Raw genomic sequence first — 144179 nt, forward strand, 5'->3', positions numbered from 1 at the left:
CTTTACAAATATCTATACTAATATTATAAAGCTGAAGAGTTTTTTTGTTTGTTTGTTTGAACGCGCTAATCTCAGGATCTACTGGTCCGATTTAAAAAATTCTTTCAGCGTTAGATAGCCCATTTATCGAGGAAGGCTATAGGCTACATACCATCACGCTAAGACCATCAGGAGCAGAGTAATGCGGGTAAAACAGCAGGTCACAGCTAGTAAAAAATATCGAATAAAAAGAGAAAATAAACGTTCAACACAAAGTTAAATCTCCTTTCACTCCAGTTCACTAAATCTAAACACCCTGTATAAAATCACAGAAATATGCTATCGTTATATCAAACGAGTTTCACAAATTTACCGCCCGCTCCAATCCTAACTTGAATTTATAGGACAAGTCAACTACGCATGAAACCGAAATGTAGGAGAAACAATTACTGTTGCCACTCAAGATAATTTATATAGGGTGTTCCTATTCGGCTTCACGGGTTTTTTATTTAACTCGAAATATTTGAAGAGACGTGTTCATTTATATGGAGTGCGTGAGATTTATATGGTACTCTTTAGTTTCACTTTACTGAAACACGATTTTTTTACTACTGTTACCCAAATATACTTTTTTAACTTTAAGCTTTTTGAGCCTTAAGCTAGCTTAGTTCTTATTGGTACCATAAAAGTATGGAATATGAAAACTGTGTGTATTATGAATTCGGTAATCGATTATTATTAGTAAGTAGGCACTATCAATTTATACAGTCTAAGAATTGATTCGTTATTTGAAAATTCAGCAAAAGAAGACGTGTGGCACTCGGGGACTGCCGCGGTAAAGCTATTGCATGCTATACCTTCAAGCCACACCTCCGCGCCCGTCGGAGTGGGAAGCGTGAGGTTTTTCGTTACGCAATTTCTGGATTCGGTCCCCGCGCTCAAGGACCGCGATAGAAGCTATGCAATAGCTTAATAATTGTACTCATTGGTACGAAATTAATTATTAACCCCTCCTTTATAAACTATCAAAATTATCTTACACAATTATAATGCTTTGTTTACTTGTTCATTATTTTCTATTTACATTGTCAAATGGGACACCAAATAAACAACAACAACAGCTGTTTCAACTTTTATTTGCGTAATAACAAAACATTTTACAATTTTTATAACACTGCCAATCAAGTCTTTATATTCTCCGCCATCTTCAGCAGAATGTCGCGCAACAAGTTGGCCAACAGTGGATAGTTTTGACCGAGAAGTGGCGCTCGTAGTTGTGGTATGCACATCTGAAATAAATAAGAAATCATGTTAAAATAAACAACCTTAAGATAAGATAATTAGTTCACCCTGAAAATGTTTTAAAATCTGTCAAGAGTCATGTTAAATTTCCCTGTCGCAATGAAAATTTGTTTACATTGAAGGTGTGTGGAAAACGCTCGTTTATAAAATATAAAAGTAATTATAAAAAAACGGCACTCTTAATTATTAATGTATATTGATTAGTAGACTAGCATCCAAACTCTACAGGTTAAATAATATAAGAGGTGGTACCTAATATAAACCCAAGTGCCTGCAGTTTCGTCCGAGTAGTCAAAGAAACGCATATAGTTCCCGATTTCCACGATAAACCCTATACTTTGTCATTTCTTACGTCTCAAATTATCTCTGTAGGTACCAAATTTTATCCAAATATTTTCAGACAGACCGACAGACAGACAAAGTTACTTTCGCATTTAAACATTAGTAAACATTTTAATTATACCCCTCTATGATCATGATGATGTATATCATTGTCCCATTTACGCACAGTACACAGTAATACATCAAGTGAGAGTCTAGTTTGAATTTCAACTACCAGGCTATATTGAACCTAGAATTTGATAGCTAAACCTAAGTATTACCGTATCATGCTCGTGTGTGCATATTGTACATCGAAATAGCTCGATGAGCTCTTAGCAGGCCTCCGTCACTCGCTCAAGGTCGCGCTATAAGTGCCTACCGCACAGTAGGTCGGTACCGACCCAAGCGGCAGTTGGTTGGCACACGCGAGACTGCGCACCCGCGTCACGTTTCCCGCGCTCGCTACCAAGATGCCCGGTTTTTGCGATGTGGACGGGTGTCGGAGTTCAAGAGTGAATAACAAGGAATTGTCTTTTTTTCAATTGCCTAAACAGGAACAAACCTACCACTACTTTTTATCCAGGAGAAACATATAGCGGGTCCACGCGGGTGAAACCGAAGGAAACAACAGCTACTATCAATAAGATTTCATTTTTTTTATTGTATAATGTAACAAATATAATTAACAATAAAAAATTAAGTGTTTCAGCAACTCTGTGTTTAATTTACGCGCTCGGTACAACCCTAAAGTTTTCGTTTGATGACGCAATCACGCGGCGTGCGCGGGAAACTCGCTTCTCGTTGCGTGTTCGTAGAGTACATTTCTTACTGCAGCCGAGTTGCGGCGCATTTTGTAGGTAAATATAGCGTAGGTATTTTAGCTTTTGTATGGGAGTGATGTATCTGTTACGAAGTAACTATTCTCTAATCTGTGCTCTTAGTCCAACGCATTAGAGATCCTTGATCAAGTATCTTCGAACAGTACTTGTGCATTCAATGCTTGATATAAACTTATATAATAATATCAAGACGTTTTAATCCTTCTACTAAACGTGCAAGTTTGTGAAGATGGATAAGTGGGTGTTTGTTAATCTTTCAATTAAAATAGCTATTTGTATCTTGACGATATTTTGAACAGATACAGATTGTGGACTGGAGACGATTAAACGTGTAAATAAATAATTAATTAGGTAGCTGAATAAATTCGTTTACGAAATTGTAATACTTTAATAGAACCTAGTGTGAACACAGGCTCCTGAATAACAATTCATAACTGTATGAGGAGCCTCGGTCAATATGTTCACGTAATTTATAATAATTTAAAAATAAATAATTTATTATTATAAAAAAATCTCACCACTGCCAATATTACTACCAAAATGGGGCATATGAGGTTGATGATAAGCGCGAGCATTGTTCTGACGAGCCACCACAACCCCACTACCACTAGAATGCTGGCCATCATCACCTGTAAACATAAAACAAAAGAATATAATTATAATTTAACAAAAAACTAAACAACCTACAAACTGTCAGTACTAGGGAAAAATTAGGGAACAACCAGAAGGCACTAGCTATCAAATAAAAAAGAATCATCACAATCGGTTGACCAAGTCGAAAGTTCAATTCAAAAGTCAAATTGAGAAATAAATTTGATTTTACACCTACTGAAGATTTTCAATTTTTTACATAACAACAGAAAGCTCTATTTTTTAAATTATATCTTCTTTGTGGATAGTTTCAAATATTATTCGTAAGTATATCCCTATCTATAGGTAATATTAGCAAGAGAATCGTATGCAGTAGTTTAAATTTCTGACAGCTTTAATTTAAAATTTTGTTTTCTCAATAATTGTAAACTGGATAATTGCAAATTTCCCATCTCTTTAAAATTTAAATTGCACACTGATTTAAATATAAATCGACGGGTGAAAAGCTTTATCAAGAATATTTTTTATGTAAATACTGTAAGCGTAAATTTTATGCTTGCAATAAAAAATAAGATATTTTCATTTGTAAAAGAGCTTCACTGTTTATTCTAAATAAAGAATGAATTCACTTTGAAGTGAAACTTCTTTAGGCGCATTGAGAGTAAAATTTCAAGGTCGCGTCATGACAATACCGCCACGTCATGGAATAAGGCGACGTGAATCTTGCTAAAGAAATTCCACTTCTGAAACGGCACACGCGCTTTTTTTTCATTTCGTTTTGCTCTTTCTAACTTGATATTAAAAATTGCGACTCTTAGTTTAGACTTCATAGTCTATTATAATAAATTAATCTAACCGAAGATACCTTAATAAGTATTGTACATAAGTACAATAAGAAATCTAAAATACACAATTTTTGATAGAATTGCATATCTTCTTATATATAAAAATGAATCGCAAAATGTGTTGGTAAGCGCATAACTCGAGAACGGCTGAACCGATTTCGATAATTATTTTTTTATTATATTCCTTGAAGTACGAGGATGGTTCTTATGAAGAGAAAACGTAAACATGTACCACGGGCGAAGCCAGGGCGGACCGCTAGTTTAAAATAGATCTTTTTGATGATATTTTATCACTACATAGTATAAAACAAAGTCACTTTCCCTGTCCCTATGTCCCTATGTCCCTTTGTACGCTTAAATCTTTGAAACTACGCAACGGATTTTGATGCGGTTTTTGAAGTGAAACTTCTTTATCGGGGTTGGAAAAAAATTTAGTGTAACATTTTTGCGTTACGCCGTACGCGTGACATTTTTTCGTTACGCCGTACGCGTGACATTTTTGCGTTACGCCATACTCGTGACATTTTTAAGGTCATAAAGAAGTTTCACTTCTTACGTGTGTACTCTAGTACACGCACACATTTTACACATTTTTTTTCATCATTTAATTCGCACACACTCAATATGTGAAGAATAATAGAAATGTTATAATACTTTTAGACCTCAATGTTAATAAATATCAAAATACCCACATAAGTCATTTATGAGGGTATTTGAATATAACATTGTAAACCGTTATAAATCGTTCAGCATTAGGTTAAATGGTTTTCCGTTTTTATTATTTTTAATAGATAGAGTAATTCAAGAGGAAGGTTTATATGTATAATAACATCCATTAAATAGTGGAGAAGTACTGTTATTTTGGAGGTTTCTAATGTGATGTCGTAAATAATTACATTTTTTCCGCTTACATTGCAAACGCAGGCTGAACCCTACGAGTTTTATCAAAATAATGTACTAAGTATTATACACATTGAAAAGGTCTACAGAAAAGTCCGCGATGGTATATGTCTATCTCTTATAGATAACCCTCAATAACTTTTTTTTGTCATTTACTTTTCACGACAAATAATGGCTAATTTTCGATGTGATTTTAACAAATACAGCATTAATCCTTAACCAATTTAATACCTTGAATACATTGTTCATTTAATATAGATCTATATGGCCCTTTACACCGTATGATTTAAGTGAATATTTTCGAAGATATTACAGATTTAAAAATTGCAAGACGTAGCGTTTGCGGCGGTACCGGCCGGCCGCCCGGCTATCTATTTTATACCCGGGCCGTGCAACGATCACAGTTTTTCTGTAGTGTATTTAGTATCAGCATTGCACCCGTGCGAAGCCGGGGCGGGTCGCTAGTCTCCATATAATTGCTAACACTTGGAACACAGATTGAAATGAGATGTCAATAAAATTAGGCTCAAAATTAGCGCCATGACTATTCAGTTCATTATTTGATTTGTCGTAAAATTTCCATTCATGAATTAATTTAGGCTTCCACTTGTTTCGATTAGAAGTTCTGGCTAAGTGTTCTTTTTGATGATGAATATTGATAGATTTCAATTTACGATAAGTTCAGACTTTTGGATTTACCTCTACTATGGTTAGAATAGAGTAGGATGACAGAATTTTGTTTTATTTCAATGATTCTATGTAATAAATAATTAAGTATTTGTTTGTTTTATATTTATGAAGAGTATGACATAATATAGATTTTAAACAAGGCTAATGTGGATTTCTAACAGCAGAGTTTCATTGCTATCGGACCAAACAGTTACCACAAGTTTAAGCTCAAAGTAATAGGTTCACAGCAAACTTTCTAAACCTAGTCTTCTACTTAATCATTGCTAAGCTGGTGGTTTTTATTTTAAATCGACTTCAAAAAAAGGAAGAGGTTCACTTACTTCGAGTGTTTGTTTACTTGAGATTGTTACCTCAGAAGTGTCCCATTTTTTTTCCAGTTTTGACCATTTGAAGGCGGTTTAGTTTATTGTTAATAAATAATTATATTTATTTAAGTTATATTACACTAGCTTTCCGCCCGCGGCTTCGCCCGCGTTTACAAAGGAAACCCGCATAGTTCCCGTTCCCGTGGGATTTCCGGGATAAAACCTATCCTATGTCCTTTCTCGGGTATCAAAATATCTCTATACCAAATTTCATGCAAATTGGTTCACACATACACAGACAGACAGACAGAGTTACTTTCGCATTTATAATATTATAGTATGGATTTTTTACTGCATATACAGGACAAATATAAAACAAAAGTAGAACATTATAAGATGCCAAGCTACGCGAAGTACAAGATAAGTGTCACCAAAAAAGGTGGAAGACATCTCCAATAAAACGTTATTAATTACGGAGATCTATTAAAAAGGACTTAAGTGGAATTGGACGGAATATGAAGGAAGATAATTGCCTGTTAACAATTCCGAGCATTGAGAGGCTCTTACAAGAATCTTGTCTATCAATTATTCTTTTCAATAATACCGATCTTTGGGATCACTCAATTATTATTCAGTGACAGGCAATTCGTAGCTATCACATTTTTTTTGTATGAAACATCTTGTGTGTTCCCTAGACGATAATATAGCATGACATGCGTTGACGTGAATTGTCATGCTGCATGAGAGACCAAAATAAATCATGCATTTTTATACAGTTGCCCTCTAGCTTGTGCCAAACACTTTAAGCTTTTGCATGACATGCGACGATTTTAACGATCATAAGAGCAGGCCAGTCATACCTTGCGGGATACAAAATATAAATGTTCATCAATTAGCTACTATCTCGAAATTTGCATGTGCATTTATTTCAATCATCGATATAAACGATAATTCATGCATGACAGGACGTAACATGTCATGCTGCATGACCATCTAGGGACGACATTATAACATAAATAATGGAATTGGTAATCGCGATACTCGATAATGATTGGGCCTGAGTAAGTTTTTGTAAGTCAATATGGTATCGTTTATTGTTTCGCTTTAAAGCGGTCAATCGAAGAATAATTTGACAATTTTCCATTTTTATTAAAGTTCAGGAAAAGCAGACTTTCTGATTTCAAAGATGATAATTTATGATAGTCGACGAATTCAGGTAATAGCCGATAATAATAATAAAAAAAAACAAGGAAATAATAACAAGACCGAAAAAAAATAATGCTGTTTTTTATACGCAGCCCTATTAATTAAAAAATTATAGAAAGCAGAACAAAAGTTTAATATCCTATATGTATTTTCAGCTGTGGATTCAATTTTAAAAGAATAATATAATATTACGGTTTGAAGCTCAGATCATGTACAAATAGTTGCTATTCGTGGATGATCGCGTACTCTAGAAATTGCATCCAGTAATCTGCATCTACGATATCCAAATCCGTACAAAATTTTATGTTTTACATAAAAAGACAAATTAAGTTAAAATTGTCGTCAAATATTTTGAATTAGTTTATTAAATAAGTAAGTTTTTAATTTTTCAATGTTATTGTGCAGATTGAAGTTAAAAAGAATATTAAAAGGCGCTTTTCCTAAAAAATTGGTGGTTCTGTGAGAAAATAAAGAAGTTAAACATCAAATGGAAACAATGAAATGGGAAATTCTTAATCATAATAAAATATTCATACCATAAACATAAAAAAATACTTTACAGCCAGTGAGAGTGCTTTGCCTGTGACCGCGCATTGTAATGTATTTTAGACGTCCGACCAGAACATAATGTAATGAATAATACCGGTTTTAGTGCTTTGATGCTTCTTAATTTCTTGACTTTATTATTTGACCAAGAATTTATTAAGAATGCAATAAAGACTTTAATATTTAGTTTTATAGCATTCAAATGCTTTTTATTAATTATTGTTTTAAGACTAGAAACATTCCTCAAGAAAGAAAGAAAAAAAAACACGAAGTTAAGTACGGATACAAGAAAAAAATACTCTAGTACAACAAGAATAAAAACCTCTACAACGTTTTACCTGTGCCTCTTCATGTGTCTGAACCCAGGTCCTGAAAGAGGTGACCATGGATTTTGTTCCGTGCATCATACTGTTTGCTGAAGCGCTTGACATTGTGACCTGTTAACATACACAATCTTATGATATGAACCTATGGAAAAATTATTATCATTCTGATAATTTAATTCTTAGTATATAAATGCGAAAGTGTGTATGTTTGCTTTCACACTTCGCATTGCAGCAGTTTAGAGGCATAATTTTTGTAGCTGGAAATAGTTAGGAAGCAGACATAAGCCACTATTTACCGCGGCGAAACCTAATTTCAAGTGGAAACTTTGATCGCGCAGGTGAAGCCACGGGCAGGTAGGGGAGACCGAGGGGTTTCCCTACCTGCCCGTGGCTTGGAGACCGAGGGGTTTTGAAACAGAGGTGAGTTGAAACAGTCCCGATTTCTCGGAACTTAAAACCTTTAGCGATCTGGCAACGTCTCTTTTAACCACCTCCCGCCACCAGCTATCGCGTTAGTTCACGTCGGTGGCGTCATTTGTGCAGTTGTGTAGTTCTTAATGACATGTGCTGAAAATCGCAAAAAGTACTACATGATAGGGGAAAATATAGTTTTTTAGAGTTCCATTTTCAAATCAATCCAGACTCACACATGCGCAAGTTCCACTAACACACACATCTACTATCAACCAGAACTTTATTGAGTCCACGACAATAGAATAAAGATCGTGATAAAAAACAGGCCAAAAACCCGCTAACTTAATAAACGTTACCAAATAGCTTCAACGCAAAGTTGTTCTGGGACAAACAAATCGTTAACCAGAAAAAAAATGCTTCATATTCGTCAATTTTGCGTTATTGGTGCGGAAGAGAGGCAAATAATGAACGGTAAGCCTTAAGACTGTTGACAAGCTCGCTGTAAGGTTGAGATTTCAAGACTGGAACAGCGGTGCGGCTTATACAGCGTTTCGTAGGGCGATTGTGCATGCATCTAGATGTGTACACCTCCCATAGATGAGCATTTTGTAAAAGTGAATTACTTGACCTTTAATTTTAAAATATGCAAATGGAATCTAATTTAGCGCTTACACGTGTAGGTATAGAAACTTACCATTTTCGATTGATAAAATAGATATTACTATAGAAAATTTTTCAATTCATTTTAACAACTTAATGTTTTCATATTTTCAAGTCAGTTTTAGCTTCAATAATCTTGTTACTTAGTTTCAGCTACTGTATAAATACGCTGGAATGTATTCGCTACGCTATCAGCCCCGCTCCGCTCGTCACTATAAGACCTACAAACTCAACCTTATTGAAGAAAAACATTTCGCGTAGGCAAAATCTTGTGATCTTCAAAGATGTTTTGATCGTAAACAACATCTGTCATGTTCAGTTGGTTTATTTAAGGCTTTATTTATCTATTTTAGACTTGTTTCACGTACAAAATGAAAGAATAACGTTTGTTTTACGTTTAAACGGATTTTTTTGCTTTTAATTTGGTGAACATTGATAAATAAACATTGATATTGTTTGTTTGTGCTTTGCTATATTGTAGACATAAATAAATAAATTAAAATAACTAAGACAAAAGTGATTTGGCTCTACATGATAATATGTAAGAAATATTAATGGATGTTCATTTATGTTTTTGGGAAGTTTTATATAAAAAACATCTGAGTTATTTCTTTTTTAACATTGGTGTAGAATTAGAATAGGTGTAGAAGTCATTGCTCTAATGTGATTTTAATTAGAAGATAAATTGTTACTTACAGGCGGGGCAAATAGAGCGTTTAGCATGTGGTAGTCTTCAGATCTGTAGGTATTCATAGCTATGGAGTCGATCAAATCCGTTGATGATATTAAAGATGTGAACAGTCTATGCCTTACCACGCGTTTGTCTGGAGAGAAATTCATACTAATATTATTAATCCCAAAGTAACTCTGTCTGTCTGTCTGTTACTCAATCACGCCTAAACTACTGAACCAATTTTCATGAAATTTGGTATGGAGATATTTTGATACCCGAGAAAGGACATAGGCTACTTTTTATCCCGGGAAAATGACGCAATCCCGGAAATCCCACGGGAACGGGAACTATGCGGGTTTTTCTTTGACTGCGCGGGCGAAGCTGCGGGCGGAAACCTAGTACATTAATAAAATTATAAATATTGATAAGAATTATTTGTACTTGGTTCGATAGTTAGTCGATAGACGTTTTAGGTTTAAAAAAAAATAATAAACGTTTCATAAATATTAAAAATTCATCTTCTTAGCGTACAACTTTAATGTTGACATCTTAGCTATTGTTTATTTTTACACGTTGAATAGAACTCTTGGTACAAACATACATATGTGTAATTATTCTAAGCATACATATTAATATTATATACTACATCTTATCGTAAAAAATATAGAATCATAGCTCAGAAGCCAACGTAGCTACATTTATTATAATGCATACAGCTGTAGTGTAGTCACTATTTCAACAAGCAGTAGTAATCAGTATATTATTCTACAAAAACCATCTACAAATTGAGAACAACTCGTGCGTCTCACGGCTCACCTCTCTGCACAGCAGGCAACATAGTATTTCATCCATTTTCTTGCAGAACAATTTAGTTATTCCATTTCACATTGCGATATGTGTGGCGATATGGGTATTTGTCTAACTGTCAAAACGTTTTTATTTTTCACACGACGAATTGTTACTGGACAGATGGACGCAATAAAATTTTGGCATGACTGAAAAAAGTATGTTTCAATATGTGATTTTTTTGCTGTGCAAAATGAATTGTTTGCTGTTTCAATTTGTGTCGGTTTTTATTATGTTAATAGTATGAGATGTTGAAAAGTGTATCAAAAAATATTATTAAAAAAAATAATTGATTCGGACGTGAAGATTTTATATTACAACTAGCGGTCCACCCCGGCTTCGCCCTAGGTACATGTTTACGTTTTCTCTACATAAGAACCAACCTCGTACTTCAAGAAAAAGAATTAACGAAATCGGTTCAGCCGTTCTTGAGTTATACTCTTACCAACATAATATTTTGCGATTCAATATTTATATAATAGAAACTAGAAAAACTAACCGAAAGCCGCTGGCGATGCTAGCCTAAATTAATCATTTTTATAAAAATCAAATCAGTAAACACAAACAATATTCCAATAAAAATAATAAATAATTACTTTCCTCCGCTCGAAATTAATTTCATATTTTCCTGTAATGTTTTAAATTTCCTAATCTAAGGCTAAATAAGTGTTTAAACGGGGCTTTCCACTTAACGAAGATATTAAAACTGTAATGGTTTTTAATTATCGCTGTAATTTAACTTCAAAGCTGAGAGGGATCGCTTTCAAAATAAATGTAAATAAACTTTGCAATATAAGGCCGGGAACATACTGAGCTAAAAGCTAAATATACTAGGCGAATAAAATTGGTTCGTTCAAGAGGAAAAGCAAGGCTGAAATTGTCTAATGACAAATTTGTTCAGAAACTGAGTTAAGTGTTTTTGTTTTTATTTTTTAACATCTCAATAAATTATCAAAATAGACAAGAAGTAATTATTGTATTCAGATAGTTTACACTTTTATATTATCACAAAGTAAAACACATGTCTCCTGACTGTCATCTGATTAATCGCCAATCTCTCACATCCAATTCCAATGGGCTGCAGTTAATAAACATGACGTGTGAGTTTAAGTTCGTATAATATACAAACAAACATAATATATTATATGTGTGTTTGTGTGTATGCACTACAACTTCCACCGCAAACGCCGGTACAGCCTGAAAATCAGCGCTGCTTTTGTGCAGCATTTTGCTGAGGCTGTATCCGTTTGCCTAATTTTAAAATTTTTCATGTTTTTCGCTGTGGTTTTTGGCAATCAATTTATTTTCTTTCTTTCTTTCCAATGCCTGGCGGTAAGATGGTGGATAGTTTGGACCATGATTTAAAAAATGTCCCAGTGACCCCAGTGTGTCCCCAGTTTAAAGTAAATAAAGTGGGAATATGGCATAATAATGCTTAATGGTTTATTTGATATTTGCTAACGCTAACATATGTGTAGTATATGAGTGAGGGTGATAAAAATGCGCTGAATTGCACGCCTCATAAGCGAAGCGTTGAGGTGGGTACTACTGTCACTTCGCGAAAAACATCTGATTTTTCAAACTTAAAATGTCTTTATGTATCATACATTGCACTTGTAAGATAATACATACACACACATATTAAGAAAAAACACTATTTTTAACGTTCATGATATTTTTGATGTCATTTTTGTTATTTAAACTAGTTAAAAAACAGTTTAAAAAAGTTCTGTCTTGGACGTCCGTGTGTCTGTATGTGCGGATCCTTTTTCTTGTTAACACGATAGCGACCGAAATACTTTACTAATCGAGTCTTTTTTTTTCTCTTACGCTTGAGTATGCTCAGGAATAGAACCCTTTCATTTTTCAGGGTCTGATTCGATGTGGTTTAATTGTTATTAAATAAACAAAAATAATAATTAATAAATATTTATTAAAAAAAAATTATGAGGCGTGCACTTTTGGATTTTCCAAATTATTTTATTACTATTCGTTATATTGAAGTGTAATTTAATTACTTTTCAATAAACTCTTAGCAAAATCGTGCCTAACAAAGAAATTAATTAAAAATATTCGTTCATTTTAATATCTGTATATTAAAAATAACGTATATGATTTAATTTGGAACACTTTACATCTATCTATACTTAATCACTACATCACTACATAGTATAAAACATAGTCGCTTTCTCTGTCCCTATGTCCCTATGTCCCCATATCCCTATGTCCCTTTGTACGCTTAAATCTTTGAAACTACGCAACTGATTTTGATGCGGTTTTTTTTAATAGATAGAGTGATTCAAGAGGAAGGTTTGTATGTATAATAACATCCATTAAATAGTGGAGAAGTGCTGTTATTTTTGAGGTTTCTAATGTGATGTCGTAAAAATTACATTTTTTTCCGCTTATATTGCAAACGCAGGCTGAACCCTACGAGTTTTATCAAAATAATGTACTAAGTATTATACACATTGAAAAGGTCTACAGAAAAGTCCGCGATGGTATATGTCTATCTCTTATATACTCCCACAATAACTTTTTTTTGTCATTTACTTTTTACGACAAATAATGGCTAATTTTCGAAGCGATTTTAACCAATACAGCATTAATCCTTAACCAATTAAATACCTTGAATACATTGTTCATTTAATATAGATCTTTATGGCCGTTTGCACCGTATCATTTAAGTTTACCCATTTATAGAGGAAGCTGGCTATAGAGTATAGATACATTATCATCACGCTAAGACCAACAGGAGCGGAGCAATGCGGGTGAAACCGCGGGACATAGCTAGTAAGTTATAATATCACTGTAAAGGAAAAAAGTCAGACTTATTTCAAGGAGAAAAGAATTAAACAAAAATAAAATAACATAATTAGAACGAGAGTCTAGAACACTAAGTAACATTTTATAGTCCATTCATTAAGATTGCACCGCTGCATTTGAAAATTCAAATACCTACTTAAGCACATGAGACTAAGAAAAAGGAAATTCACCAAACTTAATTTAAAAAGCTGAAGTAAAAATCCAACACACTTTACTCACGTTACCTCCTAACTTTGCTATACATTGCTGTCTTCACTACAACTACTCTAATATTTCCAGTCCAAAGCGAGCAATGTACATAAAACAATTCCAAGATTTCGCAAAGCTTCAGAACGAAAGATCTTACATAACTGGCTACGTGACCGTAATACAGATCAAGCAAGTATTATGTTCAGTAAATTGTTTTGCTAATAACTATCTCTGGGACAGCTTGGTACAAGCTTTTGTTATTTATGACGAGCATCTCGCCTTCGTTTTGCGAAATAAAGAGGCTGGAGACGAATTCTATGGAGCTATTCAGGGTTTTTTGACGTAGTGTAGGATAGATTTATTACCTAAAATTTTAATATGTATTGTAAACAGATTCGATTTTACGTGCGCTTTTTGATAAAGAAAAATAAAAAATTACTCGACTGATTTAAAAATGGACTATATTTAGACTACATGTGTATTAAAAGTAATAGGCTATATTTAACTTTTATCTTAGTTCAAACAGGGTCTCTATATGTAGCAGAGAATGGTAAAACTTCTTGGATAAAAACCTTTATATTGTTAATAGAACTTTTAATGAAATAAGCAAACTTTAACCATAAAAAACTTACGTTACATTATTATCAATCCATACATTTTGTAGCCACACTCATGGTAAAATGTTCCTATGTAACATGGTCGTTTAAGCTCATTAAAAAGTATATCCAAGAAATACATTCTTCATTTCTTCTCCATTTAAAACTAAATGATGCATGTTGAATAAAATGTTTAAGAAAGAACTATATTTTAGCTTTAAAATAAACTCAACTGAGAACTACAAGCGGGCCGCCATTACAATCTCTTGATATAAAATTTCTGATGAGACATGTCATTAGTGAGAGAACTAATGATATGAAAGTTAAATAAATTTAACTAAACTTTGCTCACTGCAAAGAATATGGGAATAGGAATATATTATTATGAAAAATATAAATTTTTTCTCGAAGTCAAATTTTAGAGTCAGTAATAGTGTTAATAATTATCTTGTATCTTTTCATGTCACTTAGCGCTCGTACGTAAAGATTATGATTTAATGTTGTTGTTTCAGCCGTGGGACGTCCACTGCTGGACAAAGGCCTCCCTCAAGGATTTCCAGTACGACAGTATATTTTCTTACGTATGTTTAATTAATTATTGATTAGGTTATCAGCGTATTAAACGTACAAGTTCCTTAAGTATAAGTAATAGTATACTGACTGACGGTGGGATATACTGTACTAGCTGTGCCTCGCCGTTTTACCCGCATTGCTCCGCTCCTGTTAGTCTTAGCGTGATGATATATATGCCTATAGCCTTCCTCAATAAATTTAACACCGAAAGAATTTTTCAAATCGGACCAGTAGTTCCCGAGATTAGCACGTTCAAACAAACAAATTCTTCGGCTTCATAATATTAGTAAAAAGCTCTACATTTTATCAGGTTTGATACTATATCCCAAAAATCCTCTTTAAGTTTCTAAACGCAGCTAAAACAATGAATAAAGAAATCCCAAATACTGATATACGGTTACAGCTTGGCTTACAACCACCGGTTGATGGAAAGCCTTGGACTGTTACAGTCACCTGGATTGGAGCCAAGTCCCTGGATGCAGGTCTTGGAATTTATTGTTTTCGGGATTTGTGGATATAGGTAGGGTGAAGGTAAGTATTATAATCCTAAAGCGATGTCTTTTTAAGGAACCTCTCCGCTATTTCAGTGTTTTGATTTTGCAAGGAAGCATTATTTGGACAAATCTTGGTTGTAATACGAAACGGGCCTTTTGCATCCACACTGACTATTTATTTAAAATGTACCTAGGCTTTCTATTTTTAAGTTTTTCAAATGTTTTTATCAAAAATCTTGTGTATGAAATAGAAGAAACCAGTAAGTCACTAATTCTAAATAAGCTATTATTCAAAAAGAATCGGTACAGCCGTTTCATAAATTAATCAGAATAAACAAACATGCTACAAAGTATTTAAAAATAGCCGTTTTATTACAGTTGACGCAATACACATCAATTTGGTAAATAGCTTCAAATTGCAAATACATCTAGTATTTTGTTTATTCCATAAATAGAGAAGTAAATTGCGTTCTATTCCAATCAATTACACATCTATTGAATGCAAATAAAACAAATCAAGTTTTATAATAGACCGGGAGATACTGACACAAAATTTCGAGTCATTTGTAACAGGATGGCGGTTCTACAGGGGTCTTAGTACGCAATGACAAAAAGAAAAACGATGGCGTGAACGCTGGTACCGGCGGCTTAGTCGCGTGGGCGTTAGTCGAACTCGTCGGAAAATAGCGAAAGTCAAACGATTTGTAACAGTATGGCACTTATTTTTCCTGTAAGTTTGAGGATCAACAAATATAAATACAAAATTTCAAAGATCTATGTGTTGGAAATCTGCACTTATATAAATTAATAATAAATTAAGTTTTCAAGTATGACAGCACTTTTTCCCCCTACTAGAAGTATGGCAAATATAATAATGGTCACATTTTATCAAATACTCTCCAAAAATCCAAATGCAATACTGGTACAAAAAGTTTGGCGAAATAAAAATTTTTTGCAGATTTTCGGCGGTATGGCGACCATTTGGAATCGTCCGAAAAGTATGGCATGGCGATTTTCGTAAATGGCTGCACGACGATAGTTACCTGTGCAAAAGTTAGCCTGGTACAAATGGTTGAATGATTGTTTTATTTAAATCAACACATTCGCATCGGTATGGTGGGCTGTAAGTCACACCGGAAAAGTATGGCATGACACTACCGCCTACTACTTTTTTATGGGCTATCGGTAAATTCTAAAATTTTTGTGTTACAAATCGTTTGACTTTCGCTATTTTTCCGACGAGTTCGACAAACGCCCACGCGACTAAGCCACCGGTACCAGCGTTCACACCATCATTTTTCTTTTTGTCATTGCGTACTAAGACCCCTGTAGAACCGCCATCCTTGTTACAAATGACTCGAAATTTTGTGTCAGTATCTCCCGGTCTATAAAGTCATTTATTCAACACTGTTATACACAAATGTTCAAACAACCAATTCGCATCTTCCTTTGATAATACACGTGTCTCTTCGGCTTAAACACATACATAAGCGGCGCGATTAGCGATTCTTATGCGATTGGTGAGATTATAATATTATATATAGCTTAGATATTGTGATATTTGGTGGCACATTTATTTATAAATTATATTTATTTAATGCACATAATACAATAGAGAAAAAGACGGGTTGCACTCCGGGAGTGCCGGCAGAAGTGAAAACTTGATTATTAACGTTCAGCATGTTTGATATTTTGGAATGGTATCCGTCTTACGCATGGAATATAAGGGCTAAAAAAAAAACATCCGTCTTACGCTTTTTCGATCAGGCCACGTGTCCTGACGCGAGTTTAAGATTTTATACCCAACGCCGCTAAAGAAGTTTTCACTTCAAAAAAAAAAAGGCGGGTTGCACTCCGGGAGTGCCGGCAGAAGCGAAAACTTGATTATTAACGTTCAGCATGTTTGATATTTTGGAATGGCATCCGTCTTACGCATGGAATATAAGGGCTTAAAAAAAAAACATCCGTCTTACGCTTTTTCGATCAGGCCACGTGTCCTGACGCGAGTTTAAGATTTTATACCCAACACCGCTAAAGAAGTTTTCACTTCAAAAATAAATTATGTTTTTACTGTTCTGTGAAATTAACGAATAGCATAGACAACGTTGAATATAGGTTGATCTTTCAATATGTATTTCTTAGATTTTTTTCCTCAATATAGGAACGTATTTAACAACATATTATTTCGTAATAATATTTCTCATTATGCTTATCGATATTGATAATTTGTTAAAAATACACTCATCACTCTTTTTGGCTTGTAAAGGAGTGATTTATCGCAAATCGCGCCGCCTTTGCAAAAATTCAGACCGTAAATGTTCATTTCAGAGTTGAAGTGGTCTAATAATTTCCAATAACCTTTGTGCCAAACACAACTTGAAAGCGTTACAATGAGATCCGTTAGGTATCAAAGGGCGGCAATCTGGGTGTAGTACGTATGTCATCATGTTGCATTTATATGGAAAACTAGGTGAATACAAAAGATAACTGTTGTAACTCGTATTTGGTTATATATAGTGTAAATTTTTCATAAGGAATTGTTCAAATTAGATATTGAATATTTTAAATGTATTTACGCCATTTATTGTTTGCTAGAGCTATTTAACGAGCAGATAGAGTCTGTACAAAAAGGGAATTTCTATAATTTTTCTCGCGTTAAACTAGTCAATAAAAATGGTGAAATAGATATCGTATGTACAAAAGTAAGGCAAATACGTTTTTTTGAGAAACAGAAGAAATAATTGTTATTACTGAAATGAAACTGCAAACTTTAAACCACTTTATAAATTTTGACTGATATTTTAAGTGAGTAAAATTACCAACTATAATATTATTGCAGACATTTGAAGCTATTTACAAGGTTAATTTACAAATACTATATATAAAATTTAAAATATTAAACCAGATGTTAGTGTAAAGAAACTTTATTTCTCATTTAGTTACTTATAAATGTTATTAATTTCACAAATTTCACTATTATACAGGGTGTCCCACTGTTGGTATACTTATTGTTATGTATAATATCAACTATTGTGAAAAATTGCTATAGAGTGTAATTATATTTATGAAAAGTAAATAAATTGTTGCTTACCCAATTAATCGTATTTTTGCACAAATTTTGGTACAATTTTAATATTTGAAGAAATGCATGAGAAAAATGTAATAACAACGGTTAAGAAATTTATGAATGTCGTAAAATCTTCATTTGATGAATATTAAAGAACAACTATGGAGTTTCTTGTCGATTCTTCTCCATAGATACTGCTTTCCGAATCGGTGGTAAATGTTAAAAATACTTATGTAATGACGATTCGAAAGTGCTACTAAATAGTAGTGTAAAAAAAATGAATGTTTAAGTTTGAGTTTGAGTTTTATTTACTAATAATATAAATAAAATCGTAATAATTTGAACAATATTTGAAGAAGAATGAGTAATAACCAAGAAAATGAAACACATGGTAACTATCTTAAAATTAAATATATAGTTAATATCAATAAATACTTACAAATAATACGTAATATTACATAAATAGAGAGACGCATATAACATTAATTAGGAATGGCTCATTTGTACTTTAATTCTAAATTAATAATTTGAATAATTTATGAAAACATCATATTATTATTAAATCAACTCCGAGACAAAGAAATAAAATATGTATTTAATAACAATCTTAAAATATAAATCTTTTAAAAGTAAATTAATGTCAAGTTACTTTTTTAAGGAAGCATTAAAATTTTTGGCTCTTTAGATAATTGGCATTATAATCGAGGTCTATAAATAAATTACATATTATATTTATTAATGTAAACTTAACAACAGATAAACTATCAATATACATGAAAAAACACAATTTTATTAATATCTTAACTATACATAATGGTAACATAAGATAATATTGCATTTAAACAAATTTCATATTATTGTTATTTTTACAAACGGAGTTAACTGAAAACAAAATCTAATGTCTTTTATTCCATTTACTGTGAACAAAAAATTAATAATCCCATAAGTAGGAAGATATTTTATACACAAACGTAATTATTCAAAAAAGCATATTTTTTGTAAAAATTTAAATTGAAATGTTGTCGATCGTTTGTCAACTGTCACAACCAAGGAGGGACCAAAAGAAAGAAATGAAGAAGAAAAAATTAATATGCATTTTGTTTCTGTGGCCTATAGGTATAATATTGTATGTATGATAATTTTTTTTATAAGAGAGTCACAGAAAATAAATAACCTCAGAAGTCTTTGTGACTGAAAAGGCGGACACTTCAAAATGTTATGTTTTTGTTTTTATATAGATCTTGGAAAGTCATTTGTCATTAAAAGCATTGCACCGAGTTGTAAGCATTTACCATTGCAGTTACATAAATACTAATATCGATTCATGTAATTTGTGCCTTATGACGACATATTATATAAATAAGGTTCAACATGTTTTAGATGTCTTTAGAAGTGGACAAATAGTATTAAATGGATATCATAATTATTGAAGCCTATTTAAATGTTATCTACTGTAGAATATAAAGCCTACAATGTATATATACATATAGACATTTATACCTATTTTAGATTCTATAAGGAAGCAATTTTTAGAATAAAAGTCAGTATTATAGCTATAACATCAAGGTTTAAATCTTTAAGACACATTCACAAAATTCATCTTAAACCTGAGAATTTGTTAAGCGTTACATCTAAATAAAAAATTGGAATTAAATAATAATAACAGCTAGAAAAAAGAGAAAACATAATATTCTTTAATAATATAAAATTATTATAATGTCACCGATTCTTGATAAGTATACAAAATTTGAATTAAATCTGTCCGTTTAATGTGGCTAAAAATCGAATCTAAAGGTTACAAAAGAACATAAAGGCGAAACTAATATAATAAGTGTTAAAATGACAAATACAATACGACTAAAACTCGCTTAGAATATTCTACACAAACAAATTGAAATTCTTAGCAAGAATAATACTTGAGATCGCACCCGATACAATATTCTTTGAGACTGGTTGGTCAAAGTCTAAGATTGCAATGGAATTCCAATTCAATACCAATGTTAATATAAGTTACATGTGTAGATAGGTTACGAACTCAACATTCGATCACAATACGAGCTTCAAAAACGACACACTAAACGCACTTACGATTAGACGTCAAAGTGAAATGGCATGTTTCAATTATCGTGAGTGAAAAAGAGACAAAGACTAATAAGCCACATTAGCCAGATAGCGCTTTTTGACTATCTACACCTTTTTATTTATAATAGCATTGTTCTATAAGAAAATTATATAAATGGAAACATAATATTTATTGTGAGATACTCATTAATTATAATCAAATAAAAATATAATATCTATATGTATTTAGAGGGCGTGTCTCAAAGATTTATGTTTACGTATCTTTACTACGTAATACATAAAACAGTTACATGTCATCACTAAATGTCTTTCATTGCATTTACAGGTTTTATGCCTATGTTAATATTTACAACGGTGAATATTATAGTAATTTATTTGTAAGCGACGGAATTGTGCCATTTATCCTGAAATTATTGGCAGTTAGATCGGATTCATAACATGAGTTTTGTAATCGGTAAACGCCATTTTGTTTATGGCCAATTAATAAAATTTATAGACATACGTACAGAATAATTTCATGACAAAAAATAAAATACATTAAACTAACAAGGTAATAACGTAATCAAAAATTTAATAATTTTATAACGTTTTAATATGCACAATTCAGAAAACAGTTTCGTCAATAAAAATTTATCACGTTTTTCAATTTAATTCTGATCAATTTTCTATATTGGTTTAATGCTTAATAATGTTCAGTGTATTTAATATGTGATTTTATATTTATTTTCAAGCAATATTCAGACTAATTTAAATGGCATGTATGAAGAGCTTTATAAATAATTATAGTATTATTGGTAGAGAATTGAAAATATGAAAATAGGCGAACAGGTCTTTAGTATCTGCATTATGAATTCGACCCAACTCCTGCATGTCTGCTGTTGCATTGTTAAATACTCTCACTTCCAATCTAAGGTGTTAAATTATAAATTCTCTCTAATATGTATATTCTGAAACTCATACTTTACTCTAAAAAAGAAAGAGATTGAAATAAACTTTTGCCTTTAAGTATTTAAACAGAAACGTTTTTAATATGAATATTTTAGGAAAGATATAAAAACAGATTATAAATTAGGAATTCTAGATTTGAAAAGCACCAATCAATGAAATATTATTATTTTATATATTATACATAAACTTCAAATACTTAACAATAGGTACATCGTATGTATTCTAGAACTTAATATAATATTGTAATACTGTTGGTTCTAATACTGAAGCTTTATTTAGTAAATATTTACAAGTTTAACAACTAATTTACAGGCGAATTTTTAAAATTGTATTTCCGAACAGTGTTCAAATATACACAAACTAAAAATTTTTTATGCCTTTTTAATATTTAAAATTCATCTCGAAAATATGAAACTAATACAAATGATATTATGAATTGGCCAAATTTCATTAAAATCATATCCTTTAATTTTAATTCATTAATATTTAATATTGAACGATTTCTGGGTATTTAAAACAGCAGGCTAAAAATAAATCGTAAAAGTGTACTTATGTTGAAACACGTTTCAGAGTTCTCCGATATACCACATCATTTCAAATTCAATTTTAAAAATTCACCTGAATAACAGAAAGTTTCTATTTGATATGCATAAATGGCTAATTAATAGCTATAATGGTATTTTAAATTTAACATTTTTACGTTTATAAATCACAGTTAAGACTAGCATATAATTATCTACTTTTGAACAGGTCAAATGGTTTTTGTGATGATTATTACAGATCGAAGATATCCATTTTTCCAGTACCTATTAAAGATTTTAGAAAGCATTTGTATTCGAATACGACATTAATTTTGGAACTCAAATTGAATAAGAAAATTCATTGCATACATCTTTAAATTTAATATTTCGAAACTACCATATTCTTAATATATAATTTATTCTTAATAAAACATCACAAAAACCATCCGTCGTTACGCAACTGAAATCTAAGTACAGTCTTTAAACAGTGACTTCTTCAGTAAAACGACTTTTATCATCCAAATTTATAACTATTGCATGAGTCCTAGCGTGGCCCGAACGCACGCTCCTAACTTCTGAACTGCTCGGACTACACCTGACTTCTTCTCTTTTATCATTCTTATAACCATTTCTGTTCACTTCTGGCGGACGTATATCACCACAGTTGGCTTCTCCCGAAATCTTGAACACACCGTTTTCTTTTTCTTCTTCTGTTTTTCGTTTTGGAGAATCTGTGGTAACATCTGTTTGGCTCTGTTCTGCGTTGCTGTTTTCTACACTCTTGGTAGGTGTGAATTTTTGTTTGTATGATGGTGGAGCGTCGAAGGGCAAGTCTCTGCCACTACTGCTTGATTCTTCTGCGGGTGTTACAGTACACATGAGTCTATCAGCCACAGCACTGAATACTGTGTTGAGTTTGAGTGGTGCTGAATCAGAAGCACCAGGTTTCCGCTCATGCAGAGCAGCCGCATCCAACATTGCTGTTATCTTCCTTGGTATATTATTAACTGGTATGCAACGTTCCCTTAGTTTCTCTAGCTGATTGCATATTTTTTTGAACTCCTCCTGGATAAATGGAATTATAATAATTAACGGTCACAGTAAATTAATAATGATATATGAACGGTGGATGAATTACGAGTTGATAAGCGGAAATGTGTCCATAAAATATGAATTGTTTTAAATATTATCGGCCAATGTGATGCGGGAACCATTGAAATTATATGCTTTGTCATCGGATTATTGAATAACTAGCTTTCCGCCCGCGGCTTCGCCCGCATTTTCAAAGATAAACCCGCATAGTTCCCGTTTCCGTGGGATTTTCGGGATAAAACCTATCCTATGTGTTAATCCAAGTTACCCTCTATATGTGTGCTAAAATTCATTGTAATCGGTTCAGTAGTTTTTGCGTGAAAGAGTAACAAACATCCATACATCCATACAAACTTTCACATTTATAATATTATAATAGGATCGTATTATCATAAATTAAATACAAAATGAAACACAATATCCGATAGCGTATTGCTATCGTCATTTTGGGAGTATCAAATTTCAAAATTAACAAGTATAGGGTGACTACATCTGACAACATTGACTCCATTTTCAGCAAATTGATACATGATAACATGAACCATTTTAATTAATAGCGATAGCAGTAGAAGAGATTATGGACATATTTTTACTAACTAGTAATTTAATCAATTCTACCTGATATTTTCTATTGAATTTTTATCCAATTACAGTTACATAAAGAAACATAGTTAATGTCTTATATAAACATCCTCCTTTTCATACCTCTAACTCCCTCTCAGTCATATTATCACAGAAGCGAGTACTCCTATTGGTCGTCATGGTGTAAGTGGACTCTGCTGGCTTCGACCTGAACTTGCCTGTCTTCTCTCGATCGTCTTTTCCTTGGCCTTTGTAGACCATATATGCCTGTTACAAGATAACTCAAATTTATTAAGAATGCCATTTACGTGACCAAGAAATTATAAATCATGGGCTTTACAGATTAGTATCTATAGAGAGATGGAGAATAAAAGAGCGCGTGTGTCGACCACACGTGTCAGAAGTCAGAAAAGTTCTTTGGCAAAAAATTCAAAGATACCAAAATCGTCACCTTACTCCCTGACGTGACGGTTTTGCCATGACATGACCTTGAAATTTTACTCTCAAGGCGCCTAAAGAAGTTTTATTTCAAAAATGAAAAAGGTTGTCTCTGATTGGTCAGCATCAGCAATATTTCATAGCGTTAGAAAACAAATAGAGGAGTTGATCCGACCATTCGTTCACAATTTAACGAGCAATCAATCGGACAGGTGTGAACTCTAGTTTCATTCACAATTTGATGTTTTTTTTGCGGAAAGATCTAAACGAAAAATAATGTGTTGAATTATATATAGACTAGAATAGATAATTTTTGAAACAAAAAAAAATCGCAGTCGCATGAAACCCATTAGAAAAGGAGGGGAATATGATAAAAATGTAAGGAAAAATAAATTACGGTCAATCCGAGTTCGGGAAGCGGGAGGGGGGAGCTTTTAAGAGAAAAAAAATGGTTTCTCTCGATTTTCGACAAAACTACAAGTCCTATAGAAAAAAGTTCAATAGCAAAGTTGTAGGTAATTAAAAGTTCTACAACTTTTGTATTAACAATTTTTTCACATAACCTAAAAATTAAGGTGAAAAATTCAAAAAACCAAGTTTTTGGTCTTTTATTACTATCTACTTCAAAATTTATTTATTTTCTACGAAAAATAAACACCACCTAAAAAAAATAAACACCACCATAGTAAATGTTCTCAGGAAATGCATACAAACAGTCTGAAAATTAGCTTTTACTAAATCAGGCACACTTCTCGAACTACCTGAAATGTTTTTATCGACATCATTTTGCTTTTGAATATGCTGTAAAATATTAAACTTAGAACAGATAATTATTTTTCTTTTGAAATATTACCGAAAAGCCGATACAAGAGAAGATATAGAGTTCGAGAAGTGTGCCTGATGTAGTAAAAGCTCATTATCACACTGTTTGTATGCATTTCCTGAGAACATTTACTATAGTGGGGTTTATTTTTTTTTACACCATATGAAAGTAGAGATTTCAATGAATAAAAGGCACCCCAAGTTTTTGAAAAAAGCTGATATTTTGACGGGTGACTTTTCGATTGAAAATTAGGTTGTTTTTTTGGTATTAATTCAAAATAAGGCGAAAAAATAAATATTTTCAATCAAATAAATTACAGTGTATTTGGGACATAATAAAGTAAGTTTCCACCAAATTTCGTAGAAAAAAAATAAATTTTGAAGCAGATAGAAATAAAAGACCAAAAACTTGGTTTTTTGAATTTTTCACCTAACTTTTTAGGTTATGTGAAAAAATTATGAATACAAAAGTTTTAGTACTTTTAATTACCTACAACTTTGCCATTGAACTTTTTTCTATAGGACTTGTAGTTTTTCGGAAATCGAGAGAAACCATTTTTTTCTCTTAAAAGCTCCCCCCTCCCGCTTCCCGAACTCGGATTGACCGTAATTTATTTTTCCTTACATTTTTATCATATTCCCCTCCTTTTCTAATGGGTTTCATCCGACTGCGATTTTTTTTATCTTTTCATTATTTTCAAAGGCTTCTACCCCAGTCTAATATTGTTTAAATAGATTTAGATATTGCAATAAACATTAAAGAATAACGTTCTTTTCACTATCACTACCGTTGTTTATTTACTATCATATCAATAATAATTTGTCTATTTCAGAAATTGTAACTTAGCTGATTCGACTAGGCTTACACGAATTTATTATTAGTAAAGTTCTCAGTCAGTCGTGTGTAGTTATCCACATGACAGACATAAGCACACTTGGTCACTAACCTTGCTCCCAAAAATAAAGCAAAGCAGCAGAGTCACAGTTAGTTGTGTGTGACAGAAGAATATTATATACAGGAGGTCGGGATTCGCTGGTGACTGAAGGAATAACCTGCAACAAATATATATTGACTTTTATAAATATCTGAATTTTTTAATAAATTTGTGAATAAGTCAAGTATTTCAGGATCTCTGAGTTTGTCATAGCTGTTAAATACAACAAAAAATAATGATGTGTTTTTTAATGCATCAAAAATCTAAACTAATAAGGAGGATAAAATATATGACAAAAACACGATTAAAAATACCTCGATACTTCTATAAAATATCAGAATTATCAATTAAAAAGAAAGGATTACGGATATAATAAATGAACATTTATAGTTGGTTCTATTAGTCATAAAAATCTCTGTATCACAAAAAAAAAACTTAAATCCTTGACACTAGGAAAACATAGATTAATGGTTGGTTTGAACTCGGAACGTCGGGGTAGACGACCATCAATCTAAAGAAACATGCCCTGAAAATAAAAATAACTTTCTCATTTATCTTTTATTGTAAACTAGCGGTCCGCCCCGGCTTCGCCCGTGGTACATATTTACGTTTTCTCTACATAAAAACCATCCTCGTACTTCAAGGAATATAATAAAAAAAGAATTATCGAAATCGGTTCAGCCGTTCTCGAGTTATGCGCTTACCAACACATTTTGCGATTCATTTTTATATATAAGATGTGAAAGTTTCAGACTCACGTCAAACCTACTGAACATATGTTGATGAAAATTTACACACATATTTACAGTACCTTGTGTACGGGAGTAACTGTTAAGCTGTTGAAATACTAGCTTTCTCCCGTGGTTTTGTCCGAGCCCCAACTACCAATTACATGTATGCATCATGTATGTTATTAATTGTGAGGCTAATCCATACTAATATTATAAATGCGAAAGTAACTCTGTCTGTCTGTTACTCAATCACGCCTTAACTACTGAACCAATTTGCATGAAATTTGGTATAAAGATATTTTGATACCCGAGAAAGGACATAGGCTACTTTTTACCCCGGGAAATAGGATAGGTTTTATCCCGGAAATCCCACGGGAACGGGAACTATGCGGGTTTTTTTTTGACTGCGCGGGCGAAGCTGCGGGCGGAAAGCTAGTATAGAATAACACAGACAATGCAATTATCGAAACATGTCAACAAGGATTAGCGTTATTAATAACGTGACCATACGCAACATAGTCCGGATATAGTCCAGGAAAGATATTTGTGCAATATGTATATTAATGTTATATGGAAAGTCTTGAACTAAGTACCTATGCTTATTATGATAGCTGAAATTTTTATTATAATTATTAATTGATGTATTGTAATGTTTTATTTCAAGGATATTATTTTATTACTAGCGGCCCGCCCCGGCTTCGCCCGTGGTACATATGAAAAATAGATGTTGGCCGATTCTCAGACTTACCCAATATGCACAGAAAATTTCATGAGAATCGGTCCACCCGTTTCGGAGGAGTATGCAGACTAACATTGTGACACGAGAATTTTATATATAAGATAGTAGTCTTATAAAGCTAATTTTTTTCGGGTTTACTGAATTATTAACAATCAAAATTCCACATCTAAATAATACAAATAAAATACTAACGGCAAATAATAGGTAACTGTATGTTTATCCCTGAGTTTATTTACTTCGTTGGTATAAAGCCCTCCACTAAAATTTATTGAACTGCCGAAAAATATTAGCTACAATCAACTTAATTATTTATTTTAGTGAAAAATATTAATAAAATGACAGCGAAGTACAGTAAATTCATAATAGTACTGTAGCACTATTTCAATAGCTAAATTATTCATACACTCGAAAGATCCCACCTTAATAAAAGAAAATATAATTCAACTGATACTGAAATGAAACTATAAATATAAATCCAAGATGCAAATATAACCTGCACCACAAATATCGCAAGGAAATCAAAGACATTGTAACATCTGTCACTGACGGGAAAAAACACAATACATAAGAAGAATTTGTATTTTGTATTTTTCCCTTTTGTATTTTTGCATCGACTTTAACAATATGCAGTTTTATGCAGCATTTTTTATTTGCAAGGTTTTATTTATGAGAGTTTATATCTCAAGTATTAAAAGGGGAAAGATTAGATTTTTATAAACTACTAGCGGTCCGCCCCGGCTTCACCCGTGGTACATATGAAAAATAGATGTTGGCCGATTCTCAGACTTACCCGATATGCACAGAAAATTTCATGAGAATCGGTCCACCCGTTCGGAGGAGTATGCAGACTAACATTGTGACACGAGAATTTTATATATAAGACTAGCGGTCCGCCCCGGCTTCGCCCGTGGTACATATGAAAAATAGATGTTGGCCGATTCTCAGACTTACCCGATATGCACAGAAAATTTCATGAGAATCCGTCCACCCGTTTCGGAGGAGTATGCAGACTAACATTGTGACACGAGAATTTTATATATAAGATTTTACCGAGTAACATTAACTAAAGTGACATATTTTGTTCACCTCCATAGATACTGCTTTCTGATCGGTGGTAAATGTTAAAAATATGTAGGTAATGATGATTCAAAAGTGCTTCTAGAAGATGTCTACCTAATTAAAAAATAAATGTTTGAGTTTAAGTTGAATCATTGATAATATGATAAATTACACGTTTTATATAGTAATTATTCTATAAAAAATGAATGCGGATAGGTACATGCGGTTCTACTATGCGGGTTTTTCTTTGACTGCGCGGGCGAAGCTGCGGGCGGAAACCTAGTAATATGATAAATGACACGTTGTATATAGTAATTTATTCTATAATTTTCCAGGTAAAGTCGTTTCGTCACATCAATATCAACGAGATTAAAAACTCCTCAATCAATACAATCCAATTTAATTTTCACTCGTAGCATTCATGTTATTTTTAACCATACAGATTTTAACTATTAAAGAACAAAAGTAATAATAAATCGGATTATTATAGCTAACAGAACTTTTGACTTAGCGTTATAGCATGCATCTGCCTTCTGAGCCTTGTAAACTTCGCCTGTCTCCAATATTAGTTTTGGTTAACGGTAGACTTTCTTGGAATTTTGATATCGTGCTCCAGATATTTTAGGTCGCTTAGATATTATGCTAGATAGTTTTAAGACGTATAATATAATTATATTTTTAATATTCCTTTATCATAATCTAGATCAAATCTCTCCTCCCGGCTTCGTCCGGGTTTTCCCAAGAAAATAAAAATACACTTACAGACATCGTGGGTTTCTATTGGTAATTTTAATTGTTCAGTAGATCCAGAGATTACCCTCAAAAACGTCACAAACTCGCAGACTCTTTATAATATCAGTATTTAGAGTATAGATGCAATTTAATTTGCCATGTTTTATTTAAGCAGTAAAATATAGGATTAATGCATTATAAATTAGTGGCTTTTATATTGGATTTATGCATTATATTAATTTAATCCGGCCTTTTACAACAATTTACAAATGTAAATTGTTGTAAAAGGCCACGCAAATGCGTGGCCATAAATTATTTCCGTTTTTCACATTTCAGTTGAAATCTATTTCTAAATTCAAAATGGCAATTGTTCCATAATTTGAATGGTTTGTCCAATATTATAAATTATTCTCACTCTACAAAACATTATTAATTAAACTAGTTTAATAATTTAGTAGGTTTGTCCAATATTATTAATTATTCTTACTCTACAAAACAGGATTAATTAAACTAGTTTAATAATTTAGTAGGTTTGTCCAATATTATTAATTATTCTTACTCTACAAAACAGGATTAATTAAACTAGTTTAATAATTTAGTAGGTTTGTCCAATATTATTAATTATTCTTACTCTACAAAACAGGATTAATTAAACTAGTTTAATAATTTAGTAGGTTTGTCCAATATTATAAATTGTTCTCTACAAAACAGAATTAACAAAACTATATGTAATTTATGTTTGTACATATAGATAATATCTCTACAATGCAGTATGTTACGTCAGAACTTTAGTTTATGATGAATCGACACAAACTTTAAGATAAATGCTTTGATCTGTATTGCAATAAGCAAATAGTTGATACATGTGCATTAGTTTGTGTTATTGCATTATTGTGCATATAAATCAAAGTGAAAACTATTATCCTATCCTACTAATATAATAAATGCGAAAGTTTGTGAGGATGGATGTATGTGTATGTGTATGTTTGTTACTCTTTCACGCAAGTACTATAGAACCGATTACATGTTTAGCACAAATAGAGGGTAACTTGGATTAACACAATATAGGATAGGTATTATCATGGAAACCCAACGGGAACGGGAACTATGCGGGTTTTTCTTTGAAAACGCGGGTGAAGTCGCGGGCTTTCAAAACTTAACATTATATGAAACAAGAAAACAGCATTTTTTGTGTGTCTATTTGTTACATTTAATTAATTTTAAAATAATATAATATAACACTGTATATATATTTAAAGCATATCAAATTGTAACATTGTCAAAAACCGCGTCCAAACCCAAAGGCCCAACCTCTAAATCACTTAATACTTTTATAATCTCCATAACACCCATTTAATAACAATACGAGTCTAATTTTCGTAAATCTACATTCCAAAGCCCGGGTCTAATCCTGTGAAATTCTCAGCCATTCTCAAAATTAACTCGGATATTTTCGAGTGAAATAAAATTGAAATTAAATCTGAGGCCCATTTGCAATTGTCTCGACGTATTATTTAAAAGCTAGTCTTATAGAAAAGCAATTCATTATGACCATTAGACCGTAGAAGATTTAGGCTATAATCTACTAAGCTGGCTAAGTGCGGTTTGACAGATGTCACATGTCAAACATATTGGTTCTTTGAAACTCCTCGCTATGTGTTCCTTCGTTGATTAAGGGTGCCTACCCACCAAGATGTGCTATATAGCTGTGCTATTTGCTACGAAAATTTAACCTATACCAAAAATTATAAAGCTGAAGTGTTTGTTTGTTTGAACGCGCTAATCCCAGGAACTACTGGTGATTTGATAAATTCTTTCGGTGTTAGATAGCCCATTCATCGAGAAAGGCTGTATGCTATAATATATCATCACTCTTAGACCAACAGGAGCGGAGCCACGCGGGTGAAACCGCGGGGCGCAGCTAGTACCTAAACTATGTGGCCGTTTCCACCAATGCTACGCTATGTGCATTAATGAATATGATTCGTGGATATCAAACGCATCCACAGCAACGTAGCATAGCACATCTCTGGTGGAAAGGCACCCTGAAGCAATCGAGATGTGAATAAAGATAAATGAAACGCGTTCATGTTCACTCTAGACATTTTGATTATAATTGATTTAGTACTGAGCTCATAGCGAAGCAATTAAACTAAATATTTTGGTGTGTAATTAGCGAACTGTCGGCGGCGGCTGATTTATACCAGTACTATAAATAATTTTGATCCAGTAATACGACAGTTGCTTGACAACTGGCTTTTTCAAGTAATGTTAGGGATGCGAGCTTTTAAAATAATGAATACTCTTATTGTACTCGTAGATATTATTAAAGAAGAAATGCTATGGGAATAATGGGCTTTTATCACTAAGGAATAAAAAGCTTGTTTGTGAAATAATTTTCTTCTGAGCGATAATTTCACAAATTGACGAACAATAATAATACTCTTTATACTTCTTATTGCTAATTATGTTTAGACCTTATGTTAGATAGATACGACCGCCTCCTTGGTTCAGTGGTTGACGCGTGAGCGTAGAACCGAGGGGTCCTGGGTTCGATTCCCGGTGGAGACGAAGAAAAAAAAATGTCTCGCTCTAGTAGGACACAGAAGGCTGATCACCTACTTGTCCCTAAAGAGAATCGATCAGTGAAACAGATGTATAATGCATCTGCCCCTTACCCCACTAGGGGACATGGGACTTCACTTTAGATAGATACTATTCTATATTATACTAGCGGTCCGCCCCGGCTTCGCCCGTGATACCTACATGTTTAAACTATCCTATCTCTCAAGTTGTATCGAACTGCACATGGTGTGCGAATTTTATTATAATCGGTTAAGTGGTTTAGGAGTCCATTGAGGACAAACATTGTGACACGAGATTTATATATTATACTAGCGGTCCGCCCCGGCTTCGCCCGTGGTACATATGAAAAATAGATGTTGGCCGATTCTCAGACTTACCCGATATGCACAGAAAATTTCATGAGAATCGGTCCACCCGTTTCGGAGGAGTATGCGGACTAACATTGTGACACGAGAATTTTATATATAAGATTATAGATGTATATTAAGATTTAATTTCCGTTTTTTCCTCTTATACAAATAGGCCACATGTATATCTCATATTATGTTGATTTATCTATAATAATTTAAAAGACCTCTCCAAAACCCTGATAGATTACATCAAAAAATTTCAGCGTAAAAATTCAGTGACCTTTTTTGTTAAAAGTTTTATAATTGGAATTTGGAAATCATTAATTTTAAGCTATTCGTTAACTCAAATATTTTGTTTCGTTTGTTTTATTATTAATTTAGTCGTTGTTAATGCAATTTTAAATTAAATCCTGTAAATTACTTTTTAGGTTGTTTTTTTTTTGGAAAAAGCTACTGTAATTAACGTGCTTTGTGGGTGTTTGTATGAAAATATTTTCATGTTTTATAAAATAATGATGTTTTTATTAAATTATATTTGTTCATTTTAAAAGGACTTGAAAGCGACTGTAGTCCAGTCGATTTCAAGTCCTTTTTAAATGATCATGTTATGTAGGATTTTGACGGATAGAAAATATTTAATTAAACTAATATGATATTATAGAGAATCTATTTACGCTGTTATAGAGAGAGCGTTTATGAAGAATAGCTGTTGTGCCAATAGTTTTAAAACATCTGTCTTAAAATTCCGTTTGTTTTGAGAATTCCGGTCCTACTCACAAAGATTGTTGGGAAATAATAAACAAAAAAGTATAGAAACAAATAATTTTGTATGATATTCATAATAAAGTTCATGAATTTTAAAACAAGTCTATCCAGTAATCTCTTTGAAATTGGATGAGATTATATATTTAATACGACTGATAATTAAAATGAACTGTTGTTACAAGGTTAAATAATACACTAATAAATAATAAAAAAATGCTTCTTCCATCACATATTTTTATAAAGTAATTTACATAGGAATAATTGATATTTAATAAAAAATTACATACCTACATGTAATAAAATCTAAAAGAAAGTCAAAACTGTACATTGAAAATTTTTCTAAAATAATACTTGGGGCGTAATCTACAATCGATATCGAAGCCACACATACAGTTTTGAGAATTTCTGTTTGTGTGTCTGTATGTCCTGGTTAAACCCAAAAACTACATGGTTTTACTTAAAAATTTCATGAATATTACTATTACGGGTCATACAGGCTATATTATATCATCAAAGTAAGACCAAAGTTTCGGAGCAATGCAGGTAGAACCGCGGGGCACAGCTAGTAATGAATAAAAATACTAATATACTCACATAGATATATTAAGAAATACAGATAGCAGGAACTCGTTGTAAATGGCCATGGATATGAAGCGGCTCTCGTTGAACTCCGAGGGCGCTTTCCTCACCATGATGCACAGGCGGATCCCCCACATTAGGAATATCACCTCCACTACAGAACATACAGTTATAGTTATTATTTATTATTAGTTATTCTAAGTATTTAGATGATGTATTTAGTGTAAGTGTGGGTGGCGCAATGGCGCAAATTATAGGTAATCATTACACATCTGAAACATATTTTTTTTTTTTAAATCTATTGTAATTTATTGAAAAGTGGCTGCTTTAAAAAGGTTGCTTATATTGTTAATTTCTTTTACCGAGCATCGAACCCAGGAGCTCTCTGTTTAAAATTATGTATATTATTGTATAGGTGCCAGTACATTGAGCTTACCTATCTTATGTAGCGTATTATTTTGTATTCCCTATAAGTATCTATGATATAAAAATATTAAAACAAACTCAAAAGGGGATAAAACACAAATAACTAAATAATTCCTACGTGTTTAACTTTCATTCATTCTCTGTTATCTTGTTTTTCTTTTACGATATTAAATGAAAATACTCGTCACAATTTAAGTTTAAACAGGTTAAATTTACAAGAGCGATAAACCGTCAAGTACATAAAATACAACGTTCAGTACAAAATACGGTGAAATTTTAACAAATTTTGAGCAAACTTGGCGCGACTCTTATCGCAGTGTTGTCAAAAACACAAATTCACAAAATATGTTCGTTCTGACCGCGATGTCGTTTTATTAAAGATTATATCCAATTTTAACTTTTCGTATTCCTCTCACGTAGTTGATAAGAATGATGACAGAAAAACATTTATTATTTTCGTCAACAACTACATTACACATTTTGCTAATATATTTCACTATAGTCCTTTTCACCTATGATGATTCCTGTGACACTTCATCGTGTTCCGAATTACGTATTTTTTTGTTAAAACGCCAAAATAATTTAAGAACATAATATTTTTATTTTATGGCGGCAAAAACAGCAATGTTTAGTTTAATATAATGAAAAATAAAATAAAATAACACAAAAATATAATACCTACGCAATTCGTGTACATGAAATGGATCGTTGAAAAATCATAGAGTTGGAAAATCATATAATCGGCGCCCATCTTGTGATCGTTTGTCAATCGAGTCAATCGTCTGTACGTGTGTGTCAGCTTTGTATACAAGTTGCATTTTTATATTGATACTTTACGTGGTATTCTGTTATTGTTACTAATTGTTATTGTTGACTTTTTGTTGCTGTTGTTTGCTAAGTTTCTTTAGTTAATTGTTGGTGAAATGCCGAAAAAACTAATTTTGGTACTTTATTCAAATCGATTTCATTTCCATATAAAATATTATCGATTATCGGAAACAATTGATATTATTTCAGTAAAGACATCTCTACACGTGTCAAAAATCGATGTGTCACAGAAATCATCTTAGGTGGAAAGGACTATAGCTACTCGTCCGAGCTTTGCTCGCTTTAAATCAAGATTAAAATTACCATATTCTTTGATGCAGTTAAAAAACGAATCTAAGCAGTTTTCTGTTTAAGTGTACATAATTACTTGCGTAATTATTATCAAACATACTCCTAAGCGTTTCAATTATATCTTTTAAACTTCAGAATTGTATTCACCAACGTGCTGATGAATTTCGATCTAATTTCTGTAACGTTCTTCTTATGTTTAATTATTTTAACTGTATTGTTCTTCTGTGCCAATATCAGATTATGTCATCATAAAGTAACATTCCTCTTCATCCCAATCCAATCTGTTTGAAGGCGTATATCATTGATACCTGGAGAGCAATCAACACTATATTTGATCAATATCAAAGCAAGTGGGATCTCCAGTGTTAGACTTATTGCTTCTGCGAAAGGCTTTCCTAGAGCCCTGGCATGGATCTTGCAAATTCGCTTACAACATGCAAGTGTATCAATCAAATGATTGATATTTTATTACATCTGGTAACGTATGATTCTTTATATTAGGTATGCGAAGGTCAAAATACCTATTTCAATTTTCAGAATAATTAATGTTTTGTATTAATTTTCAAGCTTATATTGGAACTTAACATTATTACAATCCTTGATACATGTAGGTACTTTGTACATGTTTGAATTAAATCTGCCCGTGTCGGTCAAATCGAGTTTAGATAGAATGATATTTGATAGTTAATGATATTAATTGATAGTTGATATAGCGCATACATCCCGAGCGCTTTACACGAGCCGCGAGCGCAGACTGATTCGTAAAGATGTTTTTGCGGTAATGTAATTGGATCGTGTAAATCGCTGACTCAGGATGTACGGCTAGCCCGTACAAGTTCCTCATATTGGTGAAGATTTTAAGCGTGTTATAAAGATACAAATCAGGATAATTTTTTTAATCCTTATGAATAAGTAAAAAGTCCGTTTATTTGCAATCTATAAATAAGTTTTGTTACAAGTGGTTGGTTTACTTATTACTTTAAAATTCACTAACGTATTATTATGTTAAGTTTTAATTTTAAATAATTATTTTTTTATCCAATTACTTACGTGTAGTAAAAGAGTGGTCCCACCAATCTGTATTACAGAGGTACGCCTTGAGATCCTCTTTAGTCCTGCCAACTATAACCGCAGGAGGCGCGACCAGCGTTCGTATGGACAGCAGAACGCACGCCACGCCGACGATCACACCAATGCGACGGAGTAGGTACATGTCTGATATCTTGACAGCTTTCGCTGACCGTACTTGGAAGATTACGGATATTCTGTGGACAAGTGTTAACGTTAGGTATGTGAAATGAGTGGAGTGGAGGAAGGCTTTCTTTTACTATGCACAGTTGCAATAAACAAAATTCGAACCAAAATGTTTAGCTAGAAGATCTCTATTATAAACAAAACTGTTCAAAATGCAGACTAAACTAAAATAAATAAAATTACTGAACAAAGTTATACAATAGTTCATAAAACAATGTCTATTTCAAAGAACATTTCAAATTTCATATGTACAGGCTCGATATTCAGTTTAGAAACAATATTCTTTTATTTGAAGAACTTTTATATATTGGAATAAGTTTGGCATGCCTATTTTGTTACTGTAAAGGTATTTGAATTGAGTATCTTTAAGTACCTACAAAATTGTATGGAAGCTTTTAAAAGTATGTTTATTATTAAAAATTAGGATTATTATTTACTAGCTGTGCCCCTCAGATTTACCCGCATTGCTCTGCTGCTATATTTGGTCTTATATCGTCTCCTATGGCTAGATAATATTATATTTGAGTTGAGTCCGGGCATACATACAGACAAAAATTCTAAAAAGTATTTTGTTGGCTTAGATGTCGTTTGTAGATCAAGTCCCAAGTATTCTTTTAAAAAAAAATTACACAGATAACAGTTTCCTCACATGTTAAATCCAACTCATAGTTTAATTAGTAACCAAATTCATGTTACCATCAAGTATAATACAAATAGTAACCTATTTCATTAAAAAATAAAACAAAGCAACTAAGCAAGCCTACGAGGCCTACGAGAATTCTAATTTGACGTTACACTCCCAACATGACTCATAAAAACCTGTCTCGAAGCTTCTAATTAATTTTGGCTCCCGACAATTTCTCAATTATACATTAATTGTTTTAAATTGCTCTTTTGCGTTGAAAATTTTTTCTTTTTCTGTTAATTAAGTAAAAACTTGTGAATTGTACGGACAGGTACGAATAAGTGTTTTAGACATGTTTATTAAAACTAAATTATTTTATATTCTCTTTCTGGTAATTGCTTTTAATACATATATTTTAACTAGCTTTTTGCTGCAGCTTCGCCCGCGTAGTCAAAAGAAAACCGGCATTGTTACCGTTCCACTGAATTTTCGGGATGAAAAGGAAAAACTGTCCAATGTGTTAATCAAAGTTACCCTCTATATGTGTGCCAAATTTCATAAAAATCGGTTAAGCAGTTTTTAATTTATAATATTAATAGGATTAGATTAGACCATCAAGGGTGTATATAAACTATAAAATCTTTCAGGTATAATTTAAAATCTTTAAGGTGAAGATCCTTATAAAATCGTGCATTGTTTTTATTTCACTTCACAATAATAAGGATAAGGTAACATCGTGATATATCTAGGATAAGCTCCTTTCAAGGGAATTCAGCTTAAAATTGGCATTTTTCAATCAAGCCATTTTTCTTTATTTATTTCTATGTTCACTACATTTCTCTCTTAGAACACTCTATTAGTGATGTAATATAAAAAGAGCACAGTCTGGATACAATCAAATTTGAAATATGATTAAAACACTTATCACTCTTATACCTAAATATAAGATCACTACATAGTATAAAACAAAGTCGCTTTTTCTGTCCCTATGTCCTTTGTATGCTTAAATCTTTAAAACTACGCAACGGATTTTGATGCGGTTTTTTTTAATAGATAGAGTGGTTCTTGAGGAAGGTTTTAGTATAATTTTTATTAAGTTTTGTAAAAAGCGGGCGAAGCCGCGCGCGGAAAGCTTGTAGTGTGTAATGTATCATGTATGTTTTGTATGTGTGCGTCATACTATATAGTCCGTTTAAGAGCAGTTGAATACATTATTATAAAGCCTACAGTCTAGTAAAGTGTTTCATTACCACCAACCATTGCAAGCTAGTACATTGATAAAATAGAGACAACAAGGAGGAATTATTTGCACGAATAAATTTTATTGTTCTAAAATTACATTGAATTATATTGTTACGTTATTTTTATCATCATAAAAGAATTTTGATCAATGTTATTTGTGAATCACAGAAAACTAAGCGGACTAAAATTACATTAACCATACATACCATCAACCACATAAACAACTTAAAACCGTCAAATTATATCACTCAGGTAATTCACTAAAAAAGTGCTCCAAACTTTGCGAAACAAAACAAACAGCTGATCGTCCTTTACAAATAATTTGGAGCTGAGTGACACAACTAAGTATTTCAGTGAAACAATAAAACTCTAGGGCCGTGTAAATAAAGTGTTCGCTCTTTTCAAGCGTTAAATTCTTATTAATTATTTGTACACTTTTTGAAATAATCGTCCCCAGAGTACGTGGAATGATGGCTTTTTTATTCGTGCTGTTTGCGAATATATTTTCTTTAAACATTGTTTCTTTTGAATGGAATTTTAAGTTATTTCTTCTATAAAAAGATTGAAATTTGTTATAACGAATTTTCTTTACAGTTTACGAATATGTGCGTGTATATAATTTTTTGAATATATTAAATCTGTAAAATTAAAACGAGATTAAAGCAATGTATTCATAACATTGCCTGCATCATATAATATAGCTATAACTAAACAGGTTCAATAACAAGCATAATAACCACAAAATTTTATATAACAAGCCTTTTTATATTAAAAGGATAATATAACACAATAAAAATACCAATTTCCTAAGACAATTCCCATTATATTATAAAATAATATCTTGTACCACAGTACTAGTAAGTTAGGAGATGTTATCAAGCCACTGACATTAACAAAGTGGTTCCTAGATTGAATGCATCCCGGTTATTTATTTGCAAAGAGATTGTATAATATTTCCCGTGAATACTGTACTTTCACACGTTTAGTTTATAAAGAGAAACTTGACTTTGTAAGGCTTTAGAAAATTCATTTTGTAGCAAGCTACGATATTCCTGAGCTTTTTTAAAGTGAAACTTTTATTACATCGTCTCAAACTTTTTGGTCTGTGTAGCGCATGTCGCGTGTATCGCGGCTGCCGAGTAGGTATACCTACTCGGCAGCCGACCGACACGCGACATGCGCTACACAAAGCAGTGTTCGGAACCGTTCGAGCAGTTTCACTTTTACCGTGGTTTCATAAAACCACACAACATTTTTTGTGATGGGCGTGCCCAAGCGGTTAGTTTTAAATAACTTTGATGTGAAATCTTACAAACGGACTTAAATCATTGATACAGAAATAACTTGTATAAACATTTCCAAAATTAATGTTAATGACAACAAAGTAACAACGATGTCACGAACTTACTAATTTTTAGATCTATTAGGTGAATATTTATTATTAACTATTAACTAGCTTTTGTGTGTCGATAAATTGTGTTTATAATAATTCGTATATTGTGTACTTTAAACAATGTCTAATCAAACATTATTGAACACAAGTTGATAGAATTTCCCACTTAATTTCCTAGCTGATACAGGCGGCAAATTAATTGCCGTCTCATCACTATTACTTAACTACCAGGCGAGCTTAATGCATTATTATTTCCAGAGTAAAAAAATGACAGCACTATAAAGGTCGTCTAGCGCCATCACTTTCCCACACTAGAAATAAAACTGCTATAAGACATCATGATAACCACCCGGATTCAACCTAAAGGATTGGGTAAAAATATGGGTAACGTGATCAGAATAGAAATGATACTTCTTAAAGGGTCTACATGGTTAGAAAAACTTGTGATGTGTATGTGTGTGTGTGTGTGTGTGTGTATGTGTGTGTGTGTGAGTATGTGTGAGAGTTAGCATTAAAGGCGTATATGGTTTCAATTTTTTACAATGAATTTGGTTCTATGTTGAAGATATGGATACTATAACTTTTTACTTTTAAATAATAGGCATTGATGTCCTCTTGAATTTAATCATAACTAAGTATATACTTTCCTTCTTTCGCATATAAAAATTAAAATCTCACTTTAATTAAATTCCTTTAATTAAATTCGTACTAGTAATTTGAAATGCACCTGTCCCATAACAAACGAAAAAGGAAAGAAAAACATCTATTACTTGAGAATAGCGAAAGAAAGTAACAAATTAACAAACACAAACTCCACAGTGAATTAAATTCCGTGAGGTATAATTTACGAGAAACGATTAAAACATTATCTTTCTAACGAGGTATTAAAGTAAGTTTTTAAATTAACTATTATAATAGTGACCATCCCTTATATAAGTGCAAGTTACATAAACTATGAGATTACTATGTAGTAACTTAAAGCTGCCTGCCAAAAAAGTTCTTCCAAAATCGAACATATCGTATCGAATATGCTGAAACAAAACCTTTATTTTGTAATTTTTGTACTTGTCATGGAATGTTACTACAGAAATACTTTTATTTTGATCCAAATAACATAAAGTATAAATAATCACTACATCACTACATAGTATAAAACAAAGTCGCTTTCTCAGTCCCTATTTCCCTATGTCCCTTTGTATGCTTAAATCTTTAAAACTACGCAACGGATTTTAATGCGGTTTTTTGTAATAGATAGAGTGATTCAAGAGGAAGGTTTTAGTATATTATTTATTAGGTTTTAGGCAAAGCGGGCGAAGCCGCAGGCGGTAAGCTAGTAATTTATAAAACAAACATCTGCCATCAAATATAGGCCTGTTTTACTGAAAATGTTCACGCATTTTTTACAGGACTCTGCCCCACCTCCCAGTCATATTAACGTCGTATTAACGAGTGAACACCTAATCCATACTAATATTATAAATGCGAAAGTAACTCTGTCTGTCTGTCTGTTACTCAATCACGCCTTAACTACTGAACCAATTTGGATGAAATTTGGTATAGAGATATTTTGATACCCGAGAAAGGACGTAAATCGGTTCAGAAACCTCGGAGTAATCGGTGTACATACATATAAAAAAAAAAATTCCGGCCGAATTGATAACCGCATAAAATCGCATGGAGAGCTTAATTTTCATTAAAAGCTCTAATCGCACGGAAAGCTAAATTTTCACAAAAAAGCTCTAATCGCACGGAGAGCTTAATTTTCACAAAAAACTCTCATCGCACCGAGAGCTTAATTTTCACAAAAAGCTCTATTCACACGGAAAGCTTAATTTTCACAAAAAGCTCTATTCACACGGAAAGCTTAATTTTCACAAAAAGCTCTTATCGCACGGAAAACTTAATTTTCATAAAAAGCTCTAATCGCACGGAAAGCTTAATATTCACTAAAAACTAATCGCATGGAGAGCTTAATTTTCATTAAAGGCTCTAATCGCTCGGAGCTTAATTTTCACAAAAAGCTCTAATCGCACGGAGAGGTTAATTTTCACAAAAAGCTCTAATCGCATGGAGAGCTTAATTTTCACAAAAAGCTCTAATCGCACGGAGGCTTAATTTTCAAAAAAGCTATAATCACACGGAGGGCTTAATTTTCATTAAAAGCTCTAATCGAACGGAAAGCTTAATTTTCACAAAAAGCTCTAATCGCACGGAGAGCTTAATTTTCACAAAAATCTCTAATCGCACGGAGAGCTTAATTTTCACAAAAAAGCTCTAATCGCACGGAGAGCTTAATTTTCACAAGAAGCTCTAATCACACGGAGAGCTTAATTTTCATAAAAAGCTCTAATCGCACGGAAAGCTTAATATTCACTTATAAAAATAACTACGTTAAAAACAACCGACTTCAAAAACGGAAAAGTAAGAAATAAAAAAGATTTGACATTATTATTTACTACATATTATTTATATGTGCTATTTATTAAAAAGGTTTGATGTCGGTGCACGGGCTTAATACTAAGTGCTTAATGTTCGGCACCAACTTCAAACCTATTTAATAAATAGCACATCCATACTATAATATTATAAATGCGAAAGTAACTCTGTCTGTCTATTAATCACGCCTTAACTACTGAACCAATTTGCATGAAATTTGGTATAGAGATATTTTGATACCCGAGAAAGGACATAGGCCACTTTTTATTGCGAAATATGTACCACGGGCGAAGCCGGGGCGGACCGCTAGTAGTTTTTATATAACAAATAACATATAGAACATATTATATTCAAAGTAAATGTAAATTGCAACTAAATTCGCTTAATATTCTGCTCGAGACACGACAATTAAGACTGAGATAGCCAATACTGTTCCTTTGTGCTTGCCAGTCTGTTCTGACTCGTAATGAGTATTCATTGTGATATATAGCTTTAAGTTTATTTGCATTATATTACTAACTAGCTTTCCGCCCGCGGCTCCGCCCGCTTTTTCTAAGAAAAACGCGCATAGTTCCCGTTCCCGTGAGATTTCCGGGATAAAACCTATGCTATGTGTTAATCCAAGTTACCCGCTATATGTGTGCTAAATTTCGTTGTATTCGGTTTAGTAGTATTTGCGTGAAAGAGTAACAAACATACATCCATCTTCACAAACTTTCGCGTTTATAATATTAGTAGGATAGGATATTATATGCTACTACTACTATACTTTGTGCTAGCAAAAGAACGATTGTAAAACTTTGAGTTTATTTTCATTATTGAAATCTTATTACACTCTATTTTTTTTTAAATTAGCCTAAATTAGATCTAAATATCAGCTTTATTTATAAGAAAGAACGGGAAATCGGTGGAACCATTTCGAAGATTAATAAAAATAAAATTAATTAATTATTATCTATAAACAATATTATAAAACGTTGCAGGATACGCATTATACTTTTTGATTTATTTTAGACGCAATACCCTCCTTTAATTTATATCCTTCTTATTGGTAAAGTTTGATTAATTTTCAAGATAGAACCAGTCATCTATTAAGAGAGTGATATTTCATTAATTAATCCATACTAATATTATAAATGCGAAAGTAACTCTGTCTGTCTGTCTGTCTGTTACTCAATCACGCCTTAACTACTGAACCAATTTGCATGAAATTTGGTATAGAGATATTTTGATACCCGAGAAAGGACATACGTGATAGGTTTTATCCCGGAAATCCTACGGGAACGGGTTTTTCTTTAAAAACGCGGGCGAAGCCGCGGGCGGAAAGCTAGTTCTGTATAATTTATAACAGTTACTAAACTATAGCTTTGGACAAACTTAAACAGTTAAATTTGGAACAAAGGCATTTATGGCAGGCAGAGAAAGCATGGAACGATGAAGTCGGGCATTGACATAAAATTATTGCTACTATAAATGTGTTTGATACGTTTCAGTATTACTGAATCCATTTCTATCGTATATTGAGAACTGAAATTCATATTTATGATAAACCTATCTTATAATTTAATTAATACACTAATCCTACCAAATGTTTACAAACTACAATGAAATACATATGCAGTTATATCTGGACCACCGGCAGTACAAGCATGCGACGCCGTATTCAACGTCTGTCAACGCGGCATAACGACCTCTAGTCTACTTGATAAGTTGAAAATGGCGTAAACTAGAGATAAGGCTCTTAAAAATACGTGCGATAGCTCATTTGATTCGGAATGACGTCTAGAAAAATGTATCGGAAATGTTTATTAGCACACAAAAAATTGCAAAAGTTATAGGCAAATTAAGTTTCAAAAAAATAGGTATTTCGTTTATTGTTAATAACTCCGAAATTATTAACATTTCAGAAATTTTGAAAAAAGATTCTTAAAGAGGAGGAAATTTCCAACGAAAAACTCCCGACTCCCGGAATTCTATCTCCATTATTTATAATTTTAATTGAACGCTGAAAATAGGCCTCCGCGCGGCATTTTTAGATAGCGCGCGCGGCTTCAAAACCGAGCACGTCACACTAATTATTTTTTTTAAGGTATTAAATATTAATTAAAAAATTTAAAAAAATTATGGTGTATTCCGAACACTTCAAAGAATTTGCTCCCGTTGGAAATTTTACTTAAAGTTAATTTTTCAACAAATTAGACAAATGTTAACTAACGAAATTTTTTTGAACTTCCGTCCTTATTGCACATTAAAAAAAATGTATAAATAATTGTCGGTAAAATTTTTCACTTCGTGGAGCCTTTCATATAAATATACTTAACAAGATCGCGCCATAAAAGTTTAAAAAATTTTATTACTTTGTTTATAATAATTTTTTCAATTTAAGTAAATTGATCAAAAGACTAGAAATTTCTAGTTTTTTGTTAACTTGAAAAAATTATTATAAACAAAGTATTAACATTTTTTAAACTTTTATGGCGCGATCTTATTAAGTATATTTATATGAAGGGCTCCACGAAGTGAAAAATTTTACCGACAATTATTTAAACATTTTTTTTAATGTGCAATAAGGCCGGAAGTTCAAAAAAATTTCGTTAGTTAACATTTGTCTAATTTGTTGAAAAATTAACTTTAAGTAAAATTTCCAACGGGAGCAAATTCTTTGAAGTGTTCGGAATACACCATAATTTTTTTAAATTTTTAAATTAATATTTAATACCTTAAAAAAATAATTAGTGTGACGTGCTCGGTTTTGAAGCCGCGCGCGCTATCTAAAAATGCCGCGCGGAGGCCTATTTTCAGCGTTAAATTAAAATTATAAATAATTGAGATAGAATTCCGGGAGTCGGGAGTTTTTCGTTAGAAATTTCCTCCTCTTTAAGAATCTTTTTTCATAATTTCTGAAATATTAATAATTTCGGAGTTATTAACAATAAACGAAATGCCTATTTTTTTTAAACTTAATTTGCCTATAACTTTTGCAATTTTTTGTGTGCTAATAAACATTTCCGATACATTTTTCTAGACGTCATTCCGAATCAAATGAGCTATCGCACGTATTTTTAAGAGCCTTATCTCTAGTTTACGCCATTTTCAACTTATCAAGTAGACTACTCGTAGCATTGTATAATCGCGTTTTATAATTCCTTGAACACAGTTGCAGTGTTGCATTTTTTTTTAGTGATTAGTATATAATTTAAGATTCATTCTAGATGTGGAAAGCACGTATTAAAGACGTTTTTATTTTTTTTTGCCTTTTTATAAAACGTACTCCGGTCCGCCGAAATTGGAGTAGATATACACTATTATGTCGAGCCTTTAGAGAGTTATGAAAAGGTATAAACCACATCCCTTCTTCATTATTAGGAAGCGTAGCAATGAAAAAATACTCATGTTCTTGCGAACATGACACGGAACTTAATCTCCAATTTAGTAAGAATTGAAGTTACGACCAATTTATATAGAGCTTATATCTAGGTTATATTCTGATATTGCCTCGGTCTAGATAGCCAATCGTAATTCAGCGTTATCACTTTGAATTAGACACTATTCCGTTTTGATTTAGAAATTCTAGAATACTAGGTACCTATATAATACTCGGTACTAGACTGTTAGTGGAATAATATCGTGGAATTTACGGCTTTGGTTAGTGCATTTGATTGCGCTTTTAGACTGACTAAGATGCTAAGATTGTTTGATACGTTCATATTACATTTAGAGACGTGATTTTAAGATATTGCTTGAATTATATATTGTTGTTAGAATGATTTATGTTGTAGTTTAACAGTTAAATGAGATGTTTTGATGATAATATTAAATTAACAATTATTAAAAATTAACAAATAATGACAGGCTTTTGTTTTTATAATAGTAATTACGAAGCGAACAAGCTGAATAAAAAATGTTTTAAAGTAAATAAAAATGTATATCAGTTCTCTCTGATCCTGTTACGGCTGTTTCATTTTAAATTACTGTATGTTATCGGACCTGTATCCTACGTGTGCAAAATTTCAAATAAATTACAGTTTCTGCAGTATGATAAATAACGTACATTTTTATGATTACTGAAATAATTTCCATCGCTTTTACTTTAAACAGTAGAAAAGCTAACATGCGAGTTTGTCATGGTAACACAAAAATAAATACAATATTAATTACCTTTAGAAATTAAAGACTAACAGATTTTACTACGCAATTTATTGATATTTAAGATAAAATAATTATGTTATAATTTTTTTTTATAAATTAACAATATTTTAACCCGATGTTTCGCACACTTTACAGCCTCTACAACCTTTACCTCCATGTCTTCAACATCAGCGCGCCATATGTCAAGCAGAACCCCACCTCCCGCAGCCAGACCCTCGCGGTGCAGGTGAACACCGTTGGTCTGCCGTACATCACCAGGGTGGTGCAGTAGATGAGCAGCGCGCCCAGCACGATCACGCGCAGGAGGGCGGGGCTGGCTGCGCGGACTACCTGTATAAGTGGTATGGTTAGCTACTGTTTTCGCCTTAAGGGTGCGTATAAAGCAAAATTACCAATCTTCTATTAGATGATACGCATAGAAATCTAAATAACAAGACACATAGAAGTGCTATAATGTCATAATTCGTATGAAAACCGCTGTCGCCAAAATCAACACATTCAAACCGAAAGCTAAACAGTACATACAAGTAAACTATGCCTTTTATTGGACAGCTTGATTTTAGTGAAAAATAACTTATCTATTAAATTAGGCTTTTGAATATGTATCCTAACGCACGAATTTACGGTTTATTTTAGAATAACATCCCTAAGTATATGAGACTTTTTGCTCCAATACGAACAAACGTGATAATAAGAATGGTCGACTGTGTCATTCATTGTTATTTCGATTACTATGGTGACACTCGTAATACTTGTAAATCTTCTTATATATAAAAATGAATCGCAAAATGTGTTGGTAAGCGCATAACTCGAGAACGGCTGAACCTATTTCGATAATTCTTTTTTTATTATATTCCTTGATGTACGAGGATGGTTATTATGTAGAGAAAACGTAAATATGTACCACGGGCGAAGCCGGGGTGGACCGCTAGTATTCTATAATTTTAAGGAAAAACAGCATTATTTCTAAAAAAAAATATTTTCCGATGAAATATTATTCCTTTATAAGTATAATTACAACTTGTGGAAGAATTTCCGCAATGGGAATTGCTGAAACACACCATGTATACACTCATACGTCTCCAGAGCAACTGAACAGTGACGAATGCACTGGTGATGTGAAAATCACCTGAGTGGCGACAAGGTCACGCACGCTTACGACTTCTAGTGTTGTTATTTAGATTTCTATGATGATACGTGTAATATTCAAGACCAAATCTAAAAAATAAAATATATATCAAACTAGATGATATGTTCAACGATTCTGTTTAATCAAAAACATAAAATATTAAAATTTACTCGATAAAAAAAAATCACCAAGTTAGCTCTAATTTTCACACTTTTAAGTTTTCTACTTGACATGGTAATACTTATTATGATTTTTTTTTTCATAAACAATTATATTAAAACATTTGCAAGATATTTGTCAGAGCATTTTGTGTAATTACTTTTAGTTTTGGTTTTATCTGCGATAAACCACTTTTGGCGCTCTTTTTTTCTCGAGGTAAACGTTTGGTTTTGTCACGATAAAAGTGGTTTATCGCAGATAAAACCAAAACTAAAAGTAATTACACAAAATGCTCTGACAAATATCTTGCAAATGTTTTAATATAATTGGTTATGAAAAAAAAATCATAATAAGTATTACCATGTCAAGTAGAAAACGTAAAAGTGTGAAAATTAGAGCTAACTTGGTGATTTTTTTTTATCGAGTCAATTTTAATATTTTATGTTTTTGATTGAACAGAATCGTTGAACATATCATCTAGTTTGATATATATTTTATTTTTTAGATTTGGTCTTGAATATTACACGTATCATCTAATAGAAGATTGGTAATTTTGCTTTATACGCACCCTTAATGTAAAGAGAATTGCTTAGGGTTTCTTCTTCTTTTGATGTGAAACATCTATAGGCTCACTTGTAAACCGAATTGTTGACGTGGCGACGCTTGCCATGGCGACGGGTCGCCACGCTATACACATCTATAGGCTCACTTGTAAACCGAACGATGTTTCACATCTGCCAGGCGTCCCATGACAGCTCACATTTTTTTTTAATGTCATCGTAGGCAAAGATACTGGTGTTTATATATGAGTTGTAATTTTTTTATGTCATAATGAGCAAAGGAGCTGGTTGGTCGCCTGGTGGTAAGCTACCACTACCTATGAACATTTTCTGAACATTTGCATTTGCAAACATTATGCCTCTCCAAATGCCGACAGTAAAAGGCATAGGATAATAAGGAAAGGATTGAAGACATTAAAAAAGTACTTAAAAACTGTTACATTAAAATATTCAAAATAACACCTGAATAGTTATTTCAGTTAAAAACTGTTATATAGCTTTCGTCGTAATATAGCGAGATTTGCATACGTAGTAAAACTACTTCGCTGATTGTGAAAATGAGTTACACAATAGTGTTAATAGACGGACGACAGAATGCAAAGAAGTATTTTTAATATGAAATTTACACGTAGATATAACGAACTCGGAACGAGAAAATTATCATGCTGCAAAAATGAGGAAGGCGTAAAATTGTATTTTCCAATTCAAAATTTTAAATGAAAATTTGAATTTTGCTGCGGAAATTAGAATGTTTACTTCACGGTGTTTTAGGATAAAGAAATCAAAGTTAGTTAGACTTTAAAATTCGATTTAACTCTCTGAGAAAGATTTGACCAAATTGCTTTCAATTTAATGTTTTGCAGTTGTTTCAACGAAGATGTTGGTTAAATTTCCTTGAAATATTATGAAACAAAAGACTAAGTACAATGATTATATGATACTTGAAAATTGGGTAGGAAACTTACAATTGTGTAAAGAAATAAAAAAAAAAAAAAATTGGAGGCACTTTCCTGTTTTAGACAAATCGGAAGGCTTTGGAGTATATTAGGATTTTCTTAATATTTTCTGCTCGTTTTTGCCATATTATATGGCGCACATATTATTTTTGCTATGATAAAACGGGGACACATCACAAATGTCTTCTATAAGATAACATGTTGCTGTAACCACTCCAGCTGGCTATGAATTAACTTAATCATAATATAATCCAATTAAACAAAGAAAACACTCACCCTAACATGTCCATATTTAATCGTGAAGTACACAATAAAAGGCAGGCAGGATATCACGAGGCAGGCAAGCGCGAATATCGTGGTCCGGACCACCCAGTTAAGGGCCGCTACACAGGGGGAGCCGTCGATGCAGGCCTCGCAACCCTCCGCGCAAGGGAGACATTGGAAGGCTGATCTCTTGGAGTATAGGCTGTGGTGATGCTGTAAGGTAAGGTGAGGTTAGAAGCTGTATGTACAACTAATATAAGTAATAATTTAAAGAAACAATTTGATTTCTGCGGGATAAGATTACTAGAAATTAAACTTAACCCTAGATTCATAACCTTATGTAAGAGTAGCATTATTCATAAACATTCATCCCACGGACGACTAAATTTAAGTGGCTGGTTTTGAGGTACTTGTAAATAAAATAAATAAATTAAGTATGACTGTCTTTAATGTGTTTAACTAGGAAGGTAACAAAAAAAAATTGAGTCAAAATTAAATTTCATCGGCACATTCCACACACATGAGGCCACGATGATCCATACACATATACTTTTTGCATAGCTTGCATTGAAACCTTGTCATACCCCGTTTTTTATAATCACAATAGCCACAAACCTTTTTTTGAGTACCACTTGGACCAGGTGTGTCAATGGTAGGCGTTTCACCTAAAATTTCGGCGATTTTTCTTTTTAGGCATCTCTTCAAAGTTGGCATTTCGTGTCTTTTACGTAACCATGGTTCGGTCAACTTCTCTGGAACATTATTCACAAAACATCGTCTGCTTATTGGTTTTCGCCCAAGTTTCACATTATTATGCACGTATATTACGTATGAGTTTATTATTGACATGTTGAGTATGCCATAGAAGTAGCATAAAGGCCATCATTGCGTTTTTCTACTACAAGACATACTTCCACACATTTGGTTTCGACCAAATGTGTTACGAGCTGATGGAATAATTATACGTCGCGAATGTGAAGAAACGCCAGAAGTACCTGGTATTTCTTCAGTTTCAGAATCAGAAGACAAAATGACGCCGCTTCGGCGTACCTGCTGTCGTGATGTGATTGGTTGGACGTCGTTTTCACTGTCGGAATCTGTCGGGACCATTTTATCCAATTCCACATTGTACTGTGCTTACAGTACGTATATATGTAGAATTGCACTGGCTCACCACTACACTCAATAGTGCGGGAACACGTCCATTCCAGTCCGGCATCGGCCGTCGACTGACTAAGGACAGCTATAAGCTATCCCCACCACTGGTGTACGTGAGACAATGTATATATCTATTTCATAGATACACTACACACATGATCTTCGACATCACTCTCTTCATAGTTTTTCTGACTGGTAGAATGATCATCACCAGAATCAGATAAACGATTCAAATAGTCCTCAATTTGCTGATCATTCATCCTAAAATAAAATAAAAAGATTTTATGTAAAATACACACAATGACACACTATGGACGATAAAATAAAATGTAAATATAAATAATAACTCATACAGAATAATATAATATACTTACTTTACTCTATAAAATCGCAGAACTCATAAAACCAATGTTTTCAAAATAACTTGCAGTCTCGTCAAATGTAACACTATTCATAAACATTCGTTTCTCAGACGTTCAAGGGTCTATAACTTGTGCACAAGATGTCACTGCGAGGCAAGCGCACCCGCGTTACTAACGGTCATTCTATCTAGGAAGGTACTTGAGAGGTCATCAATCTATCTCTTTCACTCGAGGCACTAAAAACAAATTTACGTTTCGCCCGGTCTGTGGGACGAATGGTTATGAATGTAGGGTTAAAATCTCTGGGGTAGCCGTAGATCACGGCAGATATACGACAGCTGATCTCTTATAGATCTGTAAGTTCAATTAACACTAGAACAGAGTAATGTTCAAAGTTCACCTATACAGAGGAAATGTTTGTTACATGTATTTACCTGAAAAATACTTAACCGATTTGTAAACATATTGACAGCTCCATCATTGGTAGAGCTGCCAAAAACCCAAAATAAATGTAAACGTGATTTAAAAAAATATCAATATTTTTACTAAGATTAAAAAAAAATCACAATGTCGGTTAAATCCACAGTTACTGATAAAAGCAATTTTTATTATATAAAATAATGGAAAGGGTCATTTATGTTTTTTTTTTCAATTATCATACCTATTTCTATCTGTAGAACTACATGTAATATTTTCTCAGTAAAAATGGCAAACAACGCGCTAACTAGGTTTTAAAAGATACGAGATTAGATTTTCTTTCACATATATTTTCGGAAGTTTGTTTCTCAACCCTACCAAAGCTAACATACCAATCACAAGAGAATTTAACCTTTGACTTTGGGAATATAAAATGTGCTTCATGTTTAAACGTGAAAAGTACATTTATTTTACGCTTAACGTCGACCTAGTAAAACCAAATTTTAATAGAATTTCCACGAAAATTCGCTGCTACGTGAAAATAAACTGAAAATTAAAAATTTAGCTAACAAATAAGTGGCCAGTTAATATAAGTATCATTTAAAAATAAGGCCATTATATACCCAAGCTTGTAACCGCTTGGCGCTACGCCAAACACTTTCAATTCAACTGAGTTATCGACGTAGCTACCTACTACGGTTTCGTAACTCGTAGCACGTGCTACGTCCGATTTGCTACGGATATTGTCGTTAGAATGCCAAGCGAAATACCGTAATACAAATTTTGGATTATATTTTGTATTGTCTCATTCTTGTTTCTTGTATATTGATTGAATGCTATCTGTAAGCTTTTATCAAAATGTTCTATCGGTATAAAGTTTTCAATGAAATAATGTTCACCAACTTCATAAAAGTTTTATGAATGTGACCACTGAGTACAGTAGAATATTTTACTAAAAATTTTCCTCATCCTCTTCAGTGAATTGGCAAGCTGTAAGTACTCATATTTTTTTTGCTTTTATTGGCATGCTTATTTAAACATGACGTCATTACATTAAAATTATAATGTAATAAAATAAATATCCAATATTATGCATCTTTCTATTTTGATTCGACATTTGACTGAAGTGAAAAGTTTTAGACTTATTTACGTTCAATATAATGAAAACCCGTCCCAAATTAGAGTAACGAAATAATACAATAAACCATTGGTAAACATGCATACGAGTTTATTACACTACACAGTACACACCAAGTACACACCCATGCCCTTTATCGTGATATAAAATGCCATTTACTATTTACATCACTCTGGTCAAACATAAAACGGTTATCTAATAATATAATAATAGTTTAAAAAAACTAAAAAACACGCCTTTTATAGAAAACCGAACTAAAAAATAGAAAATTTTTATCAAATTAGTGTATTGTCATCGGTCCTCAATAAATCTACAAAGTTTGAACGAAATCTGGCCGTTTAAAGTGGGTCAAAATCGCGCCCAAAGAAGTCGGTTACAAACATACAAACATACAGGTGAAGCTAATATAAAGCGTGTAAAAATATTTATTATGTGCATCGTCTAGAAGTGAAAGAAATTCTTACCATATCACTAACAATTCACAGCGAAGTAAAATATATGAATATATTTCCTTCGTCTGCTAACAAGTTTTACTGAAAGAAATCTCCAATATTTAACATTTGGCTCATTTATACCAAGACGTGACTTCATTCCAACGACATGGTGTCTCAGTCTAGACTTCAGTCAGTCTATATTTGTTTTAGCGCTATCCAATGCATATAATAGGAGTTCTTTGAACTATGATCTATACATATAATAAAATCGTAGGAAAGTCAAAACTGTACATTGAATATTTTTTTAAAAGAATACATAATCCATGATCTATAATCGATATAGAAGCCAAAAATATAGTTTTTAGAATTTTTGTCTGTTTGTCTGTTTGTCTGTTTGTCTGTTTGTCTGTTTGTCTGTATGTTTGACCGAGCTAATCTCGAAAAGTACTGCATGGATTTACTTCAAATTTTGCATGAATATTCCTAAGAGGTCGGGTGAGGATAGTTTAAACATATTATCATGATATCACCTTCGGGGGAGGAGCTGTGAGCCTTTATTTTTCTTACATATTCCGTGTACTACGACAGCGTACAATCTAAAGACTCATGTTTAAATGTTGGTTTCGAGTAAGCCATGCTATTATCTAGCTTTACAAAATAAAAACTATGTCATTTACGTAATTTGGGCAGAGAAACAGTTAAATGAATCTTAGCAGTATAAAGACAAATTTGAAACAGCGCCATCTATGAAGTGTTAGTAAAATCAAACACACGTTAACTATTGGAAATTAATAATCAAATGACGCATATATAAATGTTGTTTGACAATATCTAGATTGACACTATAAAAATTATGCCATTTAAGTAACTTGGGAAGAGAAACATAGTTTAAAGAATGTAAGTTGTATAATGTTAATTTTGTAACAGCGCCATCTATGAGATTTCGTAAAAATCAAATCAATTTAGATGTTAACACTACTGAATACACAGTTGGAAATTAATAATTTAAATATAATTATGTTATTTATTTAACTCTTTAGCCCATATCTTCCCTTCCCTATAAGGTATATTTCGTGTAAATAATAATTATACTACATTTTTTTAAAGTGAGGGTAGATGTTTATTATCATTATCTACAGTTAATCTAATATTGATTGCGTTCATTAGTTACAATTTTAAAAATCTTCGTATTTTATAAATTTACTAGCTTACCGCCCGCGGGTTCGTCCGCTTTGTCTAAAACCTAATAAATTATATACTAAAACCTTCCTCTTGAATCAGTCTATCTATTAAAAAAACCGCATCAAAATCCGTTGCGAAGTTTCTAAAGATTTAAGCATACAAAGGGACATGGGGACAGAGAAAGCGACTTTTTTTATACTATGTAGTGATATTTATAAAGCAATTGAATGCCATAAAATCAAAAATATCAAATGCAATCTTCGTGTTTTGTGAATTTTCACCATCATGCGTTCCCACAAAAAGTAAGTTGTTACTTATAGGTATTTATTTTTTATAATGATAGCAATTCATGTTTTTTGTTGGTAGGTATTATATTACACTTTTAGAATGAAATAATAAAATGATGAATTCTTTTATTATTTTGAGGTGCATTGGGAACAGTAGTTTTTGATAAAATTTTATTTGTAAGTAGCTTTTTTTATAGATTTACAGTTAACTTTTGATTTTGTTATTTACTGATTCAATGCTCATAAAATTATATCGCCTTTGGAAGACGATTTCTGCTGATATTTTTACAACACCACTTGAAAATTGATGATTTGATGGTAAAGATAGTAGCAGCGAGGATTAAGTGGAAATTAGTAATCATCCGCTTCGTCAATTTTTGACTGAAGTTAATGTCCAACGTCCAATGGTTCAATCATTGGAAGTATCTCGGGAAATTTTGGAGGATATTTTTCAGGAAGGAGAGGAGGGGCAGCCAACCACATATCAAACGACTACGTTTTAGTACCGAAAAAAATGTTATTCCAAATGAAACCTAAATTTTGCACTCACAACTGTACAAGTAATGTTTTTATTTTGACTTTGCGGTTATCTGATTATAATATTTATCGTTATGGCTATCGAGGTACCGACCGTACTGGGATCAGAGTACATGATACAGTTCATCATCCAGGATTGCTAAGAGCATTTTAACACTGAAAAAGATGTTTTCTTTGAATCGTAGTTGCTTCATTTATTTATTTTTAATCATTTAGATAAAATAAATTATGTAACGGTTTTATAAGAAAACACAGTATATTTATTAGGCGACGGTGATTTCTTCCAGGCAAAAGATATTCATCAGCTCAATAAAATTGAATAGTATGTTGTTAGTTATTCTTTAGATTCACAATTGTAATGAGCATTTCCGCAAGCAAGTTGTATCGTAGTTTAGATATATCATAGTTTTGACATATTAAAGTTCCAACAAAACCCTCAAATTTTTGAGCAGGGTTGAGCAAGATAATTTGAAAAATGTGCCGTGTTAAGTATTATAGAAAAGGTTAGTTCGTTGGTAATTATTATATTTTCTTCTTCATTTACATGTTGTTAGTAAAAATAAACTTTGACTAACAGTCAAAGTATATTTTAACTAATACTACTTTAATATCTATTATACCTACTTATGTTCAGTATTTATCTGTATTATTCATCATCATCAGCCCATATACGTTCCCACTGCTGGGACACGGGCCTCCTATGAGGGTACAGGCCATAATCCACCACGCTGGCCAAGTACGTGTTGGCGGATGACACATATCATCGAACTTTTTAATTCTTCGACATGTCGGTTTCCTCACGATGTTTTCCTTCACCGTTCGAGCAGTGGTGATGTTACAACATGCGCAGATAAATTGAAAAATCAATTTATTTCCTGCGCGCTCGCCTGGTCTCGAACCCCGGACTTATCGATTCGAAGTCCGAGGTCTCACCACTGAGCCACCACTGCTTATCTGTATTATTATTGCTTGGTAATTAATATATTTTCATGTCGTATACCTAATTATAAACATAAGTTTGATGTGTAATTAGCTGGATTTATTTTTACACACTCACAGACTTATATTTTATGTTAAAAGAGTGTTAATAGTGTAAATCATGATATTTTTTCACAATTAATAATAATCCTTTTTTCTAATGGTGTTGGCATTAAATTAAACCGCGCTGTCGTTTCGTTCACAAAAAGTGATGTTATGAGGAGCATATTCGGTCCTCATATCATAAAAAATCTGTGCGAAAACAATAAACACGTGTGAGGCCCTCACGGCAGATCGGGGCAGTCTGACGCGAAGTGGGGACAGCGTTGTCACTGTATCGCTCTTGCCACGCTGTTCAACAGACTTATTCGATAGTTCAGTTTTGTATTAAGACCGCTGTGACAACCAACCCGTGAGACAACCAAACCCGGTCTCCCCTACTATCCCGTGAGACCGAAACCTTCACTGAGAGGGTATGACGTCTCACAGCTGATCGCAAACGGCATATTGTACTATCCCGTGAGACCGAAACCCTCACTGAGAGGGAATTACGTCTCACTACTGATCACGACAGTCATATTTTATCTCGAGAATCTGAAACTTTACTCAATATGAAGACCGTTTGACAAATGATAGGGTGCATCATAATATTATTCGATCTCTTGAAGATGAACATGAGTATAAGCAATGACTAGAGTAGGGACGCGAATATTACAATTATATGAGACAAGAACGATTAATAAGTTTGTTTAATGAAAGATTAAGAATTGAAACTATTCGGTCTCTGGAAACGGACGAATAGCGAGAGGCCCGTCTTACTGCAGACAGATTTCGTCATAGTCTTAATGACTTGAGGTAAACAATGTACGAATTCGGTGGTGTGGTCTGACAAAATAATATAAAAGTGGGTTTGCTTATAACCTCACAATTGATTACAGATCATCTTCTGTAAAGGCGTAGTATGTTCTTTTTGTAATGCTTTAAAGTGTAGTAAAGAGTCGGCTTTCATTTGAAGATACACCGGAACCTTTGAAATCACTACTTTTAGAGGAACATACTGTGCAATGTAAACTGTTATTAGACAATATTCGCTCTTATAGTAGCGCGTTTCAAATGATCCTTTGGTGCTCAATAATTATCAGAAGGTCCGTTCATGCTTACTTTTAAGATACAAGGTCAAGTTTACCATTTGATAGGATTCCTTTTGCCTGTAGGCCAACCTAAGTTTGTTTAAATAGGTATATTTTGTATTCGACTACAACGAATAGTGGAATACAAGAAATCAATATTTCTCAAATTTAAAACTGAACTCATTTCAAAATTTTAGAACAGGTTAATTCGTATGTATGCAGTTTTAAATCGACATTAGAAGCTTTTCCTCAAGATGGTGATATCGGCACTCAGGAACTCCCTGGACGTGTTATAACGCCCAGGCCACAGTATTACAAATTTTTCCTAAAATAGAGCAACGAATGTATTTTCGCATAGCAACGGAGGGGAACCAGCGGGGGGTCAAGTGACGCGTCACGCGGGCCACTTACCACAAACATGCTTAGTTTGTGGTACCGAGCGCGAAAGAAAGTCATCGTGTTTTTAGTAAAGTTACTATGTTAACTAACGTAATTTAATACTTAAGTACATATTCTATAATGGTGTGCTCAAACTGTTAATCTACATTTAATTTAGATTATTATATTTTGATACTAAGTAATGTAGAATTTAAATCACATTCATTCATGTTTTCTTCAGATTTTAAGATTTTCTTATCAGAGTGTTCAATTTTAATGTAAGTAGTTAAATTTTATAAGAGACAATAATTAAGAACATTCAAAAATAAAGTGTCACGTATTTTTTTTAAACGACGAATGACGAAAAACGACCTAATCGCGGACGAAGTCGCGGGCAACAGCTAGTATCTTTATAAAATACTTGGTTGAGTCATTTGATTTTGAGAAGTGTCTGCGAGTATCTATATAACAAAAATAAATAATATGGCAAAATCTTGAAAAATATAAAAAAGTCGCCTGTTCGTTTGCTCTTCAATTTTACCCAGTGCGGTCTACATAAAAATTAACTTGTTTTTCCTTATCGTAGATGCCAATTACGATTAATATAATTAAACAAAACCGTACTTTAGAGTTTAAAACTATTACTCATATATCCATACTAATATTATAAATTCGAAAGTAACTCTGTCTGTCTGTCTGTTACTCAATCACGCCTTAACTACTGAACCAATTTGCATTAAATTTGGTATAGAGATATTTTGATACCCGAGAAAGGACATAGGCTACTGCCTACTTTTGACCCCGGGACATAGGATAGGTTTTATCCCGGAAATCCCACGGGAACGGGAACTATGCGGGTTTTTCTTTTACTGCGCGGGCGAAGCCGCGGGTGGAAAGCTAGTATTTAATAATACCTACGCTTACAAACCAAATTTATAGAATTTTCCGCCGTTCACAACGGTTCCCTGGGCCTTATTTCAATATACACGTTAATATGTAGAAAATAAAGAGTATATTATGCTTTCCAGAAATTTATTTCAAGATTTGAATGTATATTTCAAACTAACCTTTGGGAATAAATTAAACCAAAAATCATTATAATTCATTCAGTCTTAAGTTAAAATACATAGCCTACCTATAGGTATATAATACCGTATAACACCATACTATACCTAGATAATTAATTAATCATGGTAACTTTATATAGAACCCCGTAAAATTTTAATCATATATTTTATTATTTGCCAATTCTAATTAGATTTATTCGATACGCAGATAATTAGTTAACTATTCCACGCATTATCTATTCAAGTTAATTTATGCCCAAACCTCGATCGGTATGGGTTTTAGTTACCGATATCGGTATTGATAACGTTATAATTACACCGATTATTCAGTTATTATGTGTTAGTTACGAGCATTATAATTAGATTAACGAGTGATATGAGCTAGTTTCGGTATTTAAATGAATTATTAGTATGTTGCCATAATTATTAATGATAATTGCGTGGTGTTGATTGTACGAATGTAATGTTCAGGAATTAATGTGTATATTATGCCGGGTAATATGAAATGTAACATGCAATGCACCACCACATTCACCGTCCACATTGTTGCAATTTATCATGAAAGGTAACACACTTTGTAACAATTTCTCATAGTTTGGACGTCTTGCGCGCGCGAATTGTGCATTACACGCGCATGCTACGAGCATTACAAGCCGCGCGCGGAGCGATCCGTGATTTGTCGGTTTTTCGACGAACACAAAGGGGCAAGGAACACGACTTCGGGAGGTTCGTAGTGAATGCGCGCTATGCGTCCACGCTTGCAGCGAACATGCAATGAAAGGCAGAATGTTACATTGCATGTTACGTTTCACCAGTCTGGACCCGGCATTACAGATAAAAATAATTAAGGATCCATGTAAAACAAACAAACGCACATCAGCCAGGCATTTTGTTGAAAAGTTGATTATTATTAGTCTTACGGGCTCTCTTCACAATGGGCTTCGTTGGGCAAGTAGAGGCAATCACGGTAGTGTAGAGGGCCTTAACGTCTATGATAGACCGTCATTGTAGATGTTTATTTATAATCGCCATAATGGCAGCAAACATCGTCGATCATTTGTTGGGCCAACTCTGTCCATTGTGAAGAGGGCTCATCATATGGTCCAGTTTATTTATCGCATGTTGCTTCAATTGTTTAGGTCTAACATAAATTTAGTAAATCTAGACTAATGACATCATTTCTCTTGACTTTAGCCTTATAACTCAACTAACCGCTAATTTATGAAGCTCTCGAAAAAGCATTCAGCCGTTCGCAATGTATGAGTATGCATAGAAAAATCAATAGTATAATGAACACATATTTTTAAAACTATAAAAATTGCGTCAAGCTTGAGTTTTTTTAATATTAAAAATCCATCGGTCTGATGAATCTAGAACATAGCAAATCTGTGTCTTAAGAAGAATTATTTTCCTGAATTTCATATGAATGTATCTACATTAAAAAATAAAAATTATAACCATAGTAAATCGCTAGTCTATAAGTGCTTAATAAGTACGTACGTAAGCCTTAGTCAAATATATATAATATATATCTATTTTTAATTTTCTTGTGAGTACTAATTTTTCTTAGTAGGTTTTTCTTTTTAACCAGAATTGTAAAAATATGCTTTTTAACCAGAATTGTAAAAATATATTGAATGAAACTAACAGCTCGTCAAACAAGTTCTCTATAAAATTCGAAATAATCACTTTCTTATGTATTTACCTGTAAATGTTTCTCATACTCCTCCTCAATGACGCTGCCATTATAAAACCTGTTCTCAGCAGTGGTGTTGGGAAAGTAGAAGCCTCGTCGACACACGCAGCGGTAGGAGCCACGGCGGAAACCCAGACCAGGGACGGGAACGCACTGAAAACATGTTTTCAATTAGAGATCGAAAACTATATAGGATTTGATATTTTAGTTTGTTAAAGCATTCATATGCTTTATAAAAACAAACCGTGATCGAATTTTTAGTATTTCTAGACGTTTCTTACTAAATCACACACCACACAGAGCTAATATACATTTGAATATGAGTGTTAATTAGAAATAAGTAATATTTTTAAATAAATATGACCAAAAAGTTTCGATATTTATTTGTAAGACGAGGAACCATAACTCTAGTGGATATTACAAAACAAGAATTTCCAATATGGCGACGAATATCCGATGTCTCTTATATTGAGTTTAATATTTTTTGCCATTAAATGTTAAGTGCGCTTTGTTCCAACTCAATTTGTGAATATCCTTTACAAATACATTTCAAAAATCATTTTATTACTTTAAGTGCTTAGCTTTTGTTAAGTTTTCTATTGTCTAAATATTCATTATTTGTGTTTGTTATTTGGCTCTATATGGCTTGTTAATAATTTATTTGAAATGGTATGGTAACATAATGAAAATGATCTGCTATTTTTCAAATAATGGAAAGAATGAAATCACGAGTAGAACTTGACAAAACTGAATGATGATTGAAATTAAATTTTATTCAATCTATGGTTTAGGTTAGGTACTCTTTATTTTTAAAGTGAAACTTTTATTACATCTCGTCTCAAACTTTTTGGTCTGTGTAGCGCATGTCGCGTGACGGTCGGCTGCCGAGTAGGTATAAAGCAGTGTTCGGAAAGTTTCACTTTTACCGTGGTTTCATAAAACCACACAACATTTTTTTTGATAAGACTTTTAAATCTTGTTGATAAGAAAATGAAAATGAAACTTGTAACCATAATTCCGACACATAAAATTTTTCATTTTCATTCTCATTTTCAAATAAATTATCCCATATTGTACCTTATAAATCCAATAAATTACCCTAAATGGTCAGTCAATCAACGCGATAAATCATTTGAGAATATTTTGAAAATCGTTTGCACAACCCTTACTCGAAACACATGGTCATAAAATCATCATTTTTCGCATCGAATATAAGCGTGCGATTGATGGTCCCCGCTTTATGACGGACGGACAAGAACCCGGTTCCGTTGTAAAATATACGCAGATGGCGGGCTATTGGGACGGCATTATGCAATAGAGTAACGCATAGACTATATAATATACAATTAACAGAAGATAAAAAATGCATCGGGAATTTTATAAGAAATTTTTAAATTTTTTTTGTAATCTATTGATGATAGGAGATGTTATTCTAGCGTGAAATCCTCAAGAAACCTAGTAATTTTCGTAAGCTTCGTGTCACTTAGAACTATTCTAACGAAATACATATTTAATATTTTAATTCATATTTTTCAGGAATAGGTAATGAGAAACCTCCAGCAATGTAGTGCTATTAAACGAAAAAAATAAGAAGTACTAGTAGTTTTTTGTCTATGTTTATTTTATACTATAAACATATGTATGCTCACCATGTGCTTGCCAAGTAAAATCAATCAAAACAAACAAACTGGTTATCACACAAACACAAAATTGTATGCATTGCAGCTGAACGCAACAATAAATAAAGAAATGAAGTGAAAACACCTATGGAAGCCAATAGCGATAAAAAATGGCTCTGGCACGCTTCTGCTTATCACCATCCATTTATAAATTCGAACTGTCTATACGAAACGCTACTGTTGCGGCGAAAATTTGAATTTATTACGTTATAAAAATTTTCGTATAAACGACGATACTATGGCTTTTAGTCCTCTGTAAAGCGGATTATAGTAATGAAAATCCAAGGATTGATATTGTTAGGATTGAAGGCTATTAGAGTTATTAGAATGGAGCAGGATTAAACAGGGTTTTAATTTAAGCATAGGGCACATAACACAATTCTAAATAATGGGCCCTCTTCACAATGGGCAACGATGGCCCAACTAATGCTCCGTATGTTTGCCGCCATTACGGCGATTATGAATAAATATCTACGACGGCCGATCATAGACATTTAGGCTCTACACTATCGAGATTGCCTCTCCTCGCCCAACGCTGCCTATTGTGAAAAGGGTCCATAAACAATAATAATATTATGTAATAATTCCATGGAATTATTTAATGTTGGTGGTCCTTCTGCAACAAATTGTTAACAATTTCATATTAATTAAAACTTCAGTAGGTAATATTATGAGTTTGTATTATTTCGAGTTGTAACTGCATTGCAACCATCGCCAACGTATAGTTTAAATTCTCTACAGATATATTACAGTACAATGTCTGCGATGTCCACGAATAATATAATAGGTATGTGTTATTAATTTAACCGCGGCTTCGCCCACGTTTTCAAAGAAAAACCTGCATAGTTCAGATTTCCGTGAGATTTCCGGGATTAAACCTATCCTATGTGTTAATCTAAGTTTCCCTCTATATGTGTGCTAAATTTCATTGTAATCGGTTCAGTAGTATTTGCATGAAGGAGTAACAAACATACACACCTACATACATCCATCCTCACAAACTCATCGTCATCATCGCATTTATAATATTAGCAGGATAGGATATAATACAAATCAAGTACAGTCAGAAGTTAATAAAAAATACGGATCCGATTCCAGGGGAAATATTGTCGATATATTTCGACCTTTGCAAGGAGCAAATAAAATGAACCCCATAGTAATGGTTGGTACACACGAATAATGTAAGTACTACTGTAGATTTTTATAATCTAAATTACAGTACATTTTTTTCATTTACAATTTTAACTTGACCTAAGCCACTTTATACTAAAAATATTTACAAGCAGTTAAATTCATAAATACGATAGCTATTCGTCCGTTTAATAGTTTTTATATTCGAAATCTAGTTCTGAAATAACAAAACAGTATTAGATAATCTTCAGTATAAATAATTAAATAGTATCCTATAATTTGAACTGATTACAGAGGCCGCTCTACAAAGTGTTAAAACATATTTTTAAATTTGTCTGGAGAAGAGATCGTGGTGAGTGGGGTGCCCATCCGGATCGGGCCCCGACTGAAATACCTAGGTTTGGTGCTCGATCCGCGATGGACATTTCAAGCTCACTTCTCTGCACTGGCTTCAAAACTCACCACCACGGCAGCGGCTCTAAGCCATATCATGCCCAATATTGGAGGGCCTAACAGGGCGTGTCGCAAACACGATCACGCTGAGGCGGTCGCAGCGAGTGATAGCTATAAGGGTAGCAAGGGCGTATCGCACCGTGTTGTATGATGCGGTGTGTGTTATAGCCGGTACTGCACCTTGGCACCTCGAGGCGGCCGCCCTGGCAGAAGTCTACTGGCGCCGAGCGGAAGTAAGAGAGAGGGATGAAGAGGTGCCCTCCGAAACGCTTGAAGGGTGGAAGCGGGAGGCTCGCGACGCGGTATTCGTCAACTGGAGTCGGGAAATTAATTCATCCTGCGTGGGGGCCTGGACCCTCAACGCGATAAGCCCAGTGCTCAGAAAATGGGTAGAGAGGAGGTGGGGGCCTCTCAGTTACCGGCTTGTGCAGATCCTGTCAGGACATGGATGCTTTGGCAGCTACCTGCACAGGATAGGTCGGGAACCGGCCCCCACCTGCCACCACTGTAGCGGCCAACTGGACACGGCCGATCACACCCTGGCCGAGTGCCAGGCATGGACGGTGGAGCGAAGGCATCTTGAAGGCTTGCTGGGAGAAGACGAGTTGACCCTGCAGGGTCTCGTGAAAGCGATGGTCAGTGGCGACACTGAATGGAAGGCGGTCTTGGCCTTTTGCGAGGCCGTGATCAAAGCAAAGGAAGTTGCAGAGAGGGCCCGGGAGAATGACCCAACGGCGGATCCTCTGCGCCGACGAAGACCCGGCAGACGCAGGCGTCTGTACGTCCAGCAATAGGACTGAAATATTATACGGTTTGACGAATAAGCGCAGGGGGAGGTTTACGTAGAAACGAGCATATTGTAGCTATGCTCGCTGCAAGGAAAACCGGCCCCCCCTGCGATAGAAGGCGGATAGCCCGGCAATAGGGCGGCGTTATCTTCTGATACCGACGTCTATTGCCACCTTATGGGCTTGGGTGAGCCGCCAAGTCGCGGCAATCTCCACGTACGCGGTGGGGGTATAAGGCCTGGCTGTTAACCCCTGCCGCCGAAGGTGAACGCAGGCCACCGTTGGGTTTTAGATAGTAAAAAAAGAGTGTTTATGCCGAGCTTCACTTCTGACACGAGGGTGTGAAGTGAAACTTCTTTGGCAGGATTCAAAGATATGACGGTTAGGCATGACGCGACTTTTTAATTTTACTCTTTACGCGCCAAATAAGTTTCACTTAAAAAATTGGCAGTAAAATAACGCGGTGTGTGTACCGTCCCTTATCTAGGGATTTCGCGATACCCGCCTTATTTGTTATTGTCACGATTTTATTTATAGAAGATATAGACAACGGTATAGTTTTTCTAGCCTTCACCGAAGATAAACATCGTAATCTCCGAGACTATATTGAACATTTGCGTGTCTAAGGGTTTCTAAATAAAATATATACGCCGACACTGTTTTATTTTCAACATGAGTTTATTGATGAATTTGAAATGACGACTACGAAGGCACATTAAAAGTTATGCTTAGGACTTTCAATAAATTCACATACTTAATAATTTATTTGTATAAATATTTTTATAAAATAGATACAATCAAAATTAAAGAAGAAGATTAGTCATACAAAATATGTATTTGTATTAAATCTAAATTTAATTACTGAGCGCTATTACATAATATTATTACATTATAAATTGTAATTAAGATGTAATCATAATAATTAACACACAAAAAGCATTAATTCACTCCACAAATCTTTTTAATAAATTAAATCAGTAATTATTTATACCCGAAACACATGTTTTCAAATGTTAAGCAGCAAAATAATTACGAACGCTATGTTTTAGATAATTTCCAAATTAAAGGTGTTTAAATTATACATCGAATGAATGAATATTTTACTATAGCTTTAAGGACGACATTAATAAAATTTATTGTCCTACTAATATTATAAATGCGAAAGTTTGTGAAGATGTGTGTGTTGTGTGTGTTTGTTACTCTTTCACGCAAATACTACTGAACCGATTACAATGAAATTTAGTACACTTATAGAGGGTAACTTGGATTAACTCATAGGATAGGTTTTATCTCGGAAATCCCACGGGAACGGGAACTATGCGGGTTTGAAAACGCGGGCGAAGCCGCGGGCGGAAAGCTAGTATTATTATATGAAGATTCAAGAGTCCGTATACAAAATTGCGCTGGACGAAAGCTTCGCTCGCGTTTTAAAAGGAAAACCCGTATAGTTCCCGTTCCCGTGGGATTTCCGGGATAAAACCTATCCAATGTGTTAATCTAAGTTACCCTTTATATGTGTGCTAAATTTCATTGTAATTAGTTCAGTATTATTTGCGTGAAAGAGCAACAAACACACACATCCTCACAAACTTTCGCATTTACATATAATATTGTAGTAGGATATGATTAAGATTAGGATTTTTGTTCAATCCAAACATAAAAATCTATAATCTATCTATACTATCTATATCTATACTAATATTATAAAGAGGAAAGGTTTGTATGTATGTATGGTTTTCACGCATAAACTACTGGACCTATTTTGATGAAATTTGGCACAGATAATCTTTAGACCCTGAGAAAGAACATAGGCTACCTTTTATTGCGAAATATGTACCACGGGCGAAGCCGCTAGTCTATTATAAGGACAACAAACGGACTTACAATGAAATCCTCTTTATTATGGAAACAGATGCGTTATACGAAATGGCACACCTACCAAACGCTTGGCAACTAAACATCGTTACTGGGTCTTATTTATGAAACGAATTGACATTAATGCGCCTACCATATTACAATGCTCATATTTATCAGAATGATATGAAACTATGTGATGCGAATTGCGAACGTAGTTTTAGTGTTTTGTGTGATGGTAAAATAAGTGAAAATTATGTGGTTCAAAATTTAAATAATATCTACCTACATTATTATTCGTTTATATTTATTGCCATGATATAATTTTAGACAGTTTGAGTTTTTTCTATGGGTTATTATTGAACTTATTGGTTTTTTGGGTGGTGTGATGTTAAATACAGCAGATCCATAAACAAAATTTTAACCCACATAATAAATATACGAACAAATTCAATCCATTTTTCAACCTTATTCAAATATAAACAAACAAAAGGTATTTTCTGTGTAAAATCTCAGCTTAATTTTTTTCATCAAAAGTATTTGAGCATTTTAGATATTAAAACATAACATACAAACTTATTACATTCATAGTAACAGTGTAACTAATAAAAAGAAGATACAAATTTCCTGAAATATTTCGCGTCCGCTCCCGGCACGAAGGGACTGCGAAAGTTTGTTTCTAAAGTAGTTTAATAGTTGTAAGTTTGAATAGCCATATTGTTACTTAAAGTAAAGAAATTTCGTATTTATGGTTACATTTTTGGATAGCTTTAGACATTCCTATTGAAATCCTACCCAAATTGTATAATGTAAGGATGTTTGTTACACAAGAAAAGCTGATCGGATTTATATTAAACTAGCTTTCCACCCGCAGCTTCGCCCGCACAGTCAAAGAAAAACCCGCATAGTTCCCGTTCCCGTGGGATTTCCGGGATAAAACCTATCCTATTTCCCGGGGTAAAAAGTAGCCTATGTCCTTTCTCGGGTATCAAAATATCTCCATACCAAATTTCATGCAAATTGGTTCAGTAGTTTAGGCGTGATTGAGTAACAGACAGACAGACAGAGTTACTTTCGCATTTATAATATTAGTATGGATTAGGTAAAGTGTCTGGACTCTGGATCAGCACATATCTGTTTATCCGAGTACATGCTACTACTGGTTTTCTTTTTTTTTTGCTTTGTGTGAAACGTATAGTATATACAGATGATAAAAAATACTTTGACTCTGCATTTTACTTCAAAATAAGATAAAAAAGCAACTCCAACAAAACAGCTTTCACCAGCTTATACATCTGGTACATAAGCAGTACACCGCAAAGCTAGAATATGCTGATGCGAAGATCCCTTCGAGGCAATCTGGCTAAATGTGTCCCGCAATAGGCGTCAATTCGCAATCCTTAAGGCCCTAAGGGAAGCTTCGAGATAACGCGCTTTGAGATATGAATTTTACGATTATAGCTTGATGAGGATTCGCTTTTTATAGTTTAAATTTTGTTGTAAAACATTATGGATGGTAAATTTTCGATCTGGGTAATGTTTAATGGTATTGTTTTCGTTGTTCGATGATCATAAAGATTAATCCGCGAAAAATCACTTGATTTCTGTTAGGCGAGAGCAGAGCACTACCTCAACGCTACGCTTGAGGCGTGCAAAAAAGGTAATTTATTTCTGAAAAAAAAATGTTAACATATTTTGTTTTCATTCTGTTGATGCTTATTATGACAGGATAGCAAAAGAGCAATTAACCCGTCTCATCATAATGTAAATCATCATCATCATCAACATAATATGCAAGTTTTACAAAAGGGCTACACTTACATATAAAGGCTTTTTGCTCAAGAAATTAATGTCACTAACCTCAGTAGTACTCTTCTTGCATTTATCAGTACCAGCAAATATATTCAGCTGCGTGGATCCCGGCTTCAGAGGGCACTGGTCGATGTCCACTCGACGGAGATCGATGTCGATGCCGCTGGTGCCTCTGAGGAATACAGATTATCTATAGTATGCTATTTAACTTGCCAAATTTAACTTGTAAAATTCTTATACTAGTCTTTGTTCACATACGTATATTATTTTTACTACCTATTGGTGTACCTTTTAATTGGCGTAGCTTAGTATTTATTCATCTCAAAAATTGTATCACTAGCTGTAAGGTACCTTATCATAAATAAATAAATAAATAAATAAATAAATAAATATAATGTATTTGGAATTTTTAAGGGAAGGCACTGCCTTCTGAGATACAGGTAATAACCTAGTTCAAAAGGCAGAGCAATATTGTAATGCTATATTTGAAGTTGCTAATTTTTTTTCTAATGTTATAAAGTTGAACATTAAGGCATTCATTTCCGGAACTAATTCAAGCGTGATCACTCAAGCTATTGAGTGAGCCGCGTGGTTTCAGCTGCGGACGAAGCCGCGAGCAAAAACAAATATGTCTGTATGTATTAATGAGCTATCATCAATTATTCTGGTGTACTTATAACTGTAATGGTTCATTCAAATGCGTCACGTACTTTTTTCGTGAAAAAATAACAAACATACATACATAATATCTTTATCTATCCTCTTAAACTTTCGCATTTGGATAAAGATACAATATATAATTACCTAATGTTACATAGATATTAAATAGCCAAGTGGCTATTTCAAGCATTTTAGCTCAACTACTAGCATGAAATGTAAACGTCTAAATTTTCAACCATTTCAACAAATTGTAACCGCACCAAATTCAAACTAGACAACTATAAACTGCATTATACGTCATTGGTCAGCGAATATATTAAAACATAGCTAGTGGAATCCAGAGACGTAGCAAGAGGGTTGGGGCCCCGGATCCGGGCGGAATTAGAAAGGGAGAGGTAGAAAGCGCTCATTTTTATCGGAAAATGTAAAAAATAATACACAAGACATCTTAAAAATATGTATTGAAAAGTTTAATTTTAATTTTAAAAGAATTTTGGGCATTTATGATGTTTGTTTGCTTTGCCGGCCTTTTAAAGACAAATACGCTCTTTTCTTGAGGGCCCCAAATGGCCGCAGCTGTTCAGGTAACACCGCAGGTATATAATATCATTATAATATGAAGTGTTTATATGCAATTTTTAAAAAAGCAGGGGCGCCTTATTTCCAGTTGGCTCCAGGCGGCCCGGGTCGGCGGAAGCCCGCGCTACGCCTGGCTAGTTGAATCAAGCGGTACGTAACCGTTTCGGCAACTCATGTAATGCTATTACATTTCACTAAGCTCATCGTTATGTTTGCTGGAATTCTGGAAACTTCTATCGCCCGCATTCCGAAGTCGCTTACATTTGCGACTGTTTAAAAATAAGTTACATTTTAGAAACGCTTTCATGGAAATTGTTGCCAGAGTATTGCTTTTATATTCCCTTTGATTCTATTAATTTTTAATGTCGCTTTTACCGAGGTGAATCAATAAGAAATTACATAGATATCTATTCTTTGAAAATATGTGTTACAAGTTTATTTTGCACGCCTCATAAGCGAAGCGTTGAGGTGGGTACTACTGTCGCTTCGCGCAAAACATCTGATTTTTCAAACTTAAAATGTCTTTATGTATCATACATTGCACTTGTAAGATAATACATACACACACATATTAAGAAAAAACACTATTTTTAACGTTCATGATATTTTTGATGTCATTTTTGTTATTTAAACTAGTTAAAAAACAGTTTAAAAAAGTTCTGTCTTGGACGTCCGTGTGTCTGTATGTGCGGGTCCTTTTTCTTGTTAACACGATAGCGACCGAAATACTTTACTAATCGAGTCTTTTTTTTTCTCTTACGCTTGAGTATGCTCAGGAATAGAACCCTTTCATTTTTCAGGGTCTGATTCGATGTGGTTTAATTGTTATTAAATAAACAAAAATAATAATTAAAAATATTTATTAAAAAAAAATTGAGGCGTGCACTTTTGGATTTTCCAAATTATTCTTTAATATTATAAATGTGTAATAATACAAGGCAGTAAGGAAGTGCAATACAGCTAAAAAAATACGAATCAATGTAAAAGTCTGTTGGACACACACACACACAGCGTTGCTAACGTTCTCAAGTTTCAAACTAGAGAGAGCTTCTACTTGAGAAGATACAAATAATTTTTTAAATACATACATATCGCATAATATATTAAAGTTTTCATTATTTGATACTAGAAAAACATAAATGATTTAGCACATTAATACTGTTTTTTAAGATTTATTTCACCAATTGGTACATTTCTGCTGACTAATAAAGGTTACGTATTATTTTCATCGAAGGCCAATAAAAATGTAGTCCAATAATGTATATCCTAGTTGCTGATTCAATGCAATACTGTGATGCAATACTTAGTTTAATTTGATAATAAATTACGACGTAACACAAACTCATGGTGACTGAAACCAAATTTCTATTTACGGCACCGAGTTTCGTATTTCAATTCAGAATTTGAAACTTATTCAATTATTTAGCATTTTCTACTATTAGGTTCGTGATACACGAGCGTGTAAGCCGTTTCAACAAAAGTTACTTAATTTATTGACTAGTTTTATACATTCGCAATATAAAGTTACAAAATTTCAGAGATTGTTGTTTTGGTATTAGGAAGTAAACTCTCGATTTATGGAGCCGATTTAAAATTTCTGTAATTATTCAATTATTCAATTATTTCGTGGAATTAATCTCCAAATTAACGTTTTCGGAGCCGTGACAAGGTAGAGCGGCTAAAATATAATACAAAATTCGGTATATATAGTTCAGTAAAAACATTAAAAGATTTCTCTTATGTTGTAGTCAAAATTATTAAACTATGTATAGTAGAGATGTGATTTTTCTACACTAAAAGTTACCGCTGGCTTATCAGATAAATGTTGTATTAAAATAACATTTAAGAAAATATAAGTCTACACAAATCCCAGATGCCTTTAAGTGTGTACTGTGATAATGTTGTTGTGATACTGTATTTTTCTACAAAACATTATAGATGAGTTACGAAAAGGGGAATAATAGAAACTCCTCGTATGGAGACACCCTATAGTGTTGAATTACAATGATTATTCCATAAGTTAAGATTGACGTAACTGCTGATTCTGTCAGAGTGGATTAAATAGCGACAGTAATTAATTAAGTTTAAATGTCTGCTTTATTTCATTACTAGGCTTAAAGAAGAAATTGAACATCAGAATCGTGGTGTTTATCATATAGTATTTATTATTAGTTTTCATGTATTATTATAAGGTTGTACACAAAATAATATAAGTATTGTTACAGTAAAAGTATAGTCCTCATTGTTACGTTATTCTTTCTGCTTGAAATAGTGAACGGATTTTGACCTAGATTAACAGATGGGCGAATTTTTGCACAGAAAAATGCAATATTGCCTGAAAATCGTTTATTAATTGCGGGACGCAGCTTTATAAATCCTATTTTCTTTCAAGTTTATACATATTTTTAGTACTTACGTAGTTTATCTCATCGTACGAACAACAAAAGTAAAAACTACGAATAAAAATTTCATCCCCTTTAGCAAATGATTAAAAAAGTTTGGGCCCAGGATTTCAAAATATTTTCGTTCCTAATATCACGTAGACAGACCAACACATTTATAATATCAGGCCACAGGTTTAACTATAATAATAATCTATATTTCAACCAAGCATCTAAATTTTACTTAATTGCAAAAATATTCGAAACTTTATGCGTAACTTTTTAAAAAGTTAATCAATTCATTGTCCCGTAACGAAATCATCTTTCTGCTAATATAATTGAAACTGAACTCTAAACCAACGGGTTAAAGGACACTTCTCCATGCAGTGACGCCACTCAAATTTAACCTAGTCGGGTTTAATTTAACCGTAGCTGTTAAGGTCGTGGTTTCGAGTTGCATCCATTATACTACTGTTGTGTAACTTTCGAGTTTAGTTCACAAGCTTTGGGCGGTTAAAATTTAGATGAGGGTTTTGTTTCCGAATTTTGAACCGCGGTTACAGTTCTAGATGTTTCTATAATGTATATTGACCAGTCACATTTTAGTAATTTGTAAGCTATAGTGAAAACTTATTTTATCAAGAGAAAATATTTGTATTATTGTATGTATGTTTGTAATGTTTTCACATAAAAAATACAGAATCGAATCCAGGAATTATTTCACTATAATTTCTTCGTTTGAATCCCGGTAAGGAGAAAAAGAGAGGTTATTAAAACAATATTACTTTTTTTACTATTATAAAATGAGAATCGACGTCATAAATTTATATTTTGTTGCGTTTTAAAGTTGTGAACTAAAAAAAGAAAATTTTTGTGAGGCCATGGGATGACAATCAGCTTTGCGATGCAATCTTAGGATGCAATGTTTAATAAAAAATACATACTAGTTAAATACATAGGAAGTTTAAATTACTAAAATATGGTACATATTTCAAAAGCTTACTTCTTGCAGTAAACCCATTATTTAAGGATGTATGGTGCAGACTGCGTGGGAGATTATCATTAATTCATATTAATGGCACCCACTTACATTATATTACATTTTAGTTATTTTAATTGTGGGTTTGCAGCCAGTAGGTATAATAACTTTTGGTTATGTTGTGTTTAAATTATCTGTCGGATAAAGTGACAAAATATAATGTACTAGCGGTCCGCCCCGGCTTCGCCCGTGGTACATATTTCGCAATAAAAGGTAGCCTATGTTCTTTCTCAGGGTCTAAAGATTATATGTGCCAAATTTCATCAAAATCGGTCCAGTAGTTTATGCGTGAAAACCATACATACATACATACATACATACATACAAACCTTTCCTCTTTATAATATTAGTATAGATGAATGAATATAGGTCAAAGTGGTAAATAGGCTATGACCTTAGAGTATTTATACTACCTATGTAATATTATATACTCTATGGCTATGACTTTATCAGAAAGTATGGCTTGAGTCTAAAAGAGAGTAATATTTAGATGGTTGTGAAAGTAAATACAATAATTATATGAGAATCTAAAAAAAATTTTTATAAATAAATTATTTATTTATTAGGTATGCTTCATTGTAACTGGTAAGAACAAAAAAGTTGGTACAAATTACGTGTGGCGCTCGAGGACTGCCGCGGTAAAGCTATTGCATAGCATCGCGTCGCTGTGCCGGTTGGAGTGGGGGGTGTTAGGTTTTTTCGTTACGGAATTTTTACATTCGGTCACCCCGCTCAAAGTCTGAGCTATAAGCTATGCAATAGCTTAAAAATAATGTATGAACATGTATGTTTCTTCATAAATTCAATAGGTATATGTTTTGTACGCTACCGCTAAAATTGCCATGATGAAAGACATTATAGAGAATGTAAAAATGCCACAAAAAATGAATTATAATTAATTAATAATATATTATGCACATTAATCAAATTACATTTATTATCAATATGTTTAATGTTTTATAGTGTTATCTGAATATAAACACTTAAATATAAATGAACAGCTTATAATCTGAACTGGAAAGCCCCGAGTAAAAATTTTACGTTCAGGAAAATACGAAAAGGAAAAAAATTAACATTCCAAATATGTAACATGTACCAGATTACCTTTAGGCACCTAATTATTTATGAATACGATATTAACGATTATGATGTGATTTAATCCCATGACAGCTTCTCAAAGTTATTAAGTAAAAATAAATTATTATTAATATACAAAATTCATCATAATTGTAAACATTTTGCGTAACTTTTTAAATCCTTTGAGATATATAAATAAAATTTAATTATTGTTTATGTTATAAAAATCACTGAATACGATTATTTTGGAGAAATATTTATGGTTTCAAAATCGATATACCTATATACAATCTTATTTAATATTATAAAACATACTACTTGCTTAAACAATTCATTCAGACCACAATTCTATCCAAATCTTAAAATAAATAAATAACTTTTATACATCCTCCATTAATACTCTAACAAAATTCGAACCCACACTAACCACTGTACCAATGGGATGATTTTATCCGAAGGGTACTAAAGGAAATAGTTGTAGTTTCCGATAACGTCCCTTGAATTAATTACGTTAATGTTATTGAATGCTTCCAGAAACTTCGATGTTCCGTGCTATGTTGATCCGTCTTAGGGTTGTTTACTAAATAGTAAAGTGACCCTTGTATATTTTTCATCGGATTTAAGATTGCCTATAAAAAAAAAATATAGAGAAACATAGATATGCTAAAAATGTAATAGAGAACATTTAATATTGTTACAAATATTTAGATAAATCAACATTGTCGACTGAGAATAAAAGCTATCCCACCAAAAAAGTGTCATGTAAACTTAATATTTATTTTTAATAAAAAATTAAAATTACATCTCTTTGTGATTGGTTCAACAAGTTCCTTATGTTTTTACGCTAAAATGGCTCATTAGATCTAAATGAAATTTGGCACAGTCTATTTTACCTGCAAACTTTGAGTACCACGAGAGTGAAGCCACAGGATAAAGGTTGTATGAACAGGTAGCGAATGATGCTGCGATACCACATCATCGTTTTAATGGAATTACACCAAGCATATAAAAGCACATGTATCAGCTTAAAATGTTTTATTCATACACCAATTTATTTTCTTTATGACGTCACTGTTCATTTTTATTACCGTCCATGAATTTAATATATTATGCCCAATGATATTTTATGTATAGATACGTTATATACTCGCAATATATCCAAAAAAAAATGCTTCATATGCAGTGTCAGGCACACACAAATACAAGTTTAATTTTACTTAATTTATTACATTGACAGACGAGAGATGGCTCTAATAAAATGATATAAACAAAAAAGACAAAGATAGTTTGTCACTTCCGCGCAGGTGTAAGCAAAAGTCATAAGAATTCACCAATTAAATATAAATAAACAAATAGTTGCCATGGTAATTGGCATAGACTAACGACACAGAAGGTTCAATGTTATAGATGTTACAGTTCCTGCACAAGTAAACAAATGTGACAATTTCATTTACTATTTAATTATTATTATGATGTTGTATTAAAATGAAAAAACTTTTTTGGAGATATAATTGTATTAAGTATTTATTACTAGCTGTGGTGTTCGTTTTCGGTCATCATCATTTCACCCGATAAACACCCACTGCTGAGCATAGTCCTCCTTATAGAATTCCATAAGGACCGATCTTACGCTATTCGTATCAAGGCAGTTCCCGAAACCCGTACAAGGTCATCCCTCCAACTTGTAGGATATAATAATAGTGGTGCCTAGATGAAAAAAAAAAGATGAAATAAAAGAAAGGATGAAGTATAAGCCTTTTTTATCTAAAACACAAATAAAATTTATGTTCAATACCTATATAAAGAAAAGCAAATAGCATTTTTCGTCAGTAGCGATAATCTTTTCTTTAATGTATTGTTGCCGCAACAAAATCGTGCAGAACGGAGCGTTGCGACTGCGTCATCGCGGCGTCACGTCGCGGCGCCGTGCGATTGGCCGCGGATTGACCCCACTGTCCTCTACTACTTGGACTCGCCACGCAACCGCTGAGCAGGACACTCCCTCACTAAAATTAATCTACCAAACGCATTCTGTAATTTTGAAAAATAAATTAATACGCGCAAATTTATTGTCTTCTTCTTTCGTCGTCAACATTTTCTGGACCTTCGACACCGGATCACATCCTGGATTTTGGAGACGCAATCGGCGAAGAAGTCGCAAAATTACAGTGCAGTTTGGTAAGACGGCCAGCTAATTTATCCAACCCTGTAAAGCTTCATCTGAGTGATACTGTGCTTTGTATATTCCAGAGCTTTCGGTGTTGCTTGCCTCCTCACGTGCTTTTACGCTACCGAAGAATCTGCTAACTGCTTCACGTGGCACGTAAGTACTTGTAGCTTTTTACTTCAGTCATTATGTCTCTTTCTGAGCAAAAGGAGCTTAAGGATTTGAGGAAAAAAAGGGGATTAATCAAATGTAGATTAACGAATTTTAAGAAATATGTTTCGTCTTTTGAAAACGTGGATCTTGATACACATCAAAGGGCAGAACTAAAATTACGTATACCAGGTGCACAAAGTTTAATGAACGATTTCAACCAAGTACAAAGTAAAATCGAAGATCTTGTCCCGGAGTCAGAAACGGATAAACTCATAGAATCACGCGTAGAGTTTGAGAGGGAATATTATGTTGTCCTGGCGATGCTGGACTGCATGGTAAACCCAGATAATTCCGAGGATAGATCTAATAAATCCATTGACTGTTCCTTAGCGCACGACCATACGACCTGTAACAATTTTAATAACGATTCAGTAAAATTACCGACTATTTCTGTACCTAGCTTTGACGGTTCACATGAACACTGGGTAGAATTTCGCGATACGTTTTCATCCTTAATTCATAATTCTAAAACAATACCACCGGTTCAAAAATTCCATTATTTAAAGGCGAGTTTAAAAGGCGATGCCAAAATCGTTATAGAAAACGTTGAATTTTCATCCGAAAATTATCTGGTTGCATGGGAGCTTTTATTACACCGTTTTAATAACACGCGTTTGATAGTGCAAAGTCACATTAAGGCAATATTTTCACTTCAAAACGTCTCAAGAGAATCGGCTATTCAATTACACAATTTAATTGATACAGTTTTAAAAAATTTACGTATTCTTAAAATCTTAGGAGAACCCACGGAATACTGGGACACTTTGATTATTTATATCGTAGTTTCAAAGTTAGATCCTACCACTGAACGCGAGTGGGAACAATTTAAAAATACCTTTTACAAAATAAACAAGGACAAAATTATTAAACTAAACGATTTATTAGAATTCATTAAAGAAAAAGCCGATTTATTAACTACACTATCCGTAAATCACAATAAACCTAGTATTTCAAATAACTCAAATAAATTTTCTACTTACCAAAATAAAAATTCGTCATCCAAAATTCATTGCAACATAGTTTCGGATAACAAACACTCTAAATCGCAATCCAATAAGTCGCGCAGCCATTACAAGTCATGTTTGCTATGTAACGAAAAGCATCAGCTGTATTCATGCCAGAAGTTTCTCGACTTATCCCCGCAACAGAGGTTTAAGTTAATTACGGATAAAGACTTATGCATTAATTGTATGCGCCCAGGTCATTTAGTTGGTACTTGTCTTTTTGGTCCGTGTAGAAAGTGTGAACAAAAGCACAATAGTTTACTTTGTGATGCAATTAAATTATCACCAATTAAACAAAATACAGTGACGTTAACTACGTACGAGCACCCCTCGCTTACTAATACGCATCCCGTTTCAGTGGTTTCAGTAGATAACGCACACATGCAACTTCAATGTATTAATCACGCACAAACCGTTATGCATACAAAGGATGACAATTCTTCGCAACAGATTGTCATATTGTCTACGGCGATAGTTGAAGTATATAATGAATCGGGTGAGTATTATTGCGCACGCGCAGTTCTAGATAGCGGAAGCGAGCGATCCTTTATAACGCAATCGTTTGCAAATAAATTAAATATACGAATATTACAGTCCACTCAACATATTCACGGTGTAGGTAATTCTATTACGCAATGTTCGCAATCTTGTAACATTGAAATTAAATCGCGCGACGGGAGCTTCACTGCCCGTTTTCAATGTTTGATTTTGCCTCAAATTACATCAAAATTGCCTACAACTACATTTAATTTCAATCAGTTTAATATTCCTCACAATTTATTGTTAGCTGATCCCAATTTTTACGAAAGTCAACCTATTGATTTACTGATCGGTGCTGATTTATTTTGGGAATTAATAACTGAAGGAAAAATGCGCCTGAAAAGTGGTCCTTTCCTTCAAAACACCAAATTAGGTTGGATAGTGTCAGGTGCAATTAAATCTTTTCCGTATACTAGTAATAAAAAATTATCACATATTAATTGTAATTATTCGACGTTATCCACGGAAGATGATTCACTCGATAAGTTAGTTAGGAATTTCTGGGAATTAGAAGAATTATCCGCGCCTAGCAATAAATTACAGCAATTATCGAGCGAAGATAATATTGCTTGTGAGGAACATTTTATTCGCACAACACGTCGACTTTCCGATGGTCGTTTCTGTGTTTCAATTCCGTTGAAACAATCACCTGAGTTATTAGGTAATACACGCGCACAAGCTGAACGTCGTTTTTACGCGTTAGAGAAACGTCTTCAGCAAAATACTAATTATAAAAAGATGTATTCTGATTTTATACAGGAGTATATTAATTTAGGTCATATGAGTCTCGTCAATACGTATGGGAATCCGCACTATTTCCTACCGCATCATGGTGTGTTTAGGGAGCACGCCACCACAACTAAATTACGCGTAGTTTTTGATGCGAGTATGAAGTCTAGTTCCGGCGTATCATTAAACGACATACAAATGATTGGACCTGCTATTCAAGGTGACTTGATTTCTATTTTATTACGTTTTCGCGAGAATAGGTATGTTGCATGCGCTGACATTGAAAAATTTTACAGGCAATTGAATATTGCTGAAGATCAGCGTGACCTGCAGCTGATCTTGTGGCGGGATGATCCCTCAGAGCCGCTGAGGGTGTACCGACTCAACACCGTGACGTACGGAACGGCATCCGCACCGTATCTAAGTTGTAGATGTTTAAAGGAATTAGCCAAACACTCGAATATTCCGTATGTAGCCGATACTATTAATAATTGTTTTTACGTTGACGATCTCATAGTTTCATCGAATTCTATATTCGAATTAGAAAATATTTGTAAAGAAACTAGTAGTCTTTTAGATTCAGCATGTATTAAATTACGAAAGTGGATTTTTAGTCATAATTTAAATTTAATTACGCCTAGCGTTAATGAATCGCAAACACACGATCTATGTTTACTGAATAAAACTTGTAACAATAAAACGTTAGGTATCGGATGGAATAGTCTCGATGATTATATTTATTATTTCACGCAAATTATACAAAAGAGTGAAGTAGTGACAAAACGTATTATTTTATCGTGTGCTTCACAAACATACGATCCGCTAGGATTATTGAGTCCGTTTATTACTATCGCAAAGCATTTATTACAAAGATGTTGGTTGTTAAAATTGACGTGGGATGAATCGGTTCCTAACGAAATTTCGCAAATATGGGATAAGTTTATAAATGGATTATCTTTTCTTAGTAGTTTACGAATACCGCGTCACGTTATGTGCATTGATCCAGTGCGAACCGAACTACATATATTTACCGATGCTTCACAGGTCGCGTACGGAGCTTGCGCATACGCTCGTACGATCAATGCAACAGCTGATGTCACAGTGCGCTTGATATGTTCGAAGGGTAAGATCGCGCCGACTAAACCTACAACTATACCTAGATTAGAGTTGTGTGGTGCGTTGTTAGGTGCACGATTATATTATAAGCTTATTGGATCACTGCGTTCAAATTTTGATAAAATTGTATTTTGGACAGATTCAACTATCGTTTTAGGTTGGTTAGGTATGCCTATTAATTTATTAAAACCTTATGTTCAAAATAGGACGGCAGAGATTCACGAGCTGGCCAAGGAACATCCATGGCGTCACGTCGCAGGCAAGGATAATCCAGCCGATTTAGTCTCACGCGGGCAAAGTCTAGAAGCGCTTAGCTCCTCATCTTTATGGTGGGAGGGTCCGTTATTTTTACATAATGTACATTTTGAATTGACCGATTTAAAACATTCCAAATTAATTAATACAGATTTACCGGAAATTAAATCTACAAATATTTGTTGTCACATAAGTAATAATTTAAACGATAATTTAATTATTTTTTCTCGATTTTCACAATATAATAGACTTAAACGCGCAGCTGCTTATGTATTACGTTTTATTAATAACGCGCGAAATAAAACTAATAAGTGGACAGGTTTAGTATCAGTCGAGGAATTAAATCGTGCTGAATTAACGTTAGCAAAGTTGAGTCAGCAGGAATCGTTTCCCGATATTTACTATGCGCTTAAAAATAATAAAAATATAACGAATATATCAGGCTACAATCAAATTTCTAAATTAAATGTATTTTTTGACGCAAATAATAATTTAATTCGTGTAGGTGGGCGTATTCAAAATTCGCCAAATTTTAGTTTTAATAAAAAATTTCCTATTTTAATCGCAGCTAATCATCATTTTTCACTTTTGCTTTTTCGGTTCGAGCATGAACGTTTACTCCACGCCGGGCCACAGCTTCTACTGTTTACTATCAGAGAGATGTGGTGGCCGGTCGGCGGCAGAAACCTCGCTAGGAAGGTGGTACATTCGTGCATGCGCTGCGCACGACTGCAACCGACTACGGTCGCGCCTATTATGGGGAATCTACCGCAGGAGCGTCTGGACCCAGGTTATCCGTTTATACGTTGTGGTGTCGACTACGCTGGCCCAGTGTTCACGTTGAATCGTAAAGGCAGAGGTGCTAAGTTACAAAAATCGTACATATGCTTATTTATATGTTTTGTTACACGCGCGGTTCACTTGGAACTTGTTAGCGATCTATCGTCGGAATCATATCTATTAGCTTTGAAACGTTTTATATCGCGGCGAGGTAAACCCGTGACTATCTTCTCTGACAATGGGAAGAATTTTGTCGGTCTCATGAATGAGTTCAAAAAATTTTTAGCTACCTGTTCTGATGAAATTAAAGCATATGCAACTTCGCAAAATATTAATTTTAAAATGATACCTTTTTACGCTAGTCATTTCGGGGGATTGTGGGAAGCTGGAGTAAAAAGCTGCAAGCACCATCTCAAACGTGTAGTAGGTAACGCACATCTAACGTTCGAGGAGTTTAGCACAGTATTGACCCAGGTTGAAGCTGTCCTGAACTCCCGTCCTTTGACCCATCTTTCCACAGATCCCAATGATTTCCTTCCACTTAGCCCTGCACATTTCCTGGTTGGTCGTCCGCTGACTGCACCTGTAACGGCTGAGCTGCTATACGACGTGCCTGAGCTTCGTCTCCCGAGGTTCCAGAGGGTGGAACAAATACGCCAGCACTTTTGGAATCGTTGGTCCAAAGAGTATGTCTCCGAGATGCAAACGCGAACCAGATGGCACCAGCACAAGGGGGAGCTCAAGGAGAACACGCTCGTTCTCATTAAGGACGACCGATTGCCGCCGTTGAAGTGGAGCTTGGGGCGCATCCACGCGACATATCCGGGGAAGGATGGAGTAGCACGAGTGGCCGACATTCGTACTGCAGACGGCATCGTGCGTCGGGCGTTCACTAAAATTTGTCCGCTTCCTTCACCAGATAGCTGATTCTTCGCTTCGTGGTCGACAGTTCGTTGGAACAGCACGTTCCAAGGCCGGGAGCATGTTGCCGCAACAAAATCGTGCAGAACGGAGCGTTGCGACTGCGTCATCGCGGCGTCACGTCGCGGCGCCGTGCGATTGGCCGCGGATTGACCCCACTGTCCTCTACTACTTGGACTCGCCACGCAACCGCTGAGCAGGACACTCCCTCACTAAAATTAATCTACCAAACGCATTCTGTAATTTTGAAAAATAAATTAATACGCGCAAATTTATTGTCTTCTTCTTTCGTCGTCAACATGTATTCAACATCATTTTTGCAAACAAACATTTTTGCCATCACGATTTCATTGTACAATATAATAAATAGATATATGTATTTGTTAATTACACGCACTGTGTGAATTTAAATATAAAAATAATCAAGTATTTACCCAAATCGAAATTAATAAAATAACCGTTCTATTTTCAATAATCGTATCTACATGATAATCTTTGAACACAGTGTACGCTAGCTTTGTCACACTAGTGATTGAAGCAATGTTTTATCCCTTTCATTATTTCAATAGAAGTGTCAAGCAAGTGTCATTCATAAAGAATTGTAAATTGTTATTTTTAATCTTAAACTGTAATAATTTAATATATTTTCCTGTGATATGATATTCCTTTATCTTTCTTTATTTTTTTGCACGAATACTTGCACTGAACACACACGAAGGCATTTTCGACAACTTTAATGTACCTATCGGCACATGCGCTCACTGGGACCGGTGACAATCTGACTGATTGCATTGGTCCCAAATAGGACCAATTCACGGAATCAGTTTTGGTGCGTTGATGACGTATCTACCTCTTGTTTCTATATATAATATCATTGATTATGCCCTCTTCTTTACTAATAGCTAACGTAATGTAGATAATGTTGTATATTTGCATTTTAGTGAATTTAAAAAGTTGTATGTAAGTTTTATATAAGCATCCATAATAATTTTATAAATACGAAAAAAACGTAAGTAAATATCCTAAAAATTCGTTGCATTAATATCCTACCTACTAGTAGTATAAGTGCGAAAGTTTATTAGGATGGATATATGTATGTTTGCTTATCTTTCACGGGAAAACCACTGACCGGATTTCGATCGAAAAGAACTTTCGAAAAGGCTTTCTCTTATTTGTTACCGTGGGTGAAATTAAAGATTTTCGACGGATTTAAAACACCATTTTGTTCGTGACATTATATTTTAGCCCGTTAGAAAACTCGCTGACAGCTGCTCTATATTTAAGAGTGTTTATCATGTCTACCCACTTAAAAATTTTCACAAGGGAATTCAAGATTTGTCGTAATTTATGCCAAGCCTTTAAAAATGTAAATTAACGGTGCGAAGTGTATTAAAATATTTTTCTTGAGATTTGCATAATGCTCTGTCGTAAAAACTGTCTGGTGGTTCCATAATTAAGTTATTAAAGACACGGATTTAGTAAATTAATCGTGAAGGAATTAAAAATATTAGCACAAATCGAATGGAGGTGTATTTTATATCACTCGATAAAAGAGTAATGTTTTCATTACTAGATAAACAAGAAGAAAAATCTTCTAACGTGGGTTCATATCCTTGAATATTAATAATATGAAGTACCTAAATATCTGGGGGCACGGCAGTGCCCCCGCCAAGTCGAGCAAAAAAAAAGCGGCACGGCCGTACCATCCTTTTCTCGAAGCAATTCGGGCCATTTTCGACCCCCTATAATTCGGTTGTGGATAAAGCAAGAAACCTGAATCTTCAGTAACTAATCCGGCATTGTATAAACACGGAATATTTAAAATTTCAGTCAATTTGAACCAGTAGTTTAAGAATGACAACTTGTTAAAGTTTCTAAATTTTGTCACTCACTGACTCACCGATCATCAAAAGTCCAAGGCACTTCTAGCAGACTTAGAAGCTTCATATTTGGAATACATATAGAGTTTAGTGTCTTAATCATGGGAAAACTTAAATATTTTGTAATTTCAGTCCAGTTTTCCAAATACACCAACTGCATCAATAACTTTGTAATCCCATATAAATATATGGGATTACAAAGTTATTTATGCAGTTGGTGGTTGGTGGTGGTTATAAATTTAATAGGTGTAGATAGGTACCTACCATATGAGGCAAGGGAGGGGGTATAGGGTGGGTAAGGGTGTGTTTAGCCCATGAAACTGAACAACATTATTACTTGTAAAATGGTCGACGTAATGAAAAACACATGATTGGACATGTCTTGAAGTACGAAAATCTAATAAAACAATATATTATAATTTAAATCTGTTATATATAAATTGTTGGCGCGACTAGCCTCCTTACAGACAGACTGGCCTCTATTTTACTCTATGACTGACAAGCAAAATATACGCCAAAATGACAGAACAATGAAATGTGAATGCCTTCGAGCGAGCGGCAGCCGCACGCATACGTGCGATCGCCCTCATGCTGTTCGGATGTGCCTCGAAACCTAACCTATAAGTTTGCGATTTTCATTTATAATTTCGATTGATAAATTACATTTACGACTAAAAGGCTTGCTCATTAGTTTACTGATATTATTTGCTTACGATTGGGATGTTGTTTGGTTAATTTTAAGGAACTTACATAAATACCTTAGTCTTCAAATATAATTACTTAATAGTGTCGGTCGAAATAACGAGACCAAAGTTACGTTTAAGTATTAATTGTATTCTTACATCTTGCATATCCACCAGTACTAGTAGTCGCAATGGATTCGGAAATACTGTATGTGAATGACCATCCATGCCCACACATTGTCCGTATACCTGGTGATGGTTCGTGTCTATTTCATTCTTTGTCATTCTCTATGTATGGGAATACTGAGTCGTCGTATGAGATTAGACTTGCTATAGTGGAGTATGTGGTAGCGCATTGGGACGAGTTCAAAGTGTATACGTGTGACGAGCACGGAGACCCCTACATTGACGCCGACCTGTACTCGACGGCAATGGTAAATTTATATGGGAATGGATCTATCGGTATAGTGCGAAAAGTAAAGGTTGATCCTGAAAATTCAAAAATAATTAAGAGAATATATATCACATTTAATAATGAACCTAATGCATACGAGCTTGGTCCGGTCAAAACTAAATTTGAAATTATTAATAGAGCTTATGTTCATCGCGAACAATTTCCCATATGTATAGCCTATGCTATAACTATACATAAAAGTCAGGGCCTAAGCCTAAGTAATGCGCTGATGGATATAGGTTCTGCAGTGTTCACATCCGGTCAAGCTTACGTGGCACTTTCGAGAGTTACAAGTCTGGGCGGTTTACATCTCATTAATGTCGACTTTGGAAGTATTAAAGCGCAGGAATCATCAATTTGTGAATACAACAGATTAAGAAGTATTTACCGTCCAGACTTGTCAAAAATTGAGACATCAAAGCCTCCGAGAAAAGCCCATAGAGACAGGGAGTGGGCTTTAAGAAAAACTGTGGCTGAAGCTCAAGAAGTAGTACCAGAAAAGAAAAAGAGGAAGACTACATATAAAAATAAGAAAATATCATAAGACCTTTAACAAAATTCGTTAGAAGTAGATGGTATCAAAAAGAAAGGCTCTACAAAAAGAAGTGAGATCCCATCAAAAACATCCTGTAAAAAACCCAAGTCTCGCAGCTCAGTCTTTCTACCGTCAAAAGTTGTGAGATCCATGTAATACCAAGTCGGTTAATCTATTTAGTGTCTACTTGAAGGACCTTCTGTCTTAAGTTATTACATAAGTTATTATCATGCCAATATTAAAAATATTTAACGTTTTAAACAAATAGATCGACTTGGACATCGCATGAAAACAAAATGAATATTACAATATTATATTAGATTCTTTAGTCTCTCGCGCCTCACGCGATTGAAACTCTCGTTCCTGTTGGTCGCTGGCCCGTCGTGCTGTGTAGTGTGATACATACTAATAATCAAATCAAGCGATGTCCAAGTCGATCTATTTGTTTAAAACGTTAAATATTTTTAATATTGGCATGATAATAACTTATGTAATAACTTAAGACAGAAGGTCCTTCAAGTAGACACTAAATAGATTAACCGACTTGGTATTACATGGATCTCACAACTTTTGACGGTAGAAAGACTGAGCTGCGAGACTTGGGTTTTTTACAGGATGTTTTTGATGGGATATAATTTATCTTGAGAGTTATACTGTTACAAAAGTATTAAATCCATTTAAAATCAGTTAGCTAACTTTTATTAATTAATTATAATTAACAGGTTAAACATGCTTCTATATTAATTTGCAATTAAAGTGCTAAAGGAAACTTTAGAAATGCAACTAATTCACTAAGGTAAAAGGTTGCACTAGTCAACCTGGACTTCGATTACATAATAGTTTCTTGCTAAAATCTAAACTTTGCAAAATTGGCCGTTATATTTACAATTTTGAGTATTATTATAATCTATCGAAGTCAAACCATCAAAATGTGGCATACATTCCTTTTAAGACAATATAACAACGTTAAAACATTACAACAAAATAATATACCGAAAACTCGACTATAATCCAATGACTCTTAGAAAATAGAGTTTTTAATGAAGTGTATTTAATATGGTATTCTTTATCCCGACGCGGACGTTTCCAAAACGAACAATCGTCGAATTAAGTTTTTAAAATAAAATAAAATAAAACTTGAGGGTTGTCAAGGGACACCCGGATGGAACGAAGTTTTAAGTTAGAGAGAGACAAACAGAGAAACACACGCACGCCGCACGGCTCACAACTATATCAAAAGGTGTCAATACAACTTTTCGTCTTAATTTTTTCCGTCTAGCCCCCTTTCGCAACACGCGATAAGGAATTTCGTTCCAACACTAAAAAATCAATCAAGAAAATATTTCACTCACTTGAAAAAGTACGTTCCATTGCTGTATCCAAAGAAAGGCACAGTGTATGTCAACATCCATATGTTGCCACCGCCGCAGTCGTAGTACGGCTTCGACCATTTGCCATCGTCATACGTCACAGCTAAGATCTCATCTTGTTCCCTCTCTGTGTGCGCTGTATCGTTATAGGTGTATGTGTTGTAACCTGGGGATAACAATTAGCCAATTATAACAAAAAGGTGTATATAATCCATACTAATATTATAAATGCGAAAGTAACTCTGTCTGTCTGTCTGTTACTCAATCACGCCTAAACTACAGAACCAATTTTCATGAAATTTGGTATGGAGATATTTTGATACTCGAGAAAGGACATAGGCTACTTTTTATCCCGAGAAAATGACGCAATCCCGGAAATCCCACGGGAACGGGAATGCGGGTGCGGGTTTTTCTATGACTGCGCGGGCGAAGCCGCGGGCGGAAACCTAGTATAATAATATATACTAAAGATATTTCATAACTATCTAGCCGGGACAAGTAGATTTGCATGTCTTAATTCACCAGAGTTCAGCCAAGACATAATAATGTATTAGTTCCTAGGATACAGTATAGTGATAGTTTTATAATATTAAAAATTTCATTCTATGGAAATCAGTATTAAATAGGTATAAAAAATTCTTGGAAATTTCTTTAGTTATTATATCCATACTAATATTATAAATGCGAAAGTAACTCTGTCTGTCTGTCTGTCTGTTACTCAATCACGCCTTAACTACTGAACCAATTTGCATGAAATTCGGTATAGAGATATTTTGATACCCGAGAAAGGACATAGGATAGGTTTTATCCCGGAAATCCTACGGGAACGGGTTTTTCTTTGAAAACGCGGGCGAAGCCGCGGGCAGAAAGCTAGTATTATACACTGGTCATCAAAAAAATCGACCCACCTGCATTTTTACGGAAAATTGCGGTTTTCTCACAAACTAAAGAAAAAATTTGTTTGGAAACTGAACTGATTAATTAAACATGCATATTTACACGAATATAAACACATAAAATCATTAACATCATAAAAAAATTTGTCAATTTCGAATAAAGATCAAAATTCTCAATTTTCAGGTTTTTCTTTATTTTATTTCAAATGCAGTTTATTTTGTAATCATGAAACTTATGATCACGTTTCCTTCGAATTTATACTCAGTACTTTCTCTTCTTTCTGGAATGATAGCCTGCGTTCACCATTTTAAAGAAATAATCAAGATTTTGATGGTCTCTTGAGGAGTTCGTTATCATTCTTACCTCATGGCGGTTTTCAGGTCTCCTATTGTTGTAGGGGCTGAATTACGAGCTCTAAGCTTTATTTTTTAATTGCCCCACATGTGCTCTGTAGGTTTCAAATCGAGACTTTTTGCTAACCAGAATGTAACTCTAATGCGGACCTCTTCTAAATACTGGATCACGATTCGCTCTACGTGTTTCCGAGCATTATCATGCATAGACTCAAAGTTTTTGCAGATACAGCCGGCATATTACACCATATGATAGTCCAAAACCTCGGTAATGTATTGAACAGCATTTAATGAGCATCTTTTTATCGTCAAGCTACGTGCGTCTTGTCCAAGAAATGCCACTCTAGAACTTTACAGAGCCTCTATCATAATCGACCATTTCTCTTACCTAGCACTGAACAAATCGTTCATCTGGTCATCGCATGACATAAAGACGTGTATCAGCACTATATAAAGTCATTCGCATCTTGTCACTCAAAAGTACTGACTCTCATTGGCCTATAGTCCAGTTTACGTGATTTCGAGTCAATTGAAGTCTGGTTTGTCGATGAGCTGTGGCTGATTGTGGCCCTGTTTCTGGCTTGTGTGGTCTTAGGTTTTACTCCTAAAGTCTTCTTCTAACAGTTCTGTCATTTATACCCACCTCCTTATCTTCACGCAGGCGTCACTAGAGATCTACACCAGACAGATGTCGATTTCGTAGAGTTGATTACATTATCTAGGGGTCGTCCCTTTGAGTTGCCGCCCTATTTCTTGCAGATCAATATTTTCATCGATACTGCCCAGTCGCTAGAAACCTTTGGTAAACTCATCGAACTGCAAAACAGCTCAGATTTTACTTTTTAGCCACGGCAAGTTGACATAACCCCTGTTTTAGTAGAGCCACAGTTTGGGCCCCCTCAGCTACAGTAGTATCCATTATTTTGAGACAAAATTTACCAAAACTACAGCATCAATTATTAAACTTAACGTTATGAACAAGAGATCCCGAAAAAAGTCATTTTTGAACTGGGAACACGGGCATAATTTGTCCCGCCGTAAACCGTCAAATCAACACTGTACAGTATTTCTGTATAAAAATTTGTTAAGAATCATTAAGTGCAGTAAAATTTACGACAAACATAATGATTAGCATGTTATCAGACCCTTACAACAAAATACAACAATATAAGACGACTTATTTGTGAAATAATCGATAAATAGCAAACATAGTGTAGGTGGGTCGATTTTTTTGATGACCAGTGTATATATATTTCTTTACATATTCACAAGCCTTTGTGAAAACTTCGCTGTCTGTCTGTTAATCTAAAATGATACAGCCGTATGACAGGTCGACAGACAGACGAGAACGGACAACTAAACTTTAACCTTATTTCGCAATTGTATTTCAAAAATAAATAAATAATAATTGTATGAAGATATAAGGAAAACGTGTCAAATAGGCTATCAATGATTTTATCAGTAAGTTTTGAAACTGGCTAAATAACAAAACGGATTACTGTTAATCTAACTGACAGGGAAAAACTAAAAAACAACAAGAAATGATTTGATAAACTTTATTAAAAATAACATAAAATAAATCTAATAAAAAAACCAAGCAGTTACTAGATATCAGTTAAGACATAGAACTTAATTGTTAATTAAGGTTTAGAATAAGAAAATATATAATCGTGAAATTCATATCGATAGTCAATATTCTTAATTTAGTTTAATAACACAATGTGTATGATATAACGAAACAGTCAAATACGTACAAATTTTAATATGTTAAGAATTTTGAATGCTTCTAGTATTATAATAATGCACACTTAATGCTTATAAATGAATACATCATCATCAAACGGCAAAATTGGTATAGTATTGTTATTTATTGAATTGGAACAAATAATTTTGTTTTGTTGTGCCAATTGCGGCTTGTATGGAATATTTATTTTTAGTTTATCGCCATGTAACTCCCAATTTGTCTGTTCAACATTTAGTATATCGGATACCAATCTTATGTCATTAAAATTACCCAGTTGCTGATTATTGGCTTTAACATAAATAACCCTATGTTTTGCCTTCACATCAAAATCCTCAGTCTTATATCCCATTGGTAGTTTGTATTCTAATGTATACATATCTTTTCCGTAAAACTCATAGACTTCGTTTAGATATTTTGAGCAATGCATCAAAATGGCTTCATCGAAGGTAATTACTTTTTTGACGAGGTTATCAAACACTTTGTCGAAATTCACAGATTTTTTGGGCTTGGCCTTGTTGTTTCCTTTAGGGTTTTGTGCTTCATTACAACCTTTATAATACGTACAGGTTTCAATTCGATTACCTTCTTCATCTTGTTTAATAGTGCAAAATTTTTTACTCATGCATTTATTATTGTTTATAATAGTACTAGTGGTTTTGGGAGTTGTAGCAATACCTTGGTTTGGTTGAACGTTATTCTCAGAATCACATTTTCCATTACTTGTACATTTAACGTGTGGTTTTTTAGTAGTACTCTTGGTGTTTGGTTTTTTAGTAATTTTTGGGGGCCTTTTAGTAGGTTTCACATGACCATTACCCGGGGTCTTTCCTTTGGAATTTTCGGTTGGCTTTACATTAGTTATAGTGACACAATTATTAGTATTTGTACATTTATTGGAAGGTTTTCCAGGAATAGGTTTTCTAGGTTTTTTTGGAGGTTTCCTAGTAGGCTTTACATGTCCATGGTTGGGACCTTTTCCATTGCTTGGCTTTGGTTTCACATGATTTGGAGGTTTTACTTGGGGAGGTTGTACTGGTATGTAGACGTTATATCCAGGATGAGGTTGTGTTATCTGAATACCCAAGTTAATATGTCCAATGTTGGTGGCTTGAAAGTGATCGTCGGGATCGACTCCATCACCGGAGTATTGGTATTCATCGTGGTCTTGTATGCGGTTTTCTCGGACGTAACTCACACTAGGGTTTTGATAATCTGAATAATCGATATACCCGTTCCTAATTTCTGGGTCGATATTGGCATTGAAGCCGCAGTCACCCGAAAAACACGGAGTACACTTCGCAATATTAAAAAATATGGATATTAATAAAATTACACAGAACATGTTGATGCTCCAATAGTTGTTTTATTACTGCTGATAAATAAAATTAATTGCTCTTGAGAGAGTATTCAAACTTTATTTTATCAGTAACTGATAGCACTTGCATAGTGTCTTGTCTTCGTCTGAATATTTAGTAATATTATAAAACCTGTAACTATTGGAAATTGCAAAATGCAAAATATTAGGTACCTACTAAGTAACGTCTCAGCCACATAATAAAAACTAATAAAAAGGGGAAAACATACGGTCTTAGGCCATATTTAATTAGCAACGCAGTTGCAGTTTTACATCAAATCACAAACAAAAACAAAAACATAAAATCATGCCAAAATGGACTCCATATCTGCAAAAGCAACCAGAAATTTTGCAGCGATATTTTTTAGAGATATCTTTTTTTTTGTGTGTACGAATGAAATGCTACGGACAATTTAAGTAGATTTACTTGATTAAAATATTACCTACTGTTTAGACTAACAGACTGGCTATACCCTAGATAGAGTAAACATCGTCCATATTGTCATAGGCTATGAGTCAGGGCCGTTTTTTTTCTAACACAAAACTGATAAACGATAAGAGAGTTTACAAGTAAATAAATCATGTCTAAAATATAATTATTAAAGTTCAGTCTTGTGTACATTGTTATGAAAACGTTTTTTTAGCTTTAGTCATACTGTTATGACTTTACAACCCTTGTGAAAACTTCACTGTCTGCCTGTCAATCTACAAAAGATACAGCTAAAGCCTTGTGACAAGTCGACAGACAGACGAGAACGGACATCTGAAATTTAACCTATCTTTGGAAGCGTATTTCTAAAAATAATTAAATGAAAAATTATTTTGAATACACTGGCTCTGTGCTAGGAATTAAATCTCCCTTACTGTTTGAGAATTTTCTGAATCACTCTTTTATTTTTTGACGTGACAGCGTCTTATAATTCGATAGAGCCGGCTGCACGCACGAAAAAACATGACTCGTGCGGCGTTACCTCGCTCTGAGGCGTTCCATGTAAGGCTTGAAGTGTAAGCGAGAGCGCGGAACGAGCGACAAAGAAGCACAATCGGACGTTGTCACCTTCAACTATCGTCAGTAAACCGACCTTACAGACAACCAATTTTTTTAGTTAAATGGAAAAAAAACAAAATAATATCGTATCTCTTCTCTTAATTAAATTGTCCTAGACTTGATATAAAAATGAATTAATGAAACCACATTCTGGCGGACCAATTATGGATAAGATAATCTATTAGTTAAAATGTCAAACGTTACTTTAAATATTAGCCAATAATGTTAAATAGACGATCAGTAGCTTTATCAGCAAGTGGTGAAAAAATACGTAACGAATCACTACCAATATAAATGGGAAAGCATAATAATAAAAAGGTTGTTTAAAAAAACTTTATTTAAAATAAAAACAAAACTAATAACAAAGTAGTACATGTCAATTTTAATTTAGGTTTTGACTAACCGTTAGACAACTTGAAATTTTATATCACTTGTCAACACTTTAAATTCTGTTTTATAATAAGTTAATTTACACACAATACAACGAAATAGTTCAATATGTACAAATTATAATACTAAACGGATTCTTATGGCTTACGCAATCTGTAAACAAACACCTGGTCATCTAACGGCAAAATTGGAATGGTATTATTATTTATTGAATTAGAACAAATAATTTTGCTTTGTTGTTCCAACTGCGTCTTGTATGGAATATTTATTTTTAGTTTATCACCTTGTAACTCCCAATCTGTTTGTTCTATATTTAATAAATCAGATACCAATCTTATGTCATTAAAATTACCCAGTTGCTGATTATTGGCTTTAACATAAATAACCCTATGCTTTGCCTTCACATCAAAATCCTCTGTCTTATATCCCATTGGTAGTTTGTATTCTAATGTATACTTGTCTTTTCCGTAAAACTCATTGACGTCGTTTGGATATTTAGTGCAATGCAACAAAATTGCATTATCGAAGGCAATTACCTTTTTGGCTAGGTTATCAAACACTTTATCGAAATTCACAGATTTTTTGGGCTTCGCCTTATTATTTCCTTTAGGATTTTGCGTTTCATTGCAATCTTTATAGTACGTACAGTTTTCGATTTGTTTACCTTCATTATCTTGTGTAATAGTGCAGACTTTTTTACTTATACATTTATTATCGTTTTTAATAGTACCAGAATTTTTGGGAGTTGTAGCTTGATTTGGTTGCACATTATTTCCAGAATCACATTTTCCATTACTTGTACATTTAACGGGTGGGTTTATAATAGCACCAGTGTTTTCGGGAGTTGCAGTTGTAGCTTGGTTTGGTTGTTCGTTATTCCCAGAATCACATTTCCCATTATTTGTACATTTTACATGTGGTTTTTTAGTAGTACTTTTGATGTTTGGTTTTTTTGTAATTTTCGGAGGTCTTTTGGTAGGTTTCACATGTCCTTTGCTCTGGGTATTTCCTTTAGAATTATCGGTTGGTTTTACATTTGTTCCAGTCGCACAATTACTTGTACATTTAACAGGAGGGCTTATAATAGTACCAGTGTTTTCGGGAGTTGCAGTTGTGGCTTGGTTTGGTTGTTCGTTATTCCCAGAATCACAATTTCCATTATTTGTACATTTAACATGTGGTTTTTTAGTAGTAGTCTTGATGTTTGGTTTTCTAGTAATTTTTGGAGGCCTTTTAGTAGGTTTCACATGACCATTGCTCTGGGTATTTCCTTTAGAATTCTCGGTTGGTTTTGCATTAGTTCCAGCGATACAATTATTAGTATTTGTACATTGAACGGAAGGTTTCTGACCAGGGTCAGGTTTTCTGGGTTGTTTTGGAGGTTTTTTAGTAGGTTTCACATGTCCATGGTTGGGACCTTTTCCATGGTTGGGTTTTTTAGGTCGTATTGGGGGACTTGGCTTAGGTTTCACATGGTTAGGAGGCTTTACTTGGGGAGGTTGTACTGGTAGGTACACGTTATATCCAGGTTGAGGTTGTGTAATCTGGATACCTAAGTTAATATGTCCAATGTTGGTAGCTGCGAAGTGATCGTCGGGATCAATTCCATCGCCGGAGTGTTGGTATTCATCGTGGTCTTCTATACGGTTGTCAAGGACGTCATTTACACTCGGGTTTGGATAATCTGAATAATCGATATTCCCGTTACTAATTTGATTGCCGATATTAGCATTTAAACCGCAGTCACCCGTAAGGCACGGAATACAATTCGCAAAATTAAGAATTATGGATATTAATAAAATAACACGAAGCATGTTGATACTTCAATTGTTGTTTTATGACTGCAAATCAATAATTAATTCCTCTCAAGAGAGTATTCAAACTTTTCATTATCAGTTATTGATAGCACTTGCTTATTTATTGTCTTGTCTTCGTCTGGATATTTAATCAATTTATTAAGCATAATATTTCGCCACGCCCGCTCAATAAATATGAAAACAAAAATATCAAACACAAACGAAAATTATTATCAAAAATAAATTAAATATTGTGGATTTGGGTGTACAATAATTATTATTGTGTAAATTGGTTGAATTATTAGGTCTCTTTTAAAAATCTCGACTGCAGTTATCATCGAAATTTTTTTTTAATCATGACGTCAAAATGCACCATAACACAAGTCAATAACTGCGTTAAAAACAACCGACTTCAAACTTGCACTTGCAACATTTACAAATACAGACAAAAATGCTCATAAAATAAAAACTACTGGGCCTTTCCGAATAAAATTTTTATGGGACTAATTCGACACCATCCCGCATCGAACAAAAAAAGAATCACGTAAATCGGTTCAGAAACCACGGAGTAATCGGTGTACATACATAAAAAAAAAAAAAAAAAAAACATACCGGCTGAATTGATAACCTCCTCCTTTTTTTGAAGTCGGTTAAAATGTGTACCAAGCAACTATTGTTTTTATTTAATATTATGATACAAAGCTACGGAAATTTGTAACATGTAAATTGTTTAAAAATATGATGATAGACAAACAGACTAACTATACTCTAGATAGAGTAAATACCGTCCATATCGTCATAGGCTAATAAGTCACGGCCGTTTCTTTTTCTGATACAAAACTGATATACCTACTTAGGCTTCACACACTTGGTCTCTCCACATTTGATAAACGATCTTAAAATAACTTTTTGTTATTATCCTGTTATAGTTGGCGAGGAAAATCGTCATGAGGAACGTGTAATAAATAAAGCCATATACTACCACGACATGTAACATCTCTAAAGTACTAGTCCCTACATAGTATAAAAAAAGTCGCTTTCTCTGTCCCTATGTCCTTATGTATGCTTAAATCTTTAAAACTACGTAACGGATTATGATGCGGTTTTTTGTAATAGATAGAGTGATTCAAGAGGAAGGTTTCAGTTTATAATGTATTATGTTTTAGACAAAGTATAGTATGTATAATTGTATAGTACTCGTGAATCATAAAAATTAAAGAAATGGCATACAATAACGTTATTTTTAAATCCACACAGAAAAGGTATAAACAAATTCAAGGTTCAAATTAGTCTCCAATAATCAAAATTTAGTTTAACGAATACATTAGTGAAATACAATAGACGACGCAGGGGGATCCGGGCTAGCAGCTAGCATACGATAAAAACAGGGAAAAATAACACAGTTATCCCCTTTTCAATAAGAAGAAGGGGAAAGTACGTTTTGGCTATCAACATTCTTATCGTGAATTATAAAAAGACGACTCAGGATCAAAATATAGACATAATATTCAAAGTATTTGTCGTGTACGATGTATCGTCTCATATCGCTCGCAGTTCTTCTGACCACAGTCAATGGTCATTGGGGTCCAGATTCATCAGAAGAAGCTTCATGGGAACATCATAATCATAAACCTGGTGGCTGCTCACATCATCATGACGCCGATTTTCATTTCGACGTCATTGGAGAGGAAGCAATTGAAGGTGACGAATCTTATCAAGATTACTGCAAAACTAGTTCTAACATAGCTCAAGAAATGTATGGACAAGACGGTTATATTTTAAAGTACAGGCTACCAGGTTTTGATGAAAAAATGATTACGGTACAGTTAAAACATAGAGCTGTATTTGTTAAAGCTGCGAAGCCAACTGAAGTTTTTGAAGATGTTAAATTGCTGTCTGATATACTGAAAGTGGAAAATGCGAAATGGTATCTTGATGGAGACTTTTTAGTCGTTTCTGTTCCGTATAAGATTGTAATGGGAATTGAGACGGCTGTTCCATGTGGTAATAATATAAATAGAGAGATTCAGAACGTTGCACAGGTTGCAGCACCTGTAGTAGACATCAGCAGTATGTACAGATCAACAAATATTGGATTATCCGCTAGCGATTTCTCTCATTCAAAATATGCCTAAAGTAAAAGTTGAAGCATATTATCTAATATTATGTTTTTTTAGTAAAGAAAATAAATCAAAAAAAGTGTGTGCGTGTAACCTTTACGCGCGATTGAAGTAAAACTTCTTTGGCGTTGACGACATATATCACTGAAATGATTAAATATTAACTTAAATAAATAAATATTATATTATAATTTAATTATATTTATTATTCATGTGCTTTACAAAGATTATTTAAATGTTATATTAATATTATTCATTCGAAACAGGTAATTGAATGTCATAATAATTTCTTACGTACGAAATTATAGGTTTGTGGTAACTATAATGTGAAACATAAATTTTACTCTCTAAATTTGCTACTTTTCTTGAAAATACAGCATCTATCGTTGTACCGAAACGCGTTGTTGAATGAAGTCGAGAAGTATTCATAGATAAATCAAATTTTTCTTCTAAAAAATCAATTAACGGCTGAGATTCCTGAGAGCGAAAATTAACATTAAAATCTCCAGTTAGAATCATCGGTAATTCATGATAATTACTATTTAAAAGTCGAGAACCTTCAATTGTGAAGTGAAGTAATTGCTGATGAATAAATTTTATGATATTTGTCAGGCTAGTATTTGTAGAAATATAAATAACAACGATAATCACAGGTTGGTCATTCGTATTTACACATCGAACCAAGGCGATGTCACCAATTTGTGAAACCTCATCGGAAATTTGTGATAATATCGTTTGTGAAATATTTTGAATTGGTGTTACATTGTTCAGTGTATCTGTAGATGAATGATATACAGCTACTCCACCAGCAGTTGAGTTGGGTCGTTTGTATTGGGTAACGCAATAAAAATTTTCAATAAGAATTTGTTCGTCATTTTTAGGGTTCCGTAGCCAAAATGGCAAAAACGGAACCCTTATAGTTTCGTCATGTCCGTCTGTCCGTCTGTCCGTCTGTCCGTCTGTCACAGCCGATTTACTCGGAAACTATAAGTACTACAGTGATGAAATTTGATGGGAATATGTGTTGTATGAACCGCTACAAAAATATGACACTAAATAGTAAAAAAAAGAATTGGGGGTGGGGCCCCCCATACATGTAACTGAGGGATGAAATTTTTTTTTTCGATGTACATACCCGTGTGGGGTATCAATGGAAAGGTCTTTTAAAATGATATAAAGTTTTCTAAAAAACATTTTTCTTAAAGTGAACGGTTTTTGAGATATCAGCTCTCAAAGTCGTAAAAAGTATGTCCCCCCCCCTCTATTTTTATAACTACGGGGTATAAAATTCTAAAAAAAATAGAGGTGATGCATGCTAATTAACTCTTTCAACGATTTTTGGTTTGATCAAAGTATCTCTTATAGTTTTTGAGATAGGTTGATTTAACTGTAATTTATTATATTTGCTGCTACGGAACCCTTTGTGCGCGAGCCCGACTCGCACTTGGCCGGTTTTATTTATTCATCCAAGTTTCGGAAAATAACAGCAATGTGGACCTTTTTAATACTTTATCATTCAGATCAGAAACATGAGCACGTAAACTTTGGCAGTTGAAGGAAAATAGTGTAATGTTACTCTCATTTACAAGGTTATATAATTCTTCCTGTTGTGTTATTAGGCGAGAATTTGAAAGTCTTTCAAATTCACACTGTAAATCAACTATTCCCCCTGGACGCTTTCTTCCATGATAAAATTTGTTGTCATCGGTGTTTGAGACAATGAACAATCCATTTATATCAGTTACTCGTGATAATGCTACATATAACAGCTGCTGACTGTGACTTTTATTGTATTCATAAACGATTTGATCAAAAGTACCACCTTGAGACTTATGTATTGTAAGCGCACAAGCAGATACTAATGGAAAGTGATTTCTCTTTGCAAATATTGTCTTATTTCTATTCATTGGTACAGATGACGATCTTCATAAAATTGGGACTGCTGTTCTACTAATGTTTAGAGTTTGAATATGATGGGCAGCTTTTTTCCTAATTTTCTCTCCTATCTTACCAGGAAACTCAAGCCATAAGCGTATGATGTTATCACTGTCATCACGTTCAATATACACTAACTTTCCAACACAACCGTTGGCTAAGCCATCAGATACATCAATATTGGTTGTAATAATGTAAAATTTGTTAAGAACTAATATGATTTCATAAGGCGATCCTCCTGTATCAATAACTGACATTTTATGAAATTGTTGGCGTACATATGCTTCTTGTTCAACTGAATGACAACCTATATACATATCTGTTGCTATGGATACTACTTTGTCTTCAGCAATATTTAAAATAGATTGATTATAATCCGCAACATGTTTATTTTTATTTTTAATTTACTTATTTTAAAAGTAATAAATAAACAAGTATATTTAGAGATTTTCAAAAAATTTTGCAATTTAAAATAATGTTTTTACAACTGTTGAATTTTTCATTCACTTTGCTATTCACAATTGATCCGTTTGAAAATTTGAAAATAAATAATCCTAATTGATTATGATATTTGCCACTAGCTGGCGTATAAGTCAAGAAGCGTGTAGTATATGACATATACTTACAACCAATCAGAATTATTATTTTTAAATGGCGGAAACTACACAGACTATAGTGAGCGTTACTTCCGTCAGAAAAAAAATCTGAGTTACTCCCTAGTCGCGCCTAAAGAAGTTTTACTTCAATAATGATTATAATTGTTATCAATAAGAAATACTTAAACTGTTTAGATGATAAAAATGGTTAGTACTGTAATATTATTCACAAAAAATGTTTTTATTCCGACCTCTGTTATTTTGCCTTGTTTAAAACGAATTATTGCACGCCTCATAAGCGAAGCGTTGAGGTGGGTACTACTGTCACTTCGCGCAAAACATCTGATTTTTCAAACTTAAAATGTCTTTATGTATCATACATTGCACTAGTAAGATAATACATACACACACATATTAAGAAAAAACACTATTTTTAACGTTCATGATATTTTTGATGTCATTTTTGTTATTTAAACTAGTTAAAAAACAGTTTAAAAAAGTTCTGTCTTGGACGTCCGTGTGTCTGTATGTGCGGATCCTTTTTCTTGTTAACACGATAGCGACCGAAATACTTTACTAATCGAGTCTTTTTTTTTCTCTTACGCTTGAGTATGCTCAGGAATAGAACCCTTTCATTTTTCAGGGTCTGATTCGATGTGGTTTAATTGTTATTAAATAAACAAAAATAATAATTAATAAATATTTATTAAAAAAAAATTATGAGGCGTGCACTTTTGGATTTTCCAAATTATTTTAAAAGTATAAATAGATGTTTCTAAATTTGTGACTAGTGTACCAGAGGATATGCGTTAAACCCTAATCAATTAGGTTGAATCAACCGACTATAATATGATTAATAATTATTTTTATCGCCTGGTTAATATTGTAGGATTGATAGAAATTTGCATTAAAACCAAATGCTGTGTGAAATACAAATTGTCTTATTAATTTAATTATTTACTATTTTGCAAGCAAGCAGTGATTAAATAGTCGTCGTTATGTTTCATCTTGAACACCTTCAAGGTGCTAAAATTTTGAAATTTTTTTCAATTAGACGTATTTACCGACCGGAAAAAAAAATCAATTACATATATAGAATCATGCATCAATAAAAATAAAAAAAAATATATTTTGATAAACATAACAGGGAAAACCACGTTACAATGGGGCTATCAACATTCTTATCGTGAACTTAATAAAAGGCGACCGAAGTTCAAACTGGCATAAACACAGCAGTTGTCGTGCGCAATGTATCGTCTTACAGTCCTCGCAGTTCTGATAACCGTGGTCAATGGCCACTGGGGTCACGGAGGAGGTTGTTCGAGGGGCCATCATCATCATCATCATCCGTGGCATCATCAACATGGTCCCGATTTTCAGTTCGACATGATCGCAAACAATGTGATTCAATGTGACGAATCGTACCAAGAATATTGCAAAACCCACCCCAATATAGCTCTGGAGACGTATGGACCAGACGGCTACACTTTGAAATACAAGCTACCAGGCTTTGATGAAAAGAGTATGTCAGTGAAGATAAAACACAGAGTTGTATCTGTTAAAGCAACGAAGGGGACAGAAGAATTCCAAGACGTCAAAGTGCTGTCTGGTATACTGAAAATGGAGAACGCGAAATGGTATCACGAAGATGACTATTTAGTGGTTTCTGTTCCATATAAGGTAGCAATAGGCACTGAAACAACTATTCCATGTTGTGACAATATAAATAAAGAAATTCAGAATGTTGTACAAATTGAACCACCTCTTGACATTGACAGTTTGTATAGAAATGCGGTTAACGGGTTGCCTACATTAAATTTCTCACCCAATAATAATTTAGCTAAAGTAAATAATAATTAAAGTAAAAATAAATTCGTGTTGATAGTACTGGCACGGCTGAAATTGATAGTATTCAGAAGACACTATATTCTCTAAATTGTTATATGTATTACTTGTTTATTTCATTATAAAACATAAAAAATGAACGTGAAGTATTCGCAGTTTTTCCGAGATTAAATAAAATTATTTTGATAAAATGTTATCTGTTGTATTTAATCTTCGTATGTTCGATGTAAGCTTAATGTAAATGATCAACTAGATTGAAAAACGCGACTATAACGTCAAATAAACTGTTCGATTCTGCTACTAGAAAATAATAAAGAAAAATAAACTGCATTTACATTGTGTTCTGAATGTGTTATTTTCCCTTGTAATAGGTAATTTTAGAAATTCAGTTATAATGGTTTTGTCATACTTATTTTGAAAGTAAGTATAATTAAGTTATTCAATTAAACTTAATTTATCAATGCCAAAAATCATACTTTTTGTGTTAATCTTTTCCTAAGTACATATTTTCATAGTCTGAATACTTATGAGAAAAAAAAGTTCAACTAAACAAAGTCAATTTAATGTTTAGGTTAAATTTTAAAGTAAAATTTCGAACTCTAAAAAAAATTACAATAAAATTATAATAACACGGGTCTCTCCATATAAGATAAACAAATTATAAATAGAGTTATAATTAATTAAAATTATCAGGGTTCACTGCGGTCAGATATCTGCGGTTCAATGCAAACTGTTAGAGATAGCAACAGATATGGATAAAATAATAAACTAGTTTACCAGTATTTTCATGAACACTGAATATGTAAATGAAAATTTTATAATTAACTGGCTGCGCTCCGCGGTTTTACCCGCAGTGCACCGCTCCTGTTGGTCTTAGCGCGATGATAGATAGCCTATATTTAAATATATAGCCTTCCTCTATGAATGGGCTATCTAACACCGAAATAATTTTTCAAATCGGACCAGTAGTTCCCGAGATTAGCGCGTTCAAACCAACAAACTCTTTAGCTTTATATTATATTAGTATAGATTTTATTCATATATTTTTTGTATGTGTTATTATAGCGACAACAGAAATACACATTATCTGAAAATTTGAAATGTCTAACTATCACGGTTCATGAGATACAGCCTAGTGAGAGGCGGACTGACAGTCAGACAGATAGACATACAACGAAGTCTCAGTAACAGTATCCCGTTTTACCCTTTCGGTACGGTAACCTTAAAATTAGATATCTAAATATTTTTGCTTAGGTATTTGGTTTATTTTCATGATGACAATGATGATTAATTTCAAAAACATTAAGTCGTGCTATTACCACAGTATTACACGTGGATGTGGGAGACATTCACGAGGAGTACGACCGACGACGACCACTACCTACTTTTATGATCGTCAGAGCTAGTAGTAAACTGTTAGCAGTAGATACTATTATTCTGTAGTAATGGTAAAGATTAATAATATTCAATTTGACAATAATGACAATATTATGTACTTTTGTCATAGTACTATAGAAAGAAATATTTTTTTAGTTATTTAGTTTAGTTTAAGGTTAATGTCTTTAAAGGTTTTCTTGTGTGAATACAAAATTATTAAAACAAAGTGTATAATAATATAATCAAAATATAATTAGGTAATTAATAATTATAACTATAATATTTATTTTAGAAAATAAGTTATTTTACTTAATTATAATGTGTGATGTTGTTTTTTGGTGTGCCGAATTTATAGTTTAATAAAATAATATTTGTCATGACTTTTATGCTAATTGAAACAGAAATACTAGGTACATGTAATATCAAACAGTAAAAAAAGATTGTTATATTTTTAGGAAAATGGGTTTGTAATGAAAAAAACCTTCAAAGGCTTCAGATTTTATTTAAAATTTTTACATAATTAATTAAAAATATCTTTGCCTTATACATATAAAAAATAACATATAAATGATTATAAAAAGATTGTATTAATTCTTACATTACACGTTTTTAGCAGCTGACACTTTGATTGAGTAGGTGCTTTCTGAAAAGACAATTTGCTATTGACTCCGTTTTCTTTCCAATTATCATAATGTCAGATACTTCATTACAAGGCCTTTTCGCATTTGATCCTGGACTATTGTCAGTATTGGTTCGTAAAGTTCACCTTTTTCATCCACTGAATGTACTATGTTTTCTTTTTTAAACGTACTTTTGATTCCTCGCTAGAAATGAATTCGTTAATTTCCTCATCATCTTTGAATTTCACTCTTTCTTCTCCTTTGACGCGATCAAATCGATTTGTACAGGACTCGGACCTTTTTATAAATTCTTCAACTGGGACATTACTTATTGTTTTCTGATATTTCTCGTACACGTTTTTGATATTAAAGTAAACATATGAAGGGAAAATAGTAACGGTATCCTCATAAAACTTTCTTCTTTTACGAATATACTCGATATACTCAACTAAAGTGGGATACTTTTTTAGATCTTTCACACAATCGATAAACAGTTTAAATAGAGACAAGATTCTGTCAAACTCAAGATTGTCAATTGGTTCATAGTCTACTTCGATTTTATCTTTGTCGCCATCGTTTTTAATAACTACTTTCCTGGATTTCCGGACCAATTCTTGGTAAAATGATGTATTTCGGTCGATGACAAAGTATGGGCGAAACGTCTTCTCACAAATTTCGTGAATGAGTTCTCCAGCTTTAGATGCTTCCAAATCACCAACACAATGCAAAAAGTGAACATAGTCATTCAGATGAACTACCTGGTCAACTACTTCGTCAGGAAGTATTTTTCTGTGATCAAATTTTAAGTAGTTGAGTTTGTACATATTGTACGGCTTATCAATTTCACTGATGAGAAAACCTTCTTCGGTTTTGAAAATATTTTCTAATAAATGATACATTTTTTCTCTTGGTTGTGGGATTCTCTTTAAATGCATAACATTGCTTATGAGCTCCCTGCGTTTACTGATGGATTCAAGATCTAAATCGTAGTTGAAGTGCTTTAGGATTTCGATCATATAGCGGGATACTCCATGAAACATGCGCAGACGTTCATGATGGAAATTTAGAGGATCATTTTTGAAAATATTTGAAGACAATTCAACACAGTACCACAGCGATGTTAGTAGTGATGTGATTTCTGGAGGATCTAGAGGTAACGATGACAGCCCAATTTTACACACTGTCTCACTTATTCTTCGCATAGCGTATTTTTTAAATTGTTCAACGACATTATTGTCCATCCATTCTTTGTTTTCACAGTTTTTCCATAGCACATAGTAAAATAATCCAACATTGTAATTAATTTTCTTGCCATCGAAGTAGGTTGCGGATATAATGTAGTCATTGTACTTATCAAACTGGTCTGTGCTTGACAGCACAATGCCGCCATGGAACGGTTTTCGAGTTCGCGGGTCAGTCTTTACATCGTTTGCCAGCAATTGTTTATAAACATTGAGAGTATAAAAGTAGCCAATCGATTCGCTAATATCTTTATCATTAACCAAAAACAGTGGACATTCCATGGTCGATTTGAATTTACTAAAACTGGCAGGTGACACTACATTCGATGATGGTTTTTTATGGAAAATTATTTTCTGCATCAAATTAAACTCTGTCAGGAGCACAACAGGGATTCCTTTGTCATCGGTAAGGATCACGTCAGGGAACTCAATTTCTTCTTCGGCTATAAAATTTACATCATCATTTATATCCTCCGTTTCAGCAGATTTGTTGTATTTTTTATCAAACTTCAAGGCTTCGAAAGAGTAGGATTTCGAGTCACTAACGATATAATTGATCAAAGTTGAAATAGATTTCTCGACATCTACTTTTTCCGAATATTCTGTTGAATTTAGGTCCTTATACCAATCAGTTTTAACGAATGCACTCAGGAACATATTCTTGTCTTTCGTTTCCAGGTTGATTTTTGATTTGTCACTATCTGTTTTTAATGTTATTTCTTTGAATAGGCGATCACGTAGTTTCTTCAACTTATCAATTTCTTGCAGAGATTTTGCATCTTGTTTTGTTTTTCCAATGAATTTCAACTTTATATATGACTTCAGGTCTTCTTTCTCTACTGAAAAGTTGTCTATATTTATTTTGTTGTAGTCAAATTCTTTAGAAACATCAGTGACATCCATAAGGTGGCAGTTTCGATAAACTCTGGAGCGGCCTTTGAAGAAGGATGCAGCTACAGAAAGATCTATAGAATTTAAGTCCTCGCTGAAGGCGTGGAAGACAACCGATTCGTAATACATATCTTCGTTATATCTGAAGCATTCCCTTGTATTCGTTTGATGTATCTGTCCATCGGTGATGATATATAGCAGCTTGATCCGGTCATTTTCAGTTAAAGCACATTTTTGTTTTAGAAAAAGGATGATTGTTTCTGGTCTTGTACCCGACCTATCGCTATGAAGATTTTTATACGTGCTTCTAGTCTGGTCTTCATCAACTTCTACACATTCATTGTTCCAGTGCAAGTAAATAACTTTCGATTCTGTCGGCGGCTCTCCTGCATGCAATAGTTCGTCTTTGATTTTCTCTACGTCACTTTTAAATTGTTCCAGTGTCTCCAAGCCTTTGGTATGATAAAATTTAACCCCCATAGTTGAACCAGAAAAATCTTTTGCGTAAATGTAGTAATTAACCATTTTTGCGCCGATTTATTTATTTTTAATTTTAACTCAAGTCTTCCAATGTTTGGTCTGTTGCAGTTATACTCGTAAGGATCCTAAAACAAAAGTATGATGATTAGAAATAATAATATTAAAGTATTTTAATCCATTTTAGACTCTTTTCAATTATGACCACCGTAAATTTGAAAAATGTTGTAAGTTACATTTAGATAGTACAGCATCGTTCATCATTTAGTTTCAAAAGAATTACTTTTGTTTTTGTCCATCAAGGTATTAGTAAAATCTATTAAAAAGCCATAAAATAATAATAAATGTGAATAAAAGACATAATATCATAAAACTATTTAATTCATATTATATTAGCATAATATTATATACATCATTTAAACGAAAATGAATTAAACAAATATTGTATAGCATTCTATAAGACCTCGTCCTGTTTGTAAGTAGTACCCTGTACTATTAACTATTCTGTGGTAGTACCTAGTTAAGTAGTTAGTCGTACATACTAGTGCATACAACGGTCATTGCACCGTTATGCAATACATCCGCTATCAAATCAACCTACTTGCAAAATGTTTATCAAATAAAAATTAGTTTTAAAATATTTATCTAACAATTCAAAAATAAGTATAAACTGTGCATGGTGCTATCTGTGTTATCACAATATTATATACAACAGACGAACACCAAATAAAATTTAACACTATTCGTTTTTAAATTTATTAATACTATACAACATCTGCATAACAACTTCAATTAAAAATATGTTTTATCTTTATTATTGAAACTTAATAAAGTTAATATGACCATTACTAAAATATAATACCGTAAATAAGTGAGAATCGATTGTTTAAATATTTTTATACATAAATAATACAATTAAACAAAACCATAAAAAAAATGATTTTATTATAGTTAGACCGACTAACTAGAGACAACCGATCAATGAAAACTCTACAAAAATATTTATTAGGTAACAAACTTTCTCAAACGCATACAAATATATAAATCGTCATTCATACTCTTCATACTACTCATATCAATCCATACTAATATTATAAATGCGAAAGTAACTCTGTCTGTCTGTCTGTCTGTTACTCAATCACGCCTGAACTACTGAACCAATTTGCATGAAATTTGGTATAGATATATTTTGATACCCGAGAAAGGACATAGGATAGGTTTTATCCCGGAAATCCTACGGGGACGGGTTTTTCTCTGAAAACGCGGGCGAAGCCGCGGGCGGAAAGCTAGTATTATATAAACTAAAAAAATAAAAAACAAAAATGCATAAGTCATTGGAAGTGCAAATATTATCCTGTCTAAAAATAGAACCCAGACGCCGGCCGGTCGAAAGGCCTTGGACTCATTAAGACGTGCAAAACACACACATTCTTTTACAATGTACAATATAGAAACTTACCTATTTAGATTGATAGATTGTGAATGAATATCTTATCACAAACTTGTCCCACAATTAGAAATGAACATCAAAAATCCACAAGGAACTTCTATATTGCATTGAAGTAGGTTACAAACTGAATGTTTTTAAGGCATCGTCGATAGATATACGTCAGACGGGCTGACGTAACGGTGCAAGGGAATTACTGTTCTTTTAAAATATTGTGTAAATGAATGAAATACTTTCAGACTATTATTAGCTGTGACGTCTTTGTTTTTGTTTTTAAAACACTGATTAATCTTTCCTTGAAATTCTGTTTTGTTTACATCTTGTCGACATAATAATAGCAGCGCCATCTATACACCGGCAGCGGAAAGTGCATGTTTAAGGAAAATGCATTGATAAAATATTATGCAATCTTTACTCTAGTATCATCATCACCTAATGATGCAATTTGCCGAAATATAACAATTGAGTCAAAATTTTGGTTTTAAATTTGTTGAATATTATCGCTGATAATATGAAAGTAATTAATTTTAGTATTGTATTAATTTTTACATAAGTATCTGCATAACAATCCGCAGCTTTATAAAAATTATCGATCGAAGTTTGTTTTATTTTACTTTGGACAGACTAAGAATTCAATAGAATGCAAAATGAAGCTGCTCGCCCCGGCTCTACCTTGACACAAATTAAACAAAAAAAATTAAATCATTAAATTTCACGTATGTTACTAGCACTACTATATTTTATATCTTAATATATTATTATGTATTTCATTGGTCTGTGTGTTCGTATCTGAATTCTTCCTTACCGGCTGGACTTTTTTTTTGAAGTGAAAACTTCTTTAGCGGCGTTGGGTATAAAATCTTAAACTCGCGTCAGGACAAATCGATCGAAAAAGCGTAAGACGGATGTTTTTTTTAGCCCTTATATTCCATGCGTAAGACGGATACCATTCCAAAATATCGAACATGCTGAACGTTAATAATCAAGTTTTCACTTCTGCCGGCACTCCCGGAGTGCAACCCGTCTTTTTTTCCGGCTGGACTAATTTTAATGAAATGTTTTTCGAATCTTTATCTGTATTCGAGAATGGTTCAGATTTACAATTTGATCACAAGCGAAAGCTATATACATAATCATAAATAGATACTAAGATACAAACCCCAACAAGAAACCATTAATCAAAATTTTCCAACTTGGTTGACCCTATAATCGTGCTTAGCAGATAGTACCGTTGCTCTGAATAATATTCAGTGAGGGTTTCCCAAATGATAACGATATCGTAATAATTATTATTAAAACACGTTTGGATGTTTATGTTATCAATACAGGAATACCAAACGGCAATAATAAAAATCTAAATAAATTAATTTCGATTTTTCTGATTTTTAAAATATAGATATGCACTTAATTAGTGCGCGTTCAAGTACCTATATAAAAAAATACGTGTGGCACTCGAGGACATTAAATTATTATTATTAAAAAACTAATACAATCAATATAACTACATTATATCACTGGGTACACGAACAAACTTAATTAAAACGAACTCACATAAAGAAAACTTATGAAATGGCGAGGGTTCGGAAAATATCACCGAAATCTTTTATCCCAAGTTTATCTACATTTATCTCTTTAAAGGACAGTTTTAGTGCCTAAAACGGCCCAGGTATCATCTATACCTGGAACGGGAACATTTCTGGAACATTTGTGAATCGACAAAGCGGTTTGAGATCGTTAGTGTCAATTTTTAAAGTATAATGACGAGCGATTTTTGGAATAATCTCCTTCGTGTATTTCTCGACGTTGTGAATTCTATAATATCAGGATAAAAAGCCGTGGGAAGGGGATATAAAATTTTGATAGGTCCCTTGGGAGGGTTTAAGGTGACAGTTTTGCTATGCTAAGCCACTTGAATACGGAATTCATTAAAGACGTTTTTGAGGATCGAATTAAGTGGTTGGGGATATTGAAATATTTTTAGTGCGAAGTGATATCACAAGTAATAGTGTTTTTAAAATTTTATGTAGTACCTACAGTATAATATGCTCTATTTAAAGTAAGGAATTTTATTAAATAGTAAACAACCGTAAAATATAAATATTAATTTAAATAATATGAATTAAATATCATAAGTTTATTTATAGTAAATACATCCTTTGATCAAAATATGTACCGGCCCACGCTTTGAGCCCACGTTTTTAAATGCCTCAGATTTAATAATATTATTTAATCAGTTCAGCTATTTTTGTTGATATTAAATTATAATTAAAAACCTTTTCATACAAATGAACTTATTGGGAAAAATTGCTTTAGAAAAATTATAAATATTTTTATGTTAATAAGTATATGGGTCAGTTTCATAACGAGCTGATAGCACTTATTAATTAGAGTAATATTATAAAGAAATTGTAGAAACTCTAGATATATTATAATCTCTGGATCTATTGAACTAATTTTAAAATTCATTATACGATTAGAAAGACACATCTTTAGCGAGTAACAAAGGCTAATCGGCAATCATTTATCAATAAATTAGAAAACAAACAAAATACACAAATCTGTATTTTTTAATTGTACTATTTCATCCACTGAGTGGTGTGTAAACTTCACTTTCAAATAAAACCAATCACTCACCTCGTCTAAACTGATTGTGATTGCGAATCACGCGCTCAGCATTCTTACGGGCGATGTAAAACCATTCGGACGTGTTACTTAAATATTTGTACTCGACAGCCAGATCCTTCGCCAATATCGGCCCTTCCGGTAAACGGTACGCGAAGGGACAGAATAACTGGTAATCCTTATACTGATATTGATCGTAACAATTCCCCGCCGCAAACACGTCGTCATCAAATTCAACCATTGAAAAAACGCTTGCGTGTAACAGATATTCGTTATGCATCACTGACGGCCCGGCGTACTTCCATAATCTCGTTAACATATTAGCTCTGTTTACTGCCACATCTGCTTCTATCCTAAATCTCTCTTGAGCGTACCTGTCTACGACACCTTCACCTAAATTCAAGTGCGTCCCAGCTGTGCAATTCTCGCCTAGCAAATGCTGCGTTTCAATTAATCTTAGGAATTTAGTAACTACGTCTTCGTGCACGGCTTTAACAACTGTCGCGTTATCTGACTGACTCGTATCATTAACTATGCTGTCTCTAACTGCGTCTGAATCGTCCGCCATTATCCTTTGTGTTTCGTTATCGTAACTATGTTCAACGTTTATTAAATGATCTAATAAGGATACGTCATCTAGTGTATCCCGGTGGAATGTTCCGGAGTAATTGCCGAAATACTTTTGGAATGTGTCAGGTGTTGTGTACCCGTCCTCGTCTGGAGCCCCGTACGGTCTTAAGGCCGCTATAACTGGGTCTTCACCAGATTTGTCTATGCCCTCTGTAACAAAAGAGAAAAATCCGTTAAAATAGAATATTTATGTGACGTTTCCCACATCAACTATACATACAAAAGGTTGCAGCGTCGGCTTTTTGAACAGTTCTGATTGGACAAACAACAAATTTGCCATTATTGTCGTTTCATTTTATTCCGATGTAAATAATACTCCGATAGAATCTTATTTTAGAGCGTAATAAATTCAGACGTGAATTTTATGACCAATTACGTGCACATAACATTACTCATCAAATATATAGTTCACTAGAAGTGTAAGGATATTTCGTTAAAATAGATTGTTTTCGTACATTAGGTAACAACTATAAAAACACATCGCTGAAAAGATTTGGCGTAAAGATCTTTTTAATAATTCTGCATTTAAGTACCACAATAATTTGTAATTACTAATTCTTATAATAATATATTGGAAGAGACGAACGAAGCCACAAAAATAAGGCAGATAGAACATTGTAGTTAGGATAGTATGGCCATAGTTTAGTGTCTTACTAGAACATCATTAATTATACAATTAAAATACTTTAAACACAATATCCAAATATTCAAATTCAAAACGTTATCTCTCATATGAAAAGACGTGTAGGACTCGGGGACTGCCGTGGTAAAGCATGCCTTCAAGCCACACCTCCGAGCCCGTCGGAGTGGGGAGCGTGAGGTTTTTTCGTTACAGAATTTCTCGATGCGGTCCCCACGCTCAAGGCCCGCAATAGAAGCTATGCAATAGCTTAAAATAACCTCAACAAAAAATAATGAACACATCCACTCTTTTCATACATTCTTGATTGAACTAAAATCCGACAATTCATAACGTAAAGACATATCATGAACTAGCCTCTATCCTACATGATCCTACAGATTGACCATTTAGTGCGCTGATAGCATGTAAAGTTATTTCCGTTTAAGGGGATTCCCCGCTGTAAACCAGCTATCTCGCGCCATAAAAGGGGATTTTGTTTATGGCAACAACAAATCGCAACTTTCATTACGCTCTGCTATTGATGGTCCAACATTATTTATGGCTGGCAATTTTGTTCGTATCTGAGATATTCGAGCTTAAACATTATTGATATTACTCGTCGGCGTTTAAAATTTATTTTACACGATTTGTTAGGTTTTATGTGTTGTTAATTAGTTTTGGATGGATTCTTGTTTGATTAAAAACGTTTTACTTTCGATGGGTATCTTAATGGTTTATATGTTGACCCGAAACGTGTCATGACTCTTTGGGATCGATTATCACAGGGGTATAAAATATTTTACGATATATTCCTATATTTTGCTGGGTTTCAAGTATTTTCATTCCAAATTTCATCTGAATCTGTAAAGCGTAAGATATAGACAGACATACCATTTAAAATATTATAAGGTATGTACATAACATCTAAATCTCTCTGAAAAACCGATATAATATGTTTTAACAAAATGCACCTCAGTATTTTTGTGGTATTTTCTAGTTATTCTCTCCTAAGCAAAAGTCATTTCATGTTTCGCTTACCAAAAGATGTTATAAGCAATTTTATATTTCCCATCATACATTACACAAAAGATTCATTTATTCTCCCTGCAAAAAATTCCTTAATACAAAAAACGTTACGAAGAAGCTTGCGTCAGTTAATAAGTTGTAGGAATAGGCAATACAGACTCAGCCAGAGGTCACTTCTGCCTTGTTATGATACAATCATGAAATTTGGCTGGTGGCCAGAAAATTATGTACCTCCTTTCCTCGTGACCACGGTATAAGGAATTGAGCTAACCGAATAAAAGTTTGTAAATTATTATGTGTTAATATTAAATTGTTCAAATCACTACATGTAGAAAACATAGTCGCTGTCGCTGTCTGTTGATGTCTATGTATGCTTAAATCTTTTAAACTACTCAACGGATTTTTATCCAATTTTTTAAAATGGATAGAGATAGAGTTTTAGTATATAATAAAGTAAAATCTTATATATAAAAATGAATCGCAAAATGTGTTGGTAAGCGCATAACTCGAGAACGGCTGAACCGATTTCGATAATTCTTTTTTTATTATATTCCTTGAAGTACGAGGATGGTTCTTATGTAGAGAAAACGTAAACATGTACCACGGGCGAAGCCGGGGCGGACCGCTTGTTTTAATATAAAAATGAAATAATTTAATAGTTAAATTTTGGATAAGGGCGAAACCGCGGGCGGTAAGCTAGTAAAGTAAGAAATGTTCATTGAGAAATTTAATTAAGAACAATATTTGATTTCTAGAGATTACGTTGATTTCGAAAGTAAATATATCTTATTATTTTATAAACTTAATTATCAAAATTATGATTACTTTCGTATTTTTAAGTAGGAGTTAATTTTATGTTTACTATAATAATGGTTTAAACTGCTTTCTTCCAGTTCCATCAAGAAGAAACAATACAAAGCATATAACTTAAATATTTTTGTATTCCCATAAAATTGTACAATGTTGGCAATCCATACTAATATACTAATATACTAATATATTAATATTATAAATGCGAAAGTAACTCTGTCTGTCTGTCTGTCTGTTACTCAATCACGCCTAAACTACTGAACCAATTGGCATGAAATTTGGTATGGAGATATTTTGATACCCGAGAAAGGACATAGGCTACTTTTTAGCCCGGGACATAGGATAGGTTTTATCCCGGAAATCCCCCGGGAACGGGAACTATGCGGGTTTTTCTTTGACTGCGCGGGCGAAGCCGCGGGTGGAAAACTAGTGTAGAGATATATTTTATAATTGCATATGAAAAATATTATATATTACCAAATAAATGTTTGACTATTATATTACTAAATGCATTTTTACTATCATAACAATGAATTGATTTCACCTATTAATAAAGTCAGACCAAACACTCAACCAGTTAACGAAGGCAAATGTGGCTTCCCACAGCAACAAGTAACTCGATTATTTAATTAATTTCACTATTTGTATTTCCATTCTGATTACTGTAATATTTAAATACAAATAATTTAATGCGACATGCGAATCTTCTAGTTGTCGCTAGTTCGAAATAAAGTTTAACACTCACATGGCAGTTTCCAATTTTCTTTTGACAACGTTGTAAGCTCCCTTTTCTACCATAACCTATAAATTCTATGTTAAATTTTGCACAACAATGTCTATCCACTCTTGTCATCACAGGTTTGGTTTGATGCTTCGATAAACATGCAGATTTTATTGAATTCTCAAAGTGGGACGCGGTAACTTCCAAGCCGAATTCTTTCTACGATTTTCCCATTATATAAGTATGTTAAATGCGAAATTATAATATTTTTACATAATTTTTGCAAATTTCGTCCTTTATAGAGTTGAAAATCAAAAATGACGCGAATTTTTATATTTCCTCATTTTCACTTTCCCATAATTTATTTTAAATTGGTGCTTGTTCGACTCTGGATTCTTGGGAATTCGAAAATTTTGAGAATGTTTGCGAGTTTTAATATCGAAAATAAATTACTGGATTGATCTTTTTTACTTACCCAAAGAAAGCCTTTGCAATTTAAATAATTGCTCGCAATAACAGAGAATGGATTCAAAGAGGAAATGATTTAAAAAGTAACTGAAGAAATAAATAAGAATGAAATCAAAAGAAACATCTTACGAATTTTTATTTCCTCTTACAATAATTAGGTCAAACTGGGTGAAAATTAACGACAATACGTAACATTACCGAGAAATTGTAACATATTGAATCGAGTCGCTTTGTCATTCTGTTCATATGGGTTTTTACATTGAAAGCACTTCTTATATTGGAGAAGCCAGCCATGTGTACGCAATATTCGTCGAACCAAAGAAATATCGAAAAATTCAAAGCATGGAAATTATCTTCTTTTACATGAAATAATGTTAAAAGATACGTATCTATTCTTAAAGTATCTTCGACTTTAAAGCGATCTGCTGAACCAGTTGGTTTTGAGTACTGTTTAAATACTATCAGGATAAAAGAAATAGTGTTAAGGGTATTATAGCACAGAAACATACAATGAACTCTAGTTTTATTACTTCAACAATCAATCAAATATTCAGTTTTCCTGTTGGCAATTGCTGAATTGATTTTGACAATAATATCAATAGTTCAGTATTCATATAGTACAGGTGGTCAGTTATGACTTTATCGCAACTTTATATTACTGAGTATCGAAAAGAAGTACCTATTTGCCAATAATCACCATTGAATAGAACCTAACATGAACCGACAAATGCAGCTTAGAAATTGAAAAGTTCCAAAGAGTTTCCCTGAGATACGTCTTCAACTATCGGACGATAACCTTTCAATGCACGTGGCTCCATACAAACCCAGAACATGATTATTTGTAAAGAATTTCATTACACGGTGCAAGCTAAGGAACGCTGTATACGTATTTGTGAAGCATTTTATAAGTATTCGTTTAGAAAAATGTCCGATGCTACAATCTCTTGAAGATCGTGTGGAATGTCCTGTGGATGAAAATTGTAAATATTTTAGTATGGCAGATGATAATATGATACTAACTATAGGTATTCAAAAGCGCTTCTAAATGTCTACATATAGTCGAATAAACATTTTCTTTGTGTGTGAGTTTGAAGTTAATTTTCATAATATTTGATTGTTTATTATTTAACAAACGCTGCTGGATAGATTTTAGTGGAATTGACGAACTTATAGGATATTATATGCATAAATTATGAATTATTATTTCGTTTGATCATAGTGAAATGTCGAGTTATCGAGAATTTTAACCCATATTTAAATAAATAATCACTCACATCAATCAGTCGTTCGAAAAAACTTGTCTGAAGTCTAAACTTGGTATAAAGTACTTCAGGTACTGAATCATAAGTATTTGTCAATCTAGGTTACAGAATATTTGTAAAGAGTAGCATAATAGACTATTCAGGCGAGAAGTTTCAAGGGCCATATTATTATTTCACTACAAGCTTTTTAAGACTATTTAGTTTTATACATAGAAACTATTACTATTTAGTAATCTGTGGTTTTACTTTTTCTTTGACTTGCCACCAAAAAAATCATGTTAAAGAAAATTGCATATCTACATTCTTCATTATGTTTTGTTATGTAAGTACCTACCTCTATATTTACCGCGTGTTTGAATATGAAAAGTTAACAGTGTTAAATAATAGTGTTTATGATTAAAAGCCTGTATTTAGCTAAATTGCAATATTATTAAAAACCAAATCTTTCCACTATCCTTTCCAACAATATTGGAGTCACGTTCTTACTCTGAGTAGGATCTCTTTAGTTTACTCTTACCCAAAATTGTTTGTCTTTTTGACCCGACCTTTTAAAAGACCGTCTTATTATAACTATGTAGGCTCCGTTCTCAAGAGAGAGAAACTATATTGCATTCGTAGACAAAGTTCTACAAAAATATATAACGTTTTAACCGAGTACGCTGGGGCTATGTTTTTCAAGTTTAAGTTAGTCAGTAAATTATGTTCGCGGGTTTTTCAAGCTGTAGTTCTGTTGCCTGGTTATTGGTTATCAATTATCATTATTATATTATGTTAATTGGGTTATTTTTTTATGAGTTTACTGATAAGTTGGTGCCTTTCTATACCATACAGGAATATATTGACTCCATCGGGAGTCGAACCCAGAACCGTAGCTTTTACACCAATAACTATAGTACTAAAAATTACCAGTAGACACAATCAACACATTTATTTATTTATTTTAACTAGTTTAAAGTGAAACAAACAAACATAAGGGACAATTTCAAACCAACTAGGTAGTGACAAGTGGAACATTCCTGTTTTATTACCACAGACCCTTATACGTTGTGAAACGAGTCACTAGAGTCACGTCGTAACAATGTGATGTAATGATATAAACTTATTTCACCTTTTAACCGACCTCAAAAAAGGAGCAAGTTCTTTAGATGAATATAGTGAAGTAGGATACGAAAGCAAAGGAAAATGTATATATAAACAGTTAAAGTTGAAATTAAAATGCAGTAAAATATCATGCTATGAAATTAATGCACAATCATTTAATTTGTAAATTAATTTCTTAGTTTAGATAGGTATTAATGACTGTTTGAAAGAGAATTTAGGGAGTGATGATTAAAATAAAAATAAGTTGTTGTAAAAATGAATGAATATAACAAACTAGTATTGCTTGCATAGAAATGGTCACAAGGACTACCCTTCAGTGAACATGTCATAACGCTCCCTTGATTTACTCTATGCCATTACAAGAGTAAATAGTACATGAGCAAATATCCGTATTTACTTATGTGCATCAAACATCCAGACATCCACAGCAAATTAACCTTTCTGTAAACCCAGGATGTTTCGAGTAAGGTATGGTTGTGTGCACAGTGTGGTTATATATCTATACATTGTACACTCTGTATACATAGGTATCTGTATAGGTATACTGGCTAGCGTCCAGGGTTGTCCCGTGATAAAACATAATAATATGTTACTCGGCAATGATGTAGTTTTGTAATAGTAAAACAATTTATAAAGTCGATTGAGTAGTTTTGAGTAAACTAACCAATCTCTCCTCTTTATATCTATACTAATATTATAAAGCTGAAGAGTTTGTTTGTTTGTTTGTTTGAACGCGCTAATCTCGGGAACTACTGGTCCGATTTGAAAAATTCTTTCGGTGTTAGATAGCCCATTTATCGAGGAAGGTTATAAGCTATATATCATCACGCTACGACGAACAGGAGTGGAGCCACGGGGGTGAAACCGCGCGGAGCAGCTAGATAAAGAGGGTGTAGATAAAATTCCCGGGCAATCAAATACTCCGGAAAGGACTCGATCGTTTTTAATACTTTTTTGTGTGTATTCGGTTAGGAAATAGGTCGTAAAGAAGTATAATTCATACCACTAGTAATCCGAAGAATGAATGGGTGGCAGAACAACGTTTGCCGCGTCAGATAATGAATTTATGTGTTCATTAGTCCGATGTTGACCATCATTGGTTAGCAAGCCTAAATGGCTAAGAAAAAGCTTAGGACCAAGAGTCAAGAAAAAACAAGATATTACTTTCAAATGAGGGGGAAATTTAACTTTTTACAATTCACATAAATCCAATCCAAAAATACAATAATTCAACGTTCAAAAGCCAGATTCCAGAACTTAGTGTTAATGTAAAAAATAAAAATCAATATGATTTAAAAGAGCAACTATGGAGTTTCTTGCCGGTTCTTCTCCATAGATACCGCTTTCCGAATCGGTGGTAAATGTTAATATAAGTATTGACGTTTCAAAAGTGCTTCTCGAAGAAATCTAATTGAATAAATAATTAATAAATGTTTGAGTTTGAGTTAAGTTATCAACACTCTTTATCCCGTTCATCTTAATGGCCTACGACTAAAATAAATAACATCAAGCCTGATATATTACATGAGATTGATCGCACCAGCAAGTATTACATCAAACCTTAACCAATCAATACATCCCGTCGCAGCCGTCAAATAAGAAATACATCATATAAAGCTTTTTTTATACTGAAAGAGAAGCGATTAACGATAATAATATAAACTAGAGTTTTTTCATACACCCTTGGAAAGATTTTTTCATGTAATTAGTTTAAGTAGTAGTACAAAAACCAGTATAGTAGTAAAAATGAAGTCCCATGTCCCCAAGTGAGGTAAGGGGCAGATGTATTATACATATTATGTTTCACTGATCGATTTTCTTAAGGGGCAAGTAGGTAATTAGCCTTCTGTGTCCTACCAGATCAAGACATTTTTTTTTTCTTCGTCTCCACCGGGAATCAAACCCAGGACCCCTCGGTGCTACGCTCACTGTACCAAGCAGGCGTTCAACTGACGTTAATAAAGAGGATAAAGCTATTCATGCACGTAAAGTGCAAGTGGAGAATAATTGGTTTGCCTATAAACTCTACTTTTAAATAATTATCATTCTTGAGAATTATCAAACCTACCGAGGAAGTGATCACATCACCGTGTAACTATATAATATTTATGTTTGAAGACTTTGAACTCAGCTTATTGCCTTCCGATGATGATGATTCATTGAGGTTTGTTTTAATCGTAATGAATCATTTGTCGACACGTTAATTCGGTATGTATATCCGAAATATAAACAGTAAATATTTAGAATTTTGATCATATCATATGCAGTTGCATTTTCTACGCAACACCTATTAAATCTTACAATGACCAGCATCTTTACAGAACTCAATGGTGATAGATCTTCGCTCATCTCATAGATGGGATTATTCCCTAAACGGTATTCAAATATATCAGAGCACTCATTTCTCGAAGGTTCAAAGAGGAGTGATTTATTAAACGTCAGAGGCAACTAATGTAAGTCTTTCCTCGACTTATTGTACGTGAAATTAGTTTGTTATTATACAGGGTAATTGTTGTTATTTTTCAAAAGGATTGAATTTAGAAAGAGATAAATATGGCATTTGGGAATATGTTCAACTTCTAATAATTGCAATTATTCTGCCTAATCCTAACTTAATATTATAAATCTGTCTGTCTCTTCTTCACGTGTTAACCAATAAACTGATGATTCGGTATAGATATTGTTTGAAATCTAAGATAGTTTTTATATCGAAAAACCCAGGGGAACGGGAACTATGTGGTTTCTCTAGTGTCGATCTTTGAATTCGCCGGTGAAGCCGCGAGCCGAAACCGAGTATTGCATAAGTTAATAAATTTAAATTTTAGTTCTTCGTTAAAAGCACAACCTTCCTTTATTTTAATAAACAGCCAAGAAAATCGTACATAATCCTGAATCGACGATAAAACGAATGTAGCACGAACCACTATGTACCTTTATCTTCTACTCCAAGACTTTACAATACTTGCAACTGAAGCTCTAGATTGTAGGAACGGAGTAACAAATGTATATCTCCATATTGAACGTCGATAGTAGGTGGTTAAAAGTATTTGTCGATTACTTTGAGTTACTATCAAGTTTTTAATACAGTATGTTATCAGAATTGACGAGTCAAAAAACATTACTTTTCACCAGATTAGCACGGGGATGCTGTAAAATTTTGGGAAACCTATTTTTAAATGCTTAGATAAATTGTATTTTTACAATCACAAAAAAAAACACGTATGAATTTAGCACTTTTGTTTCGCACTTTTTAACGCCACAAGAATTTTTCATAAAAAACATGTACTATTATAAAAAAGACGTGTGGCACTCGGGGACTGCCGCGGTAAAGCTATTGCATGCTATGCCTTCAAGCCACACCTCACTAAATAATAATTACACGACAAATCATAAAATGCTTGTACTAAACAAAATACAAACGAAAAATTAATTGGTTCCCATTACATTGATTTATTAGCTACAAGAAAATGAACATCAGAGTTGAATACATACTTGAACATAGCTTCTATTTCCATAGCTAAAAGCTTTCGATTAAACGAAAACCGCTCTTCATTTGTTTCATCTATTTGGAAGCTACAACACTAAAGAGGGACAGATAAATTCAAGCGTTGAACTAAAAAGTATTTTTCGTAGCGTTTTCAAAAAACTTGGGCATTTGGAACAAAAAGCTAGAAAGTAATTGTGGGTAATAAAGAGTTAGTATTTCAAATTAACTGCAAGTTGATGTAATTTTCTGCTGAAGAAGACCGAAGTTAGTAGCAATTTGCAAGAGTTGAAGAACTTTTATTCGCCAAGTTTAGTCAAACTGTTTTGTGACCATAATGTTTTTAATTGATAAATTAGAGCTGGAAGCTTTCTGAATAAGTAGCAATGACATATTATTTATATTAAGTATAGCTTAGTTTTAATTTTACCTTCATATTGGGCAATAGTCACGGATCGATTTCCTAGTTTTTATCTCCATTAAGATAGAAAAGCCAGCTTAACACAAAACGAGGAGTGTTAACCCCTCGTTCTGCGTCGGGGGTTAAAATATGGTTCTAAATTGAAATACTTATTTTTGGAGCTAACCAATTATTTATTAGTGCATTGCTACATTTTGCAACATCACAACTTTTCGTGATTCTTGGCTACTGTGTCGCTGCAAAAACTACCTTAATACTTAGCGAACGTAACACGAAAACTATAAAAGTTTTTTTTTTTTTTTTTTTTAAATGTCAGAGCAAGCAAAGGAGAGAAGCAAAGAGGAGGAGGAGGAGAAAGTTTATAGCCAACAGTATTAAAGGAAATATTGGAAGCCAGTTGGGAACTTGGTGCGGGTCGGTGGAATTTTTCACACTTTATATTATATTGTTTTTGGCATCGTTTGCTGTTTGAAGTGTGCTTTTACTGTTAATATTACTGGCTTGTATTTAACTAGCTTTTCGCCCGCGGCTTTGATTATGAAACTCACGTTATGAAGCGCTAACAAGCGTACATACGAATTCCCTTCGAGTTTTAGGATAAAATTTATTTTGCTTCTGCTTCTCATTAATAATATATATGTATTCGTTAGAGTTGAGTCAAGTACCATGCTGATTCAGGTACATTATTATTTTAAAGAATAATTTTATTTAGTAAAAAAGTTTTGATATTTTGTAGTGTAGATAGATTAGGATTTGACTTGACAGCGTCTACTGGTCATATTTTGACATGAGATCAGTAGGAATTCTCATTTTTGGAAATAAACATACACACATCGTGCAAATGCCTTTAGTTCGAAGCCATCTCTACCAATCCACCTTTAGGTAAATTACAAAATCTATAATATTTACAAACATTTTTATAAAACCGATTCAGCATGATAAAGAAAGACTTCCGTAAACGTAAAGTATTCCCTGTTCACTTCACGTATTTATTTATATGTGATATTGTTAGAATCCATTTATGTTATCGCCCACAAGATTAGCAAGGGACACACCACACCCTTTAATATCCTCAAAGTGCGTTTACCAATCCTATTTTGGCTCCAAACGCATGAAAAATAAATAAAATGTGAATCTTTGTGTCACAATAGACGCTTAGTCATGTATTGAAAAATAAACCAGGGACAGGAGGAAGGTAATTTGTTTACTTCCTATTTTCTTTTGGGTTTGGGGCAGAAATTTTCCTTTACATATTTTCATATCCTAATGGTCGATTTAGTTAAAAAACAATTTATTTATTAATCCGTAATTATCACATGCCATTACTGGATCTTTTAGTATTTTGTTGCTTATGTGTTAGGTAGGTATATTTTATTAAAATAAAACAACATTATCATAATGTCACAGTAATATTATATTTTTAAGTTTTTATTTACAAGCATTAATACTATTATAATAATCTTGTCTTTATCACCATAAATTCAAATCGCACAAGAAGATTAAAACGATGATATTCAACATTTTATTTAACAATTCGAGCAAGAAATAAATCTATCCGAAATCCCTGAACGGGACCCAGGATCGCTGTATTTGTATCAAAAATTCGTACATCGTCACGTAGTGAATTTATAAAGCTATATAAAAGGCCAGATGTAAATGAAAGAAAGGTCCGAAGTTATTGGTTCTTAAATAACTACACAGTCGGCAACCCTTGAATAGTTTATAAAGAAAAGTTGTACGGGAAACCAGTTCCATCCGGTTTGTTAGGGCTGCTAATATAACGGTCATTAAAATATGTTACAAGTTACAAATGTAAGAAATGGTTTTGATCAGTTTTAAAGTGGGATACGTATTTTATTATGCTCTATTGCGTCTAACACCTCAATTTATCAATGGACATGACTAAATTTTGATTAAGAATAGGTACCTATTTAGAATTTTAAACGTGTATTGAAGAAAGAAGAAAGGATTAAAAAAAATGTGCGTGTAATCGCAAATGAAAAGTATTTTTAGTGAGCTTGCATATTTTCAATAATTTAAACTTTGTCTCTAATTAAAGAACAACCAATCTATTTAAAATGCATAACAAATAAAGTCTGCGTAAATTAGTTCTAAAACTATCAAAATACTATCACATCCGGTTCAACAATTCCGCCCATCCCCACACAAACACAAGAACTTTAAACGCACTATCATTCCCGTACAATTTGTATCCGTCGTAATTACATCACAATACGAGTCAATAAATATAAACAGTAATGTGGCCCTCGACTGTTCCGTGGTTTTCCGCAAACATTTGCTCCAAAACTTCTGCCTCTGTTGCAAACTTTGTTAAATACTCATTTGTTGTGGGAACAACAAATATTTGTTTTATATTAATTGCTGGTCCCTAGATACGGTCAATGGACTGGTTGAAATACAACTGATACATCAAAATAAAGAATAATAATAATTATTGTATTTAGACATAATATAATAAAATCTATAGGTACAAATTTTATAAAGCTGAAGAGGTTGTATGTTTGTTTGAACGCGCTAATCTTAAGAAGAACTGGCCCGATTTGAAAAATTCTTTCGGTGTTAGATAGCCCATTTACCCGGGAAGGTTATAGGCTATAATATATCATTACGCTAAGACCAACAGGAGCGGAGCAATGCGAGTAAAACCGCGGGGCACAGCTAGTGTACAATAAAGTTTGTGATTCGACTAGCATAGTTGTACAAATGTACACTAATTGCATATTATAAAGCTCTCCTAACATAAACCTTTCACTCATACAGATTGTAAAATACTATTAACGAATAATAATGAAGCTTTATTATGTCACACTTGTAATGAACAAGAACCACCCCCGTACCACGATGTCTTAAAGCAATATTATTTCCAGTTTGGAAAAATGACAGCGCTATATACGTCGTCTAGCGCCATCACTTTCCCACACTGGAAATAATACTGCTATAAAACTCAAACTCAAACTCAAAAAGCTATACAGGAATACCAAGGAACACCTGATATTTGCACGAAGCGTCCAAATTGTCGAATCTCCAAGATATTGTCACGTCATGTCCATTGTGGTCATTTCTGTTTGCGTTGAAACGTCGCAACAGCATCGAAAATCAATTTAGACACTGTTATCTTTGCACCGGAAAATCACCTTTATTGACGTTTACTGTGTTACATTTACAACAACATAACCTACTAAGAAATGGATGTAGTCTAGGTAACCTTCAAACCATCAAATAAAATAGAGTGATTTAATCTCAAATCTTAGAACTAATTTTTCTTTACTTATTTTTCTTTACGTGCATCGCGCCCGTGCAAAAGCTTCCCGAATAAAATGATAAAATATACTTAAAGGACATATAATTGGCTATCAAGGACATTATAATATGCAAAAAGTGAATCGCCCCCTATTAATCTACTAACACTTCTGTTTCCGCTCAATTTTTGACGTAGAGCCTTAATCGATATTTAATTATTCTCTGCTAATTTTAATTATGCTATATTTAAGGCTCTATAATATGTTCTGTTATAAACAAAATATGTAATGCATGCATGCATGATAGATTCCCTGAAATAGCAAATAATTGATCGATGAAAACCATTATGCTCGTTTAACAAAATGTGTTACCTGAATATTATCATTTCCTCTTATACTTGAATTTATGGTTCCTGGATTTGCATACAAAGTATGTTCGAGCTGTTATTTTTCATCATCACTCTTTATAAGCTTGTAATTGACGGATGTATTACGGTACGTTCATTTTGTTTCAATATATTTTATGTTTTATTATCTAGGTAAAATTACTTTTTGAAGTGAAAACTTCTTAAGCGGCGTTGGGTATAAAATCTTAAACTCGCGTCAGGACACGTGACCTGATCGAAAAAGCGTAAGACGGATGGATATCAAACATGCTCAACGAGTTTTCACTTCTGCCGGCACTCCCGGAGTGCAACCCGTCTTTTTTTATAATTTTGTACTTACTTATCTTTGTTTTTTACATTTATTTATTCGCATTGAATAGTGAACTTTCCGTAAACCTACTATAGAAATTAATTTGAATCAACGAGTTCTTTTATAAATTAAGAAAAATAAAATCTTATCGAAATATGATTTATTATAACGATAGCGTATAGTATATCAGACTACCGTTTTAAAAGCTTCTCAAATCTCTTTAAAAGACAGAAGTTCAAAATTTAATTCAAATCTGTCTTTCTTCTTCTTCTTCTTCGATAAGTCAGTCAGTCAGCCAGTCATTCATTAACAAATTAATTGGCCAAGTTCACCGTATTTTGGTCATCATCATTACCGTTGCTAAGCAACTGGTTGTCATGTCTGTCAATAGTACCACAACGCAAACTTGTGGTCACGTGTGTATAGGCATTTGAAACCTAATCTAGGCAATAGGTACCACAACATTTACTATGTCTAATCACTTTAAAATGTATAGGTGTTTGTATGTATATGTTTTACGTAAACGATTGGAACGATTTGAGCGTGGAAATAGGTTTTATTTTCGCGAAATCAAAGTCAAGTTAAAATGTAGAAAATCGATGCTAGAATATGATTTGTATGATAAACGACTGATGCATGGTTTCATAAACTTTGTACTAAAAGTTAGAACAATCAAGAGAATCTAGAGAATCTCATTAAAATAAGAATATTTAAATATGCATTAAAATATGAAAAGACACACACACACATTTCCTTTAACACGTTCGCGGACAGTAACGACCACAGGCGTCTAGACAGCTAAAAGTGATACGACAGTACGTCTGTCGACGTATCAGTTTTTACTTGCATAAAATCAGTACGCCAAACGACGAGCGATTTTTCATACTATCATAAAGAACGGCATGTTGTACTGTCATCACAGGTATAATTACGACTTTTGTACTGTCACTGCATTATTTACAAAAATTCGTCAAAGGAAGGTACTTCCACGCATACATTCATATTTTTTTACCCCTCTCCCCGCGCACACTACGCCCGTGGGCGTCATGTTTGCATACGGTTAGTCGAGTACTGCGCCGCTGCGGTGATCCCGCGTGCCGCGTGTGAATTGTTGTTTAGAAAGTGAGTATTTTGTTTCCAACGTAATTTAATTGTTTTACTCATACTGGATGTACTAATTAAAGTCTAGTTGCTTATGTAAACAACATATTTATGTTGCTATTGTTTGTTGTGAACACGATTTTGTTGAACTAAATTTGTAACGAATATTTTTGCAGATGGCGTCTCGAGACTCGTTCGAAAAAGAACAATAACGTCTTCAAGACCTGTTTGATGCAGCGTCTACCCCTGAATCGAGTCAAGACCCATTTGCTGATGATGGTGACTATGAATCTGACGCTGAGTACTTACGACGTTTACGCCTATATCCGTTCTGTCATATCATATGGTTTTTTAACCATGTGTTGTGACACTACGCCCCTGGGCAATGTATGAAAAAAAGTAGTGTCTGTACCTGTAAGATATACTGTCCGCGAACGTGTTAAACAATTTGCATCAAAGCAAAGAGTAAAAGTCAAAAACTGAAGCAAATCCGTTTCGAATGCAACGCAAATATGAAAAGAGAAGCATACAAAAGAGCATAAAGTTTCCAAATAAAACCGATTTAAAGCATGTGCTACAATATATGTTTTGCCGACATATTCACGGAGCGCTTACCCCATAATAATGTTAACTTTGAATCTTTATGAACATCTTTGGAGATAACTGAACGCGCATTAAGGTATAAGTGAACAGTAATTCCCTTTGAATAGGACGATTTATGTAATGGCCCGAATTTAACCTTTTCGGAATTTGGTGGATAGTTTTCTCTAGTTTGGCAGTAGTAAGAATAATAGTGTAAACACTGAGTTAAAAGATGAGGACAGTTTGTATCAGGTGTACATACTCGTCTATTATTTTGAATACTTACATTTTAATAAATATCCCTGGAAACCAAATTTAATAACAACTGTCTAGCTAAATTACAATAGACCGTTTGTTACAAAGCGTGTCAAATTATTCTGTCCCTAGATAGATAACTATTTTTTTGACCCAGACGGATTACCTATAATAAAAATTAGCTTTTGAAAACTGTTAAAATAGTATATGGGTGAATTTCCCAAACGACTTTTTTTTTTGTCTTCATTGAAATTAGTATTTGAAAAAAGGAATATTGTTCTGTACTATTTTTTTTTGTATTCATTAGGTATTTATTGGGTTGTGGCATAAAATATTATTTGTCTAAGTCTATTTACAAAGGTAGAAATAAATACATAAACCTCTATTTTTGTCACATCGGTGCTGTCCCTCTACTTTTTTTACAAGCAAAAACGCTTATATCGTTATAAAAATAAGTAACTTAACCCGGCGTCATTGTGGTAGAAAACAGATACGCGAACGTTGAGGTGGGTCAATATTACCCATATATTTTATAGTTGTTATTTTTAAACTTTTTAAGAAAATTAGTTTTCTGTGTTATTATTATAGGTTATAGGTATTCTGGTTTTGATAATATAAAATAAAAATAATAATTAACCAACGTTTTATTCACTTTAATCAACTTTGACATAAACTCATAAAAATAGGAACAAAATATAGACCTCTTACGTTTTCATGTCATTACTACGCTAATAACCAGTAATTTTGGTTACAAATAGCATTTTTATAAACTTAAGTCTAAATATATTAGAAAAAAACTTTAACAAAGCTAATTATAATCTTCGTTGTAAATGAAATTAATACAGAAAGCCATGATGCATTCAGGACAAATAAATTTAGGGCAGCTTGAGAAAAATGTTTTGTTTTACTATTTTTATTTCCAGACACACTTAACATCTTTTGCGGGAATTGCAGGTGGCTCCTCTGATGATCCACCAATAAATTCTCTGATTCTTTTGCCCATTTGTCATTGCTATCGATCAATTCCTGGCGAATTTTCAAATGTTCTAAGACCAGAGCAAGACCTAAGTTTTTCAAAAAATTACGTCGCTTATTGTTTGGTTTGTTTTAATTTATGCGACTTATTATAAGCGCATTAATTCCTGTATGTCCAATATGGCATAAAAATTGTCAGGGACCAACTTTTGGAGTTACGACTCACATCATATGAGGTGCAAAGATCATCAGCGACGTCAACCCCATATTTAGTTTTATTGTAAAAGGTATTGAATTCGGGTTTTCGCTTTTATCCGCTTGAAACACACTCCGCACTCTAACATGATCCTCTTCTTCTACTTCATCATCATAATAAGGTAAGTCTGAGTCAGACAAGAGTCTAAACCCGCCATGATACGTGATATTTTCTATTCTATCCGTTTATAGTACCTATTTTATAATAAGTACTTGTTGGACTAACAAAAACATTAAATTCACTGAAACAAGCAAAAAAAATGTTTGCAGACACCAAGAAATCATACACAACAGTAAAAATCGATAACTTAGCCATGGCGCGAAATTGTTACATCAATTGTGAGGATGGGTCATAATTACCTTTTTCGAAAATACACGCGTGTAGCTCCCAGTACACTCGACGTCGAAAGGATTTCACTTCCAAAACGTTTAATGTACATTATTAGCTCCAGCTACTACAAAGAACAGCACAATCGTGCACGTAATTACAAAGATATTGTAAATTATAAACAAGCCGGGTCATTTTGACCCAACCTCAATGACGCCGGGTTAAGAATAGAACTTATTCTATTTCATAGAATATTAGTTTTATTATTAATATGTAGCATATTTTATTACGTAATTCATAATATTTATTACTGAGAGGCATAAATGTACTTGTCTCGCAAAATTTTGTCATATCGCTGCACAAAAGTAATTTAAACCTAACTTTGCATCGATGAGTCCGACAGTGTCCCCACCCCAATTTTATTTCCCTCGTTAGTGTGTGCTAGTGCGCAGTCAGGACGGACGTGTGTCAAATCGCTGCATATTCCCGCCAATTACGTAAGTACGACATTTCAGTTACTTCCAAGCAATTATTTTATATTATCGGTGGTTGCATTTTTCTAGTGTAATGTGAAGTTTTATTACGATTGTTTGGTTCTAACAGACATAGTAAGTAAATTAGCATCATTATAGGTACTTGAATTTAGCCTAAATATTATACATTTTTCATAATTTTCAAAAAAGTCGATAATTTCTCACGTCGCTGTTCTCATATCGCTGTAATCGGTGGTCTTTTTTACCACCGATGTGATAATTTACACCGATGTGATAAGAAAAATCAATCGGTGTCTTAAATATCATATCGGTGTTTTGATTCATGATCGACGCATAGTTTTGTCACATCGGTGGATTGTTTTATCACATCGGTAGATCATATTATCACCTCGGTGTAATTTTATCATATTGGTAGACATAGTGTCATTTCATTAAAGTAAACAAAAAAACAATGGAGCATACCTACAACCATACATTATATACATACATATACACATATTATATTTTTTAACTTTCATAAATATTAACTTGTGTGCAGCTCGTGCCGCACACAATTCGTTCGAGTAATTTTGTTTAAGATTAATTTTGTTTAAGAATGCTGAAATCAAAACTAAACGAGGAGGAGAAAAAAGAGAGAAAGAGGTTGATGGAAAGAATAAGAAAAGCTAAAATCAAAAGTGATCCTGTGTTAAACGAGCAGCATTTAAGAAAAGACAGAGAACGCTTAGCTAAAAGAAAGGCAGCTGGACTTATCCTAACCCGAAGCCAAATGACTGCACATGCACGTCGCAATGCACAAAAGAAAAACCGAATCAGTGCCCGTGCATATTATCAGCGGAAAAAAAATAAGGCAAATGGTGCCCGCAACAACCCAACAAGTGTTTCAGAGACCAATGACGCAGAATCGCTACCGAAAAATCAAGATAATGAGCCCGGTATTTCTCAAGAACTAATAGGACCTCATAGCCCACGGCTATTGCGACAGAATGTTCGATGTAATAGTCCTAATTTGCGTATTGATGCCATAGTAGCGAGTAGTTCCCACTATTTACGTACAAGCAGTCCCCTAGATTTATCAATAGCATCTCCTTTACGAACGCCAAGTATTAGTTCTATAAATTCAGAAGAATCAACATTACGCCCAAATAGTCCTAACTTAGACACATCCTTTAATACTGTTAAATTCAAACAAGACATTAAAATGAAATTTCGTAAATATCAAAACGTTAAAACTCAGCAAATACACGATTTAAGAAAACAATTGGCAAAGGCTAATAAAGAGAAACTAATGTACAAAAAGAGATACATGAGACTACATCAAGAATTTAAGAAATTAAAACAGAGTAATTTAGAAGTGAGACGAATCCCAACGAAGCCAAAAAATATAGACCTGCAAAAACGTATCCGTAAGATTGTTGTTCAGTTTTTTGAGGATGATGAAAATTCAAATCTTTGCCCAGGTAAAAAGGATACTGTCACACAAAATGGAGTAAAAAAACAGAAAAGGCTGATGAAAGACACAATTAAAAATTTACACAAAAAGTATTTGACTTCGGGCTACCCTCCAATCAGTTACGTCACTTTTACAAGAATGAGGCCGTTTTGGGTCACGCAGCCAAAATTAAACTTGAGAAATACATGCCTATGTGAGAAACATGAGAACATGGATCTTGTTATATCATCTTTAAAAAGAAATCGTATCATAAAAGAAAACACCACGACTGAAATTCTAAGTAGTATTTGCTGTGATATTTTTAAGGTAGAATGCCTGCAAAGAACATGTCCTGTCTGTAAGAATCGTCATTTAAATTATCAAGAATTTGATAACTCCAAAGATGTTATTTATTGGAATTGGAAGAAGATAAAAAAGAATTACAAAAAAAATGGAGTCGATAAAATAGCCGTTAATGTAGAAAAAGTAAAAATAACCGTTAAACCATTACAACTAATCAAAATATTTGAAAACAATCTGAAACCGTTCTTAACACATTGTAGTAATATACGAAATCAAAGTCAAGCTTTTAAGCACTACAAACAAAACATGACTGAAAAGGATTGTGTCGTTCACATTGACTTTAGTGAGAACTATAGCTCCAAGTACGGGTCCGAAATACAATCTATGCACTTTGGTGGCAGTCGTCAACAATTCACATTACACACTGCTGTAATTTACTATAAAAATAAGGAAGAGAATATAACAACTCAATGTTTCTGCACTATTAGTTCTTCACTGCGCCATGATGCTGCCGCCGTTTGGGCTCACCTTGTTCCAATATTAGAAGAAATTAAACAGGAAGCTCCAATTGTTCAGAATCTTATTATTATTTCTGATTCTCCATCAGGCCAGTATCGGAATAAGAAAATTTTTTATATTATGTCCCAACTCAGTATTTACTGCTCTTCTCTGGACTCTGACTAACATAATATGGAACTATAGTGAATGTGGTCATGGAAAAGGTGCGCCAGATGGAGTAGGTGGGCTACTGAAGCGAACGGCGGATCGATTTGTTGCACACGATGGTGATATGAATAATATAGACTCTTTTGTAAACTATTTAAAATCTGCTGTCCAAGGCGTGAAAATTAGTACTGTAGAAGAATATGAAGTTGAAGAAAAGGACTGGCTTCTCCCTACAAATTTGAACACATTTCGTGGAACATTGCAAGTCAAACAAGTCATTTGGACTAAAGAAGCTAAAAATCGTATAGTTTTACGTCGACTTTCTTGTATAGAAGATGAATGTATGAAATATGTTGTTAAATGTCCACATGGCAAACATCTAGACTTCCACAATTTGTCAACCGAACACGAAATTAAGTCTAAACCTCAACTTTCTACTTCGAGTAATAAAAAATCCAGAACTAAATCCAAAATAGATATCACTAAAATGCGACCAGTAAAGTTAACTGACAAATTAATTTTGTTCCCACAGCCATCACATTCAAAGTATTTTACACCATCAAATACATTAAAAATCTCGGAAAATGCGGCACCCAGATCATCCTCTTCGACAAAAATGTCTGAAAATTTGCTATTGAACTATGTAGATCTTGATCAAAGTACTCCTGCCTGTTCATTTTTAGAGAAAATTGACACGAACATTTTAGTTGGTTTAGAGGAATCAACTCAATTCGTAAATAAAGAGGATACGGTAAAAGCATCTAATAGATTTTCAAGTCCTACCGTGGAAGACAGTGACACCGATGAGGAAATATTTAGAATAAAATCTAAAATTAACTTTAAAAAAGAAAAAAATGAGCCACGTAAACCAACTCCTGACATCAAACAGAGATTTAATTATATATTTGGTTGCAGTGACACTGATGATGACTTATTTTGATCTGGGCTGATTTGTTTTTAAAATTTTTATTTTTATTGTTTTTAGTTTTAATTGAAAAAAAGAGGTTTAATTGTTGTAACAGATAATAATTATAAAAGTACGTAATTAAGTGCTGTGATTAACTATAGGTATACTACATAGTCTTCTATGACTTAAAAGTCTAATTATGGTGCAATTTAATAAAAGTGGAGTACGAAGACGGTTCAAGTTCTGTAGTGATTTATGTTGAACTTAAAGGCTGATTAACATAATAACCAAATTATACTGACAGATTTAATTTAAGTTTTTTTTTTAAGGGTAAAGATTATTTGCTAGATGTAAGATATAAGCGATCTCTATGTAATCTATGATACTTACGCACTGAGAACAAAGATTTTAAAAATATTAAATTAAGTGATAATTAAAGCTGTGATTATTGTAGTGTTGTTATGATTAAGGTTAAACTTAAAAGGCTGATTAATTAGGTATATAAAGTTTTCTTATATAAAGTTTCTATTCTTAGTATTGTTGAACCTAGAACGCCACAATGTTTTAAGTGTACCTACACATGGCAAAACAATTAGCTTGATCGCCACATTAATAAATGTGTATTGTACAATAACGTACAAGAAATTTTTGTTTTTTATACTTCTTTTAAATAAACACAATGATAATTAAAAAAAACATTATTTTTTATTCTAAGAAAATAATACCCTTAGTTCAGGTATTCAGTTCTTAGTCACTCCTTCAAAAATGTATAAGCCTACTATTTCTTTTTTGATGTTCAAAGGTGGATAGATTATCATATCGCTGTATATGTATATCACATCGGTGAATAAATTTATCATATCGGTGTACAGAAAAGATAATCGGTGCCGGATTGTCACATCGGTGGAAACCAGAATTCAAACTGAATTTTCTCCATAGTCTTAAAAGATACGTTGATGGTTACCAATAAGGGAGTATTTAGTATCCTAAATATTACATTAAACATGAAAAAAATAAAAAATATATATAAATGAAAAAGTTCACCGATATGATAAGAAAAATGGCATTTGTTGAAATTCACCCATATTACTTATAGAGTACTTAACAAGACTGATCACAAAAATATGACTACAGACAGAATAATTCAATTTATTTAAAGATCAACCAGTGCTAACAGTTAAGAACATTAACAAAAGACCACATCAAATTATTCCTACATGATACAAAGCTCAAGTATTTTATTATTCAAGCAGCAAGGTACAAAAAGGCTACATTATTAATGTTTCCCAGGATCGATGTATGATCCGTTTGTAGAATACTCAATTTGACCTGAAATGCTACAAAATATCCAGTGAATCTAAAACAAACTTGATAAACGAGGCAAGCGTGTTTATATCGCTGTTGATTTGACGAGATTTCCAATGCTATATGCGACAAATAAATAGTGGAATGGATAGCAGGATTTTGAGTGAAATGGGGTGTGTTTTATTAGTAAAGCACTAAAATGAATGTGCCTTGAAAACATTGGAATAATGTAGTTTTCTCTGGGTGAAAGAATTTCCAGAACTGGTTTAGTAGTTTTGGAGCTTTTTCATAAAAATAAACATGAAATGGTTAAAAAAAACAGTTGTTAAGAAAAGATGCAATCGAAAAGCCCTTTCTGAGCTTAGCAGACAAACATAAAAAATACAAATTATGGCAATACTGCAATTATCTTGAGGTAAGAATATATCTTATCTTAATCTTAATCTTAATCTTATCTTAATACTATTATAAAGGCGAAAGTTTGTAAGGATGTATGGATGTATGGATGTATCGATGTATGGATGTATGGATGTTTGTTACTCTTTCACGTAAAAACTACTGAACCGATTACAATGAAATTTAGCACACATATAGAGGGTAACTTGGATTAACACATAGGATAGGTTTTATCCCGGAAATCCCACGGGAACGGGAACTATGCGGGTTTTCCTTTGAAAACGCGGGCGAAGCCGCGGGCTTTTTTTTTTTTTTTTTTTTTTTTGTGTGGTGTCTCTCAATGTTAGCCAGAAGGGCTTCTACATTTTAACGCGGACGCGGGGGTGAACTGAAGGTTCACCCTGGTAGCGACATGCACAAGGGCGTCCCCCCTTGACGGGGACCACGAACCTCGGCTTGAGCTGTCGCTTGAGTGGAGGAGGCCAGAAGGGCCCTAATCGGACGGGAGCCGCGGGCGGAAATCTAGTTTACTTTATAAAATACTAGATTTCCGCCCGCGGCTTCGAGCGCGTTTGCAAAGGAAAACCCGCATAGTTCCCGTTCCCGCGGGATTTCCGGGATAAAAACTATCCTATGTGTTAATCCAAGTTACCCTCTATATGTGTGCTAAATTTCATTGTAATCGGTTCAGTAGTTTTTACGTGAAAGAGTAACAAACATCCATACATCCATACATCCATACAAACTTTCGCCTTTATAATATATATTAGATATTAGATATTAGATTCGTAGTTCTAAACATTATAAAATATTCGTAGTTCTAAACATATTCCATAAAGCAAAATTACATAGTATAAAACCAAAGGAATTTCGCTTTAAGCATATTTTATGACGATGTCGCCAAAAATATAAGTCGTAATAAATTATTACATTTGGCAATACTTTCTTGGTATTTACATATTTCTGTCACAGATAATACAATCTCGTCTACTGAATGTCACGACTGTTTAGCGTTCGATTCCAAAATGTGTCGCGCAGAAAAATCGTATAAAATTTTCATTTTTAGTTTATATCATTGACAGTATTCACAGTAGATACATACCTACAATTGAAAACTGGATGTGTTTAAAATGGTAATCCGCCTCTCCTTCGATTTTTAAGCTATTGCATAGCTTCTATCGCGGGCCTTGAGCGCGGGGACCGAATCCAGAAATTTAGTAACGACAAACCTCACGCTCCCCACTCCGACGGGCACGGAGGTGTGGCTTGAAGGCATAGCATGCAATAGCTTTACCGCGGCAGTCCCCGAGTGCCACACGTCTTTTTTTATTAATAAAGTTATGTTCTCCCACGAATTAATAAATAAAACATGGATTTATGCAATTATTAACCACACTCGGCGTAAAGTATTTTATGATTGAGTAAAATAACAAATAACTCGCAATTTTTAAGCAAATATTTTCATGTAAAAACAGAGAATTTCGGTAAACGTAAATTGTATAATTACTTATTAAATTCAACCAAAGTCTTGTTTGTATATCTGTCATTAGCCGCGTCCAGACCGACCGAGCGCGGCTCGCGAGTCCCGCTCGCGAGCCAATAGTTCGGCCGGTGTGGACGGCGCTCGGGCTTCCTCGGGCGCACGTTGGCTCGGCCGAGCGCCGCTCAGCCCCGAGCCATGCGTTGTCGGTTTTTGGCGATGCTCAAAGGCGGCTCAGTCTGAGCTGCTCGCCCGGTGTGGACGGACATAACGACGCTCGCGAGCCAGAATCAAAAATGGATAAAGAAGACAGTATTCGCTTAATACAACTTTACGGAAGCTTCAAAATGTTATGGGATTCGAAAGATCCAGATCATTTAAATAAAAACAAGCGAGTTCCTGTTCCTTTAACAAACTGTTACCGTATTGGTTTCGGTTTTGGTACAATTTTTTATTCCAGATTTTTTGTTTCTTTTTTCTTTTTTTTATGATATATCCAGACAACACAAGCGCCGCAGCAGCTAATAAAACATGGTTTTCCATCGTTATACGGAGATAAACTGAATGCTCAAACCGGCTCACCTTGGCTCGCGAGCGCGGCTCGGAACTTTTCACAAATAGCTCTAGTGCCTCGGCTCGCGAGCAGGAAGTCTGAGCGCGGCTCGCGAGCCGCGCTCAGCCGGTCTGGACGCGGCTATTAAGTATCTGTTCGCGATAAACTCAAAAACTTCTGCGTCGATTTCCATTCTGTTCTACCAAAACATAGAGGCTCTCGAGGAAGATTGTATAATTTAGTAAGTTTTAAAAGAAGCCGAGCGGAAATCTTGTGAAATAATAAGTATACTGTAACTAGTTCCTTTGTATTTAACTATTTAGTAGTTTGATATCTGTAACTGAAGGTATTCTGTGTGTATCTGTTGTTCAATCGAACTAAGTTCCTCTTTACAAACGATATGTTCATATAGATATTATCTTACGGTGCATTTGCATCAAACGAACATAGAGCTAGAGTTAGAGTAAGAGCATTCTTTCGTGATCAGCTCGTATTCAGCGTTGTTCAGTGTTAGAACATTGCATAGAATCTATTCGGACGCAGTAAGAACAACGAATGAATGCTCTACGTCTGTTTTCACTAAAACAATTTGACATATTGGGGTTAGAATGAGCATTCGCTCGTTTGTTGTAAATGTACCGTTATACAAGACATCCCCATCCCCAGCTGTTATAACTTGTATTCACGATCAAATGCATTTAAAATTGCTCTTTAACAAACAGACACAATGTCGAAAATTTTACACACTATAGATTCCTATAACTAGATAATATATTTTGCACAATACATATCACAAGATTCAACTCAAGCATTCAAAATTGCACCCTATCCCATAGGTATAAAGTTCAATTATTCTCTACTGAAATGCCCAAAATGTAGCTAATAAAATATTTATTCCAGAATAGTCGATGATGTGTTAATAAGTCTTGAGACTCCGATCTATTGAACGAAGCGGTTCTTGCGGTCGCCTTTGATCTAAATATAATTTGTTTGCAAATTTCAAAGCTCCGTGATGTTACAAAATTTTTTGGGCCTAAAGGTTTTTTTATGAAAGTTTATTAAGATGTCAAGTTTGAATTTGACCTTTCGAAATAAGTTTAAAATGTTAAAAAAATTATACCTACCCATTTCAATCTGAGTATGGTCATCGCTCTATCTCCATAGGTCTAAAACTTATTCTTTAACGAACAATTTCCTGAAGTATCTACATAATTTGATGATGAGAATGTACTATGACGTGACTATGACAAATATAATTAAGTGTATACACAAGTATTAACAACATTTTCATATATTTTTATAGTACCTAGTATATATATATACAATGAGTAAAACCGGTAACACTGAATATTTTCTTGTAAGTCAGCAGTTGCAGCTGCTGTTCTCAACGTCCACGTCATTAAAAGTCGCTAAAAGTCTCTATTTTCTCACAAGAATTTAGTATTTAACTTTGCATAAAAATGTTTTGAAATAGTAGATATAGGTAACCTCAATGTATAATGTACAATATAAAATATGTACTTATACATATACCTAACAAGAGCTTCGATCGTGTTGACTCGACTAAAAAAGTTTATGTTATGTAGAAAACATGTAGCTTTTGATATAATGTTTTAATTCGAAAGTACAAAAATACTTATCTTTACTACTTATAATATTAGTGTAGCTTTTATAAAAATAAGTTTTTACTCATAGCTCCATTAACCAGAGATTCTATTGATCCAACAATGAACAAACATACAAACACTTTAAGAATATTTTTTTCCCTTTTTTGGGTTACATTTTTCGTCGCATGTATTTTTAATACAAGGGAAATAAGTAACCTGTATTTTATCAATTTTATCAAGGATAAATAATTGTAACACCTTACATATTTATCGTAGCAATGATAATCTCTTGATTATTTGCTATTACATAACCGAGCTATGATTAGCGTTTAGATACTATTATGTATTCTGTGCTATGAAGGCTTTCCTTGTATGTACATACCGATGAAAATGAAAACGTCTCCCCTTTTGTTGAAATTAAAATAAGTTTCGTCTAATCTATCACTAACCATGCAAAAAGCATCAAAATCAGTGGAGACGTTTTCACATGAACACGGGGCATACATACGGATTAACGAACGTTGGCAATACGGTATTTATATTGAATTTCAGTAGGTAAACATATTAAACGCGAGGATAATCGGAATGAATTCCGACAAATATTTAGTCTCGAAGCGAAATGTTGCTTCTGGGAGAATTTTGTCCTTTAACTATTACGTATAAATATCTACACCAATATAAATTGAATTGAAGATATTATCCTCGAAGCTTCTAAGGTTCATTGTTTTTGTGAAACGTAGTTTACACGAGTATTCCTTCGCAGTATTAATTATTATCGATATTCAATATTTTGATTCAGATATACCTTAAATAATCTAAGTCCTTAAATATATTTATCTTAATATCTACTTATATTATAAATGTGGAAGTTTGTGAAGTTAACTAGATTTTTTTTTGCGAGGAATAGGCAAGTGCATGACCACGATCTCGTCTGCTGGTAAGCGAATGAGCTGATGTGGCCTAAGATAGAGCGCGGTTCCCTAGAAGGAACCTGTTCAGTTGTTCACTCTTGTCTTGAAGACCCCAGGTTGTACTCGTCGGATAAGATTGTTAATCTTTCAAGAAAAATCTGAGTTTACAGAGATAGATTTGTTTATAAGGCGACCGCCCGTGTCATGCAAATATTATAAGAGCAAAAATAGGTAGGCGTTTGAGGCCGTCTGTTAAGTTTTTGGCAGAGCAACACTAAATAATTTATATAATGGCTTTATTTGTGGATCTTATAGCGAAAACTATAAGGAAAACCTTATAATGTTCATCCAAATCTTGCAATACATTACGCGCTTGACCGTTTCACGTATATTACGCTCTGTCACTCAAACAAACAACATGTAATATTTAATATGCGCTCAAGCATAGCAATATTCCCTGTGCGTAAAATATTCAGTACAGATAACGCAGTCAACTCGAAAAGGGTCCTTTGAGGCAAGTCAGCTGAGAATTCTGATATATACAATGTACCTATATTAGAACACGCCCGGGGATGTATGAAAATATTAGGGTACTTTTATAATTGGCAGGATTATCTTAATCTTCTTGTGTTTTAGTAATAACTTGCTGCTCGCTCCAGCTCTTTGTTGTTACTTTTTAAATATTTAACAGTAGGTACTATTCAAATTCATCCTCATCTAAGCAGAAGTTTAACTAACAAGTTGAATCTTACTTGAGGTCCGAGTTTACTTACTTTTAAATAATATATTTTGATATAGGTACGTAATGAGTAATGACTAATAATTTCATATTCATTAAACGATATCGTACAATAGATCTGAAAGCATCTTAATGTTGTTTTATTTTACATAATCCCTATACCCTATGATATTATGCTGTTAGAAATTAAATATTTTTTACGTAATTAAGCGCTATATTTTATTCATTATATGTTTTGAACACTTTGCAGCGAGCATGGCTACGGCATATAATCAAATACAAGAAAAAATTTATAATTATAATTCTACCATGTAATATTTTTAAGATGTAGTATAAATTCAGGAAATGGACCGAGTAGGAACACTTCTGTGCCTTGGAGAGCAAGTAAAATACTGCACCTGATCTCTCTTCCTGTTTTTCGAAGCTATCCCAGTGGACTATGGTTAGATATATAGATAAGGGAATATATAAAGAAAGGAATATCTTATTACATGTATGTAATTACGTAGATAATTCGAATTGAATACATTAATTTATTTAACACTTTAATGTACCTCACCAAGTTATAAATATTCACAAGTATACAAAAACGGATTAACACGTATATTATTATCTACTAGGTTACTGATTTGCTTGTCCAGTTAGTGCTTGTCATTATTATTCCTTACATAATAATATATATATAATATAATTATGTTATGTTAAGATAACGCATAGTAATAAGCTATTATAATATTATTAGCATTTAATATTGATTTAGTTCATATTCCAGTATATTAAAGAAATAAAAGTTATTTTAATTATAAAGTTATTTAAAAGTCCTTTAGATTTTGGTAGTTTCAGTGGTACATAAATATATATTAAACGATAATATAAATCAAATTTTGCTTTAAAATGGAGTAAGATAACTTATTTTAGGATAGCAATTCTTCACATACCATGAAGCTATTAGCGTTAAGTTGAAAACATTACAATTCCTAATTTGGTATAACTTTGAAAAAATTCAACAATAAATCCCTACTATATAATATTATAAATGCGAAAGTAACTCTGTCTGTCTGTCTGTTAAGCTTTCCCGCTCTCCGCTTTACCTCTCAACCGATTTTGATGAAATTTGGCACAGACAATCTTTCATCAAAATACCACGCGGGCGAAGCCGCGGGCGGAAGCTAGTAAAGAATAAAAAATAAAAATAAAAAACCTTTTTATTAAAAGCCTGTTAATATCCGAGAAATAGGGAACAGTTGAGGTGACCTGTATAACCTACTTTCATTCCTACTATTATAATACTCATAAAATTGCATCTTTTCGAAAGCACACGCGTCATTATGATTCTCTTAATGAAAATTGTATCAATTTCTGTAAACAACATATCTAGTGTTGTGGTAGTTCTTATTTTCTTTTATAGGTTTAAATTTTTAGTAAAATTTAAAGTATTGGAGGACATAATTGCAACTTAAGTGCAGTTTTACTAGCTGATTTTTTTTTTGTAATGCAGATTGCAAGAGCAGATTAATTAATTGATTTTTCTCCATAATTTTTTTCGTAAAAAAGTCAAAGCTTAATTTCTCCTTCAATCATTGTGTGATTAAAAATATTTACATAAAAGTGCATTTAGCAGAACACCAAAAATATGTTTTCTATACGAATGAGCATAATTCCTGAGATAAGCGCGTTGAAATAAACAAAAACTTTCTCTATAGAAAGCAAAATAAGCTTCTAAATATATACAAAATGCTCGAAACTCATATTATTACTTAAAATAAGCTGGACACAAAGAGGATTTACGGAATACAAAGAATAATATAAGGAGAAATGTAATCACGCAATGTAAGCTTTTATAACAGACTTATCACAATTAATATTATTAGAGAAATACCAAAATATTCTTCATTTTTCGAGTAATAAATATTTCTTGTGATATTAAAGATGAACAGATAAATCGTACATACAAAACGTATGAATAAAAGGATATTAATAGTTAATACAATACAAGAATGGGAATAAGAAGATATTTTTGGCATGTTGTAATACGAAATAGAAATGCGGTTATTTATTTATCTTTATGTAAAATTGAGGAAAGTTTTCGTAGATGAATAACTTAGAAACAATATACATAATATATTAAATTTTACAGAACTAAACCACAATTAAACAGAGAGAATAAAACTCGATGTATTGATGTATATCTTATATATAAAATTCTCGTGTCACAATGTTAGTCTGCATACTCCTCCGAAACGGGTGGACCGATTCTCATGAAATTTTCTGTGCATATCGGGTAAGTCTGAGAATCGGCCAACATCTATTTTTCATATGTACCACGGGCGAAGCCGGGGCGGACCGCTAGTAAAATATAAATAGTTTGGAAAATCCAAAAGTGCACGCCTCATAATTTTTTTTTAATAATTATTTATTAATTATTATTTTTGTTTATTTAATAACAATTAAACCACATCGAATCAGACCCTGAAAAATGAAAGGGTTCTATTCCTGAGCATACTCAAGCGTAAGAGAAAAAAAAAGACTCGATTAGTAAAGTATTTCGGTCGCTATCGTGTTAACAAGAAAATCCTCCGCACATACAGACACACGGACGTCCAAGACAGAACTTTTTTAAACTGTTTTTTAACTAGTTTAAATAACAAAAATAACATCAAAAATATCATGAATGTTAAAAATAGTGTTTTTTCTTAATATGTGTGTGTATGTATTATCTTACAAGTGCAATGTATGATACATAAAGACATTTTAAGTTTGAAAAATCAGATGTTTTGCGCGAAGTGACAGTAGTACCCACCTCAACGCTTCGCTTATGAGGCGTGCAATAAAAGGGATGACATAACCTACTCGTCAAAAGAAAGTTTGTAAGTAACAAACTTTCTTTTAAAATTTACTTTTTCATTGATAAGTCTACATGATTTTATGTCGAATCTTAGGAAAACTGAATATTCACTCCACACAATATTAGCTTTGTATCAAAGCAGATGCTTTATAAAAACTAAAGAGAATGTTTTCAGTACTTTGTAACAAAGGCCTTACGAGGAAACTCTCCATATTCCAGGTATTTGTAAGAAAGTTAAAGGTTCTTTTTATATTTTTTGGTTTTAGAAAACTCTACTTCTTGAGAATATTGACGCTTCGGAAATGTTGTGTTAAATTACATTATTAAGCTATTGCATAGCTTCTATCACGGGCCTTGAGCGCGGGGGCCGAATCGAGAAATTCCGTAACGAAAAAACCTCACGCTCCCCACTCCGACGGGCTCGGAGGTGTGGCTTGAAGGCATGCTATGCAATAGCTTTACCGCGGCAGTGCCCGAGTGCCACACGTCTTTTCTCCTATTATTTACGAGATTATAATAATTATAACACAAACATAATTATTAATAAATAATACGTAAAATATTAATAGAGAATATAATATGATCAAACGAACTTCTAGAAGGAAGTTCGATCATTATTATATGAATAGCTCCATTCGAAGATATAGTATTACCATGTAGTAGAAAAGACAATAAATACCTACTTATTTATACGTGTTAATATTATGTTAACAATAGACCTAACCTATAATTAATTTCTTATCTCCTTTAAAAGACTACACAAGTTTTCTTGCGTGCTAAAACTGCTTTCCGAAACTGCTAATGGAAGCCGAACTTATGTTGAGTGATTTTTGGTAGGAGCATAACTTAGGGTTGCGCCATGCTAATGTGTATGAGAGGCGAAAATAATAGATAATATTGTATTATCAAGTAATATTCAATGACTCTACTCATGTTTGAAGAAACATTTACGGTGTTCATTGTTTTATTTATTTTTAACTAGTGGTCCGCCCCGGCTTCGCCCGTGGTACATATTTCGCAATAAAAGGTAACCTATGTTCTTTCTCGGGTATCAAAATATCTCCATACCAAATTTCATGCAAATTGGTTCAGTAGTTTAGGCGTGATTGAGTAACAGACAGACAGACAGAGTTACTTTCGCATTTATAATATTAGTATGGATTACATAGTATGAAATATAACTCATTTATAAAATATATAAAACTATACAATTTAACGCCAAAAGCTAAAAGCCTGTGAAAACTGAAAAGTAGAGTCATTATTTTTATTTTGAATATAAATTTTATGTTTATGTTCTATATCTTCGTATGTTTGTGTTTGTGTCCCATAACACATAGATATTTTACTTACATACTTAAATACTACCGCACTGTATATGCTTAGGTTTGTCTTTAAAGAAAAAAATTGTACCAATTTGAACAAAAAATAACCGACTTTGAAATTAACAAAAGTCGGTTAATTTCTTTTCAATATTTAACATAAAAGAGCACCTCTATAAGCTATAAATAATAAACTTTAACCTAAGAATTAGTTTTAATACATTGCTAGTGGCACATCATTAATATAACGTTACTATTTCCTCCGGGAAACTGAAGATTAATCCTTACACAACTAATTGTTACTAATGTTGGTTATTCCTTTCAATTAGGGATTCTTATGATTACAATGGTTAATCTAAATAAGTTTTGTATTATTTTGTTGTGTTAATTTTGACACATTATGGGCTTAGTCCTATCTATGTTTTGTTTATTATTAACTAGCTTTCCGCCCGCGGCTTCGCCCACGTTTTCAGAGAAAAACCCGTTCCCGTAGGATTTCCGGGATAAAACCTATCCTATGTCCTTTCTCGGGTATCAAAATATATCTATACCAAATTTCATGCAAATTGGTTCAGTAGTTCAGGCGTGATTGAGTAACAGACAGACAGACAGAGTTACTTTCGCATTTATAATATTAGTATGGATTTTAATATACATGTCTGTTTCTTACGATTGACTACAATAAAAAAAAATCCATTTGTAAAGATGATACGATTAATGGTTTTTAAACTAGATAATACCGAGAAATAGACAGTTGAAAGCTTAAAGCTTAGTTTTAAGCATCACCTTATTATTAACAAAATGTTTCCAAAATTCAAATTACAAAGTAATCATAATAAACAACTTTTTTTTAACCAACCAACAAGAATTAAAAACTACAACCGAAACTATTTCTGTAATCTCAAGCCATATTTCATTAAAAAATCCAGCAGCAGATCCAATAAATTCCGACCAACATTTATTCAGTGTTGATAGCTCGCATTCCGGAGCATAACTCATTAATTCTCAGCTTTCAGCAGAGTAATTACATAGTCCCCATCAAGTAGTGAATTTAATGACCCGTGGCTAAGACACCGCGAAATGTGTCCTGTGAGAAAGGTAAGAATGAGAAATGAAGTACAATCTGTGATTTAAAACCTGGTAAGAATGTTGATAAACATATTTGTAAATATTACTATCTATATCACTACGTAGTATAAAACTAAACAGTAAGTCACTACCCGCCGTCTTTGTGCAGATCTTTAAAACTACGCAACAGATTTTGGTCTTAATAATAGTATATAATAGATAGAGGTAGGAGGAGGTTCTTGATGAAGATATTTAATTTGATAGATAAGTTTAGAGAAAGCGGGCGAAGCCGCGGGCGGAAAACTAGTATTATATACACGAGCTTTTCGCTCGCGGGGTTCACCTGTGTAGTCAAAGGAAATTCCTTTTCGAATGAGATGTTTCATCATTGTAAAGAGTAACCAGTAAAAGTTTATCGCTCTGTAGCCTCCTAACTATCTCCAAACAGTAATCAATCGCTTCATAGCGATGAAAGAGCGATGCAAGTGAAAGAAATACAAACAAACAATAATGCATAATTTTAATAAGCGAAGATAAGGATTATTCCCGATAGGTAGTAAACAGTACCTACCCTTTAACAGATTGTTATAATTAATTCAAAATTATCAATATTTGATCGACTATTAAAAACGTGTGATAAGACCGCCAAATAAGTTGTACTCTGTCTTTTTATACACGTAAGGGTTTTGTGCAACTGTATTAAAGTGATAAATAAATAAAAATGCTATTCTTTACTAATAAAATAAATAAACGCACATTATAATTCAGTCAGTAGGTATTTATGCTCTACAAAAGGTGGCGTAGAAAATGTTTTGAAACGATATTGTTTAGGTATGAAAGGTTAATAAAAATTCAAGTTCTCGACCTTGATGGACCCAGGCGCTAGAAGCCATCTTGAATTAAAGGACGAAATTTCATGGTTGGAAACTAAAAAAAGCAATAACAGAAATAATTTGGAAAATCCAAAAGTGCACGCCTCATAATTTTTTTTTAATAAATATTTATTAATTATTATTTTTGTTTATTTAATAACAATTAAACCACATCGAATCAGACCCTGAAAAATGAAAGGGTTCTATTCCTGAGCATACTCAAGCGTAAGAGAAAAAAAAAGACTCGATTAGTAAAGTATTTCGGTCGCTATCGTGTTAACAAGAAAAAGGATCCGCACATACAGACACACGGACGTCCAAGACAGAACTTTTTTAAACTGTTTTTTAACTAGTTTAAATAACAAAAATGTCATCAAAAATATCATGAACGTTAAAAATAGTGTTTTTTCTTAATATGTGTGTGTATGTATTATCTTACAAGTGCAATGTATGATACATAAAGACATTTTAAGTTTGAAAAATCAGATGTTTTGCGCGAAGTGACAGTAGTACACCCACCTCAACGCTTCGCTTATGAGGCGTGCAATACAGACAATGAAACAGAAAATTTCAGCGACGATAATGAAGAAGCCACCATTAACCAGCCCGGGCCATCAAAGAGAATTAAAAAATGATAGCTGTACAATTTTTAAACAAAATTAAAATTATATGATTTCTGTAAATATTGTTATTTCCGTCGCTTGTAACTTTTTACCTTTTAGACTTACAGAATAATCATGTATGCGAAAAATGTAGGTAATTTTGTCTCCTTTGAACCCCTCATAGCCACTTTTTTTTTCACACCTA

At 33.3% G+C, this 144179-nt stretch overlaps 7 protein-coding genes, 1 long non-coding RNA gene and 1 pseudogene across 8 annotated transcripts; 3 read left to right on the top strand and 6 right to left on the bottom strand.

Annotated features, from left to right (window-relative positions):
• Positions 1-1160: 1160 nt before the first annotated feature.
• Positions 1161-10435, bottom strand: LOC149488124 (uncharacterized). Its single transcript, XM_089695942.1, has 5 exons — positions 10414-10435; positions 9621-9748; positions 7863-7961; positions 2960-3070; positions 1161-1268 (listed from the first exon to the last, which is right to left on the bottom strand). The coding sequence occupies exons 1-5, from the start codon at positions 10433-10435 to the stop codon at positions 1161-1163; spliced, it is 468 nt and encodes a 155-aa protein (XP_089552068.1).
• Positions 10436-22179: 11744 nt separating this feature from the next.
• On the bottom strand, positions 22180-109497 carry LOC149488125 (uncharacterized). The gene is made up of 12 exons (XM_089695831.1): positions 109485-109497; positions 108491-109258; positions 85708-85891; positions 67391-67514; positions 59635-59778; positions 48874-49074; positions 45945-46123; positions 35745-35959; positions 33165-33303; positions 25621-25726; positions 23537-23680; positions 22180-22804 (listed from the first exon to the last, which is right to left on the bottom strand). The coding sequence occupies exons 1-12, from the start codon at positions 109495-109497 to the stop codon at positions 22220-22222; spliced, it is 2802 nt and encodes a 933-aa protein (XP_089551957.1). The 3' UTR covers positions 22180-22219.
• Positions 75584-76575, bottom strand: LOC149488126 (uncharacterized). The gene is made up of 2 exons (XR_016315796.1): positions 76439-76575; positions 75584-75804 (listed from the first exon to the last, which is right to left on the bottom strand). It is a non-coding gene; the product is annotated as an uncharacterized LOC149488126 (long non-coding RNA).
• LOC149488127 (uncharacterized) lies at positions 88784-90061 on the bottom strand. The gene has a single exon (XM_089695799.1). The coding sequence runs from the start codon at positions 90059-90061 to the stop codon at positions 88784-88786; it is 1278 nt and encodes a 425-aa protein (XP_089551925.1).
• LOC149488128 (uncharacterized) lies at positions 91506-93325 on the bottom strand. Its single transcript, XM_089695943.1, has one exon. It carries the CDS (start codon positions 93323-93325, stop codon positions 91649-91651), a length of 1677 nt encoding a protein of 558 aa, XP_089552069.1. The 3' UTR covers positions 91506-91648.
• Positions 94837-95442, top strand: LOC149488129 (uncharacterized). The gene has a single exon (XM_089695800.1). It carries the CDS (start codon positions 94837-94839, stop codon positions 95440-95442), a length of 606 nt encoding a protein of 201 aa, XP_089551926.1.
• Positions 99189-100133, top strand: LOC149488130 (uncharacterized). Its single transcript, XM_089695944.1, has one exon. The coding sequence runs from the start codon at positions 99207-99209 to the stop codon at positions 99816-99818; it is 612 nt and encodes a 203-aa protein (XP_089552070.1). The 5' UTR covers positions 99189-99206; the 3' UTR covers positions 99819-100133.
• On the bottom strand, positions 101667-106007 carry LOC149488131 (uncharacterized). The gene is made up of 2 exons (XM_089696848.1): positions 105869-106007; positions 101667-104537 (listed from the first exon to the last, which is right to left on the bottom strand). Exon 2 carries the CDS (start codon positions 104455-104457, stop codon positions 101968-101970), a length of 2490 nt encoding a protein of 829 aa, XP_089552974.1. The 5' UTR covers positions 104458-104537; positions 105869-106007; the 3' UTR covers positions 101667-101967.
• A 16639-nt stretch (positions 109498-126136) lies between the features above and the next one.
• On the top strand, positions 126137-131352 carry LOC149488132 (uncharacterized; annotated as a pseudogene).
• The last annotated feature ends 12827 nt before the right edge of the window (positions 131353-144179 follow it).

The sequence above is a fragment of the Colias philodice genome, chromosome 6, assembly GCF_061535455.1.
Source record: "Colias philodice isolate Cphi_HAF_F1 chromosome 6, ilColPhil1 Martin Lab GWU primary, whole genome shotgun sequence".
Classification (NCBI taxonomy): domain Eukaryota; kingdom Metazoa; phylum Arthropoda; class Insecta; order Lepidoptera; family Pieridae; genus Colias; species Colias philodice.

Excerpts from the sequence above, each read along its gene's own strand:
- LOC149488131 (XM_089696848.1), bottom strand. The coding sequence starts at position 104,457 with ATGGTTAATTACTACATTTACGCAAAAGATTTTTCTGGTTCAACTATG.
- LOC149488128 (XM_089695943.1), bottom strand. The coding sequence starts at position 93,325 with ATGCTTCGTGTTATTTTATTAATATCCATAATTCTTAATTTTGCGAAT.
- LOC149488130 (XM_089695944.1), top strand. The coding sequence starts at position 99,207 with ATGTATCGTCTTACAGTCCTCGCAGTTCTGATAACCGTGGTCAATGGC.
- LOC149488125 (XM_089695831.1), bottom strand. Across the intron at positions 46,124-48,873 it reads TTAAATATGGACATGTTAGG|GTAGTCCGCGCAGCCAGCCC; the intron begins GTGAGTGTTTTC and ends CCACTTATACAG. Across the intron at positions 25,727-33,164 it reads GTATTTCTTAATATATCTAT|GTTATTCCTTCAGTCACCAG; the intron begins GTGAGTATATTA and ends TATTTGTTGCAG.
- LOC149488129 (XM_089695800.1), top strand. The coding sequence starts at position 94,837 with ATGTATCGTCTCATATCGCTCGCAGTTCTTCTGACCACAGTCAATGGT.
- LOC149488127 (XM_089695799.1), bottom strand. The coding sequence starts at position 90,061 with ATGTTCTGTGTAATTTTATTAATATCCATATTTTTTAATATTGCGAAG.
- LOC149488124 (XM_089695942.1), bottom strand. The coding sequence starts at position 10,435 with ATGTTGCCTGCTGTGCAGAGAG. Across the intron at positions 9,749-10,413 it reads GTTGCCTGCTGTGCAGAGAG|ACAAACGCGTGGTAAGGCAT; the intron begins GTGAGCCGTGAG and ends ATTTCTCTCCAG. Across the intron at positions 3,071-7,862 it reads AGACACATGAAGAGGCACAG|GTGATGATGGCCAGCATTCT; the intron begins GTAAAACGTTGT and ends TTATGTTTACAG.